The sequence below is a fragment of the Topomyia yanbarensis genome, chromosome 3 (assembly GCF_030247195.1).
Source record: "Topomyia yanbarensis strain Yona2022 chromosome 3, ASM3024719v1, whole genome shotgun sequence".
Lineage (NCBI taxonomy): Eukaryota > Metazoa > Arthropoda > Insecta > Diptera > Culicidae > Topomyia > Topomyia yanbarensis.
In genome coordinates this window covers 55,146,279-55,267,006 of record NC_080672.1, presented here as the reverse complement: position 1 = coordinate 55,267,006, position 120,728 = coordinate 55,146,279, and the positions used below count along the sequence as shown (strand labels likewise).

General features: G+C 38.8%; 3 protein-coding genes across 8 annotated transcripts in view; all 3 read left to right on the top strand.

Annotated features, from left to right (window-relative positions):
• Positions 1–10,369, top strand: part of LOC131686710 (chromodomain-helicase-DNA-binding protein Mi-2 homolog) — a 14,173-nt gene extending 3,804 nt beyond the window's left edge. The window contains exons 4-5 of the mRNA XM_058970631.1: positions 6,776–9,800; positions 9,877–10,369. Coding sequence (XP_058826614.1) covers positions 6,776–9,800; positions 9,877–10,037 — 3,186 coding nt within the window. The 3' untranslated portion in view covers positions 10,038–10,369. The remainder of the gene's footprint in view (positions 1–6,775; positions 9,801–9,876) is intronic.
• A 27,852-nt stretch (positions 10,370–38,221) lies between these two features.
• Positions 38,222–119,938, top strand: LOC131693670 (6-phosphofructo-2-kinase/fructose-2,6-bisphosphatase). Of its 6 annotated transcripts, none has more exons than XM_058981706.1 (9): positions 38,222–38,511; positions 84,759–85,045; positions 97,154–97,288; positions 97,472–97,525; positions 108,450–108,707; positions 108,783–109,001; positions 109,067–109,301; positions 109,367–109,494; positions 119,837–119,938. In XM_058981706.1, exons 1-9 carry the CDS (start codon positions 38,253–38,255, stop codon positions 119,885–119,887), a joined length of 1,626 nt encoding a protein of 541 aa, XP_058837689.1. In that variant the 5' UTR covers positions 38,222–38,252; the 3' UTR covers positions 119,888–119,938. The 6 variants fall into 6 exon arrangements, with proteins under 6 accessions (XP_058837689.1, XP_058837688.1, XP_058837687.1 ...); XM_058981705.1 differs by lacking the exon at positions 119,837–119,938 and adding an exon at positions 118,854–119,600; XM_058981704.1 differs by lacking the exon at positions 119,837–119,938 and adding an exon at positions 118,353–118,828.
• LOC131693671 (uncharacterized) lies at positions 97,677–108,436 on the top strand. The gene is made up of 5 exons (XM_058981710.1): positions 97,677–98,942; positions 99,163–99,511; positions 99,580–99,682; positions 106,298–106,836; positions 107,092–108,436. The coding sequence occupies exons 1-5, from the start codon at positions 98,652–98,654 to the stop codon at positions 107,130–107,132; spliced, it is 1,323 nt and encodes a 440-aa protein (XP_058837693.1). The 5' UTR covers positions 97,677–98,651; the 3' UTR covers positions 107,133–108,436.
• Positions 119,939–120,728: the final 790 nt, after the last annotated feature.

The following is a 120,728-nucleotide window of genomic DNA, read 5'->3' as shown; positions in this document are numbered from 1 at the left end:
TCAATTACGTAGTTGAGCAAAGCTTGATGATCTAAAAAGCTAGTTGTCACATGGTCGAGCTTCGACTAGGATGCAATCTTATGTAAACTAAGCATCGGCTGTGTAGTGTGTCGCAAGGCAAGGTTCCGGCAATCGTGTCATCTACCTTTTGGGCGTCCGTGATGAGTCATTATTTTACGACGATTTCGCTAGAATTTCATAATAATGCGCATTCAATGTACTATGCGACTAGCGAACTGCGATACCTCTGATTTCGCCAATCGCAAATGTATGTTTCAATATGGAAAGGTTCTCAGAAAAAAAATAGACGAATACTTTGGTAGGTATTTTGAGCGGTGTTTTAGGCATAATAATGTGAGTGAAGCGCCCTATTCCTTCCTTTGTGACCCTGCAACCTGGCATTTTCTCTTCGGGGCGGGAAAACATTTTTGACTACTGAATAATAGGGCGGAATCACTTCTCTTACGTACAACGTCCTTATTTTCATCGGTGATACTGTCTTGATGCTCGCAGATGATCTGTAGTGTAGCTGATAGTGCTGGATGTTGATTTGGAAGTATTGGAGGCAGCTTTTGCAATTTTTATTACCTGAACAGTAACCGCAAATTTGGCAATCATTTGTTTGTTTAAATTTGCGCGACCGAGACCGTTGTCTTATTGAAGCGGCAATGAGATATCGGTTGCATGAAGCATCGGTTGTGATATAGAACTGTAGCTTTACATCCTGGATATAGATTCCTGGTAATAGCAACCAGTATTAATCCCGTAATATCGAGAGCCCGAGGATATTGGTGTGAAAATATTATTCCGAAGCCCTCGGCATGATACTGTTCCTTGACGTGATCCGGGAGCTTTTCCGCCCAAGCAGTATTACAGTGATTATATCACATAGGCTACGACAACTTCCTCTTTAGTTAAGCTACATTGTGATCAAATTTGGCACTTAACTTGACGACCTAATATTTTTATTATATGACAAAAGCAAACGCGAATAAAGTGATCGTCCAGCACTTATATATTTACAAATGCGGTCTCAAACGTGAACCTGACCGGTTAGAGAATCGAATTTATACACCCGAAGTTACATACGCGCTGGCACACGCGAAAAGTACGTTGACATACAAACGCTTGAGCCCTTCGCGATCATCCACGCACACCTACGTTCGTGATCTCGCAAACACCCCGGTGGTAAAGTGATCTTTTCATCACTTACAAATTTACATCCCATAATCAAAAACTACAAATATTTCATATCAAACCTTATGGAGAAAAACGTATTTTTTCTGAACAGATAACATTCTGCAGCGCAATTATTCGTCAAGCGTACACCAATTGCTTGATGCTACCCCAACCCAAACCCTGATCCTCTCCCATGGTGTTTTATGGTCTTTTTTTTACAATGGAGAATACATTTACGTACTAATCAAGTACACGTGCTATTGGTAGATGCCAAGCTACCACACGGGGTGTACTGGGTGTGTGTTGGGCTCGCATGGTGACGTAGCCATTAATACCGACTAAACTCCATTGGGCTCCGCCAATGTTCCCCCAGGGACTACCTCTCGGCATTACTTCTGGGGGGATGGCTGTACTTGATGTACTCACTCACTCTCGCTCACGCGTTCATACGTCCTGTATGAGGCTTACTTGGGTGCTCTCTCTGTCACACCTTGATTCACTCTCTAACACTCCACATGAGGCTTACTTTTGTGCTCACATTTTTCGTTCCTTGCGAGGCTGACTTGTGTGCTCGCCTTTTTCATTCCTTGCTAGGCTTACTTTTATGCTAGCCTCTAAGATACCATGTGAGGCTGACTTGGATGCTCACCCTATCACCTGGTTCACTCTCAATCGTACCACTCTATTACACCCCTGTCGCTCCCCCTGGCATCCCATGTGGGATATTTTTCTTGGGCCCCACTTCTGGCATACTATGTGAGGCTTACTTGGGTGCTCACCGTTTTCATACCTTGTGAGGCTGACTTTTATGCTCACCCTTAACATACCGTGTGAGACTGACTTGGATGCTCACCCTTTCGCTCCTCTGCCACGCCACGAGGCATCGATAGCTAAGTCCCAACATACTACGCTATGACCCTCCCATCTTGGCATGAGGCAGTCCACATATACGCCTATACACTCGCTCTTCTGCCTTGCTTCGGGGTGGCTGGATTTACTCCTTACGCGGTCGCCAGTCACTGCGCCAAACCTGCCTCGACATGAACAGACCATTCACTCACTTTTCTGCGCTCGGCCTTTTTCCGCTCCAACTAACCAATCACTAGTTAGTCGTGCCCGTCGTCTGTTGCTCGGTGCGTCAGATTCCCTGTAGCCTGCAGGCAATCTGGGTGGTTGCAGTCGATACTGCGTTCCACTTCTCCACCGATTGACACATCCGCTCAATAAGGGTATCAGGGGTTGTGTCCCAACCGCAGACGTCAAGCATTGCTCTTCTTTCGACGTCGAAACGAGGACATACGAACAGTATGTGTTCGGCAGTTTCGCCTACACCTAGGCAGTCAGGGCAGGTGGGGACGCCCGCGTGTCCGAACCTGTGGAGGTACTGTCGAAAGTGGACATGGCCTGTCAAGAATTTTGTCAGATGGAAGTGAACTTCCCCATGGGGTCTGCCCACCCAGCTCGATATGTTAGGTATCAGCCGGTGGGTCCACCTACCTTTCGAAGAGTTATCCCACTCACGCTGCCATCTGGCGACCGAGGTCACCCTGGTGCGCTCGCGGGCTCCTCTATTTCCACGTAGCTCGAAGCTCTCCTCATCTTCCCGGATGACCAGCTCGACTGGCATCATGCTCGCTATCACGCAGGATGCATCGTGTGATACCGTTCGGTAAGCAGATATCACTCTGAGGCACATCACGCGGTAGGTGCTCTCCAGTTTCTGTAGGTAACTGGTTACCCTCAGTGCTCTTGACCATGACGGGCCGCCGTACCTGAGGATAGATACGGCAACGCCTGCCAGTAACCTACGTCTACTGGCGCACACCTTTGAGCTGTTGGACATCATTCTTGATAGAGCCGCAACAGCAGTCGACGCTCTCTTGCACGTATAGTCGACATGGCTGCCGAAGGTCATCTTGTCGTCTATAATGACTCCGAGAGACTTCAGACTTCGCTGTGAAGTGATCGCGACTTCTCCCACATGGATAACTGCATGTTGTGCCGACTTGCGGTTGTTGACGATAACTACCTCCGTCTTATGATGAGCGAGCTCCATTCCTCCACCGTGCTAATCGCGTGTTCTGCGGTTAGTTCTACCTCAGGAATTGACTCCCCGTAGACCTCCAAGGTTACGTCGTCGGCAAAGCCGACGATCTTGACCCCAGGAGGGAACTTCAGTCTCAGAACCCCGTCATACATGAGGTTCCATAGCACCGGGCCTAGGATCGAGCCCTGCGGGACTCCGGCGGTATTCGGAACCCTTTTCTGACCGGCATCGGTCTCGTATAGCAGTACGCGGTTTTGGAAGTAACTTTCCAGGATCCGGTACAGACCCGAGAGCGAGAGCGCGATGGCATCCCAGCTTGCGCTGTTGAATGCGTTCTTCACGTCAAGTGTCACTAACGCACAGTATCGAATACCTCGCCTTTTTCGTTGGATCGCTATCTCGGCAGTCTTTATAACAGCACCAATTTCTGCCTTTTCCATCTATCGGGGAAGCGGCACTCGTCAAGGCATCTCTGCATAGCTAGCCTGAACATGTTCAGGTTCGCTAGTATCGCTGCCTTGAGAGCGCTGTTTGGTATTCCATCCGGCCCTGGAGCTTTGTTCATTGCTAGGGAATTAGCCACTGCGAGTAGTTCTTCATTCGCCACCGGAGCCACCATTTCGGCCGCGCTCACACTGTCTCGTGGTGCAGATGGCCAGGGGCTTGTGGCTTGAGACGGGAAGAGTACTTCGATAATCGTCGCCAACCGGTCCGGAGACCGTTCTGGGGGTGAAGAGCCCCCTTTGGTCTTGGCCATCACGATTCTGTAGGCGTCACCCAACGGCTTCACACAGGTTGTCGAAACACGCTCTCTTGCTACTTTTAATGCCCTTGTTAAGGGCCAATTTCGCAGCTCGAAACACTTCACGGCGGTGCTCTCTTGCATCCTCGGTGCGGGATCTTTGCATCCTACGTCTAGCTCTGAGGCAGGCTGATCGTAGAGCTGCAATCTCAGCGTCTGCCGCTTCTTGGCCGTTTCTTCTTCTTTTCCTCGGAATAGTGGCGTCGCACGCGCGTGATAGGATGGCTACCAACGTATCCCCGCTTAGACTGTCGGTGTTGAACTCCAGTCCCAGGGCCGCGGTGAAAGCTTCGATGTCGAAGTGATTGGACTTCCACCCGCGTACCTGACAGGGATCTCCCACCCTCGGATGCTGCACACCATAGTTGATCCTAAAGCGGATTGCTAAATGATCGCTATGGGTGTAGCCTTCGTCTACCCTCCATTCCATGCCTGGAACCAGACCCGGGCTGGCAAGTGTTACGTCAATCTATGCCTCCACCCCATTTCTACGGAATGTGCTAGCGGAGCCATTATTGGCTAACACAGCGTCGAGTTTCGCAAGCGCCTCCAGTAGCGCTTGACCCCTGCTATTTGTACAGCGGTTGCCCCACTCTACTGCCCAAGCGTTAAAGTCTCCTGTTATGACTACCGGTTTCTGGTCCACTAGGTCGAACGAAAGCCTGTCGATCATCTGGTTGAACTATTCTATGGGCCACCTTGGTGGAGCGTAGCAGCTGCAATAGAACAAAAAAAACACCCTCAGCGGAGGAGTGTATTATCTCTTGAACCGGGAACCGTCCCGTTGTGCAGATTGCCGCCATCCCAGACTCGTCCGACACCCAATTGCCGTTGCCGGCAGGGATGTTGTACGGGTCGGATAGGAGGGCGACATCTGTCCTCAACTCCGGGACCGACTGCCACAACAGCTGTTGGGCAGCTGCATAATGGTTAAGATTTAGCTGTGTGACGTTCACGGCTTCCTCTTATTGGCCTCACCGAAGGTCCACCCATAGCATGACTACGAGCTTGCTTCTTAGCGGTGCAGATAAGGCATTTATGCGCCTTAGACAAGCCCCGCTCTTTATGCCCGTCCTCGCCGCAGCGACGACATAGTTTGCTCCTGTCTGTACCCTTGCATTCGTACGACTTATGGCCGGATTCACATACTGACCGGCCGATCTTCAGTTTTCCTTTCACGGTAACCTTTTTTGCTTCCGCTTTCAATAGGCTGAGGTAGGCTACTTGCGTGCCAGAGGATCCCGCTCTCAAGCGCACAGAGGCCCGTTCAATTACTGCGCCACATTGTTCTGTGACGGCAGCGACGACATCATCTGCGGTTGTGAACTCGTCCAGTTCCTTACACTGGAGAGTCATTTCCGCCCCTAACGACCTCACCTGGGCGCCTTCACCCAGGACTTCTTGGGCCAAGGCCTTATATACCGCAATAGATTGTGCGCCTCGCTTCAGCACGAAGAGCATTTCGCCTGTAGTGGTGCGTCTCACACTGCGCACGTCTTGCCCGAGGACCGAGAGGCTTTCGGCCGCACGCATTGACTTTAGGACGTCGGCATATTTGTCCTTATCGGTCTTTAACCATAAGGCCTCGTCTCTGTTTTCGACCCCCTGTCCCTGTTGCGCCGAGTTGCTGGTGCCTTTTTTCTGCCCGGCGGGGTCATTTGCGCCCCGGTTTACCTCGACAAAACGGCTTTTGGCTGTCACGGTTTCGGTCCGTTTGGTGTTACTGTTTGCACCTTCGCCTGGTGATTTCCTCGGTCGCTTCGTGTTTGGCGTCGTCTTGCGCTTGCCCCTGACCTTCGAGGGGAACTCAGCCGCCGCTTTGAGCAACTTGGCTGCTCCATAGAAGGGTGAAGGGGAAGGCCCCTGTCTGGGTACCTATGTCGGCCTTCTCTCTTCCCTCCACCCTCTTGGAGGCATCTGTCTGGGTTCTTCTGTCGGCCTTCTCTCGTCCTTCTACCCTCTTGACGTATGCCTGCTGTTCCTGTCTTGCGACTCGAACAGGTTTTCGGAGCACCAGCAGGTTCTGTTTCAGATCCTTGCTGATGTTTTGTTTCGCATTTGCGAACTCGATGATGCCATCGAGTTGCTCCACCACTTTACGCATCGCGGTTAGTGGCCCGTCCAGCGCGTTGGTGGGGCTATTTCCTACCACTGCTGGGGGGTCACATGCTGTCGGATGCAGCCCCCGTCGCTCCACTACCCTCCCCACTGAGGGGAGACCTCATCAAACCACCTTTGGCAAAGGGGGTTGGCTGCTCCGTTCGTTTGTTTTTGTTCACTCTGCTCATTGTTCCCACCGGTAGTGCGAGAAAGAAAGGTCCGCCACGCCAGAGCTCCGCAGTAACGTGGTAAGGGACGCTTACTCTGGGGGTTGCCCAGGTACCCCACAGGCTCCGTTAACGATCGAGCATCTTTTTCACCCCCTCCATCACTCATCCCTCGGCACGGGTCGCTTTACGCGTTGGACTTGGGGTTATGACCTTTGTTGCTTTACGTGATGACCGCGGCCCAGATCATCAAAATCTGAGAGGGTGCTGCCAACTCTTATTTCAAAAGACTTCATGAGCGGGTTTTAAAGTAGGTATGTACATAAAAACCACAGGTTTAATACAATGACACTATTTATACAAAACTATTCGAAGCTCTAACATATGACAACTCGTAAGTAATCTGTCACTAGTTATTACTGTCAAATTGTCAAGTTTTCTTTACATCCATTCTAAACAAACCCCCACTTTGCTCCACAGGTGAAAAAACTGCACGAAATGTTAGGTCCGCACATGCTGCGTCGTCTCAAGACGGACGTGCTAAAGAACATGCCCACCAAGTCGGAGTTTATCGTGCGTGTCGAACTGTCCCCGCTGCAGAAGAAGTACTACAAGTACGTTCTGACGCGCAACTTCGAGGCGCTTAATCCGAGAGGCGGAGGCGGTGCCTGTTCGCTCATAAACATCATGATGGATCTGAAGAAGTGCTGCAATCATCCGTATCTGTTCCAGGCGGCCGTAGAGGAAGCACCACTTGGTCCCGGTGGAAACTACGAGATTCAGTCGTTGATCAAGGCAGCTGGAAAGTTGGTCCTGCTGGAGAAGATGCTGAAACAGTTGAAAGAACAGGGTCATCGGGTGTTGATCTTTTCGCAGATGACCAAGATGTTGGATATTATGGAAGATTTTCTGGAAGGGTTGGGCTACAAGTACGAACGTATTGATGGTGGTATTACCGGAACGCTTCGACAGGAGGCTATTGATCGGTTCAATGCTCCGGGAGCGCAACAGTTCTGTTTCCTGCTGTCGACTCGTGCCGGTGGTTTGGGTATTAACTTGGCAACGGCTGACACCGTAATTATCTACGATTCCGATTGGAATCCGCACAATGACATTCAAGCGTTTTCGCGTGCTCATCGAATCGGTCAGGCCAACAAGGTCATGATTTATCGGTTCGTCACAAGAAATTCCGTGGAGGAGCGAGTCACCCAGGTGGCCAAGAGGAAGATGATGTTGACACATTTGGTGGTACGACCAGGAATGGGTGGAAAGGGAGCTAACTTTACCAAGCAGGAGTTGGATGATATTTTGCGATTTGGTACAGAGGAACTGTTCAAGGAAGATGCCAAGGATGAGGAAGCCATTCATTATGATGATAAGGCGGTGGCAGAGCTGCTGGACCGATCCAACAAGGGCGTTGAGGAAAAGGAGAATTGGGCTAACGAGTATTTGTCATCGTTCAAAGTTGCTTCTTACTCGACAAAGGAAGATGTCGAAGAGGAGGTGGATACTGAAATCATTAAACAGGACGCGGAAAATTCGGATCCGGCATACTGGGTCAAGCTCCTGCGTCACCATTACGAACAGCACCAGGAAGATTTGTCGCGAACTTTGGGCAAGGGAAAACGTGTCCGCAAACAGGTTAATTACACGGATGGCGGTGTCGTCCAAGCGGATCCAGTCAAGGAAGATTCAACCTGGCAGGAGAACGTTTCCGACTACAATTCAGATTATTCTGGAAATTCAGACGACCAGGGAGATGAGGATGATGAAGATGGTGATACGAGTCGAAGAAGCAAGAGGAGAATCGAACGGAAGGAAGCTGAGAGAGATAATCGACCACTTCCTCCGCTGTTGGCTCGTGTGGGCGGTAACATTGAGGTGCTGGGCTTCAATGCACGTCAGCGTAAGAGCTTCCTCAATGCAATTATGCGATACGGGATGCCACCGCAGGATGCATTCAACTCACAGTGGCTCGTGCGGGACCTACGTGGAAAATCGGAACGAAACTTCAAAGCTTACGTCTCACTGTTTATGCGACATTTGTGCGAACCGGGTGCCGATAATGCGGAAACGTTCGCCGACGGTGTACCGCGGGAGGGTCTCAGTCGGCAGCATGTTTTGACCAGAATCGGTGTTATGTCGTTGATCCGTAAGAAAGTGCAGGAGTTTGAACATATTAACGGTTACTACAGCATGCCGGAACTGATCAAGCGACCATGTGAACCCGTTAAAAATGCCCTAGCTGGCGAGGCTAATAGTGAAACGCCGAAATCCGCTACCACCAGTACCAGTGCGACTCCGGCTACGAGTGCAGCTCCAAGTCCAGCCCCAACCGGTGTGGACAAGGAGGACGATACGAGCGCTTCGACAGAGGATAAGGACAAGAAAGAAGCCGAAGAAGAGAAAAAAGATCCGTTGGATGAGAAGAAAGAGGTACCGGAAACAGGTAAATCTACCGATAGTGAAATCCAAAGCGACGAGAAAGAAACGAAGGTTGAGGGAAAATCGGATGTAGCGACAGAAATTAAATCCGATGAAGCCAAAAAGGATGGCGAATCGGTGGAAGAGAAGAAACCAGAAGCGGATGAATCCAAGCCTAAGAGTGAATCCAAGGATGACGACGCGACTGGCAAGGTGGAAAAGTTAAAGGAAGATACAGTAAAAAGTGAGACCCCGGCTTCGTCCGCGGAACTCAAGAAGGAGGAACCAGCAGATGATCCGGACGTCAAAATCACTGAAGACCCGGACAAGGACAAACCAATTGCTATCGATGATGACGACGATGACGATGTGGTCATTGTGAAGGACGATGATGACGATGTGAAAAAACTTCCATCAAAACCTGAACAATTGGAAGTTCACAAGCGGACGTTTATGTTTAACATCGCCGATGGTGGTTTTACTGAACTGCACACACTTTGGATCAACGAGGAGAAGGCTGCCGTACCTGGAAGAGAGTACGAAATATGGCACCGCCGTCACGACTACTGGCTGCTAGCAGGAATCGTTACCCATGGCTATGGCCGCTGGCAGGATATCCAGAACGATATTCGTTTCGCGATCATCAATGAACCGTTCAAGATGGACGTTGGAAAGGGTAATTTCTTAGAGATCAAAAATAAATTCCTCGCCCGTCGTTTCAAACTGCTGGAACAGTCCCTTGTCATTGAGGAACAGCTGCGACGAGCTGCCGTGCTGAATCTCGCCCAAGATCCGAGTCACCCGGCGATGGCCCTGAATGCTCGATTTGCTGAGGTAGAATGCCTGGCCGAGTCTCACCAGCATCTGAGCAAGGAATCTCTGGCTGGAAATAAACCAGCGAACGCCGTTCTGCACAAAGTTCTCAATCAACTTGAGGAACTGCTGTCGGATATGAAGAGTGATGTTTCGCGACTTCCGGCTACCCTGGCTCGTATACCCCCGGTTGCTCAACGACTGCAAATGTCCGAACGGTCAATTCTGTCCCGATTAGCCGCCACTGGAAACACCATTCAACCGAATCGTAGGTTTCCTTAGTTTTTTTTGTCACATCTCAAGTCTAACGGTAAAAATTATCTTCTTTTTTCATTTTCAAACAGCACCACTGGCACAATTTCCGGTCGGCTTCCAAGGAACGACGCTGCCAGGATTCGCGGTAGCCGCCACAGCTGCGGCGAACTTTGCCAACTTCCGGCCCACGTTTTCAGTGCCCGGACAGCCAACTGCTAACTACCCCAGCGGGTCCGGGACTTCTAAATAAGTGACAACAGTGGTGATGATTTACACGTACGTTTGCTTAGTATGAATTGTAACGTTAGTCCCTTTTATAATCTGAAAGGAAGCAATTCCTTGTAGACGTAGTATATTTTATCGTCTGGGTTCCAGATGTCAAATTCCTTACTCTGTATTTTTTATTTATGTACCTACCAACCGAAGCAAACTTTGAAATCAAGACAACAATGGAACTCTAATCTACGTTTTACAGTAATATACGATAGGAGTGATACACACAAGTTTACATCTAGGATTTAAACCACTTTCAAACGGCATAAAACAGTTCGAAAATCAATATTGAAAAAGCGTAAAGTGTAACTATTACATTTGCTTGAATAGAACGGAAAGAATCTTGACCCTGCCGTTCGTTTCTCTACTGAGGGAATGTTCCTAATCTCATTTCAGGAACGCTTGAAATAGCGAATTATAAGCGAACGTGTTGGTATCTTCTAGTGACTGTACGATAAGTGCTGGTGGTGAAATTAATCCTCAGCATAAATATACACTGCTGCTATACGTATAAACGTCCCATGGGATATGGGATTCCCTATCATCCGAAGAAAACAAATTCCTGCGTGGTAAGTGGCAACGAAGTACTGTAATACTCAAGCGAGTGAATGATTACGGACAACCCGGGAGCGGACAAACTGCAGGAATCGGTTCCTTAGTATTGTCCGAGACATGTCAAACAACTGCGATACACGATTGAAGAGCCTTTATAATTCCATGAAAGCGGCATCAGCGGATCGTCGAAAAGGCGCTTTCCAAAAAAAGGCGAAAAGGCGCTTTTCCCGTAACGTTCTAGACCTTACTTCAATGTTGACTCGCTCTAATAATGCTGGAGCATCGATGCGGCCTGATAGAAGATCAGAGATGAATAAGACTCTTGTACTTAGCAGCGATGTCTATCTGTTGCGAGAACAGAGTCTCATCGACAAACACAATTGCAAACTTAGAAGCGAACGATTTGCAGATAATTTTCGAATTATTCCCAACTTCATCATTCAAAAATATTGTAGAAGGTAGACCAATTTCATTCATCTCCAAAAGCAATTTTAATCCAACATAAGCCTAGGTTGCATTTTTCGTTGATAGTTCGAATAACATAAACTAGTACAGTGTCACAAAGGTACGAGAGGAACGACGTGTGAGTATACAACACCAACCTCACTCTGAATTAGCTTTTGTGGACTCAACAAAGGGCGATGTATCGCAACAGGACCTGACATGGTTAGCCTTTTCTCCATCGACTCGCGCTAACCATAAAAATAACACCCCACGACATTTTCAACGCCGTTTGGCGCTTGGTACCTTTCTCGTTGGCAAGCGGATTGTTATACATCCTTATTGTTGTTTACGACGAATGCGAGATTCGTTCGAAAGTGGTTTGTTTTTTCTGTTTACGACAGCAAAATCATTCGAGCGAATCTCGCATTCGCATTCGCGTATACAAGAATAAGGGCGATAGTTATTTCAATTCCATAACCCTATTTCAACGACTCTGGACTTGCTGCTTTCCGACCGATTTTGCTCTCTAGCTGTATTCGAGCGCATCGTAAACAGACGATTCGATGAACGGCAAGACGTGTTTCGTTCTGGTGGACGCGATACTGATGCGTACTTCACAGAACTAGAGAGATCGCTCCCAATAACCAATGCCTTTGGTTCGGAGAAGTTCAAAGCACAGTCGACAATCTCTTCGAAGAGATGTGCCACGATGAGCATATCTGGGATGCGGTCAACAGAGTAGTGACGAGTATAGTCTCCGAAATGCAGAGGAAGTTGTAACCCGTCAGGGTAACAATTTAGCACTGGGTGGAAATATACCCTTTTTTACGTATACACTCCGTAGAGTGTATTGTTTACGTTAAAGTTATGCTCACCGCTGTTCGATACCGTTCACATTTAGTTTGTAAATTTTTATATAGTTTTGTGTTTGTGAACGGTTTTGTGTAATCAGATAGGTGTAGTAATTTTTGTTTTATGTTTGTATACAAGAAACATAGGGCTTAGATAGGCCACCGCTCTCCTCTTGCTGCAATAAGTGTGCTGGATATGCTGCACATATCGATGACAGTTATGCGGCGGTACTGTTTTTTTTGGTGCTGGTTTTGGTGTTTGTTTTGGGTCGAGTAAAAAAGGCGGCCATCGTGAAGAGAGAGATAGTGACGGACCACAGCCAGGAACAGACGTCCCAAATTTGTTTCCTTTTTTCGGGACAGTTTCCCGCCACCGTAACTCAGTTCAGTGCGCGCGTGCGACGGCAAATTAAATCCGTCAATAGTGTCGGTGTGTGGTCCGGGCATTCGTAAACGCGGTGTCGATTCGCCATTAAGGGGTAAGCTAAACGTCAAGGAGTGTTTTCGCTACCCCGGCTAAAAATTAAGGAATCGTATCACCGACCGTTCTCACTGTGGAGGATCAGTCGAACGAGCCTAGCTCTCCTCCACAGTTAATCGCCAAGGAGAACGAAGCAGGGCGGACAAAGGTTCCCCCTGGGAAGTGCACTGCGGTGACTTCCAAGATCGCTTGCGGCGAGCAAGTCGATCCGGCGATAATTCGCCAACGTCGCTAGGGAGGTTCCAACAAAGGAGCCAAGCTCACCTTCCTAGCTAAACGCCAAGGACCGCTGCCGGAGCAGCCAACGATCAAAGGAGAACGCGGCCGTTGTTGTCCCGGCCGGTCGGAAGAAACCGCCCTCCTTTCCGCCAACAGTAGCAGATCACCAGCAGCAGCAGTTGAGAGTAGCGGGAATAAAAGTCGGTAAATTTTATAATTTATTGTTTGTTTACATTTTTTTTTGTTGTGTTACGAAATCCGAAAGTCTTGGTAGAAGCACCAAGGCCGCCCTGAAAAGAAGGGTACGCCGGGCAAACAAGAACCCGAGTAGTGGGCAAAACCCTACTTACAAAGTGGCGAAGGGACCAATACAGCAACGCGGCCGACTAGAAAGCCACTGTGAAAGAACTAGTCTAAATTCACCACCGGGGACTAGTTGAGTAGTACGCGACGCATAACCGGGTTCGGATCATCGGGTAACTCGTGCGTAGACTAGATCCACTGACGAGGACTAGTTTGAGTACATCGCATCGAACAGCCAGCAGCGGATCGTTGAAGCGCCAATGAACCGAAAGCCTACGCTCCGCCCAAAATCGATGCACAGATCTCTGCACCTACTGGCTCACTCGTTGATTAGGCTAGGTCCACCGCCAAGGACTAGATGAAGTAGATTGGAACGAAGCGGAGACCTAAGTGGCACACGAAAACAAGCATCGGTCTTGAGATATATCCTCCGCTGAGGAATTTTCAGTAGGGTGGATTCGAATTGGCTGGGAGCCAATTGGTTTACGAAACAGACATCGATACCGACAGAAATTCCGCCGCCAGGGAACTCTCAGTCGGAGTAGGGTAGTTTCACCGCCGGATAATATCCAAGAAGACCTCGATAAAGCTGGGAGGTAAATGATTCAAGAGAGTGGGTATCGATGTCGGGAGAAATTCCTCCGTCGGGGAACTCTCAGTCGCAGTAGGATGAGTTCACCGCCGGGGACTATCCGAGTAGCTAGTGATAATGCTGAGAGCTGAATGACTAACGGAAATAGGAGCCAAATGGCTCAATAAATCACCTATGGCGCATTCGTTACCAGCTTAATTCAATCGATCGAGATATTAGCAGTACATTCTCTCGTACGGGTTGCCTTACATTTGCTGGACCGTTGCAAGAACGGCCTCTTATTTACATTACACACAAATTTGAATTTAATTGAATACTTTCACAATACGAATGTACGATCCCAATGATGTAAAGTATCATAAATAAACAACAGACAAACTCCCAGGCGCTTAACAGACCACTACTGCAAACTGTTAAGATTTCGATTCAAATTAATGAACACAGGAAACATTTCGATTTATTTCACCACACAACATGGACAGCATTCCGGAGCTATCAGACGAATAATTGACTTTTTATGTAGCCCAACTTAAATGAAATTTGTGTTACGGATAAAAGTAGCTGTGCGCTTCGAACGCGACTTTTTTCCACTATCGTAAATTTTCGAAAAAAGGGAAAATTTGGGATTGTATAAATCAATCAAATGTCGTGAGTGAGGAAGATTCCTTGTGCTGCCATGGGACTGAACAAGAGTTGAATAGCAGAACTGGGATGACTTGGAAGTTTGTGTTCCGGATCTGGTTCTTCACATTGTTGACTCATTTTGGACAAGGGACAGTGTGTGTATGTATGTGTGTATGTATTTTCTAATCTCACTCAATTTTCTCAGAGATAGCTGAACTAAATTGCTCAAACTTAGTTGCTAATGAACAGTATAATACTCCCATAAGCTGTTATTGAATTTTAATTTGATCCGAATTCCGGTTCCGGAGTTACGGGTTTATTGCTGATTTCGGTTTTAGATCAGAGTCCCCCTAGGTTCGCTCTAATACTTATGTGGTTTTCGTTTGAGGCGAAACTGAGTCAGTTCCTAACCCCAACTGCTGTCAAAATGTATGAACTGACAGCGGTTGGAGTTAGAACCTGACTCAGTTTCAGGTTCAAGCGAAATCGCCATTACAAAATCCATACAAAAGTGACAGCTCAGAGCGAACCTGGAGCGACTCGATTCTAAAAACGAAATCAGCATAAGAGTGTGACCACACAGAAATTTTTGCCTTTCTCATATAGAAAGGATATGCAATCACTCTGAAAATCATCAACCTAATCCCGGAAAAAAAAATTTTCGACTGGCATGTTTTCTGGATTTCAACAGGGGCGTAGCTAGGGGTGTACGGAGAAGGCTTACACCCCCTTCCCCCTCACTGGTCACCTCCCCTTTAAATTCCCCTTTCCAGTAAAGTTCAACCGGCAATGAGCTGGAATTCTGGCTGGTTCTAATTCGTATTCCCGATCCAGCGACACAACCGATTCTAACTAGAATCGGTTGTGTCAGTGGAGCCAGAATACGAATTAAAACCAGCCAGAATTCCGAATGATTTTCCGGCTGAGCTCAAGTGGGTTAAATCACTCCTCGTTGCACCCTCCTCAGACCACCAGCCAATCCATCACTCATACCCCTCCCCCTCTCAACCCCATCATCTTTATACCTTCGCTATATCACAAGGCATCCCAAATTAAGCTGAGCAGAGGTTCATTCGTGGGTTTTTCATCCTTCTCACACACCCACCCTCGCATGACAAAATTAGTTAGCAGGAAGACAACATTGAACTAATGCTGATTAGGCTAATTAAGTATATTTTTTTATTTCAAGTGTTTCACCGTCGACACGTAGCTCATCAGATTCGTGGCTGTGTGTAGGTGCGTAGTGTACTAAGAATTTTCACAATTGAAACGAACTTAACTAGCTATGGAATCATAGTTTGGAGAAATGAGAAAGTGTCAATTGCACCACTAGATGGATTCATTAGGGCATATTCAGCAGCATATTATTTTATATGGGAGTTTCAAAGTGGAATTGGAACGAGAACAGTCACATTCCCAGCAGTTTTTTGATTTCATATTTCGAACTGTATAACTGGTATACCCTGCCGTTTCCTTTGTTGCTTCATTTAAAATACGTTTGTTTTTATTGTATAGAAAGAGCATTCAGCACATACATTCAGGTTTGACAGTTCCGGAAAAAAAATCAAGTCAAGTAACGACCTAAGGACACGTTCGGAAGTGGTTCGGTTCTAGATTCATAATTTGGACAGTTCTATAATATAAAATTGAAAATTTTAAAACCAAAACTTGTCCTCCCAGCAGCAGTTTGAGCACCGACGTGCCACATGGAACAAAAAATGCGTCAGATGTTGTCCTTATTCTTTAAAATACGTTGTTACACTAGCGGCATCTTCGTCGATAACACAACAGTACACAAAAACCAAAGTGTATCGACGTTGTACCAGATATGCTAGAACGAACAAACTTTCTTTTGGCATGTTAAAGATAGTTTTCCTAACTTTCTATTATCTTACGTATGCACTATTTAACAGACCTGTCAGTTACAAGCAAAAAAGTTACAGAATACATGCATTTTCAATGAGTTCTGAATACTATTTTGATGCATATTACCACTACATGCGCAGCTGAGGGAATTGCACATCTTCTGTAATATCAATATACTTATCGAGAAGCCTACCTAGATTCAAGCATGGCGGAGCAATCTGTCGTAGTTTGACAGTAGTGATCGCTTCATTTCAAAACAATCGTTATTTTGTGTGGGACACTTTCCGAATGCCTCTGTCATGTCGGTTCGTCGGCGGTTTGAGCGATTGTTCTTTTATGCTGATTTCGTTTTTAGAATCGAGTCGCTCTAGGTTCGCTCTGAGCTGTCACTTTTGTATGGATTTTGTGAATATTAGAGCGAACCTGGGGAGACATACTGAAGGAAAGTGAGGGTCCTAGTTTACAACTACTAGATAAGCAGGACACATGTCCTATGACTGAACCCCCTACGCAGGAAGAGATGAGCTCAATAATAAGGAAATCGTGTAATGGAAAATCGGCCGGAGCAGATGGTATACGGATGGAGTATATTAAATATGCGGATGAAGAAACTTTAGAGCAGATGGTTGGAATTTGGAGGAGAATTTGGTTGGAGAATGATATGCCAAAGGATATGACAGAATCCATTCAGATACCCATACCAAAAGTAAGCAGACCAACAAACGTAGATCAGTTCAGAAGAATCAGTCTCTGTAATGTAGGATATAACCTGATCAGAAATACATAACAAAAAGATTTCAAAACTATATCCCGCTTTGTTACTTGTTATAATTTTCTGTTATTTTAACTACTAACGAGACCAAATTTATAACACAATATGTTACGAAAATTGCATTCTGTTATAATTTTGTTATTTCATTCTGATCGGGAAACCATACGCAAAGTGGCTGAGGAATAGGCTGAAGGAGTTTACGGGAGAATTAGATCTGTATCAAGCAGCATTTACAGAAGGTAGGTCGACAGATGACCAAATATTCATTGCCAGACGAACAATGGAAGAATACTGGAACGCAGGTAAAAGCATGATAGCAGTTACACTGGACATGAAGAAAGCATTCGACAACATTAATCTGGAAAGACTGAACGATGTGCTGTTAGGGATGGAAGTTCCATCACATCTAATTGATAGAGTGTTAAACTGTTTGAGGGAGGACAGGGCGAGAGTGCGATGGCAAAACCAGTTGTCGGAGGAAGTGTGCAGGGGCAAAGGCATAAAGCAAGGATGTCCCCCATCACCGTTCTTGTTTAATTTGATAATGCAGAGCGTCCTCCGGAAAGTTGCAGAAAACGTTCCAGAGTTGCATATGAAAAGAGAAGGATCCCTCAAAGTACCTTGCATATTGGCATTTGCGGATGACTTATTAATACTTGTAGAAAAACAAGACGATTTGGAGAAAATTATCCAAGCGGTTGATGATTGCTTAGCACAAGTAGGGCTGGAGATTAATAATAATAAAAGTCAAATTCTCATAAGAGTGCCAAACCCAGCTGGAGATCCACCGAGAACAATGATACTGAATGGTAAACCATACGAGGTGTGTGACGCAATCAAGTACTTGGGGATCAATCTAACGAGGACACTGAATCGACCGGCAACTGTAAGACAAAGGTGCGTCAACGCAGTCAAGGCAGCGAAAGTGATCATTGAGTTCTGTTAAAAATTCAAACCTTCGTGGGAAATAGGACGCCTTATATATAACACTGTAATATCCCCAGCCATGCTATACGGTACAAAAGTGTCAACCCTAACAAAAAAGAACAGACAGCAATTAGCAAAATATGAAAAATTGATCATAAAAGACATATGGATAAATTGTAGGAAAAAAGGGAATGGATGCATTAACGTAAGAAAAGAACTCAATGGCAAAACAATTAATCGGAGAGTCAGAGTAGGAAGGCTACAATACTATGGCCATATAATAAGAAGAAAAGGTAAACACCCTCTGAAATTAGCGTACAAAATGGAGTTCAGGAAAAAGAAAGAAGGCCGACCCAGCTATACATGGAAAGATTCTCTAAACCAGGACGCCAGCAGGTTTAACGAGATGGATTGGGAACAATTGGAGACTCTTGCAAAGGACAAGGCTAAACTCAAGCAAAAAGTAGAAGAAATCTACAAAAGAGAGGACAGCGAAATCTCTGATGGAGAAGAGGATGATAGTTGAAACAGAGCTGATAAAAAGGATACGAAGAGGAGAGAAACAGAAGTGTTGATAGGAAGAACGAGTAAAATAGTAGCAAATGAGAAGAATACAAAGGATATTATAGATGTTAAATATTCTAGTGTCAGGACATTCGAATGATGTGTGGGAGCGAGGGAGAGGGCGCGTTGCGGAATGGGCGAGAATGTATATCTGCGAATCTGCGAATAGAGAAGAGACTTAATTAAGATTCCTACATATATGAAGAGAGAATGAAATAGCGAATGATGATGCTTGAGAACTGGTTTTTACTGTGTGGAGTTGTACAAAGCATAGAATAAAAGGTAAGTCTTAGAAGAATTGTAGAGTAATATCAGCAAAAAATCTAAATGGTCAGGAATAAAAAGGAGCATATAGAGAAGTTAGATATGATAGATACAAAAGGAAGCAATCACAATGCCATAATGCCACAAAACAAAACAAAAAAAAACAAATTCGATAAATAAGTACCTAAAGTATCTTGAAGCTGGCCCAACTTGAACCTTTAAGAATACATAATAAACTTTACATTCCCAGCAGTATATACACTACATTACTCCTCATTGACGATTCAACGGTAAAAATGTATGCATATATTTCCACAGACACAGATTTCGCTGATCAGTTCTCAAAAGTGCATCGATTTGGCTGTCTATCGATTGATAGACCGACATTTGACAAACACAATTTCAGGCTGAACACAATTTCAGGGGCGCATCGACAGGGCAGACGTAGATCGGCAATAGTCATTATGTACACTTCACATATTCCATTAAATATTGCATTAAAGTTTATTTTCACAGCATCAATGGTTTATAATTTTATATAGCATTATAACTTATACATAAATTAGTCCCAACAGTCATAATTGGCTGGCATTTAGAATATTTTTTGTAGCCAACAGATGTCGGACTTCATTGATAAACAGTAGTCAAACTATTATTGTAATAAAATAGACCATCACAGGCCTCATGAAAAAGTAATTTTAAGTTCGCATTATAAGGGAAAGGTATTTCAATGATATTCTAATCACATTATATTAACTATTGTTAAAACGTGTTTTAATTTAGTCATGTGTGCATGCGAATTTTATTTTTGCAGCTACTTCTATTACTGCTGTTTGACTCTAGCATGGCAGAAAAAGGAACACGCATCGAACTCAATAGGCAGAGTAGTTGGTATAATTATTCCGTTCATTTTAGTCAAATGCTACTATAACAAAATATTTACTATATTGATTACTAAACTATGGCTATGACATATTCATAATTGTGTGTTTAAACTCAAGAGTTCGTAGTATTAAGTTATAAGCGCCGAACTCGGACCACATTTGCGACGGGGGTTGGATTATAGGGCCAGGATTACCAGCACGAAGACGGCAATCAATCTGGTATAGTCTAGACTACGTGCAAAGGGAATGAAAGCCTTTTCCAATAACCCTATGAATAAACACATTATCATTATTTCCAGCGCACTCTATTTTAGACCACTAACCCATTTCAAATTAACTGCGCTCTCAGTATCCATTATATATTAGAGGAGTTGTAACCCATATTTTTAATATATATTTTCATTCTATTAATCACACTATGCCAATTACTAGATTAATTATGTTCACTTTTGTACAACATGCATATATGTTTAATGATGCTTACTCAATATTAGGCATATATCGTCGAGCTGCAGAATACTATACTTCTATACTTGCTGATGGCATCCGTCTTCGCAAGGTATTGGATTGGGAAAAAGGAGCAATGATGCATTCAAATCGTAGCTGCAATAAGTTGTATACGCAGATAAGGAGAGAAATATGAGACAGGAAAGTCGCTGCCGGTATCTAGTCCGATTGTAGATAGTATAGTATAAACCTGTTAAATGAATCAAACTTTTATTAATCTGATATCTTATGTTCTAAGTATTTTTGATAATTTTTTTAAAAAAAATGAGGTTTTATGCCTACGGGAGAAGATATTTAAAAGGAGCAGCACTCCCGCGGACTTTTCCTTACTCCATAAATAAAACAGAATTACTAAAATCAGATTTTTATTACTGTGCTTCATATCATTCCATAATAACTCATATATTAATTCAAATTACATTATATTACAAATGCTATCTGGGAAGGGGCTGGGGCATCAGGGTATCATACGAATTGAAAACTGGACGAGGGAACGTGGGTAGCCAGCCTGAGTCACTTGAAGGAAACTTCAGAAGGTCCGATAGGAGTTTGATGCGCCCTTCTCCAAACAAACCATCAGGTGGGTTCAAGCACGTATAGCGATTTTTTTAACCCTTTGGCTGGATGTTATTGTTGGAAGAGGATCTTTTTGTCCCGCGGTATGCGCGTAAGTGTCTCTGCTTACGGGGCCGCCCAATCCCCGTTTGTTCCCTCTTCAGTAACAACAGTAATGTGAAGGTTAAATGATAATCAATTTCGGAGCTACGATAAGTCTACCCGCATACACTGGAAAAACCTTGAGCTGAAGGTGGCTTCAAAACACATCACATCATTAGAGCGAACCTAGGGCGACTCTGATCCAAAACCGAAATCGACGGCGCCGATGGTTGGGTGGTAGGCGTGACCGCCACCCACCCCAGTTGGTCTGGGTTCAATCCCAATCGAGGTCGTTGAGATTTTTCAGAGGTGAGAAAAATCTGAGGTCACGCCTTCCTTCGGAAGGGAAGTAAAGCCGTTGGTCCCCGGTCCATGAGTTGATGGGTCGATATCCAATCCAGACAGTGGGAGTGTCACCTCTCTGGCGTCGGTGTTTGGCCTCGTAGCGGAAATAGGCCGAAGGAAAATAAACAGAATTGGAAGAAGAAGAAGAAAACCGAAATCAGCATTAATTTAAATTAATGTTTAAAATTCATGCCATGTCTTAAGCGTTACTGGATTTACCATTATGTTTCCCCAGTCTGAATATCTGTCCTGAAAAAGAAACCGCTATACTGAGTATCTAATTGTTTTATTTCTAGTTCCGCATTGAAACACCTATATAAATTAAAACGCTGCCCTAAGTTCATTGTTTTAATTTAAAAGTGGAATCGGTTTAATACACAGTAATTTAGTAAATATAGAGTAACCAACCTAATTTGGACTCCTACATATTTTGGACCCTGTTAATGTATTTGCCTCCTACACTGCCTAGTTTTTCTGCATTTTTTTGAGTTGATGCAGCAATTACATTCCTTGGGTTGTCTATTAAGTTTCAATATCATTAGTTCATCTCTAATTGTTTAAAATTAAACAGCATCCACAGTTTTCAAAAATATCACCGAAAACGTTTCATGTTTCAACGATAGCCAAGAGGAATCGGTTGAAATGATACATTTTCAAATTGGATGTAAATGTACAATTATAATATTTTTTATCGATTTAATTAGTTTGTCTGATTTGGTATTATGCATGTTACGTGTTTGAAAAGGTTTCTTCGTAATGTTTTATTTAAAAAATCCTAAATGAATGGTGTCCACAATATATCTTAAAAATTGATATCAACTTATTTTGGACACCCCTCGATTTTCTTTCCGAACAGCTATTTGTTTATCGAGTTAGAATAATCAAAAAGTGAAAAATTTCGTAACGGTAGGTCGCCTGCTCTTTTTGGTCAAATTATTGAAAAATGTTCAAACCAATAGATGTCGAAAATCAAACGATTGAGGAACATTTCATTGAAAACCATAATATGACCAAAGAGGAGGCTTCTGAAATCCATATTGAAGAACATTTGTAGTTGTGCTTGCTGAATTCCTAGAATCGCCTGAAACACTCACATGAACAGGAACATCACGATTCAAGCGACGTAGTCCTGCTGTTTTAACATTGCGCCAAACAGTTGAATACCATAAGGCGAAAACTGAAGAAAAAAAGAAAGTAAAGGAAGAGAAACAAAGAAAAACTGAGCTTAGAAAGAATATCAAGAAACCACCTCGTAAACAAAAGAATTTAAAATTAATATTTAGTACAAGAAGATTCCTGACGAATTTTGAACCTTGATTTATCATCCAGTTGAGGATGTTACTCCATAATACTGTTACAGATGAATTGTTACACGAAATATATTATTGTTAACTCTAATGCATAACATTTAATGCTGCTTTGTTAAGTCTGCAGTAACCTAATTGTACCGAAAGTTTTTCTATTTCTCAAAATGATAGAACTAAAAAAATACTTCATGCAGTCAGCCTCCCATATAAAGATTAATGTAACATTTTGATTGGCAGTCACTGATTTGTTTATGTTCTTCTTTCATGCATTAAATATACTGCAAAGAGAACGAGTCAGTAGGTCAGTTTAGTAGAAAAAACTTCACTGTTTTCAAAATAAATTCAGTCACATTCAGTGTGTCCAAAATATGCTTGGAACACTGTCCAAATTAGTGTGGAAGGGTCCGAAATGTGAAAAATTCATGCTGTGAAGAAATGTCATTTTCGAGTTTATGTCAATGTATAAAACATCCATTAACAGTTTTCTTTCAAGAACAGTAATTTTGGAGCAGACTCGTGCATGTATTGCATTAAAAACATAGGTAAGCAAATATTTTTTGACGTTCACGTAATTTCACTTCCTCTAGAGGTCCAAAATTGGTTGGTTGGTTACCCTATTCATTTGTTTAGCCATTGCAAGATTAAGATATAGTTAAACTTAAGATTGTTTACATTTACGCGCCTGGAACAATACAGAAAAAATAAACTAAAATAGTTCATTAAAAAACTTACAATTATCTGTATAAAATGTGCTCTTAAAACCCGTGTATCGTAATGTTGTAAATGTATCAAGTGACGGATCTCATAAATCAGGTAATTACAAATATGCTTTTGTTTTCAAAACACTGCTAAAACCACATCGAAAATAGTTTGACTCTTCTATTAAGCCTACTCTAATCAAATTTGAGTATTTAAACCAATTCTCGTGGCAATGGTTTATGTAGAATACATTTTTATCTTAAATAAATTAGGCGTAGGACAAGGTCGTCAAACGGTGAGATAACACAGTTTTACATTTCTTATAAAAGAAATGTATAGAATTCGCTCAAACTTTCAAAACTTTTTCCGAGGCCCGGAGGGCCGAGTCTTATATACCAATCGACTCAGCTCGACGATTTGGGATAATGTCTGTGTGTGTGTGTATGTAACGGACAAATTCTCATTCGTGTTTCTCAGCAATGGCTGAACCGATCTTATCCAAACCAATTTTAAATGAAAGAACTAAAAAACAGTAAGAACGCTATTAATTTGTTTTTGATTCCGATGTTTAGTTTCCAAGATATGAATGTTTGAATGCGTAAAAATGGCGTTTTTTGCAGTTTTTTTGAATTATCTGCCGAAATTGACAATATAGATTAACAATTTATATGTTTTTAGACAGCGAAACCTTTCGAACAAGCTATAGATTGTTGAAATCGGACTATTATCAAAAGAGATATTTAACATTAAATGCGGACGAAAGATTTTTATCATTTCCCATTGCCAGAAATATGACCAAAATATGTAATCTATTATTAACGCCAAAACGGCTTATTTTAGGTCAATAGTATCTTCGGAGAATTTAATGGAGGTAATATGCCCTTTCTTTTGGTATTGTGCTTTTGCTGATTAATCCCCTATGAGTGAGATATTTTCACAAATTTTCTTGGAAGTAATTATATCGAAATGATGCCTTCAGCAAATTTGTAGCTCTTACTTTTGCGAATAACTTTACTGAAGACTTCAAATATCTATTTTGAATACTTTAAAAGTTATGGCTTGTTGTTTGTGGATTACTCTTTGTCGCCTATTTATTGTTCAATATAGTAATAATCCATTGAAATAAGCCAAACATTATTTCGATAAAACGAATTTTGTATATCATTTTTCTATCTACAACCGCTAGAAATAATCATCGAACACTTCCAAGTTGTCTGGAAGGAACTTGATAACTTATCAGTGCAAAAATGTTCATTTGTGCGAACCTTCTGACTGCAATTTTTCCAACTTATGACCATCGGATCGATCTGAAACATATCGGAAAATGAAAAGCGAAGTAAATAACTCCAAGCAACGGCGTAGCCAAGAGAAGGTTTTGGGGTTTAACACCATACAACCTCCGCCCCCTCCCCTCCTACCACACCCAAAAAAAATTGGATTGAAGTTAAAAATTTATTGATGCAGACTGATTTAATTCAATATTACAATAACAATTATCTGATCCGTACATTGATAACCTGTTGTTGTAAACATCATGAGGACTTTTGATAAATTGTCGGAGTGGGGTCCTGATATGTAACTGATCTGTTGGTCTTGATTTCACAGTTGTCTATTAGCATCAATATCAAATTCCTGCCTGAAAACATTCCAATAGAAAATTCCAGAGTTCTGTAATCAATCATAATCCTCAGATTTCTGTAGTAAGGGTCTTTATTTAATAGAAAGCGAAGTTAAAATTGATTTAATGTCTATGAAACATAGAACTGCTCACCAAAAAATGCATAACTTTCAACATTTGCTAAAAATGTTTTTGCCTTTCTCATTCACTCTAAAATTCGTCAATCTAATCCCGACTCGGAGGACCGAGTGTCATATGCCAATCGACTGAGTTCGTCGAGATCGAAAAATGTCTGTGTGTGTATGTGTGTATGTGGAAAAAATTTGACCTCTGTTAATCAGTTAATTTTTCACATAGAAAGGTTATGCAATCACTCTGAAAATCGTCAATCATACCGGCCCGGAGGGAGTATGCAGTGAGGGGCTGCTACTTTAAAACTAAAACAAGTTTAAAATTTCTTAACAAGTTGTATATTTTCGGCAGGACCCGGACCTCCCGGATCTTTCTTCATGATCCGCCGCTGGTTTCAAGCGAAGTTTCAGTATCACATAGTATCTCAAGGTCGTGGCTGTCGATCCATTGTATGTATGTACAAATCGTACTGAACATGTAATATTCATTTCCACCATTGTATTGAACATAACCAGCCATGGAATCATAGTCTGGACAAATGAGACAAGCACAATTGCACCAACAGGTGGATTAAAACAGGTTTTTATTTTGGGAATGCGTCGAGTTGAGACGAAAACGTAATATGATTAATAACGAGGATAACACTTTCCGAATGTAGAGAGAAATTTATGAAAAATGACGATTTCCATTCGACTCTAGCAGATTCTGATCAATTTTGATGAGCATTTGATTTTTGTTGTATGACCAATTATATGTATAGGTCAAATGTTTAAAAACAGTAATTTAAGATCATGATAGCATCATTTTGAATCCGCCAATTTTGGAGGTTTAGTATCTTCGATGAGTTATACAAACGTTAAACAGCGCATCATTTGATAAAATTATTTTGACGGTATATCGTCCAAGAAGTATTTATGGTGAATTTTCTCAGGTTAATATTCATGACTACAATAATGTCTCAACAAATTCGCTAAAGACACGAACTCTGTTACTATTTTCTGAAAAATTAATTCTGCATTATTTTAAAACTTCAAAAATTACGGTTTTGGAATTATGCCGTTTGGACAGTATGATCGATTTTCACCAAACCCCCACCAAACCAAATTTCTGGCTACGCCGCTGACTTCAAGTAAGTAGAAACAAATTCGTTCTACACTCGTTCACAAGAAACTTCTTCGAATGCTGAATATCTATTATAATACATTGAAACCCCGATTTTATCAGGCAAATATGAACATATGTTTGATGGGCTCTAGCAGACGAACAAGACTGAATTCGAGTAAATCCTTTCTTGAGAATGTTTTCCTTATCATGAAGATGCAAAAATAAAAAGTTCATCATAATCAGAAATAGTTATCAGACTACATCAAGGAAAGGGAAGAATATTTTAACAGCTTCAGTTTATTATAAAGAAAAAAAATTGCCCGATGAGACTGATAAAATTGGGTCTTTACTGTATGTATTATTCACTGTGTTTCACATTAAGAGGTACATTTCATTTTGGGGGATTTTTTTATTGCATTGAACTACAATAATTTTAGGTAGTTTTCAAGGTGTAGTTCTTAGACTTCTTCCAAAATTTGGCGAACCTATTCCAAGATCTTTTCTTTTTCGAGTGATCATCACTCGAAGACTAACTAAACAACTACCTAATAAACTATCACCCTTATTCTTGTTTACGACGAATGCGAGATTCGTTCGAAAGCGATTCGAACGAATAGTAAGCCCATTTGATTTTGCTGTCGTAAATCGGAATACAAACCACTTTCGAACGAATATCGCATTCGTCGTAAACAAGAATAGGGGTGTATGCTCTACAGGTCGTATCGCTTGCTTGGAGCGAATCCTAGACCTTATACCCTTCCAAACTACCAACTCCGCGACACCTATGGAAGAGCCTGATGAATCGTCTACCTTCCGTTGAATAGGTAGAGCATCAACACTTCCCGTCTACCCTATCCTCTATCCTTCCTCGTGAACGTTGGAGATGGGGGCGGCCGGCAATGATGGCTATCATGCTGTTGAGGTTTTAATATGGGTCGGATTGGTATGAATTCCAACTTACCACTTCCTAAGCAAGTAATCAGCAGTCAAACATGTTGAAGTCAGTATGCAATTCGCCAAAATCATCGTCACAACGCAACGCAACGTAAACCAATTAGGCGCAGGATAAAATCATATTGGCAACAATGTTGTATTACTTTCAAAAGGGGTCGAAAAACGAAGATGCGGATCCTACCCTAGATATCTAGAGTCAAGTGGTGGGTAGCTTTCAAGCCAAGATTTAACTATAGATTGATGATCAAACATGCGTTTCTGACAGACCTTTATTTTACCGGTTTCCAAGGCATGTGCAGTTGCGCCCATATGACTAATAGCCTTTCGATCACGCCAAAGTACCCGTTCATATGCAGGTAAAATATTATTAGTTATTATGACAGCTAAGGTGCGATACCATAGAAACCCGATCTCGGGGTCCCACATATCTCCCAAAAAGGAACTCGGCAAACTGTCTCTTGAAATTAACAAACATCCTCGTGTCATTTTCACGAGACTCACCACAGTTTACAGTCTTCCGAAATTACTGTCTATTGTGTCTATACTGAACACTTTTCAAAAAGCAGTTTTGCGGTATGCACCATACGTAACGATCACGTTCCACTTGGAAATGTTGCACCGAACCGCGAGAGTCTTCAGATCCAGGTAGATCGCAGCAACTCGGTTGCGAGTGGAAACGTTTGTTTTCTTCTATCTGCTTTATCACTTCCATCGGTGCAGAGCGAACGATGCGTTTGGAAATCGAGAATGGGAAAACTTTCCATTGAGTTTGGGTAGTGCAGCATCGCATCGGTTTATATGCACACGCATACAGTCGGATGATATCTCCTACGGCGGCCAATTAAGAGTGTAGAGTTGGCCAGAAGAGAATACGCAAAAACATAAATGGAAAATTACTGCTGGTTTCGCAGTAAAGAGGTGACGACGGCGGTTCGTTTGGCAAACAGTTCGTCACAAGGACAGCGGAAAGTTTTCGCCAAATTAGGTAATCTCCACCGATAATGCATTTATGGTTGATTCCTGTGGTAATCGGCATTCAATGAACGCAAATCATAAGATACAATCACAGAAAACAGACATATAAGCTAGAACAACCGTTCCTGAAAAACCTGTGTAAACATTTAAATGAAAATACGTTGAAAATCACCATCGCATGCATGAATCACCATTGTATCCGAGTTTGCACGCAACGTCCATATAGCATTTACTGGCCGATCGTAGCGCCGGCTAGTGACAAGTTGCTACTTGCTGGTGGCATTTCAAAACGACAGTTTTATTTCTTACACACATTGAAAACTTTACTTGTATGTTAGTTCTCAGTGATACTATTTTTCAGTTACACAAACACTTAAACAGCAAATTTTAATGCATAGTCCAATTCCCAGGAAAATGCCGCTCAAATCAGGGAGAACAAACAAATCGATTATTGTGTACACGGATAAAACTGGTAAAACCATAGACCAGTGAATCTCAACCCGGAGTACCGGAGAACAAAACCTATAGTGACGGCGTCAAGGGTCGAAAAATCGCATAGCAAAGCTAAATCTCTTCCTATCCTATTTTTAAAGCGCACCACAAATTGAGTTTTACGATTGGGAAGAAAATAAATGGGTATTCAAATAAAAATAATTTGTGTACACGTATTAGCTGATATAATTAGTTGAAGTGCTGTTATCTTAAGGGAAATAAAGGAAAGAATTTTCTTCAACGTATATTATATACGTATATATTATATATATTATATAATACTTTTAGAAAACATAATTTAAAAAAAAATCAGTTTTTTTTAACTTGACAAAAATATGTGAGCCCTTAAGGGAAAATTGAATCAGAACAAAACATAAACACCGGTTTAACCGCACTAACTTGTCAGTTAGTAACAGGAAAAAATTACCCGGATTTTCGACAATTTAGATGGAGAAAACCCACTAGCTCGCATTTTCGCCTCTTGGTGGCACGGTAAACATCGTATTATCACTGCAAGTGAAAATAAGACATCTGGTCAATCCGGATTAGTCAAAAGAACTTTTAGAAAAGTGATGTCTTAGTCAGTTTTTGACAGATTTGAACCAAATTTGGAGGAATTGTTCATATTGGGCCAATGTATAAACACCCAAATTTTGAGCACCTCCCGTTTTGACAAAATTGCCAAAACCCTTGATTTTCTTTTGATCATCTTTCCGGTTCTATTTACACTGGAATCAAACCGTTAGTTGGCTTTCGAAGAAAATTATTCAAGAAGTCTAGAAAAAATATTAATTTTTGGCGGCAGTCCTGCCAACTATGCGATTTTTTTCAGTTAAATATTAAAAGTAATTTTTTTTCTCAATACATGTATTTTAATTTAGAAAATTCTAATGCCATCTTGTTCCTCAGACATTTTTACATAAAAACACTTATAATCTCAATATAATTTGAGCGCATTACACCATTTTGAAGGGAAAAACTCGCATTTTCTCATATAAAAATCCATTTTCATTGGCCAAAATTGAGAAAATCTTCAAACAGTCATAAAAATCGACCCTGATCTGCTAGAAGCAAACTAAAAAAGTAGTTTTTCTAATTTTTTGTCTACTTCACGAAAAATGATGTGTGAACTCAGAATACATGTATTGAGAGAAAAATTAACTATTAAGATATAACAGAAAAAATCGCATAGTTGGCTGCACTGCCGCCAAAAATTAATATTAATTTTCTAGATTCCTTGATTAGTTATATATATATATATATATATATATATATATATATATATATATATATATATATATATATATATATATATATATATATATATATATATATATATATATATATATATATATATATATATATATATATATATATATATATATATATATATATATATATATATATATATATATATATATATATATATATATATATATATATATATATATATATATATATATATATATATATATATATATATATATATATATATATATATATATATATATATATATATATATATATATATATATATATATGATCAATAGAAAATCAAGGGTTTTGGCAATTTATCGAAACGAGGGGTGCTCCTATGGCCTGAGGGGTAGTAGATTTTTTAACATTGAACAATTCCCCCAAATTTGGTTCAAATCCGTCAAGGTCGATTACACGTGCTTTGATCACTTCACGTGAAATGACCCATATCTACTTGCTTGCTGTAGCTCGTTCTTTCGGTCCGCCGACGGGATCGAACGTATATTTTTGACGCGGCCAGGCATCCACTTCCAGTTCCAAGCGAACCAAAAATAACCAGTGAATACTAAAACTCTACCACACGAATGTAAATAAAGCAGATTTCAACTGACATTTGTAACAAGGATCCTGCGACGTATAATGGGACTGATATGCGCAGTATTTTCAAATTACCACGGGGTTTCTTGGCATAACCATAGAGAACAGACATCCATGATCGAACAAAAATATTTAAAAAACGTGTGTAAACATTTGAATTAATATACGATAAACACTAGTGCCGCCACACCAACCTATCCAAACTCTCCGTAAAATCCATTCCGGATGCATTTGAGCTGGAAATCATGCTGGAAGTCCGAACCGGCTCCGGTCTAGTTTGATTGGGTAGAGGAATAACCGCTGTCAATTCTGTCGAACTCAGCCACAAAAAAAACGTGACGACAGTAGCGCACCTGGTTTGGATATCCCAACTATCTTCGAAACCATTAGAGATTTTACACAAGTTGAATGCTGAAGATCGACGTCTGTTCTCTGTGGCATAACCGTACCACTGAACACACCATACCATACGCCACATATTACTCGAAATATTTTCGTCATACGATCATGAATATCATGATTGTGATGCAATATATTTAATCGATATATTCCAAACATGTCACTGTTACTTACATCATATCTGATTTTAATGGGCGCCAAATACAAACGATTAATTACTAACATAAATCTAATGTTCATCTGGAACAGAGTGGAACCAGTAGTCAAAATACTACTAATCAGTGTTTGAAATTTTTTCTAAGAGTGTTTTCACGAGGATGGTACCACGACACATGGCGCGTTGTTTGGTCGTGAATATTGTGTTGCCAGATAGCAGCTAATATTCTTGTAGGACGTGAGATCGAAAATCAAGTCATGAACAGTTTCTCTCCGATCCACGAAACAACCAAAATGTCCACCGTCAGATCTAGTCTACAATGAATTGCCACCAGAACAATCGCAATTTTAGAAATTTTGTGAAGTACCATAACTTGAAATAGCTGCTCAAGTAGGGCAGCTGAAAAAAGGGTTACATATCTAGATCCACAAGAAAAGGTCACATTGCACTAGTTCTTAGGCACATAAATCATCGTAATCATCAATGATAAAATATTGTTGCTGCCCGAATAGAAATGTACAATAAAAAAACCAGTTAAGTTTAATTTACACCAAAATGCAAACACCATGAACTAATATTTCTATAGCAAGTTATTCAATGTAAAATCATCTTTTACACTTAAAAGGCAGGTGATTATGTATTTTAACATTTAAAAAATTGATTGATATTCTATGTACTAAAATGATACTGTATCATTTTTTGCGTGGACAGTAAAATTATTTGTTACATAAATTTTTATAGTACTATAAGAACTCTTCGACAATAATATTAACAACCAGTATTCCTATTGTTCTATGATTGTTTGCTTGGATAATTACTACTTGCTAATACAGTGAAAACCCGACTTTATCAGCCCCCGATTTTGTGTACCCCCGATTTTATCAGCTTTTTTACCCGATTTTTCCCGGCTCATATGAAAATTCTGGACAAACATGTGAAAAGAGCATATCATCAATGAGAGCCTCTCTGTGTTTACTTCCTCTTTTGATTACACTAGTTTACAAATTTTGGGGTGTTTGCATGAAGTTAAGAAAAAAGGTGTTTTCTAAGTCAATTTTGGGTCGCTGAACACGAAAATCATATTCATTTTCTTTTTCAAAGAACCGTTTTTGAGATTTTTTGAAAACGTGTTTTTGAGCACTTTTTGCAGTTATTGGTCAGTTGACGTTGAACAGTGATGCAGGTCGGATGTTACGTGCATCGAGTGCTAAGAAAAATATGTTTTTGGCGTTGTTTGCGCGAAAACTTGATAAAACTTGTAATTTCCATAAATAAATCAATAGTGTGCGGATAGTGTTTAATCAGTAAAGGAATTATAATAAAAATTAAAGTGCTGTTGGAAATCATAATCATCGGTGAAGTGGCCATTTAAGTCGATTGAAGATTGATTTTCTTGTGGGCGTCTTGATTTTATTACGATTATTATGCTGAAGTTGTGAGAAAACAAGTGACAAAATTGTTCTTTGAATCGTTAACCAAATAAGAACCGTTCTAAATTAGTGAAGATTGAAGAAAAAGTTGTATCGCTGATGCTTTTGTAATGTGAGAAAGGCATCAGCACATATCGGCAAACTGTTACACTCATACACATTTCCGATCCATCCGAAATGCTCAATCGCGAAAAAAGCGATCTCTACGTGGTGGTGGAGATTTTTATTCATTATTATATTTATACATACATACATTACATTGCAATATTGTGAATCAATCGAATGTGTTAGTGGCGGCACTGCTTCGGTTGTATTGTAGAGTGCAATTCGCATCGGGTTGTGCTGGGTTGGCGAATGAGGCAGAAATATGAGTTGCTTGATGAGATTGGGGTTATGATTTTGTGGTGCACGTATACAATTTAGTTCTTGACGACCGCCCCATTTACTTTTGCCGTCTTTGTTTATTATTTTCCACCAGCTTGTGATGTGGTGTTTGTGTCGTGTGGCGTGTACGTGCATGATCCGTAGAAAAGTCTATAGCGGCGCGTAGTTTGAGTTTTAAAAGGAACCTGGTTTAGCTTCGACGGTTGTACTAGTACGACAATAGGCTGCTTGGACGTAATAGACTAGAAGAACAGAGTGCCTCTGCGTTTTTTTCAAATTTTGTGGAGTCGTAAAATTTTTCAAAACACTGAAATTGTTGTTGACATAAATTGTGAGTGGAGTTTTGGAAATGATGTGCCAGCGTGTCTAATTATTCAAATTTTCTATTGTGACGCATTTATCGAGCATTTCTTAAGCTGCTCGGAGGTGGGAGGTGAAAGAACAATTTTTTCCCAAACATTTTGAAATTCAGCGGTGGATTCTGAATTGCTTTCTCCAGGGAACAACGTAGGGGTTTATTTTCCTTGTAGCATTTTTTGCCTTTCTCATGTAGAAAGGTTTTTTTTGGGTAAACGGTTTTACGCTTGCTTCATTACGTTTTTATCTGTTTTTCGTTTAAAAGCACACAATGTTGAAGAAAATTTAAAATTTTTGAAACTATATGGTATTTTCTAGATGGTCCAACAAGTAATCAAATCGCACAACGAGGAAAACCTACCAAGTAAGCTTGATAACGGATAATAGGTAGCACTTTTGATATAGTGACACATTGGTGGTGCTTATGGATTGTTCTTGTGTATATGTTTATATATTTATTTATTCAACTTTCAAATAATTATATTTTACTGTAGGTTTATTTATTTCTAGTAGATTAATAAGATTAGTTATGTTTATGTTATGCATTATGTTCACTTCATCCCTTAGATTCATTAATGCATTAATCTAGATTAATATACAATTACACTGTATATTTGAAATGGATTGCACCAACCACCTTATGATTGGAGGGCTAAATGATGGAGTGTTGCCGCCCGAACTTTTTAAAGAAACATCTTTTAACGTTTACTTCCAATACAACAACTGCCTCTTTGATAACAACAATGAATTTTAGGTTTAAAATATAAAGTAACAGAGTATCATGGATAATTGAATTTGCAACGATTTCTTAGTAATTTCATTGAATGAAAAGTTTTAATCCGCTATGTGTTTGACATTTCTAATAAATACAATTACGATTGCAAAATTCATTTACATATGATTTTAAAATGCCTTATCTCATTCATTATATGTTTAAATTATATTGATTCAATTATTCATGTTAATATTTCAAATACTTTTGTATTATCCATTATATTTATCATATTATTTACATTTATTATATTATTTATTTTCAGTTTATTCATTGCATGCCACTATTTAAAATACATATGCTCTATTCGCTCCAGCCACTGTGTTCATAATTTTCACAGCATGCATCATTTTCATTATGTTTTCTTCATTATAATCATTGCGTATATTTATTTGTTATTCTCATTAATTGAATTACATTAATCAAACTCATAGTATTTATCAAATCTTTTGTTCAATTTTACTACATTAAATTTGTTCAATGTGTTGCTTTATTTATCTATATTGAGATCTATGATTGTTCATTATGCTTTATTTGACTTTATATCACATGCACTAAATACACTTTAAAGCAACTAAGAACTGGGAGGGGCTGGGAGCACCAGGGTATCATACGAATTGAGGACTGGACGAGGGAACGTGGATAGCCAGCCCAAGTCATTTGAAGGAAACTTGTTTTCTTCAGAAGGTCTAATATGAGTTTGACGCACCCTTCTCCAAACAAACCATCAGGTGGGTAAAGCATGTATAGCGAAATTTTTTACCTTTTGGCTGGAATATTATTGTTGGAAGGGATTCTTTTTTCCCCGCGAGGTATGCGTAAGTGTCTCTGTTGACGGGCCCGCCCAACCCTTTTTGATTTCCCTTTAGTAACAGCGATAATGTGAAGGTCTCACGATAAACTATTTCGAGGCTACTGTAAGTCTACCCGCATTCACTGGAAAAACCTTGAGCTGATGGTGGCTTAATATCACATCACATCACACATCACTTTTTGCAGTTATTGGTCAATATCTCAGGAACAAATCTTCCAATTAACACAATTGACTCACCATTCGAAAGGTATTGATTCCAAAAATGTATAACATGTTTGGATTAAATATCAATAGTTTAGGGTTAAGAGCAACCAAAGTTAAAAAAGTAATGATTGGTTAAATTACTCATTTTCAATTGATTTTTCATAAAAAAATAATTCGGCAAAAAAAATCTTTTGAAATCTTATGTGACAGACAAACTTCTCACGTGAATTTTAAGCCTAAGATCACGAAAATCCGATATAAGCTGGTGATGTTATTAAGCACCGAGTGAAAATTGTTCTGTTTTTCACATTTCTCTTTTGGTCTTAAATAAGATTACACTAGTTTACATGAAAAATGAAGTTGCGAGAAAAAGTGTTTTCTAGATTAATTTTGGGTAGCTGAACACGAAAATAATACTCAATTACTCTATCAAAGAAGTTCGAGTTTAAAAAAAAAGTTTTTCTTTTGATTCCTCATTTTTGGTTTTGCTCTGTTTTTATTACAGAAAAATGATTTTTCATATATTCAGAATCTTATGTGACAGATTTTAACAATTTTAAGGTAATCGTGATAAGCTAAAAAGAAAGTTGTTTTCTATGTTAATTTTGGATCGCTGAATACGAAAACAAAGTCCACTTTTTTTAAAGAAGCATTTTCAAGATTTCTTCGAAAAAGGTGTTTTGGGCACTATTTTAGTTATTTGTCAATACCTCGTTCAAATAGGATCCGATCAAAACAGTTCGAAAGATATTGGTATGCCCTTTCCGAAAATGTATAATATGTGTAGATCAAATGTACATTTATTATGATTAAAATCGACCAAAGTAAAAAAGTGTAATGTTCGACCTTTTGGTATGATTGAAGCATTAAGTGAAAACTGTAACTTTTTATTTTTCGCGCAATCACATTTTTGGCTGAAATAATCTTCTATACTGGATAGTTATTGTTTGTGTTGGCTACTGTCTTCTTGGATATTTCATTGTACAACTAAGTGTTCTTTTTAAAATGTGGAAATTTTCGTTGGAAAAGTTTTGTTTTGTCTGTGGTGAGTACATATTTAATAAATTAAAGGAATTTTCGCCTTCTGCTTCAACAGGCTTCGCAGCCGATTCTCAGTTCACAGAACATAACGTGGCTAGTGCTACAATCCCACTGAGTCCCGATAGGGACTCGAATATTTGATGACACCCTCTAAACCGCCGCACCAGGGCAGGGACTGATAAAATCATAAAATTTTCATTTCGCTCAATTAGGCTTAAAATTAACGTAAACATATTATCTTTCATCTTAGATTCTAAAAGGTCTGAAAAAGGATTTGTTTTTCTGTAAAAAAAATCAATTAAAAATGGTCAAAAATGCACTTTTTTTTAAACTTTGGACGCTTGCAGCACTAAAAATTTTACAAATGATCGACACATATTATATGTTTTTGGAAAGCGCATCTCGGCACCTTTCAACCTGCATATTGACTATATTAATTGGATGATTTTGACACGAAATATTGACTAAAAACTACAAAAAGTGCTCAAAAACGAGTTTTTTGAGAAAATCACAAAATTGCTTCTTTGAATAAAAAAATGAATATTGTTTTCGTGTTCAGCGATCCAAAATTAGTCTAAAAAGTACTTTTTCTTGAAGTTTCATTTTTCTTGTAAACTAGTGTTATTACGGCGTCATCATAAAACTTTCCAACATTGCTTCAATAAATTTTGAAAGACTCTGATGCTGTCTAGCATATTATGCTAAGAGTTAAGGAGCAAACGTAAAAGTGGCCTTGTTATTGACGGAAGAAAGTAAACACAGAGAGGCTCTCATTTCGATATGCCCTTTTCACATTTTTATCCAGAATTGATAGCTGGTAGTTTGATGGGCTCTAGCAGACGCACCAATTTGATTTCGAGCAAATCCTTTCTTGAGCTTTTTTTTCTTATCTTAATGATCCGAAATATGCAAAAAAATGTGTTTTATTATGCGTTGTGAGATCCCCCTAAGAGAAGTTTAAATTAAATAATCAGAAAAGGTTATGGGGCTATAATTTGGGCTATATCTAGGGACTAAAGAAAAATATTTTAAGAGCTCCGGTTTATTAAAAAGAAAGAAAAATATTAAAAATCAACCTAAAATTCACCAAGGGGCTGATAAAAACGGGTCTTTATTGTATCTATTGGGGTGATAACTATTTGCCCGGAATCAAATTCTTTGATATTTTCGATTGCTCATTTTTCTCGTGCACTGCACGAGCCCGCTAACTATATCAGCACTATACATGCAAATATTATTCCTTTCCGATGATTCGTCATGGCAGTAGCCTGACAAAAGGCTCGAAGCTGATATTTCTAGAGAAAATTTTCAATAGGACGTAAGTAACAATGAGAGATTCTCTTTGAGGTTTTTCTCTTCTGTTCATTACTCGGCCATTTCAACATTTACTACTCTACTCTTTGCATAATATTGTAGTAAAAACCGTCGGCTTTCGATATGTACTGGAAAATTAGTACAAAGTGTTGTACAGACGTCGTAATAAACGAAAGAGAAAGTAAACAAAGAGAAGCTCTCAATGTTACTTACGTCCTATTGAAAATTTTCTCTAGATTTCTCGTTATCTTTTGTTTATGCGCGTTCGAATACTTTGACTAACTTTAACTTTTTATTACTTTTTGTTTATAGAAATACATGGATGAATGCTTTAATGTAATCTTTTGTTTTGTTTTGAATATATCACGCTTCAAATATATCACGCTAAAATACAGACCGACCGTGATATAATCGAAACATTACTGTATTATTCCGTTGATTCGTCATCGCAGCAGCCTGACAAAAGGCCCCAAGCTGATATTTCTCGTTATCTTTTGTTTATGCGCGTTCGAATTAGAAATCGCCGAACCATAAACACAGAAAAACAATCGAGATCAGGCAAACAAAACGGTTCAGGCTCCAACCAGACAGCAGTCTCTCTGTACCATATAGCAGCTTCAGCAGTATTCATCTGTATCGGAGCCAATATCAATAATAACAAGAATTCTGCTAGCATCCGCCAAACACATGATCCCCCCTCCCCAGCCCAACATCGACGCCGACACCAACAATAACGACGCACAACTACGACGCTGATGACGCTAGTCGAGGCTCTCTTTGATTTGGTTCCTCTCATATTCACCAGTGTTGCCAAGTGAAAATCTGTTTTCCATTTGTGATAGTTCAAATATAAAAAAATATCTATAACAGTACAATAATGAATAACCAAGATGATCGCAAAAAATTTCGAATTGTTAGAAAATCTCGATAAATATACAATTAGGGCTCAAAAGCCAACTGTCAAAGTTCACTTTGAGGGGAAATTCCGGACGAACCGTTATTCACCCAGCACACAGCCGTTGATAGTAAACAAAAGAGAAAAGTTTTCTCTTTCGTTGACTGCTGTGCACCGTACTTGGGTGATGGCGGTTTCTCCAGAATTTTCCCTCAACGTGAATTTTGACTTTTGAGCCCTAATCATATATTTGTCGAGAGGTGAAAAATGAAATGTCACAGTCCAAAAATCGCTAATTTATCAACAAACACCAGTGACTATGGCAACCATGCTCTCTACCTGTAGCTCATCGGCGATCGTCTTGACGCTGGGGCTGGCTTCTAGACCAGCTGAGTTGAATGGTTCAGTTCAGTTCGCGTTTGCCAATCGTACGAAATGGATGTGATTTTAAGTGCAAGTGTTGTGTCGTCTCCGCCGCCCGGTAAAGTGATATCGCTGTCTGGCAGTGCCCTTTCGGCACCGCCTCCACCGTCTCGGTCACTGCGTGTGCGCACATCCAGCCAAAGTGGAAAATTTAACGAAGCCAGCGTGCTAAGCGAGATCCAGCTCTGCCCCAGTGTAATGTCCGAGGATACCAAAAAGATGCTTCCTCCGACAACGGAAACCATCCAAACGAAGCCATTCCCGATCCGAGGTGAGTCCATCCATGTGTTCATCCTGAGTCCCCGCCACTCTGCGAATCACTTTGCATACTCGCTCCGCAACGGACTGCATACCGGGGGGAAGGCGGGAGGAAAAACGGCAGCCGAGTTGCATCGTACGATATTTCCACGCCTCGTTCACCCACCATCGCCACCCTCTGAAATTGCAAGCTTACCGGCGCTGGCGCTGCAATCAGTCTAGAATCTAGATTGCAATTAAAAGAAATTAAAAACTATCAGGCGAACTAGCGACCTGTTCGGTCTCTTTCCCTGAAGAGAGGGCGATGGCGGGGAAGGGTAGTAAACATCTCGTAGTCATTTGCTTCTTCGTTCCGAACCCGCGATTGCCACAATCGTAAGTAATAGGTTACGTGGCGGAAATCACGTTCGGCGACATGCGGGAAATTGATCTCCATCGCGACATGCATCTGCTCTGATGTCGAAGGCTGGGAATTGGATCGAACTGTGGCGCGGTTTGACGTGCGGTGCATCGATTCGGTGCAAGTGAAACCAATGCCCGTCGAAAGGGAATGCCATATGTGCATGGACATATCTAGTGGTTATCGTAGATGGTCATGGGAAAAGTGGCGGGCTTGGCATTGAATCTGCCAGTGCAAAAAAAATAGAACAAAGTTTCTAGTTTCTGTAGATGTGGTGGTAATAGTGACGGTGAGATACGAGTGTGGTGGTTTTGTGATCCCGCAGGAATGTTGGAAAATTGTTTGTTTTGCTCGTAATTCCGATTTCAACATTTTAGTTTATTATTCACATTGTGGATAGCGCGCAAGTTATTTTCTGTTGCACGTTGTGCCAATTAAAATAATAATGCGAATAATGCAAGTTGGCGCAAAGCATACCGTGTCGATTCAAATTTTGGCATGTGAGGAAATAGTTTGGCAAACATGAAATCAAATTAAAGTATAAACAACATGTTTCGTAGTGTCAAATAAGCAGACTCCATGCAAAACGTGCTTCAATTTTATTGCAGTGCGGTCAATTGTATTGCAGAGCAAGTTGAGTGCGACGAAAAATATTCTAGGTAGGCTATGGAGTGAAGATCCGATTTTGTCATCTTATTGAGTTCGAATACAATTGATGTTCATAAAATATTATTTCAAGATTTTTATTTATTCAAAAGGTCCTAAGTGACATTGAACTCGAACTGAGAAAAACGAGGCTGAAATTTCATGGACCTAAAACAAATCCCTATTAGAGAACAAATATGTGTTTTGATGGAACAATAATGCCAATATAGTCTAAGGACTATGCTCTTTAGGTAAATAATACTAAAACATGAAATGTCTAGTGCTAATGTAGTTTTTAAGCGCTTTAGAATGATGCGTCCTTTTGAAAATTATAGGACCTTTCACATAGGTCTTTTTTCGGGTCCAAGAATCATACGACGCTGCACATAAGGCTTTTTCAGCAAAGGTAGCTGGTACGACGAATATTGAATTTCTTCAAAGTTTTCGATAAAATGAGCACGGGAATACGAATATTCTTCATTACTATGGTAAATAGTTGCATTGGATTTAACAGAAGTCTTGCAGAAAAAAATGCGGGAAACTTTAGTTTATATTAACAAACCATTGGCTGGAAGTGGTTAAAACCAACGAATGGAATGTTACTTTAGAATAACTAAGCTTTCCAATTATCATTTAATTTATTATACTTTTTTTTAAATTCAACTTCGAAAATAAGTCGCATGAACAGAAGAAAATATTTTCTTTTATTTTGATGCTTAGGACGTTTTTACTAGGTACCTATTAAAAACCTGTTTTAATCCACCTAGCGGTGCAATTGTGCCTTTCTCAATCATGAACACGAGAATGTTTGCGTTGTTTATATTCATTAAAAGTTTTCAAATGCAAATATTACATTTTATTATTATACATGACATGACAAATATACAAGAAAAGAAACATTATTCGAGTTCTAAAATTTTGTAAAAGAAAAAACAGCGATGGTAATATTGAACTGAAAAAGGTGTAAAATCGGCAAAGTCCCAAAAAGTGGATCTTTATAAAAAAAAAATCGTGATAACATAAAATCTCGACGTTTCATGCATTTTGAAGATGTTTGGCATCAAAAATACGAATTCGATTACTGAAATTTCATTGGGTCCCCCCTTTGAAAAAAAAATTGAGTTCCGGCTTATATGGAAATTTCATATGTGACCGGACGATTTACTCTATATTTCCGGACCCATACAAGCGATCCGTACGAAATTTTATAGACATCTGTGGGGATATTATAGCTATCATTTGGGACTAAATTTGTGAAAATCGGCCCAACCATTTCCGGGAAACTGATGTGAGTTCGCAAATTTTGAAAGATGGCCGCTTTTCCCGGGCACTTCCGGAACCGTCTATGGTGGTCAATGAAGTCAACGAAAGTTTGGTTGACCGTCGGTGACCTAGAACAACAAATTTAAGTTGTTTGAGAGACATTTTAGCGAAATTTTTACCTTTTTCCGGAGTATCGGTTTGAATCACAATGTGATCGCACGCCACAACCCGTAACTCCAGAACCGGAAGTCGGATCGGGATGAAATTTAATAGCCATTTACGGCGCAACACCTTTCATTTGAGACTAAGTTTGGTTGAATCGGTCTAGCAATCTCCGAGAAACCGATGTGACTGTTATTCTGAATTTGGATACTTCCGCCGGGGCTTCCAGAACCGATGATGGTGGCCAAAGAGACTTTGAATGGATGTTAGTGACCTAATACTACTAATCAAAGCAATTGTGGTCATATTTTGGAAAAAAAATTCACCTTTATACATTCACTGCAGAATTTATTAAAATCGACATTTTCTGCGTGTTCGTACTCAACACCCTGTAATTCCGGAACAGGTAGTCGGATCCATCAGAAATTCAATAGCAGCCTATGGGAACGTTGTATCTTTCATTTGAGACTAAGTTTGTCAAAATCGGTTCAGCCATCTCTGAGAAAAATGAGTGACATTTTTGATCACATACACACACAGACGCACATACACACATACATACACACGCACAGACATTTGCCGAACTCGACGAACTGAATCGAATGGTATATGTCACTCGGCCCTTCGGGCCTCCGTTAAAAAGTCGGTTGTCAGAGCAATTGCAATACCTTTCTATTGAGAAAGGCAAAACATAGAATGAAATGAATCTTGCGTCGTTTTTGCATGGCGCCTATGAACAGTTGCAGAGGGCTTTGAAAGATTTCACGTATATGTCCTTTCAATTTAAAAGGTCTCAAGCGCAAAATTTCAAAATACGATCATGAAAACTTTGCGATTCTTTATATAATGCTTGTTATTTTGATAAGTACTGGGTATAATGAGTCCTGGTTTTCGGTATTCGTTAGCTATGTTGTAAGCACATGCTGTGCTGCAAATAACTCAATTTGTTTACATTTGTCACTAAGGACCATTTGAATCAGCGCTCTTGATTTAGTTTTTATTGCATTGCTTTAACTGGTTTTAGCTGCATAAAATAGTGAAAAATATTTTTTTATTGGAATTGGTGCTATCATCGATTGTTATGCTTTAATCAGGCCAGGATTTTGTTTCAGGAGTGGCTTAAAAATTATTGCCGAAATTTTTTAATTGTGATGACTTGAGATAGTCATTGGAAACTGAATTAAAATGAAAAGTTCTTAGTTATAACAGTTCCAAAACTAAGACAAACACTAAAAATCATAAAAATATGTTATATGGTACAGGAAAGGCTATATCAGATTCATTCGTAACCCAACTTTGTACCGGGAAACAAGTGCTTTTTGTTCTCTCCGGTGTGGTTTAGTTTTTTCGGTGGTACGAAGGTGCTTGCTGTGGCAGAGGCTGCAGTAAAGCATTACTAATAAACAGTCCCGCGAGTGATAATTGTTACCTGCGATATCAGTTAAAGTAGTGCAGTGAAGTGCGTTACTAAACATTTTTCTTGCCTGAAAGACGGCTTTGTTTAGACGAGCTATATCAGCTCTAATGTGTGAAGGTCACGCGGGTGACGAATAAAACAAACGAAGGATCAATTCACCTACCAGCTCGTCAGGAACCAACTGGTGAAGTGTTTCGTTTTTTTACTTTTCTTATCGATTTTTTTCTTTTTATTGCTTTTGATTTTTTATTTTGATTTAAGTTAAACAGTGCGGTCGAGCGTGTTGCTCCCGCAACAAAATGGAACAAATAGAAGGATCACCCTCCGAAGAGGAATATTATGAAGAAGAAGAACGTATATCTGATACTGAGACAGATAATGTTATGGTCGATCCACTTCCCCCACTTTCCCCCAATGTCTCACAGCCCCCCCGAGTCAAGGTTTACCAGGATGGATCCGCTGGTCCTTGGGTGGTATACTTTCGGCCCAAAAATAAACCGTTAAACAGCATAACTGTTGCACGGGAGCTGACAAAACGTTACTCGGCCGTAACCGAGATTAAAAAGGTTCAGTCAGACAAACTGCGCGTAGTCGTTACTGACTTGAAACAGGCCAATGATATCGTTAGAAATAGCCTCTTTACGCTGGAGTATCGCGTCTACATCCCTTCTCGTGATGTGGAGATCGACGGTGTGGTAAGTGATGCGGGTCTAACTGTCGATGATCTGATGAATGATGGGGCTGGCCGCTTTAAGGACCCTAACCTTCAATCAGTTAAGATTTTGGAGTGCAAGCAATTGCACTCAAAGTCCATCGAAGATGGTAATTACTATCCATCAGACTCGTTTCGCGTAACCTTCGCCGGATCTGCACTTCCGAGCTACGTTGAAGTGGGAGGAGCTCGTCTACCTGTACGCCTGTTTGTACCGCGGGTCATGAATTGTTCCAATTGCAAGCAGCTAGGTCACACGGCCACCTACTGTAGCAACAAGCAACGGTGCGGTAAATGTGGGGAACGCCATGCGGATGATACTTGCAGTAGCCCTGCTGAGAAGTGTGTTTACTGTGGGGAGAATCCGCATGCACTTTTGACATGCCCAACGTACAAACTTCGCGCGGATAAACTGAAGCGATCCGCCAAAGATCGCTCCAGACGCTCTTACGCAGAAATGCTTAAAAGAGCTGTTCCACTTATCTCCGAAAACCCATTCGCTCTCTTGCCAACTGACGATAACGCCTCTAACGACCCTTGCGAGGGGCATTCTTTGGCTCCGCTTGGAAACTCTAGGAAAAGACCTAATCAAAACTCACCTGAACTTCCTCGTAAGGGTCCTAGGTTGTCCCAAACAAGGGTACAAAATAAAAATAATTCATCAACTGGAAGGGCTGGTACAAATCCGAAGATAATACCTCCTGGTTTTGGGAAATTGAGATACAACCAGGAGTTCCCAGCACTCCCCGGGGCACCAAAAATCCCAAGTGCTCCAATTTTACAGTCAGAAACTCAACCTAAAACGGGATTCCTTAAATTTTCTGACATTGTGGACTGGATATTCACAGCTTTCAACATTACCGATCCTATGAAAAGCTTGCTGGTTGCTATTCTACCAACAGTAAGAACATTTTTAAAACAGTTGACTGAACAATGGCCCCTCCTTACAGCGATCGTATCCTTCGATGGCTAACTTATTAGACGGAATCAGGGATCTGATCACTGTTTTACAGTGGAACTGCAGAAGTATTATCCCCAAAATTGATTCATTAAAACACTTGCTAAATTACAATCATTGTGATGCATTTTCCCTATGTGAAACATGGCTAACTTCTAATATAAACCTCAACTTCCACGATTTTAACATTATCCGCTTGGATCGAGAAGACTCATATGGGGGGGGGTACTTTTAGGGATCAAAAAGTGCTACTCCTTCAATCGAATCAACCTCCCTTCGACGCCAGGCATTGAAGTTGTCGCTTGTCAAACAACAATCAAAGGCAAAGATCTTTGCATTGCTTCTATTTACATTCCTCCTAGGGCCATGATGGGATATCGAAGATTCTCCAACGTGATTGAACACCTTCCCTCGCCCCGCCTGCTTCTTGGAGACTTTAACTCTCACGGTACGGGGTGGGGCTGTCTATACGACGATAATCGATCTTCGACAATTCAAGACCTTTGTGACAACTTCAATATGACAATTCTGAACACAGGGGAAATGACACGAATTCCTAGACCACCTGCGCAAGCAAGTGCACTGGACATATCTTTATGCTCGACATCACTACGGTTAGATTGCAAGTGGAAGGTAATATCTGATCCCCACGGTAGTGACCACTTACCAATTGTAATTGCAATCACCACTGGTTCAAGACCATCGACACCAATCAATGTTCCCTATGACCTCACACGAAACATTGATTGGAAGAGCTACGCTGCTGAGATATCCAAAACTATCGATTCAACACAGATACTTCCCCCGGAGGAAGAATATAAGTTTTTGTCCAACTCGATTCTCGATAGCGCGATTCAAACTCAGACGAAACGAGTACCCGACGTGAACACCCAAAAACGTTCTCCCAACCCGTGGTGGGACAAAGAGTGCTCAGACGTGTACGCGGAGAAAGCTGCCGCGTATAAAACTTTCCGGAACGACGGGTTAGTTGCTAGTTATCGAGTGTACGCGATATTAGAAAAGCGAATGAAAAATTTAATGAAAGCTAAGAAACGCAGTTACTGGCGCCGGTTTGTCGACGGGTTAACAAGAGAAACATCGATGAGCACTCTTTGGGGCACGGCCCGACGTATGCGAAACCGAAACAGTACTAACGAGAGCGTGGAATATTCAAACCGTTGGATATTCGATTTCGCCAAGAAGGTTTGTCCGGATTCCGCCCCGGCACAGAAAATCTACCGCGCCGCGTCGCCTTACAATACCGCGAACGAAACACCGTTTACGATGGTGGAGTTCTCACTTGCTCTCTTATCATGTAACAATAAAGCCCCGGGGCCAGATAGAATTAAATTCAACTTATTGAAGAATCTGCCAGACTCTGCCAAAAGACGCTTGTTGAATTTATTTAATAGGTTTCTTGAGGGTAACATTGTCCCACATGACTGGAGACAGGTGAGGGTCATCGCCATCCAAAAACCAGGAAAACCAGCCTCCGACCACAATTCGTATCGTCCGATCGCAATGCTGTCCTGTATCCGGAAGTTGTTCGAGAAAATGATCCTGTTTCGGCTCGACAATTGGGTCGAAACAAATGGCTTACTGTCAGATACACAATTTGGCTTCCGCAAAGGCAAAGGGACGAACGATTGCCTTGCGTTGCTCTCAACAGAAATTCAAATGGCATATGCTAACAAAGAGCAGATGGCATCAGTATTCTTGGATATTAAGGGGGCTTTCGATTCAGTTTCGATCAACATTCTTTATGAGAAGTTGCACCAGCATGGTCTTTCGCCAATTTTAAATAACTTTTTGCTAAACCTGTTGTCTGAAAAACAAATGCATTTCTCGCATGGCGATTTATCGACATCACGATTTAGCTACATGGGCCTTCCCCAGGGCTCATGTCTAAGCCCTCTCCTCTACAATTTTTACGTGAACGACATTGACGAATGTCTTGTCAATTCCTGCACGCTAAGGCAGCTTGCAGATGACGGTGTGGTCTCTATTACAGGTCCTAAAGCCGTCGACTTGCAAGGACCACTGCAAGATACCTTGGACAATTTGTCTGCATGGGCTCTCCAACTGGGTATCGAGTTCTCCACGGAGAAAACTGAGCTAGTCGTATTTTCTAGAAAGCGTGAACCAGCGCAACTACAGCTTCAATTAATGGATCAAACTATTGCTCAGGCTTCAACATTCAAATATCTCGGGGTATGGTTCGACTCTAAAGGTACCTGGGGATGTCACATTAGGTATCTGAAACAGAAGTGCCAACAAAGGATCAACTTTTTCCGTACAATAACTGGAACATGGTGGGGTGCCCATCCAGGAGACCTAATCAGGTTGTACCAAACAACGATATTATCAGTGTTGGAGTACGGATGTTTCTGCTTTCGCTCCGCTGCGAACATACACTTCATCAAACTGGAGCGAATCCAGTATCGTTGCTTGCGTATTGCCTTGGGTTGCATGCACTCGACCCATACGATGAGTCTCGAAGTGCTGGCGGGCGTTCTTCCGCTGAAAAATCGATTCTGGGACCTCTCATATCGATTGCTCATTCGATGCGATATTCTGAACCCATTGGTGATTGCAAATTGCGAAAGGCTTGTCGAGCTTAATTCTCAGACCCGATTCATGTCCTTGTACTTCGATTACATGGCACAGAACATCAATTCATCTACATATAACGTCAACCGTGCTCATCTCTTAGATACTTCTGATCCAACTGTATTTTTCGATACATCCATGAAGGAAGAGATTTGTGGAATTCCGGATCATATTCGCCCACAAGTGGTCCCAAATATTTTCTATAACAAATACCATCAAGTCGACTGCGCCAAAATGTTCTACACTGACGGATCAATTCTCGACGGGTCCACAGGCTTCGGTATCTTCAACGAAAATCTTGCTGCCTCATTCAAACTCAATGATCCTGCTTCAATTTACGTCGCAGAATTAGCTGCCATTCAGTATACTCTCGGGATCATTGACACCCTGCCCTCAGACCATTACTTCATCGTTTCGGATAGTCTCAGCTCCATTGAGGCCATCCGTGCGGCGAAGCCTGGAAAGCACTCACCGTATTTCCTGGGGAAAATACGGGAATATCTGAGTGCTTTATCTGAAAAATCTTACCAGATTACCTTGGTTTGGGTCCCGTCACATTGTTCTATTGCGGGCAATGAGAAGGCGGACTCTTTAGCCAAGGTGGGCGCATTAGAAGGCGACACTTACGAAAGACCAATTTGCTTCAACGAATTTTTCAGTATCTCTCGTCAGAGGACGCTCGATAGTTGGCAAACCTCATGGAGCAATGGGCATCTGGGACGGTGGCTACATTCCATTATCCCGAAGGTATCAACGAATGCTTGGTTTAAGGGGTTGGATGTGAACCGGGACTTTATTCGTACGATGTCAAGGATCATGTCCAACCATTACTCGTTTGACGCGCATCTCCGTCGTATAGGGCTTGCTGAAAATAATCATTGTGTTTGTGAGAACGGCTATCACGACATCGAGCATGTTGTTTGGCTGTGCGCAGAGTACTGTGTTGCCAGGTCCCAACTAATAGATTCCCTTCGGGCCCGAGGTAGATCACCCTATGTGCCAGTCCGGGACGTCCTGGCAAGCCGTGACCACCCCTATATTTTTCTTATCTATATCTTTTTGAAAACCATTGATGTCCAAGTTTAATACATTTTACCCTCTCTCATTCACAGTAGAATCTCACCAACCTATCCCTGTATCTACAATATGGCATTGCTTCACGAGTCTTCGGTGCACACTCTTCTTGATAACCGTCTATCCAGAACATCATGACATACCGCACATGCAGATGATATAGAGTGCCAATAATTATCCGAAATATCGACCCTCCCCTCGCCCCTGCGATTACAGGCTGGAAACTACAACACTACAACAAAGTGTGCATATCCGCCACAATGATCAATCAGCAAACGACGATGTCAATTACACAATATGTATCCCACTTCCTACCTTTGTCCTTTACTTACATAAGAGGGGAGCAAGCCGCCCCTAAATACGGCTTTCCCTTCCCCCACTAACATGTGACATGTAATATAAAAAAAAATGAATTATCGGCCTCGTTAAGCTACAGCATTTGGGCCTAAATAAACGTATTTTAAGATAAAAAAAAAAGGAAAGGCTATAGTGCATCGGTGAATTGAATTTGTGTATTATTATTAATTTATCAGTTAGAAATTTCTCTAGTTACAAAAATGAATATTCAAGAGTTCAATGTATTAAGGGATGCTTGAAAATGCAACATATTTTGACCACATGATTATAAGGTGTAGAAGACGCAAATTTTTTTTTTTTTCGTTAAGAATTAATATATTGTCTTCGAATTAATAAATTTGAATGAGTAGACAAATATCTGAAAAGCCCGTCTCACGAAATTTTGCACGCATTTGCTAATCAAATCGTGTTCCGCCGTGATGGAGGACGAAACCAACATCAAGGTTATCTCCGACGAATTTCGCGCCAACTCGAACAAATGTTGGCAGCACCCTCTCAGATTTTAATGAAACTTTCTGTACATGAAGACTTTGTTACAAAAAGCCACTTTGCATACTTTGGTTTTCCAAAAAGGATCTAGACTGTCTTTTAAAAAGGGTCAAACTTTTTTCACCATTTTTTTTTCAAATGGCTATAGCCTGAAGGAGTGATTTTCACAACATAGGTCAAATTTTTTAATAAAAATATTGAAAAAATTCTTCACCGACTCCTACACTGAAAAAAAACGATCCTAAAAATTTAAAGTCGATATACTAAAAACACTATCTTTGATTTGAGCGAAATTCGTTTCTAGCTACCGTCAAACTGAAAAAACTGCACACATAAAAAGCCCATAGGCTCTCTCGGTCTCCTCGATGCATTACTACCGAGGCGTAATGCAATGACCATCTTAAAACAATTGTCTGTCAGAGGTTTTTAGCACTGATGCATGCAATATGTTTGCAATACCGTCAAACCCCTCAACCTAGGGGAATACAAGGTAGGCCTTCTTTAAAACAAAAAAAAATGAGAATAACTCAAGAACTGTTCGATATATCAAATTATTCGGTTCAAAAAAATTATGTATTTCATAATGGTAACAATTTTGTGGAACTGAAATGTTGAAAAATCTTTTTTTTGAGAGTTGTCCTACTGGAGTTGTAGAGCTAGGTTCTCGGAAGGGTTTCCCGTCAGAATCACACACTACAATTGCAGACGAGACAGGCAATGTCGCCCACTAAAACACTGCTTAAGGCTAATTGCAGCGAGCCGTGATTCTGAATGTGATATTCATTGTACGGTTCAGATACGTGCGGGCGTAGAGATTTTACGATCGCGTGTATCATCGCTCGAGCATTTGTACGCTAAAGTGTCTAATTGCGTGTGCGTTTGTATGTTACGTGTGCTAACGTGTATGTAACTTTGCGTGTATAAATTCGATTTTATAACCGAGTGCCTTTCGCATATTCGCGTGTGTTCTTAGATGATCGTGCGCGAACCGTGAATCTGATACTTAATTTTCTATGTACGGTTTAGATGCTAGTAGAAAGTAAGATCTTCCATATCACTGAAGTTCCCGGTCATGTCGCCATGGAACGTGTTGTCCAGTAGATATAAGAGCTTTCTTTTTTTAATTGGTTTAAGGGGTTTTATACAAAGTTGTGGCGAAAAAGTGAGCTAAGTTCGTGATTTTTTTAAAGCGTTTTATGCAATTTTTTTTTGAAAAAGCGAAAGACAGCTCGTTGGTAGTGCTATCGAAGTTCGAAAAAACAAGTTGAATTAAAAAAAAATATTGAAGGAGCTATGGCCCATCCCCGGTTTGCGGTGAACGCTCTCCAAGCCGAACCGCTCAACTGAAATCAAAAAAGTAAAAAGATTATTGAAGAAAAATGTATTGTGGTGTACTTGAACGGATCAGTTTCCCAATAAAAAATTTTTTCCTTCAAAAAAAACATGTTAACCAAAAAATTTAGTTTTGTGGTGTTCAAACTTTTAAAAAAGAACTCATGGCAAAGAATCAAAATTTTTTGGATGAAAAAGGAACCGTTCAAGTACACGAGAATGTACATACAAACAATTCAAATTTTTTTTATGAAAATCGGATGAATAGTTTTCTCGATATCACGTTCACCGCAACGGTACTTTTCAAACAACTTAGTTCCGAGATAATCGCGTTTAAACTGATGTGTTAACTTCATACGCGGAAGAACCAGCGCGCTGCGAACGGCTCTAGCTCTGAAATCTAGTGCTCCGATCTGGATGAAATTTCGCACAGATATTTTCAACGGTATTTCAGAATATGCAATAATTTTTTTTCGATTTTTTGAGTTCCAACTTTGTATATAACCCCTTAACCCTTTCATGCCCAACTTTTTTCTAGTGCATGTAGGGTTTTAAAACTATTTTTTCTTTAAAACGGTGGGGTCAAGAAACTCCAAAAACCATTTTTCATAAAGGAGGTACTTTCCTTGCAGTGCTAGAAGCTGCTCAATTTTTACCTTTTAATGCTCACTGCAATTCTCCTAGAATATTTACAATAGTCCAACTGCGTGGAAAACGTAGCCAAAAATAGACCAAATTGATAAGTTTTATTAGTTTTCACTAATATTGCAATATAAAGAAGTTATATGAAAAATTCATTTTCCGTCGTCAACGTAAACGGTCCCTGGCAGCACTGCTCCATCGGAGTTCAATCAGACTAATTGCAATAACTTCATTTCTAGAGCTGATCCGTGTAACCGTTAATACTCAAATGAACGCCAATAGTCACATTTATTAGCCTTACTTGTTTTTGTGAGCAAATCTTGCCCCAACCAAAAGTTATAGCTGTTAAAAAACGTTGTTGTCCACAAACAACATGGGCATGAATGGGTTAATTGAAATCATGGACCTAGTCTGCTGATACCAAAGATAGAAACTTCCGGAGGTGACCGATTCATGATCGTGCGAGCGCGGAAGTTGTTAGGTTCACCCTTGAGATCGCGTTTGAAAATTTATAAGCCCTGACACGTTCACCTGATCACCAGGATGTTATCATGTTTGAGAGATCGCGCGTGTAGATGCCGTGGATGGTCGCGAAGGGCTCAAGCATTTGTACTTTAACGGGTTTGTCACGTGATCCTTCCTCAGAACAAAATAGGAAAATAATGAAGTAATAATGGAATATTTGTTTAATTACATAAACTGTTTTCAATGGGATTTTTGATTAATAAAAATATACTTAGTTGCTAAATTAGACAATATCTTCTCACAAACTGAGTTTTATTGGATTGAGATGATTATGACTTTCATTGGTTTAGTTTCCGATAAAAATACACTGAAAAGGGTTCAGTTTGGACAAGGAAAAGTTTTTTTCAAATAACTATTTTTCCTTGAAAGTGCCCAATTTGAATTTTTGACATAGATGGGGCACATAATTACCTATCTTGGAACAAAATTTCATCCAAATCAAAAATGAGGTTTTCTAGTAAATCGACTTTAAATTTTTAAAATCGATTTTTTCTGTATAGGAGTCGATGAAGTATTTTTTCAATATTTTTACTAAAAAATTTGACTAATTTTGTGAAAATGACTCCTACAGCATTTTTTTGTAGGATTTGTCATTTTTAGGCTACAGCCATTAAAAAATGGTAAAAAAAGTTTGACCCTTTTCAAAGTATAAAAAGTGGCTTTTGTGACAAAATCTTCATGTGCAAAAAGTTTTACTAAAATTTGAGAGAGTGCTGCCAACTCTGAATACGATTTGGCGCGAAATTCGTCCTCCATGGATAGGAATATATCAGTGTGAAATTTGCGTTAAATCTCCTGATCAGGCGGGCGATTTGTAGATGCGGAAAAAAGTTTTCACTCTTATTTGCATGATCAGGCGTCTTGCTACTATTACTAGTTCTGTGATTTCATCCGAAGTTTGCGTAATTCTCTGTTTAACAGTACCGCATTATGTTTTGTACTGCAGGGTCAGTTAGGAAGAAATAGATCGGCTCATCGACATTCTCACCACATAAGCACACTTTGAATTACCGGGAAGCAGTTCCTACACGTGCCCTTCGGAATGGATTCAATCTCCTCCAAATATAACATGAATCTGCAAGTAAGCTGTGTTCGATCTTGTAGCTTGTAACATTGATTTTCTCATCGTCCATATATAGGAGGACCTTAATTATAGCAACGATGTGCTTTAAGTTAGTCAATATGATTGGTTTCGTCTGGTTGGTTGGTTGAGTGCTATGAGCGCTGAATGCCTGACATGGTAGAGCTCGATAAAGGCGGCTTCCGAAAGTCTAACCCTTCATTTACACCTCCAGGAAATGTTCCACATTTTGAATGCTCGGTCCCATGCGAGTAATCAATAATTTTATAATCACCGTGTCTGGCCTGAGCACCATTTCTTGCTTCTGCTACTCACTCATCTCAACAGATTACTACTGCAAGAATTATAGTAACAGTTTCTTTTGTTTTCAGGAAAGGCACACAATATAAAAGTAACTAATTTTTGTTGTTCGCTTCGCGCTGGCTCGAGCGAAAGCATAAAGCACACCGAATTTCGTGACCGTTGTCTTTGGTAGTTGGAAATAGCCTTCTTCAACTTTTTCTCACTAATTTGATCCAACAAATTTTGTTGAAAGTCGTCGAAAAACACGTTTAAAAAAAAATATTTTGAAAACTTTTAGCTGTCAAAAAACGAATCCAATCGAGCATTGCCTATCCTTATAACATTGGACGTGTTGCATACAATGCTGGGGCATACATTGCCAAAAATACTGTTTTTCTCTCCGCAGTTCCCTTACTAGAGTTTTTCTAGTTTAGATAATTTTAATTTAGAATAAGAAAACTACCTATCAATACTCGGCAGTGGCAACAATTTTCGAAAAACTGACAGCGATAAAAATACACTGCAAACAATACACTCTAAACTACTTCTACCCAAATTTTCAAGAGTAAATACCCAATGGGTCATTTTCTACAGCGTTTTTTCCGTTAGGTTTGTAAAGCTTAGACTTGTAGTTACTTGATTGGTCGTTGATTAGTTTTTGAGTTATCGTGTTCGCCAATTTGAAAAACGCGGTTTCGAGAAAAATGCTATTAAAGGCGCAAATTAATTTTTTTTCGAATTTTGTGAAAATTGTCTCACAGCTTTACCGTTACCGTTACGTTACCGCGATAATTTTGAGACGTTTTTCACAATGTTGTTTTGAAACAACATTCCACATTTAAGGATTAAAGAGTGTCCCACGTCAAATTGCATCACGGAAACGCTGTAGAAAATGACCCATTGGGTATTTACTCTTGAAAATTTGGGTAGAAGTAGTTTAGAGTGTATTGTTTGCAGTGTATTTTTATCGCTGTCAGTTTTTCGAAAATTGTTGCCACTGCCGAGTATTGATAGGTAGTTTTCTTATTCTAAATTAAAATTATCTAAACTAGAAAAACTCTAGTAAGAGAACTGCGGAGAGAAAAACAGCATTTTTGGCAACGTATGCCCCAGCATTGTATGCAACACGTCCAATGTTATAAGGATAGGCAATGTTCGATTGGATTCGTTTTTTGACAGCTAAACGCGAATCCAATCGATCCAAAATGGAGTCTCCGCAGTTCTCTTTCTAGAGTTTTTCTAATCTAAACCAGTGATTCTCAACCTGGGGTCCGCGGACCCCTAGGGGGCCGCGAAGTCATTACAATTCGTTTGAGCGCTTAGAGTTAGAAGTATTATTCGGACAAATGAATTTATTGCTATTAGTTTGATACGATTCCGGTGGAGCAGTGCCGCCAGGACAATTTTCAGTTATAGATGAAAAATCAAATTTTGATAAATCTTCGATATTGTGCAAAATAATTGAAAACTGATAAAAGCTATCAAATTAGACTGTTTCTGTTCTTTTTCATACATTTGGACTTTTTTTTTAAATATCATAGGAGAATTTTTTTGAGCAGTGGTCCAGAATGCACATTTAGCAGGAATTTTGAGATTTTACTAAAACGAAACAACTTAGCCTTATTAAGTATTTGTAGAAGTTTTCGTAGTTTGTGAGCCCCTTCTTTTGTTAAAACAACAGTTAGGGTGGTTCTAGTTTCATCAAGATCAAAAATTAACTTTTTAATCATTCCAGCTAGATCCAAACGACATTCAACGAAGTTGTAGAATGACAAATTTTGGAAAATTTTGCTGTATACATGTAAGCTCTATCTGTCATACTTTTTATTTTACAGCAAATCGAAGGTTAGGGTGTTTCTTAGTGTTTCTTTAAAAAAACTGTTTCATTCAAATAACTGTTGCGGTATTGATTTAAAACCGAATTATCCTTCAGACAATTTTAAGATTGTTTAAGGCGAATAATTTGTTTCATGGCACCACAAATCTAACTATTTTTGTTGCAAAGTTATCAGTATGTAATTTTTTTGCCAAAAATAGGGTTTTTGGTATAACAATATCACTCATTGGGACAAACAAAAGATAATTCTTTTTAACCATAACAAAGGTCATGATTTGATTTATAATTAAGCAAAAAATGGCAAAAACGATATTTTTTAAAATTTCATAACATTGATTTAAAAAAATCTATTTTTGATATATTAAGTGCATATATCTTTTGAATAATAGAAACTAGAGTTTTGGTGTGTCATAAGAAAATGTTCGTCTTCAAAAACTCAGAAAAACATCTGAAGGATAGGTTGAAAAAAAATGAAAACTGAAAAAGTTATATTAAAAATTTAGTTTTCCATGAATCGACCCTTTGTAATATGTTTAAATTACTTTCACGGTGGACAACGTAAAAAATATAGTTTCGTTTTCATGTATTGCATTTTATAATACTTTTCTATTATTTTAAATAGTAGGTGGAGTGGTTCTAATTTTTGAGATTAGAAAATTAACGTTTTATTGGTTCGAGATAGAATTTCGCTGTCTTCCAGAAAATCGAAGAACTTTGTCGAAGACACTGAAGCTCTATGTCGTGTACATTTTATTTTACAAGAAACTTCCATAAAATAAGGATGTTACTTAAAAAATGGTTTTCTTTGTATAACTTTTGCAGTTTTGATTTATCATTTAGATCACTTTAGACACACTTTCAGATATTTTGAAGGAGAACAATTTGTGTCAGTAAACCGAACCTCTAGCTTCTCTCTTTAGAAAGTTATATATACTTTTTACAGTATTTTTTGAGTAAATACTGCAAGACATAAATTATCGCATTTGCCATTTTTTGATGATCTATACTGCCCATGATCGCATATTTGTACCGTTTTCTATGGGATTTCCTATCATTATGGGACTGATTTGCGATCATGGGCAGTATACTACAATGCATGATAATTCATATGACAGCAAAGGTATTTAATGTTAAGTGTCCTAATCGAAGATTAGGGACTGAAAAAACGTCTTCACGCTCTGAGAGTCACTGTGCGAATGAATCGATACATTCTGCATATTTACTCATATTAGTGGACGTTTTGATACCTGAACATGGTAAAAAGTGCTTAAAATTTCGTTAGAAAAAATCTTTTCTGTTTGACATATAGTTCGATTATGTACTCGAATATCCGGAAGACGAGCCGTGTTGGAGGAGTGTGAATTAATATTCAATCCGAATTTCGAACGGTCAGCGGGGTTCATCATCCATAGCCCTGCTAATATCTCCATAAGCAGTGTAGATTTTTTTTACAAACTCAAGACGGTATCTACCCGTCGATTTTATGAATTAATTGATTGTCATCACGTAAAAGTCATATAAACGATTTTCCTACATCGTATCACCTTTAAACTTTGAACAATGCGCTCGAACCGTTCATTAGGTCAACGATCGTTCGACAAGGGGCTGATAACGGTTATTCTGCGTGTTTGACATCACGGAACAGCGTTTACGAAAGCGAAAGGAACCGATTGTGGTGTCTTATCAGTAAAGAGCATATTTCATTCTGCGATGGCGCGAATATACCGGTTGATTGTTTTAGAACATGGAGCTTGTATAGGCTTAGAGATAATACGCGATTTGTCTCTAAGTCGTGATGAGATGAGAAGATGACATTTCGCGATAAATTAACGTGGGAAGAAAATCCTCATCTACACTAATAGTTTATGAATATGATAAGAATATGATTGTACAACATTCTATCGAAAACTAAAAACTTAAAGTAATCCTGGACCATGAAGTAATCGTTTTGCCCGGGACAGCCATCGTATGATGCACCGCCGAGTTTTACTATTCCGCCGCGCCGACCACCAGATGACGCATGTGCAAAATTCAAAACAACCGATCGTAATACAGTTCTTCCTTATCACTCAGTGCTTACTAGTGGCTGTTGCCACTGGCGCTGATGGTGGTAGTCGATTATCGTCCCGGGTTACCAGACTGGCCTACTGAATATATTCAAAACTGGGTGTCTGCTTCGTGCGCTTGTCATCTTGGTCGTCGGTGTCGTGAACACGTCAGGCGAAGGTCAATACAACGGAAGCAAAACAAAATAATCCGAACGGTTATCAAAGTTTGATTCGATTATTGGTGGCGGTTGAAACTTTGGATTTCGACAAAGTACTGTTGAGCAGGGTTCAGTTGTTTCCTAAGCACGTCATAGTGTGGATAAGTGCTTTACGTTGCACGAGAATTTATTTCCCATGATTGATTATTCGAAAATTAGGTTAGAACACGCCATTTCTTACACTAGACTACCCCCTACGGAAACGCGTCGTTTTGGGAAACAAACATTTAATTGACATCTCATAACTTTTGGCTTATCGATCGCCCTCCAATTAAAGGGAAAACAACGCATTTTGAACCTGTTTCCCTGGTGTTAATCAATAATTCACACATTCATTACACATTGTTTAGCCTGTCTTCAATTTCTCAGACACACGCCGTTAATGATTCAACTTGACAGCGAGAGCGGCCGAGTGGAGGCAGGTTCTACTTGCGCAATACTACCCCGGCGCTACTGCTGCTGCTGTTGCTGTTGCCAGTTTGCCACCCGCATCGACCGCCTACTGCAACGCACATCATCGGCCAATGAATGAGACACGCCGCTTGACAAGTTCAAGGATGTCCCGCATTCCGCGTGCTGCGCTGAACATCCAATGGAGCACAGGAGGGAAGGGGTGGAATAGACAACATTTTCTTTCGATGGCATGTGGGTAATAAGGGGGCGGTTTTTTGAATAATGAATATGTTGGTAATTGTAATAACTTGAAAAGTATGCCATGAACGTATTAACTCGCGAGTGAAATGCGAGAGAGTAGTCCGTTTCGCACCTTTATCCCCTGTAGGAAAAGTTGGACTCTCTCTGGTTGAGTAAGAATTTCTGCAGTTGACAGGAAAGAAAAAAATTAAAGTCCAATGAGCAAAGTGCACTGGAGTACTCTTGTACTTGGAAGAGCAATGAGTTTTAAAATTCAACAAAGTTGTTGAGATCCCGTTGTAAAAAACCTATTGTATTTCAACCGTTTTCAATGTCATGCAGGTAATCAGTAGATACATAACAGTCCGGCTTGAACCTTCGATCCGGTCACAAATCTTGATAGTGCCTGGTTTCCGTAGAGTTTTTCAATAACAGTCTTTCTCAGGACTTCCTATATTTTTTCGAAAATCTGTCTTTCCCAAGACTACCTACATTTTCTACTCAATTAGACTTTTCAAGACAAAAACGTTTTTCAAGCATATTTCAGCCTGGAGAAATATTTTTCCAAAATATCCTCCCAGAAAGGCCTGTGCCAAATATTGAAAAGAAACGAAAAAGGGTAACTTCTTCACCCGAAAATCCAATTAATTGTAGCAACTCATTCGATATTTTATCTGAACATGTTAATCCGCTTCAAAATAGAATTACAACTTCTCTACCTATACAAGAACCTTCTATCTCCGTCACACCATTTTACAGAAGTGCGTCATCTTATGCTTTAGTGGCAGGTAACATGATTAACAGAACGATGACTACCACGCCTCCAATTTCGTTTTCACGCAACGCTTTGTTGCAGCCGATGTAGGTAGCAATACGTAAGAAAAATCGATTTTTTGACAGCAATCACTGTTTCAATTGATGACTGCAATGCTAAATTCTAACTTTAAATAATCATTTAAATTTATTGGAAAACAACCAAATGCTGGAATGCTCGTTCGTTAAACACGTGCGAACTTATAAACTTTTTTCGTTAACCACTTGGTTTAGTTATGCTGACATTTCTAAGACTTTCTTTACCAGAATATTGTGTTAGAAAGCTTGTAGCGTTGTAAACGTCATCTATCATTCACCGGATGGCCGGCTTCTGTCTGATTTCAGTTCAATGTGATAACACTACGGGATAGCCTACTTCTGTTTACCGTACCCGACTCGTATCAATTATCCCATGTACCACCCAAGTTGATCGATTGTCTTATTTGGTTCACAAGTGCACAGACATTATACACATGCTTGTCCCATGCTCTATAGCATTCTCTTAGATAAGAGAGAATTATGCGATGACCAGCACCGGTGTATCGATACGGATTCTTTATAGATGTATATCTCCTCCATCGCTGTTATCGCGTGTTATCAATTTCTCATCCGGTTATCCGGAACTTGGTACAGACAGAGTCATCACTAGGTTTTCGTGTTTTGTTTTCGTTGCCCCACCCAACGTTCATTAGTCGCTTTGGTGTTTGATTAGTATCCGTCGATATTGATAGTGAGTGCTTTTGAGTATTGTAGTTTATTTTAGTGGTTTAACCTTTCAATTACTTCACGAATCTATTAGAAGGAGGGTCTTGCAGCGTAATTACATTGGATTTGATTGACTTGATTAGTATTTGATAGGATTCCTAATACTGACGCCAAAAACATTTGTTTACCTAACTAAAACAACCAAGAAAACTGTAATTCTTCTAAAACAACCAAGAAAACTGTAAGGCTTCTATCTTTTCGGAGTATTGCTGCATTTTTTAAACATTTTTTGCACCTAATTTCTTTGACATGGTTTAATACGTTAGCCTGACAGAACCATGGGTATTTTCTATATTTACAGTCAGAGGTTTCTGCCTCACACGAAATATTGATTGGAAGAGCTACGCGTTCGCGATATCCTACAAAATCGAGTCCACTTAGCTTCCTCCGGAGGAAGAGTACGGGTTCCTGACTGGCTTGATTCTCGATACGGCGATTCAAGCTCAGACTAAACGCGTACCAAACGCGAACTCTCGCGGGCATCTTCCCAACCCATAGTGGGACAAAGAGTGCTCAGACGCGCACGCGGAGAAGGCCGCCGCGTATAAGACCTTCCGGGACGACGGGCTGCCAGCCAGCTATCGAAAGTACGCGATGGCGGAAACGCGCATGAAGAGTTTGATGAAAGCCAAAAAAACGTAGCTACTGGCGCCGAGAGAAACATCGATGAGCACTCTTTGGAGCGCGGCCAGGCGCTTACGAAACCGAAACAGTACTAACGAGAGTGTGGAATATTCAAACCGATGGATGTTCGATTTTACCAAGAAGGTTTGTCCGGATTTCGCCCCGGTACTGAAGATCTACCGCGTCGCGTCCCCTCACGATAACGCGAAACACCGTTTTCGATGGTGGAGCTCTCACTGGTTCTCTTGTCATATAACAATAAAGCCCCAGGGCCAGACAGAACCAAATTCAACTTGCTAAAGAATCTGCCAGACTCTGCAAAGAAACGTTGTTGAATTTATTTAAAAAGCTTCTTAAGGGTAACATTGTCCCTCATGACTGGAGGCAAGTGAAGGTCATCGCCATCCAAAAACCAGGAAAACCAGCCTCCGACCACAACTCGTATCGACCGATTGCAATGCTGTCCTGTATTCGGAAGTTGTTCGAGAAAATGATTTTATTTCACCTCGACAATTGGGTCAAAGCAAATGACTTACTGTCAGATACACAATTTGGCTTCCGCAAAGACAAAGGGAAAAACGATTGCGTTGTTTTCTACAGAAATCCAAATGGCTTATGCTAACAAAGAGCAGATGGCATCAGTCTTCTTGGATATTAAGGGGGCTTTTGACTCAGTTTCTATCAACATTCTGTCAGAGAAGCTACACCAGCATGGTCTTTCACTGATTTTAAATAGCTTTTTAAACCTGTTGTCTGTTCCTGTTCTTGCGGCTCACGATCATTTATCTACCTTTGGCGTAGACTAACAAACGTGTCACTCGATAACAGTCTTCCCCTTAACTTTAACGGTCATTTTTAATATATTTTTAGTTATATATAGATGGCGTCACTGGTATATTTTTAGCACACATTTATTCGATAACTTGTGCAGATGGTGTACACAGGAAAAATAATACTACTTTCGACGATGAATGTTTTTTGGCCGTGTTGCGACATTTCAAACTCAGTTGTCTTTTTCGGATTGGACTCGCCGAAATCAACATTCAGTTTCAATGCCTCCCTCACTCATTCACCTTCCAACTGACTGAAATTTCATGCAGAATAGAATGCTTAAATGCATCAGGGGAAATGTAATTCACCATACAAAGCATTCATTTGTTATTATGTGGACAGTTTGAAGGCAAGAGTTGGCAACTTTTACATTTTCGAACATAAGTGAATTGCGTAGTCTATATCTAATGCACTTTAGCTCGATAATCTCTCTCTCTCTCTCTCTCTCTCTCTCTCTCTCTCTCTCTCTTTCTCTCTATCTATCTATCTCTCTCTCTGAGCTAGCATAGAAATAAAAATGAAACGAACCAAACATTTCAATTATTTCAGCAAGCTCACGCGGGGATGCCAATTTTTCTAAGCTCTGGTCTTTTGTGATCTGAGTATGTGACAGAGGTTGACATTGACTCCTTTGGTTTTGGTCTCGATAAATTCAATCTGATCTAGTCACAAGCAAAATGTCAGCTAACTCCGTGTGCTACTTAATTCGTTATTCATATTTTCGCATAACACACTGTTTAAATGTTTTTTTTAATAAAATGTACCGCAAAATGTCATAATAATATGGGTAACTTTATAGCGACTGGTTTTATTATGGTTTATTCCTAGGGACATGATGATAAAATATTATTTCACAAGGATTTTTTTTCGAGAGTTGTCCAACTGGAGCTGTAGAGCTAAGTTCTCAGAAGGGCTTCCCGTCAGAATCACTCACTACGATTGCAGACGAGACAGGCAATGGCTCCCACTAAAACACTGCTTTAGGCCAATTGCAGCGGGCCGAGATTCTGAAAGTGATATTCATTGTACGGTTCAGATATGTCCGGCTTTAGAGACTTCGTGATCGCGTGTATCATCGCGAAAGGCTCGAGCGTTTGTACATTAACGTCTTCGAGCGCGTGTGCGTTTGTATGTCGTGTGTGCTAACGTGTATGTAACTTCGCATGTTTAAATTCTATTTTATAACCATGACCCTTTCACACATTCACGTGTATTCTTGTGATCGCGCGCGGACCGTGAAGCAGATACTTAATTTTCGGTGTACGATTCAGATGCTAGAAGAAAGTGAATTATTCCATATCACTAAAGCTCCCGGTCATATCGTGTTGTCTAGTGTATATAAGCTTTATTTTTTGATTGGTCCAACAGAATGTATGGACCTAAGTTGCTAGTACGGAGGGTAATGATTCCCGAATGTGATCGACAGTGATATCCCAGAACACGTTCTGTTCGCGTGCCTGTTCTTACCTGGCTCGCGAGCTGTGTTGTGTTGAAACGAGCTCGTGTGTCTGTTCTTATAAGAAGAGCGAGCCACATAAGCCGAGAACGTGTGCTCGTCACCTCACAAGCTCGTGTGCTTTACCGAGAACACGAGCTCGAAGTAAGAAGAACACGCTCGTGTTCGTCTTCTTGCTTCATCAAAAGCCGTGTGCTTCTTAGAACAGGCTCGTGTGCCGGCTCTGAGCTGCGAGCCGGCGGGTAATGGGGGATGTTTTATTTTCGTTTCGTTTTTAGCATATCATTAGGGCCCCTTACACGAGGCGCTAGTAATGTCATTACAGAGCAGTAATGTCACTTTTAATGATCGTGTAAGGCAAGTAATGATGGAATTCTCATACAATTTCAGTAATGACATTACTTAGTAATGACACTTTTAAGGCGCGTGATTGATTGCTGCGGACCTCAGCCTTGCCGGAATATTGGAAATAAATTTATTCATCAATAGCGGCCCTTACACGTTCAATATTTTTGTCAATACTAGAGAGTATTGACAAAAGTATTGTACGTGTAATGGAAAAAAGTTGTATTGACGATGTAGATTTCAAACGGGACTGAAATATTGTAACAATATCGTCAATACTGGTATTGACAAAAATATTGAACGTGTAAGGGCCGCTAATTGATTGTTGGTGGAATTGAAGACAATTTGGATTAATGATATGTTTTCAGCCACTATTGATCTGGAATGATGAATTGATTAATAGGGCCCCGTACACGAGGCGTTAGTAATGTCATTACTGAGCAGTAATGTCACTTTTATGAACGTATAAGGCGAATAATGATGGAATTCTCATGCAATTTCAGTAATGACATTACTTAGTAATGACACTTTTAAGGCGCGTGATTGATTGCTGCAGACCTCAGCCTAGCCAGAATATTGGAAATAAATTTATTCATCGATTAGGGGCCCTTACGCGCGCAATAAAAGTGTCATTACTAAGTAGTATCATTACTGGAATTGTATGGGAATTCCATCATTACTCGCCTTACACGCTCGCGTGGTGTGCCGGGACATCACTTCATAATCGCGCGAAAACAGACAGCGTTTGAGACCGCGTTTGAAACTTCGTAAGTGCTGAGTGCTTTCACCTTATTATCGGAGTGTTATCAAGTTTGCGCGATCGCGGGCGTAGGTGTGCGTGGTTGACCGCGAAGGGCTTAAGCGTTCGTATGTCAACGTGTTTGTCACGTGTGCTCGCATGTGACTTCGTGTGTATAAATTTGATTTTGCAACCGAGTGGCCATTCACATATTCGTGTGTGTTATTGGGAGGTTTCGGTGCGCGGTTCTTATTCTGGCAGGGAGTGTATTATCCCATATCACTAGAGTTCCCGGCCATGTCGGCATGGAGCGTGTTGTCCAGTGGATAGGAGTTTTTTTTTCGTTTTTTTTTCAATTGGCCCATTTGAAGGCATGGACCTACACGGCTGGTAGCGAGGATAGACTTCCGGAAGTAACCAATTCATGATCGCGAGCGTGTGGGTTCATGTTTGCGAGATCACAGATGTAGGTTGCGTGGATGATGGCGAAGGTCTCAAGCATTTGTATGTGTTTCGTCTATGGCTAGGAAGGCGGTTCGGAATTACCCGCGCAGGGGCTGATCTTCACGAAATAGAAAAAGTAGATCCTCACGGTTCACTATATTTATTGCAACTGATTGAAAGTATAATTGATAGATACATAACAGGTTGGATGTCTTTACTGCTTCTACGGTATGTGTGTGTATCATTCGTGCACTAATAATATTGAATTGCCAGAGCTCTAAACCGGCTATTAATTTTGCATGACAACGGTCCGATGATTTTGCGTTGAACTTCTAGCGAGACGCAACATCCTCCCCCGCTTGAAGCATGTAGATTATTTGCTTCAACAAATCTAAAATAATGATTGGCTGGTATCTGTCCGGTAAAGTGTTCAATCCACGAGAGCGGTTTGTGCGCAGGATGAATCAGTAGATTCCGTAGGAGTAACTGTCGTCGGTGGCCAGTCGTGTACACATACCTTGGAAACTCTCGTAACTGACACACTTCAGATGACTTTAAGGTTAGGGTGGAGTGGGATCCACCGGAAAAACTGTTTCGGCGAACAGTGGCAACAACTGCCTCAAAGTCATCAAGATGTAATTGGAGAAATCGAAACGATATGTGAAGCTTAACTATTATACTCGCTTATGGTAATGATTGCAGCGCTCGGTTTATCTCAACAGAAAGGCACACAAAATGGCGTATTCCTTCAGTAACGATTGGCGTCGGTAAATTCTCCATCGTAGAAAACAGGGACGATGAAGATGGCCATTTGTCGTTGCGGAAAAATGAAAGCTGCATGGATGAAGATCCTCGGAATCACAGCTCCCTGCGCAGATCCTGGTCACGGCACCATGTTTCTTCTATGGCTAGGAAGGCGGTTCGGAATTACCCGCGCAGGGGCTGATCTTCACGAAATAGAAAAAGTAGATCCTCACGGTTCACTATATTTATTGCAACTGATTGAAAGTATAATTGATAGATACATAACAGGTTGGATGTCTTTACTGCTTCTACGGTATGTGTGTGTATCATTCGTGCACTAATAATATTGAATTGCCAGAGCTCTAAACCGGCTATTAATTTTGCATGACAACGGTCCGATGATTTTGCGTTGAACTTCTAGCGAGACGCAACAGTATGTTAACGTGTTTGTCGCGTGTATTAATTCGATTTTACAAGCATGTGTCTATTCGCATATTCGCGTGTGTATTTAGATGATTGCGCGGAATCTGATACTTAATTTTCAGTGCACGGTTCAGATGCTAGAAGAGAATGAGTGCTCCCATGCCACTAGAGTTCTCGGTCATGTCGCCATGGAACGTGTTGTTTAGTTGACATGAGAATCATTTTTTTGTTTGGTCCACCTGAAGGTATTGGAGCTATGCTACTAGGTCCGAGGGTAGGGACTCGGACCTAGTAGCATAGCTCCATAGACGTAACCGATTCATGATCGCGCGAACACGAACGTTTGTAGGTTCAGTTCTGAGACCGCATTTGTGAGTTAATAAGTGCTAATGCGTTCACTTAGTCACCAGAGTTATCCTATTTGCGTGGTCGTAGACGTAGGGGTGCATGGATGATCGCGAAGGGCTTGAGCGTTTGTATGTTAACGTTTTTGTCGCGTGTGCTAGTGTGTATGTAACTTCGTGTGTATAAATTATTTTCTATAACCGTGTGTCCATTCGCATGTTGTTGAATGATCGCGCGTGGACCGTGAATCTGATACTTTATTTTTAGTGTATGGTTCAGATGCTAAAAGAGAATGAGTTCTCACATTTCACTAGAGTTCCCGATCATGTCGCCAACATATTTTGATTGGTCCAACTGAAGGAAAGAATTTAGGCTTTTTATACCGAGGGTTGGGACTTCTGGACGTGATCGATTCATGCTCGCGCAAACGGTTGGTTAATGCTCGAGATGCGCTTGTAAATTTATAAGTGGTAAAACGTTGACTTAAATACCGTGGTGTTTTAATGTTTACGAGATCGCGGGCATAAGTATGTGTAGATGAATTGCATGTTCGCGTTTGTGTCTAGGTTTGTGTTATCGCCAAAGCCTCGAGCGTTTGTACGTTTGGAATGAGAGAGATTGTAAGTGTACATGAGAGAATACGCAATTGATTGTGTTAGTGAGTGTTTGTATGAGTCTAATTTAAGATATAGTAGAAAAACAAAATTGACATGCCGAATAAAGATAAAAAAGATGCCTAGAGATTAAGATGGGGGGTAAGGGTTTCAGCGTGAAAGAAACCACTTTCTTAGAGCTTTGCGTGAAGCTAATTTATCAAAACTTTTGAACATTATAGTGTATCATTTCAATAACATATTGTAATTTTGCTAGGCAAAAATATTGACAAACGACTTAGTGACGAAGCTTTTTGTAGAACGTCTCTAGAAAAACATGATTTGCGGTGTTACCTGGCATTCAAAAACTACTTAACCAATTTCTGTCAAACTTTACATACAAGTTCTACGTAAAAAGTACCTAACCCGTACGTTGAGTTTTTGAGATAAATTTTCAATTTCTCAAAAAAATAACGTAGGGGTTAGGTATTTTTAACATAGAATGAGTATGCAAAGTTTGAAAGAAATCGGTTGAGTAGTTTTTGAATGGCAGGTAACACCGCAAATCATGCTTTTTCCAGAGAGGTTCTACAAAAAGCTTCGTCACCGAGTCGTTTGTCGATATTTTTGCATAGAAAAATTACAGCATGTTATTTAAATGATACACTATAATGTACAAAAATTTTGATCAACTCGCTTTACGCAAAGTTCTAAAAAAAATCACTATTAAAGGCAACTGAAATCTTTTAGAATTTTGTGAAACTATGCTGACTGTAAATTAATCGTACCTTAATTTATTCAATCCGATCTTTCCAAATGAATCGAATCAAATGTTCGAATTGAACAACGGGAAAAAGCGTTCAACGAATTCTAGAAACGAAAACATTGCACGAGAGACAACAAATTACCCATTATTTAATCATATACGCCAGTTCTGCATCCATTCCCTGACTCAGCTGTCATAAATACTCAGACGAACACATACACAGACAGATATACGTCTAGCACAATTTTACACTAGTACTAAAAACTACAATTATTACCACATTAACACCAATAGATTTCTACTTTTACATTTCTTTAATGGTTAACTGGTAGCTTGGGCTGATGCAAAGTATTAAGAAACACAAAACATAAAAAGACCCATCAAGCTGGAGGAGAGTGTTAAATAATTAAATGAATAAATAAATAAACCACCAGTGTGGTCCACCCCGATGGAAGCATTATTTAAATAGGCGACCGCGAAAAGAACCGTAAAGATAATGTTTAGCTGTTCAAATTACTCCTCGTCTGAACTATCATAGTCTGTGATGCCAGCTGTGGGCCAATCACGTTGGCAAATTCATTCTCCCTTACAATCACAACAACAGACAGGGGTGATAATTAGCTAGCATAATAAAGATGAAATAAGAGCCCATAAACCCGTAACAAGCTTTCGTTCCTCTGCTCTGGTCATTATAATCTGCGCACGTCATTGCCGGAGGCAACACGGGTTCTGCGAATGAAAGCGCGGTCGTTTCTTTCCCCTCCTTGGATGAATGACATCAGTCAATATTCAGTCGAAAGGTCGGGTTCGGCAACAGATCCAATCTCTTTTTTTAACCTCTCAGCACGGTAACGGGTGCCTTTCAAATGTTTACGTTGTGCTACTAATTCGATTCGTGACTCGATAGGATGAAAAGTAGATAAAAAGGCTTAATACATGACTCGTAAGAGGTGGGTGTAATCGGGACTTGAATCTGACCTTGATGACTTTGTTCGGTCCAGCGATTCGACCGTTTAATATTGAGACATCGAACAGATAAGCCGCTTCTTCCCGTAGGATCAAGTTAATTCCCGATGATTAACCTCCTTACACATTGGTCAAAGGATATTAAAAGGGTAAACACTTGAAAGCTGTTGGGTGAATCAATTAAGAGGTTGATAGTGACTAACGAGATCCGCAAACAAATTCGCTCAAAGATCTCAGCAACCACGGCGTACCGTACACGTGATACAAGACTGACAGCCCCACTCAGCAACAAGTCGGTAAAACAAGCAATACAACTCATTATCAATGAACCATTCGCACCTCACTTGATTAGCACAAGTTTTATCGATAAATACGTAATAACAATAAAAAAAAGTTTGCTTGAAGAAAATCCACCTCGGACATTCTTTCGCTGAGTGATTCGTAATAATTTTACACCTCCAGGGCGTCTGCGAGAATTTTCGATTCTTTGACTATAGTTGCACAATGTAACAGACTAACAGACATAACACTCTAAAATAATGCTTTGCCCGCTTTAACGGTCATTTTAAGTATACTAGGGATAGACCACTAGTGAAAACTTGTTCCCAAGCCCGAGGAATAACACACTAGAAAATGAGTATTTGGGACCGTGTATAAAAATTGGCGCTAGTGTTCTGGAGAAACTAGTAGTTCAATATTTTTCCTTATAGTGTTGTGTCCGTTAGTGTGTGATAATAGCTTACTTTGCAATGGGCAATTATCCGCCAAACGGATTATATGCCCAGGCACCCTCCGCGTGGATGAACCAGCTGACCTTATCAACCCATCAGCCGGTCGGCAAATCCTAGCCGGATTAAACCGGCACCTGCTTGTGTGTGGTGGAGAAGTATTTGTATCGATATTAGAAGTGATACGCGGTCCTATTCAGCAGTCAGTGGAGTAAACCGGCTCTTCCAGCATGTAGACAACAGACCGTATCCATCACGCACCCGTCGAATGGCTTTAGAGTGTGGCTGTAGATGCATTCGTCAATACAAACGCTTGCGCTTGTATAGAATGTTTTTTTTGTCATGAGAAAATGTCACAAGGGGTGACCGTTAGCTAGACTGATACTTCCCAGTCAAAAAGGGCAAGTTGCTGGCTAGCGGGGGCTATTTGCCAGCTCGGATGCGCTAATTGCCCTACAATTTGCCAGCAATTTGCTGGTAATTAGGTAACTATGATACATCATAGTGGAATTAAAACGGAAGACAACGGTTAAAGTGTTTAATATAACATTCCACTAAGTCGCTCAAAACAGTGCTTTTGTTAAAGTGTCATTTTTTGCCGCTCTACCCGCCCTTAAATCGCCCCTAAATCGCCCAGGGAACGCGCCATTTAATCGCCCTTAATTGCCTGATATGAAAATTAAAAATAATAATTATTTTCGGATTCACTATCTACTCACATAAATTTATCGGTACACTAGGTAATCACCACCAGACTATAGGAAGAATCGATGGTGAAATTCGTATTGCACACCAAAACTTATCACAATCTGACTTTCATTTAGACTCAGAGATCTTGTTCCACTATACTTACACACGATTCCACAATTTTCCACATTCGTTGGCTAAATTAAGTGCACTAAACGAACAAAATAGAAGCAGGAACATGCCAATTGTTAAAAAAAAAACAATTTTAAATTTAAGCCAAACATGAACCGCCATGTTTGAAAAATGCAAAAAACAACCAAGTCCATTTCAGCCGCCAGAAAATTTGTCTAAGTATTGAAATTGCTTTTAAATCGCATTCGCAAATTGCATTTGTTCCTAGGGGCAATTAGCACAGGCGAGTTGAGTCAAACGTCAAATTTTTTAAATCGCCTGACCATGTTCGTCCGCATTTTTTTGACGGGGTTGTTTGAATGTGTTGATTTTGGTGCGCTTTCGTGGGTAGTTTTTGGGTAATTTGTCACAGGGCACAGTTGGGTGAGGAAGCCTAGTGAGAAAGGAAAGATTCAAAAATAATAGTGTTATGGAGAATCGATCGGATCAGATGTTTTCCCAGACAAGAACTTAATTTTCTTAGTACATATAATTCTAAACAGTATTTTTATTTTTTGAAGAGTTGTCCTACAGCTCGACTGTAGAGCTTGGCTCTCGGAAGGGCTTCCTGTCAGAATCACTTACTACAATTGTAGACGAGACGGGAAATGTCACCCACTGAAACACTGCTTAACGCCAACTGCAGCAGGCCATAATTCTGATTATCGCGTGAGTTTGAGCGTTTATATGTTCGCACTAAATCGTCGGGGCGTTTTTGTGTTTGCGAAATATTGGACGTAGTTGTGCGTGGATGATCGCGATCCATTGTGTATCATGTCGAGGGGCTCTAGCGTTTGTAAGTAAACGTGTTCGATCGTATAGGCTTTTCTATGTCGCATGTGCTTCTGTTCTTGAATGATCGCGCGAACCGTGAATATGATACTTAACTTTCGGTGTGCTCGACGAGAGTGGGTTTCCCCTGATCATTAGAGTTCCCAGTCATGTCACCATGGAACGTGTTGTCTAGTGGAAAAAAGCGATATTTTTTGATTGGTCCAACTGTATTGATCTATATTGCTAGGACCGAGGGGAGTGACTTGCGGATGTGAGTGATTAATGATCGCGCGAACACGGGCATTCGTAGGCTCACTTTTGAGGTTTAGCTAGCCAATGCAGTCATATGCACTTTGATATATTTCGCCTTAGGATGAAAACCAATTTTTCCCTCCAAGGAGATTTTTTTTGAAGCCACGCTTGCACGTGAAGGACGCAAAAACTTATAACTAATTAGTTATAGAAATGCGTTGCAATCTTGTCTTGCGGGGCATCACGCATGACTAATTGTTTTCTTAGAAACACAAGTTGTGTAAATCGGACAAGTCTAGTTGAAAAGTTAGTGTTGGCACCCTCTATGCGGTCACAGGTGGAACTAAAATGTTCTAACCGAAATATCACTCGTAATATTTACTATAATTCTTCTGAAAATGCTATTGAGCTAAACCTAACCATTATTTCACGAAATTGTCTTAACAGTCTTCGACAAAGTTGTAGTCAATTAAATCAATTGCACTTACAGTGATAATACGATGCATATAATGCCACCTAGCGACGAAAATGCGAGCTAGTGGGTTTTCTCCATGTAAATTGTCGAAAAATCCCATACAAACTTCAGGCACGTTGGTCCGGTAGCTAGACTTGTCCGATTTGCTTCAAATTTGGAGCAAATACTCCTGGTGGGACTAGGAATTGACTCGAGGGTGGGCCGATAGGGGTCGTTTTTTTCTTGTCACTCTATTGTGTATACATTTTTGGAGCTATCGTCAATGCGGCGCTAGCCTAATCCTGGTACTAAGTTACTGTCGGATTCTGATGAGAGGAGGGATTGGTTTACACCCAAATTTTCTCCTTAAGAAGGGATATAGTCTAGAGAATTGAGAATGAGAAGACTAATTATTTCCTCACAAACAATTTTAAACAATTTTTATTCAATTTCGAAGTATATATGACTTTATAACTAAACGGAAACTAAATATCCGAAAATCCTTCGGAAGCGATGCGGAAAATCACAACGATGTTGTGCACCAACAGATCACAAAAACTTTATGAAATTTTAAATGTAAGTTAAATATAACATTTCCTCGGCAGGCTTTGTGAAATCCGTTGACACTAAATGTTTTAAGGCGACGGGCGGAGCATTTTTTCAAGAGACTGTACGCGCAGATCGGTTTACTGCACAGACAATTTATTTCCTCTATCATAAAGAAATCCGAAGAATTGATTTGAATATTTATCGACGCGTGTGTTTTGTAAACGGCCAAATAAGCATACTGTCACAAATTCACTTTGACAGAAAACAAACCGTAACTCGCCGAGAACGGATGTTAACATTTTATGAAGGAGTGAAATTTTATTTTCGTCCACTGTTGTGATTTATATCGGTGAGTAATGATTTGTCCGGAATTTACCCGCGAAGTAACGCCCCATTTCAAAAAATTCGCGAGATTTGTTCCTTCATCAGCCGTTATATTTATTTCCAACGGTAAATAACACCGTAAACCCTGACTTCCAAAAAATAAGATCCACGCTCGCTCGTGTTTGACTGTCACTCATTTCGTGTAAATTACAATCGCAAATCATGAACAGTAGATTCGTGAAATCAGTTGATAGTTGGTGTTTAAGGTTCAACTGACAACGCCTCAATAAGCGGCCATCTTGGCAAACGAAAGCAGTTTTTTCTCACACCATTGGATAAATCTTCATGAAAATGAATCAATGTATTCGGGGCATTGATACATTGATTTTTGGAACGGTCTGACACAAAACTGCACAAACCTTAAAGCCAAGGGACGGAGTATCAGGAGACTGTATATTAAGACCAGTACACAAGCTGTGATCTGGGTGGTGGATTTTTGACTGCTCATTAGATTTCTTGAACAGTCCCAGTGCCTTCAAGCAGAGCTTGAAAAAATTGACATCCCTGCGTGAACTTGAAAGAAAACAAAATTCAATTCATGCCTTCCGCAATGAATGAAATATTTGGTTCGTTTCCGTCATTCGTTCTCCCGACACAGCGCATTCAGGTTCGGGCATGTTCGGTTTCAGAAGGTAACTGAATTTTGTTTCTATTCTACCTACGAGAGGGATTATTGAGCAAAAGGGCACCAGATATAAATTATGCAATTCACTTATACTCGAAAATGTAGAAGATGCCAACTTCTGCCTTCAAACTGTCCACATAATATCAAATTAAAGGAATTTACATTTCCTCTGCACTCAAGCATTCGATTCTGCACGAAATTTCAGTCAGTTGGAAAGTAAATGAATGAGGGAGGCGGCGAATCTGAATGTAGGATTCGGTAAATACAAGCAGAAATAAGTAACTGATTTTGAAATTTCGCAGCACTGCCTTCGCGACATTTCAGTTATGTCCCAGACATTACCCACCCATTATTTTGCATAAGCGAATTAAACCAAGACACTTTTATGATCCGTTTCCGTTTTTCATATATTTTTTGCTTCTTGCAAAGAATATCGGTAGCATCCAGGCATACATCGAGTAAAAATAGGTGACCACATTTTTGCTTTGCTATCGTCTTTCAATTTCTTGAAACTCCCATAATTTCTTCCTCCGCATTCTTGAACTTTTCAATTTGTGTCAGGCTTTAGATCCGTACAAAAATGAACTCGTTTGAAAAAGAAAACAGCTGTTGGTAATATAAATGTAGAAAAAAATTCGTTATCGAAGACTCCGACTTTCCATAAAAAATCATACACATTGTACTCAGTCGGACCATATCTGATTTTCATTCGGATCAAAAAAAATCCTGAAGTTTTCGAATTACAAGTCGCAGAAACTTTCAGCCGTGGCAGATAACTCGAAAGTTATCAAATGATATTACTGTCGAGTAAGCAAGCAAATTACATGCCTGCTCACAAAGTTTAGATCGACGGTGTGGTCACCGGTTCGAGATTGTAAATCTGCTTAAGGACGGGATTAGCTGTGTCAACCACTTCTTGGTCCAGTAGTCGAAGATTTTAAATGGATGTCGCATAGGAGAAGACATTTTTTTCCTTCAAATTCGTATCGAGTGACCTTCGGTGGAATGGCATCGCATGCAATTACGTCTTGTTCGACAAAGTTTGAGTTGGCATTTTAAATAATTTTAGGATACTTACCGTTTACTTCCCTCGATTATAAAGCTCTGCACTTCCGCACTTCGCAGTGGACTTGGTTTCATTATAGTTAATACAAGAAATGAAAAACCGTCTGAATTCTCAGCAGCCAGCTGCCCAGAGTAATAATGGCAAGATAAAGTTATTGATACACTTATTAATAAGTTTAAGCTCTCTCACAGTTACCTAGGGAAAATATGTGCACAAATACTGTGCAAAATGTCAAAGCGATTAGTCCAGTAGGGTTTCAGTTATGATATACCCCGCAAAATAAGTTTTTTGAGACGCCCCAGGAAATCCGCTGTCACTTTTTCAGTTTTCAATATTTTGCAATGAAAATTTGAGAAAATATTTCTCAATTGTCGCATTATATGGAAATTTATTGAATATATTAACACTCTTTGGAGCGCCATTTGAAAAAGAAAAAGTATCTTTTTACCGAATTCACCTCAGGTTTTCTGTCATAATAATGTCACCAAAGCAAAATACAGAAACATGACTCAAAACATCCCGGTCATACATAGTTCAAACGCCTTCATAATACCGGCATTGGTTGGTCCAACGCTCAATTACACTGCAATCATTCTGTCATCAGTGCGTTCGGCATCATTACTGATCTACTGTTTGTTCCACTTTGTCACAAGTGACTGTATACTCAATTTGATTCATGGCAGACACACTTTCAATCAAATACTTCCGCAGAACGGATCACTCCGAGACGGGTGACGAGCTGACCTGCAACCGACCGGCCCCGTAAATCAAGCACACAAACGAGCTGTCCCACTGTCAAAACACCAACACAAGCCATTCACCAAACGCCACCAAATAGCCATTACGGGCTAGTTGTGCAGTTCACTTAAAGCTTCGTTCGGTCCCCAGTCGATCCGCGCGTTCCACAAATGTCCATAGGTCATGGACCGGTATCGTCGTGTGTCTGTCACTAACGATATCATAAAAGCAACCGTTTCGCGGGTGTCTCTCTTGTTTATGTGTACTGTCACGCTATTAATTTAAATTTGGCCAGCTACGATTCGGACAAATGAGCGGGTTTCATTCATAACTATAGTACCTATAGACACACGCGAAGCCGACTGTTGTTGAGTGGAAATTTTCAACCGAGCAATGAGTAACACGATACCTCCGTCGAATGAATGGTTATTAGCTGTTGTTTTTGTTGTTGGGGTTATGGCGCTTTACAGTAGTATAGAATATTGTATAATCTACATGTGTACGACAAAAAACTTGCGTCTCCATTGAAAAATTGCTATTTGATGGAGGCGCTAATGGAGTGTTCGATTTTCCAATCAAAACACCACCTGATTCAGACGTTTATTTTAAGTTGTTCACTGAGCTTGACGGACGCATCGGACGCCATTGACGAACCACTTTCACCGGCTTTTAGAATAGACGAAAATGAGTGATGTTATTATTGTTATTAACTATGGGAAAGCACGCATGCCGTCAGTGACCGAGCTGATAAGAGGTGACGGACACTTGCAGGTTGTTCGTATCTTACTACGCTGTTTTTGAATGCTGCATGAAAAAAATATCTACGCACCAATCTTCGTGGAGATTTCCTTATTTGTGTGTCGGCGGCTTCGATAAATCTACGGCGAAAAATTTGGATTATTGTATCACTGCGAGTCGGCAAAAAGTGTGTCACAGCGATATGAGCTACGGTAATTCCTGGTGGATCAAACATCGGCGGATGTGACTCCCCGAATAAAGTTGGTGATATTTATGTACAACAAAAGTGAATACCACACAGAAAATTAGTATTATACAGTAGGTGAACTTTACATGAATCCTAAGAAACGATTCCAATAGTTAAAAGATAAAAGAAGTAAAACATTGACAGTTTGACGCCCGCGCATTACCCCTGTTATCAGATATCAATTGATTGACCCAATTAAAATCACCAACTGATAAAATTGCTTTTCTATCACATGATAGTTTTCGAGGTCAATTTTCCTTGCAACTAGCGCAGCCTATAGATGGTTCGATAGTGACATCAGTGGCGTAGGCAAGGAAGGAGGCAACAAACAAAAAATATATATGGGTCGTCCCGCGTGTTTTGATCACAAAAAATATGCAAACTTGAACGGATTTTAGCTAATTTTGGAAAAATTGTTTATCTAGGGTCAGTATTTCAAAATCCAAATTTGTCTGGCGATTCAACCACCCCTTGCTTTCAGGGCCGTCTTAAGACCACTCGGGGCCCTTCGGCACTACTGAACGAAGGGCCCCCTATAGTTAAACAGATTAAGAACAACATTCGACAAATGAGCGTCACATCAATGCAATGAGATAAAAGCAGAAAACCATATTTTACTTCAAGGGTTCCAAAATGGGATATTTTGTAATTGAGATAAGAAAACAATAAACACAACTAGAAAATTTAGCCAAGCAAATTTAATAAACAACTCAAGACAGTGAACGCCACGGTTTCATAATTGCCAGATAATTACCGCCAGAGATAAAGTTAATATCGGTAAAGAATACTAACAATCAATGATTCGAAATTGGCCAGGATTTTGTGGTCCGGCAAGCAATCTGCAGCTGCGGCAAATGCAATCAGATTTATGTCACAACCGTGATTATGAACCAGAGCAGAGAGAGTGTCTTCAAAAACGTCGATTACCTCTTTTGGACAAAACTGTGGTTCTTCGATGTTTTAGCCTAATACCGTTACGCAAAGTCAGGTCTAGGGAGATACAGCGTCATCAAGACAAATTTTGTGCTCAAAGACTGAAATACGTCAAATTGTCCGGAATTCGTTTTTGCTTTCACGTCAGCAAATCAGAGCTTCTATATTTTGTTTCCCAGGACATCACCCGGAAAAAGACTTTTTTGTGTTTAAGTTGTGGTAATTTTGGTTCTTCTTATGAGACACCTAGATAGTGCTAGTTACTGACGAGATGAATTTGAAGCACAAAAAAAGCAAAACTTAATTTAAGTTAGGTCTTGTGCCCTTAATGCATTTGAAATTTTTGCATGAAATTTCAATTTTTTTGACAAACCTCATTTTCAAAACATTCGAGATGAGGGATTCCACGAAGATCCGTCCGAAAATATTTAAAATTATGATCGTGACCGATACAACAAAACTATCTGAGAACGAGTTACAGGGAATGAATACTTATCGGTAAACAAGTTTTTCTAATTGACATACAAAACTGTAATTTTAATATAGAATATAATTTTGAGTATTATTTTAAATCAAAATGCATTTAATAAAAATCTTCTAAAATGCGATAGTAGTCGAGATATTTGGAATTTTGCTTCTGCAAAAACAATTAATTCGTGTCATTATGCCCTTTTTAAAAGTTGTTCGCGTAACCCTATAATAAAATGATAAAAATCTAATGTTTATCGTTTTAAAGTTCTCCTAACAACTTTTGAAATTTTTTTATAATTAATACTATTTGCAGTCAAAAATACAATTTTCTTTGTGAATATTATTCCAAACGACATTTTAACCTTTTGCGACGCTGTCGGACGTATACGTATCGCTTACTTCTCCTTAGTTTTCATTGGATTTCTTATCAACTCTTAGGGTTGTAAGGAGTACAACTAGTACAGAGAATTACGTTTGTTAATTACTTATTAGTTACAAACAATTAAAACTCGAAAATCTCGTTTTTTACAACAAATTCGGCTGCGTCTGAACTAAAAGTCCTAGAGATCTAAAAAAAATTTTGCGTGTATCTCAAACATTGAACTAAATCATACATTTTTTGCAAAATTTCTCGTAGGTCAGTTTTTTCGAAAAAAATATGCAAAAATGGAGTTTATTATTATGTTGGTCTATAAAAGATTCTGAGAGACAAGGATAACTTCTTAGTGGTCGGAAACGCCAAAAACGTGAACTTAATTCACTAGAGGCCAAACCATCGAATATATTCACAGGGTGTCTTTGGAGGAATTATTAGTATGAATATTCCCCACAATCTGATAACAATTTAAATTAGGCATGGCTTACTATGATCGAACTAAAAAAAATAACTTTTTATACTGACGAGGTAGAAAGCTGGTGTCTTCGACAAAGTTTTAGAAACTCTTATTGTGAAGAATTTTGTTGAAGAACTTATCAGATTGTGAGGAATATTCATACGAATAATTCCTCAAAAGACACCCTGTGAATATATTCGATGGTTTAGCCTCTAGTGAATTAAGTTCACGTTTATGGCGTTTCCGACCACTGTAAGTCGCCATATTGGATCCGCCATTTCGAACTTTACATTTTCGCCATTTTGCATTTTCGACGTCAGAATCAGAATCAATTACCCCGAAAACATATATCAAGCCAAAATAAACTGTATTAACAATGAAAAAATATCACGTTGCAAAGGGTTAAATCAAAATGCTCTTAACAAAAAGATTCTGAAATGTAGTAGTTCTCGAGATATTTAAAATTTTCTTAAAAAATGTGTTTTTTCGCTTTAAATTTTTAATATAAATTTTTGCTTTTGTGAAAAATTACACAGCATTTTTTTCAGTGTAAATTTTTTTATATACTGAATTATTGATTCCATGTAGTTCGTTCTCAGATAGTTTTGTTGTATAAAATTCAGTAACCGAACAAAAAAATGAGATTAATGCATGTACGCCCTTTTGAAAAATTGCTCTCGTATCAAAACATTGCATTTGGTAGAGAAAATTATGCAGATTCATACACCGAACACATCTGCAATGTTTCGTTCGTATTGACGATAGTCATATTTTGTGGTCGGCCGGTTTCTCATGGAATCTCTTTTTTTTTTATTTCGATTATAGAGGTTTTAACCTTAAGGTCATTCGCCTCTTCGGGTTTGAAAAATCTCTTATGAAAAATTTCTAACCCTATGTGCGGGGTCGGGACTCGAACCCAGGTGCGCTGCGTACAAGGCAATCAATTTACCAACTACGCTACGCCCACCCCCTCATGGAATCTCTCATATATGTAGTACATGTTTCTAACTACGCCACTGAATAACACTATCAACTACAATCCTGCTGCGGTAATATAAATATATAGCGTCCAATTTATTATTTCTGTTACTTTGATAGCAGCTTCAATTGTAGGACGGGTGTCAGAGAAAAGCCAATTTGTTCTACTGTACTACTATTAATAGCCCTGAACTTGTCACAACCCAGTCTGCTAGCCAGCATATGTGTATGTACATAGCTTTTACGATTTAGAGTGCCTCTACTTTATGTTTTGATATTTCCACAGCAACACAGGGTAAAACGATCAATCGTACGGAATGTCATAGTCTGGCTTGCACTGAAGTTGATAAAAAAAACCTTTAACAATTACATAACGCTCTCGATTTTACCGTTGCACGGAATGATGATAACGTAACCAAAGAACGCGATGAGTGAAAAAAGGAAATTTAATCCTTCCCCGTTCAAACACACTTTCAGGCTTATGCAGTCGAACAAAGGCAGTGGAGGCGCCTGCTTAAAGTGGAAAATATTGCACGAACTTTTTTGTCACATAGTCCTTATTACAGAGAACAGCTGCACCATCTAACCAACCATCCATCCCACTACGCTTCATGGATGAACCATGGAACAACAGTGTGGACGACGACGACGACGGCGGCAGCGAACTGCTTTGAGTGGGCGTGAATTTTCAAGGTCGCCACCACTTGCATCCGCCTTTCTCTGTTGTGGAAATTTTCAGCGTCATCATTTTACTTGCAGTTTGGGTAGGTAAGAGGTGTGAAGTGAATTTGCTTCTTTAGGTCATGGGAATGTTCAGGTTCGCTGAGTTTATTGAATTTATCTATGGATCTTAGCGTCCTGCCTGATCAATCCGATGGATGATTTAGGGATTATTTTCTTTATTATTACAATGGATGGAGTGCGTATACATTGGCATCAACAGCTTTACTTCGTTTTTAAGAACAAATATAGTAAAACAAATGCACTGAAAACAGTGAAATGCTTGTGCTTACATGGAACGAAAACTCGAATCGAGTGCCCCAATTATCGCCATACCATTTGACCCAATGCGTTGAACAAAGATAGTCGACACTGCTCTAACCAATGGTTACAGATGGATGGGGGGATAATATAACCATGGACATGGAAATAGGATCATTACCCTAAGTGTTGTTTTGTTTCTGTTGTGAAGTGACGCATTTCAGGTGAAAATATCTTTCAATTATCTTTTTTGGCAAATTTTGATTTGGTTAGAGTATAATTGATTTTATTTGGTAACGTTACCTATTGAAAACAAATTTACAAACACTTCTATTTGCTATCCGAGGGCAGGCGTTATTCCGAAATCTATGTTAATCCATGTTCAATTTTTTTTTACATACTAGTTTGAGCGCTCACAGCTTTGATAATTTGATTCGATCATATCTGGCTTAAACAATGATATCAACATGGATTATGGGTTTCTGTATATGAGAATGGGCTTCCAGGATAGAGCCCTCAATATAGATCACCACATAGTGACAAATTCGGGACAATAATGCACCAGTTTTACTAAGGCAGTGGTTTTGACATTAAAAATGTCTTACACCATTATCTGGGGCTAGGTAACATTCAAAAATCAAAAATATCCCTATGTAACGAAACTTTGTATGGTTTGTACGCTTATAACTCCACTATTATTATATAAGATAGATTTCAATCATTCATACACCAACCAATTCAGAAACACCAACTTTAAATATTGGTAATAATTTAATATCTCTGCAATAAAAGTAGTCTTAGAAATCTTTAAAATTAAAAAGTTCATGAATAAAGGGAAACTTGGCATTCGTGAGGCAAATTTCTCAGGCAGAGCCGTCAATAGGACATACCTTAGTGGCCCAATCAAACACGAAAAGTCATAAATAGAGGCGACGCATGCCCGTTTAAATCAGTTGTTGCTCTTATCCCATACGAGCAACATCGTCTGCGGACGATACAATAAGCGCTATCGATTTTCGTTAACGTTGGCAATAGGGTTACCATATTCACAGATTTTTCTGTAATGTCACAGATTTTTTTCATAATTTTTGATCACAGATTCTTTTTCACAGATGACAGATAAAAATTTCCCAGATTTTTGGAAATATTGAGATTTTTCACAGATTTTTTGGAAATTTATCACAGATTTTTGGAAATTTATCACAGATTTTTGAAAATTTATCACAGATTTTCACAGATTTTTTTTTCCTATTTTAGTCATAGATGGTAAAAAGATTTTTTTGGCCGAAACACAGATTTCAATGGGGCATCCAGGCATTCGCACACACTCGCACCTAAGTGACTGAATCATATACGGTTAGTTTATAAAAAGAGATGACGCGTGCATGTTTGAATCAGTTTTTTGCCCTTATCTTGAACGGGCAAGATCATGGCTGTAGCGTTTGGACGCTACAGTAAGCGGTAGACGCTATGCATTTTAGGTAGAGGTGACATCGCACACAGTTAAACCGTGTACGGATTTTTCGGATACCAGCACGGTTGTTACAAAATGTTTTGAAAAGTGGGTGGGTGGGGTGGTTTGGATTCAGTTCAATACGGCAGGGTGCGACTTGTGTGTGTTTCTTGAGAGTTTGCGTTCGAAAAAAATAACTTATTAGTATGCATGCGTGTGCGTTGTAACTTGTTAATCCATGTTTAGGACGCTTTGTAGGTGCGTAGGGTAATGAGCCTATTGGCATACATTTTTTTACTTTTTATTTTCTTTGAATATTAAGAATCATGTTAAAAATTTGGGAGATGGTATTAAAATACTTTGTGGGATATTACAATTATAAACTTAAAACAAGACAATTTTACACTACACGCCCAGTGATAGGCCTGTTTTAATTTAAATATCTCGTAATACACTTCGAGTTCCATTCTGAAATGTTCACACAATTTTCTCGATAAAATTATAAATCCTTTGAAGAAACTAAAAAAAAATTTCTGGCTCAACCCTAAAAAAATTATTAGCAAATTAACTTTTGTAGAATACATAAATTACATAACAAAAAACAAATATTCCGAAAACATTTCCGGTAAGATCGTGCGAAAACGCAACTTTTATTATTCAATGCTTTTTTTCTGCAAATCTAATAGTTTCTGAGTTATCAGGGAATGTCCAGTTTCACATAATTAAATTTTTTTTATAAAGTTCAAAAACTCATAACTTGAAAAATATATCAAATTGAGCCAAAGCAAAAACTTTGTGTCAGTAATTTTTAGCTAAAGAATGCAAAAACAAAATTGCAGGAAACTAAAAATGTAGTTGTAAATCTGACGAGGAGTGATTAGCATTCTGCCAATTTAAGACTTTTTTGGAGGTATCCAAATGTCAGAAGCAAATATTTTTTTATGTCGCCCCGAAAACAATATTTTTATAACATAAGTAGAGTACAGTGGGCTCAAGTCGGTCAGTTTTCTTTGGCGAGCTCGTGCGATGGTATTTTTGCACTAATTTTGACAAACAAGCACTCGTTGGAAAGGTTCAAATAAATAAAATCTGGCAACGTTTTGGCAATAATGGTGTTCTGCCTGGCTATTTTTCAAGCTAAATCCAATAAGGCGAAGGTACTATTTTTCGATGTTTTTGAAATCTGGGGGTACGATAGGCCACTATATTCGGGGTTAAATGTACACACCTAGAAAATCATCTGTTCAACTTTTATTTGAAGAGTGATAATACTGCAGTTTATTTAAAAATTTAATTGACTTCATTCGGATAAGAAAATGAAAAGTGGCAAATGATGTGAAAAATCACGAAATCGCGAAAGGAAATGCTGAAAAAACATACTCTTTCGGCAGCTGCGTCAGGCTTTGTAATTGGTGTCCTCCTCGTTGCCAGAGTATGGAATTGAAGTTGTTCGTTCCGGCTCACGTGGTTGCTTATCTGTGAGACGATTAGTAGTGACCTATAGTGTCCCCAAACGCCTGACCTATCGTGCCCCTAAGCGTATGTTTCGTGTTGATGCCCGTATTTTTTCATAAACAAAAATATCCAAAAACCAACACAACTCTCGCGTTCAGTATTCATTTTTACGTAAGAAAATACTCACTTGACACTTTTTATACTGATTAAATGTACTGTACTCAGGACGAAAGACAATGCGTTTTCACAAAACAACACGCGAAAACATAAATGACACCGTAACTAATACAACTGATCCACGGTAACAGCCGAAATGACAGTCGTCAACGATGTTCTCTACCGTGTATCTAATTCACACAAGATGAGCGAGCTCTGCAATTACATAGCAAAGATAATGCGCTATACCTATTGTACCCCCATACCTATTTGAACCCATTCTACTCTTCTCCTATGTAGCTGTAAAATTATGTTGTGAATGATGTGGAAACAAAAGTTATTGGCAATAAAATCTTGACTCGTCAAATGGCAGTTGTTTGGCATTTTTGAAGGTTAAATGAAAAATCCGCAATCTGCAATAGCTTTTTTAAGCAAAACAATAATTTGAGCAGCAGGGGGTTAAAATATCACACAGTACAGGGAGATTCGAAGAAAATCGTTTCCCGAAATCTGTGACAGTTTTATGGGTGTTCTAGATACTGCGCAAGTTCATACAGTGATTCGTGGTTAACGGATAACTGGAGCTAATAAAAAAAATCGAAGGTTTAAGCAATTCTGGAACATATGCGGTTCGGTACAGACGAATTTCGCGCCAACTTGAACAAATGTTGTCAGCACCCTCTCAGATTTTAATGAAACTTTCTCTACATGAGAACTTTGTCACAAAAAGTCACTTTGCATACTTTGTTTTTCTAAAAGTTATCTAGACTGTCTTTTGATTAGACTTTCATCGGCTTAGTTTTCAATAAAAATACGCTGAGAAAAAAATCAGTTTGGACAAGAATTTTTTTTTAAATAATTTTTTTCCTTGAAAGTGCCTAACTTGAATTTTTGACGGTAGGTAGAGAAAATAATTACCTATTTTGAAACAAAATTTCATCCAAATCAAGGATGCGTTTTTTTGTAAATCGACTATAAATTTTTAAAATCGATTTTTTTTCAGTGTAGGAGTCGATGAAGATTTTTTTTAACATTTTTATTCGAAAATTTGACTAATTTTGTAAAAATCACTCCTACAACATTTTTTGTAGAATTTGTCATTTTTAGACTATAGCCATTTGAAAAATATGGTAAAAAAGTTTGACCCTTTTCAAAAGACAGTCTAAATCATTTAAAAAAAAACAAAGTATGCAAAGAGGTTTTTGTGATGAAGTCTTCGTGTACAGATAATTTCATTGAAATCTGGGGGGTGCTGCCAACTCTGAATACGATTTAGCGCGAAATTCGTCTATATACTCTCTATTAGCAGTACATTTAACAAAATATGGACAGATAATAATTACTTCTAAAGGTGTATTTGAATATATATGATATTTAGGAAGCATCTCTTCAGTAACTAGCGCCAAGTTGAGGTTAGTTAGGCACTACTCCAAACAATCACACAACTTGGGTGATTGTCTAAAGTAACTAGTCGATTCCGAGTGATGTTTTGGCAAGTAAGAACAGAAGCACTGTTTGGCTGACAGGAAGGCGAATGCTTTTTGCCTTGGGAACCTTGAATAGTGGGTAATTTTATTTGCGCGTTTAGCAAAAAAATCCACTAAACTTTTCTCGCTTGTTTTTTTAGAATTTCTGCATTTATAATACAATTATGTTCGTATCTTGTACCTAACTCTTTTTATATTTCAAAATTTAAAGTATTAAAATGGTCACCCTACACACACCACAGCTGCTCCCATCTGTTGTCCGGTCCATCAACCATTCATTTTCACCACCACCGATGCACCGCAAATAAGCATAGCGATGAAACAAACACGTGTTTGAACATTGCTACGTTAGACATCTGATGTTTGTAGTGGTTTGACCGATCCCTATCATCAAACAATCATCAAAGCAGCAACAACACGAGACGACGAGAGACGCCGTTCGTTGGCTGCGGCCGACGGGGTCAGGTATACAGTTAAGTGAAGCGTCTCTCCTCCCCCAGTGATGACGATTGAACATCATGTCGCGTCGCGGCGGAGAGCAATGATGGCGCTAAAGGGGTCGTCCGAAATGAGGCAACCATTATAATCACATGGTGTTGGCAGATTCAGCATACTGAAATTATTAATGCATACTCGGATCAGAGTTGATAATGAAAATAAACCACAGTTGATTTCAGTCGTCACGTTGTCTGGGACTGGTCCCAGGTAGTCTTTGAGATTCGATGAAATCCTACCGGAGCTGGTCCTATTCTCTCTTTGGCTACGAATGCGAAGAGTTGATTGCGGTGCCGTGCGGTTCCTTTAGTGGCAATAATTTTTCGATTCTTAGAACTTAGAGAAACAATAGTCAATTTTCGCATCAAACAAGTGTGTTACAAGTGTAGAAAAGTAGAATTTTACGTAGATTGTGATCCGTTCGATAGCACAAATTTTTCAATATTTTGACATAACATATGCGTTCGCGACTGAATTCAGATTTGTTTCTGAAGTTTAGAAAAAATAATCGATTGCAAATTTACTGACGAGGCACCTTTTTCCTCGGTCATTTCAACACCTTTATTGTGTAAAACTGATAAGCAAAAAAAAATCGCTGCTCCTATTGCCATACAAAGTCATAACAGCTCAAAGTGGTTACGTAGATTGAACATTAGAGGCATCCACCGGACACGAGTCTGTCGGCTGACTATCACAGGTTAAAAAGCCTACTATTAGCTAAAGTGACAACGATTTCCTCTTAATTGTTCCTGACTGCCGTGCCGTTAGTGGTTCAACAAATTATTGAAGTTAGCTCGAGCTCGTATCCAAGCAGGCAGTGACGTCGCTGTGCGTAGACGGCCTCGCAGTACAATGGCGGCTGATGATAAAACTAACGATACAATGAAATCACTCGGGTGGAAATTTCTCAACAAGGAGACCTTTGGCAACGGTATGCAGAGTGTTTCATGTTTTCCCTTCTGTCTACACCCCACGATTTTGTCCGACTAGACAAACAGAAGAGTAACAAATAGTTCAACTCGCAGTCACTAATCGATATTCTTGCTTTCTTCGGTTTCCCTGCCAGGTGAACGTGCCAACTACGTAAACAGTCCACATGTCATCGCTATGGTAGGGTTGCCAGCGCGAGGCAAAACGTACATTTCCAAGAAACTATCCCGCTACCTGAACTGGATCGGTATCAACACGAAGGTGTTCAACCTGGGCGAGTACCGGCGGCACGCGACCGACGCCTACCGGAGTCACGAGTTCTTCCGACCCGACAACGAAGCTGCGATGGCTATCCGGCAGCACTGCGCCGAAATGGCACTGGAAGACGTTGGTCAGTGGCTGGAGAATGGTGGTGAAGTGGCGGTAAGTGTGTCCTGCTAGCTTAGTGGGGTTTGTATAGCAAAATCTGATAATGTTGAAAGATTAGAAGCGGGGGATTGTAATCGAAATGCGATGACGGTTGATAAGAAGTCGAGCTCAAATTGTAAATTATAAGATTTTGTAAATCGGGTCTAGGGTTAGAGGTTAAAGGGTAAACGCGGTATAAAAATGCATCGATTTTCTGCATAAATGGTAAATCTTGTTACTACTGTCATGACAATGAGCTGCCCATATTGGTTATAAACGTTTTTGAACTGGCATACCTTATTGGCGATTAGCGGCAAAACTAAAATTAGTAATAATAGCGGTATTATGGTGATTATAAAAATACTTTCCATAAATAAAGTTTCAATTGGAAACCGAGACCCAATCAGTACCAATATTAAACTGCTTGATATTTTGGACTACGTAGGGGATTCTGTTAGGCCTATCAGAGAGAAGGATCGGCTGTATATGATGCAAAACTGACACTTCCCAATGATCTCGATATTTTCCTTCCTCGCATGATGCGGAGAGTTTCATGAATTTACATCATCTTCTGAAGGTTTAGCTTGACTTAGGAGGAACGGGAAATGATGTTGCGGCGGCTACGGTGCTCAAAAAAATACCCTTTTGAACCGCACACATGTAACTCTGTGAATAATATTACAAACCATTATGTTTTCCACCCTTTTCGCAAGATGTTTACTCAACATCTTATAAAATGATAGTTTTCCTTCGTTTTTGTGAGCAATTATCAACAAATTTAAAAGTGATATGTTCTTTAAAAGTTATTTTATTACCAAGGTTTACAGAAAATACATCCACTTTGACAAAACAAAATGAAATCAGCAACACTTCACTTCTAGCGCTATCTGTGCACGCTTTCAACGTGGAATTGCCAATTGAGGCAAGATATACTCACGAAAACAAGTAAGGCTAATAACAGTGACTATTACCTTTATTTTGAGCACCAACAATTATAAGTATTATCCGTAGAACCGAAGTTATTGCCATTAGTCTGATTGGACACCGCTGTGGCCAGGGACAGTTTTATTCAACGGTGAAATTTTAATATCTTTGTTGTCTTGAAATATTGTTTCAAACTGATGAAACCATTTAATTTAGACTGTCTTTGGCTACCTTTTCCATGCAATTGGACTACAGCAAATTTACTATGATAATTGTGTTGGGTATTGAATACTTTACGGTGACGTCACAAATGAACTGAGTGTTCTTTACGATTTGCTTCGAGCAAATCTAGTCGTTCACAAATTTTTCTAAGTCCATGTAAACAGTACAAGCGAACTGTCAAGAAAAAAAGAGGTTAACTGTGTCTGTAAAGAACCTAATTGGAAGGTAAAACTGCTTCTGCTCGTGTTTACTGCCCACAACAGTGTCAAGGAAATATAGTTTTGGAACGCTAGTAAAAAGGGTTACCGCAAGGTCAAAGTTTGGACGAAATATCCAACGAGTTGAAAAATTTACTTGGCTTTACTCGTTCACTAGTCATTCTTATGAAGAGAAAATCTAACGGCACTAACACGCTTAAATGTGTTAATCCGCTTCAAAATCGAAATGCAACTTCTCTACCTATACAAGCATCTTTTATCTCCGTTTATGCATCCTACAATGCTGCATCATCATGTAACATAACTAAAAGAACGATGGCTATCACGCCTCCAATTTCGTTTTCAAACAACGCTTCGTTTCCTTCAACCGATTTAGGTAGCATTACGGATGAAAAATTGAATTTCTTGCAGCTATCAATGTTTCAATTGATAACTGCAATTCTACCTCCATGTTTGAAGTTTTTTTAAACTGGGTAGGAATCTGTAAAACTTTTTTTGGTGAATTTAAAGGTCAATAATAACTACAAACATTTAAATTTGTTATATTTGAATACTTGTTTTTTTAAAATGTGCGAAGACGAATTATTCAACTTCTTGGAGTACATAATGTGCTTATAGTCGTTGTAATCGAAACTTTTTTGAAGCCAAAGATTAAATTGAAGAGTAACTCTAATTTTGTTATTCATCGATTTAATCGAATTGTTCGATTCGGTGGAAGAATTGCAATAGCGCTTAATCGCAGGATCAAAGATTGCGTCCTACCGTTTCTTGACACCAAGGTAATCAAGTAATTTTTATTGCTGCAGCGTATTTGCCTTTTCAGTCCCTAATAAAAAAATATTATACACGAACTTTAACCCATATAGTCCTACGATTCCACATATTGTTCGGATGATACCCTGAACAGGTCGTTAGGCTCTTGAATCATAAGATGTTTATTAGGGGTGCACTAGCGAGCAAATTATTTTCTTGAAACGAGACTTACAAAAAATCCAACGGTAAACTACTTTTTAATGATTGCTCTGTTGATTATTATTCAATTTTATTCCCGAATGGACCTACGTGCTATTCGTCTGTAAGGAATCCATCAACAATTGATTTGGATTTGACAGATCAAAGTCACCTTTGTAGCGAATTGATTACACATGCTGACTTTGATTCTGATCACCTTCCAGTAAATTTTACCTTTCAATATAGGGGCCCCTTTTCAAAATTTTGATGTAAGGTTTTGAACGTTTATATCTTTTGTTGTACTGAATGGATTTAAAAAATTTCTTCGGCATTGTATTAAATTTTGGAATATGTAGGACATTCATTATCAACGGAAAACTAGTGTTTTGACAAATCTTTCGAAAACGACTCATAAAAGAAATTTTCAGCCCATCCCGCACAAAGCCGTCAATATGGTGCACCAACTGAACAATAAGATAATGAAAGGTTTTAAATATAGGTCCACTACATGTTTCTATGATTATTCGTATTGGGTTGCTTAACGAGAGCAGTTGGTGGGGGAAAGCCGGCATATTAGTTTTGGTTATGCCATTAGAAGCCGGACGGAAAGGAAAGGCTCATGCACGGAACGAGAACGAGCGAGAAAGCGATAGTAGTGCATATTAGCGAAAGCATTACGTACATTTTGAACCTTAATAACTTTCCTTCTACTAAACGGATTGCCAATCTTGTTTCATAAATCGGAAGGAAAACGTTCAACGCTTGCTATCGATACGTTGTTTGCTATATAAAATTTGTTTAAATAGTTCAGAAACTACTTTAAATGAGAATAAACATTAATGATAAAACCTATAAATAGGGGTGTCGCAGCTTTTCTCAAAGCCAAACGTGTGTAAGACGTAGTGCATAACGGACGTGCGTGGTCGTGAGAAGCTGCATCGGATGACCAATCAAATCAGCTACCACCGGAGAGAAGAAGAAAAACGTTGGTGGAGGTGGTGGCGGTGAAAAGGCCAAAAAGCCAAAGGCTAAGAAACGCAGCCACTGAAAAGGCGGTAGCAACTGCCACTAAAATGACACCAACACCAAGGCTGCAGCGAACAAGCCGAAGACCCCAAAGCCAAAGAAGGCCGCTAAACCTGCCAAGAAAGCTGTCCGACGAAGATAAGTAAATTCACGCGTCTCTAATGTTGCCAACAGTCCTTTTCAGGACTAACAAAATACTTGTAAAGAATTAGTGGTGCTTATTTTCCGTTAGCGCTGTTAATTGTAGATGGATTTGTGCCATAGTTATATGCAAACCGTCCTTAGGATGAATATATAATGGAAAAAGAATTTTATTAGGAAGTTCCTTTTATTAATTTGTATAATTAAAAATAATTATAGGGACCATTCATAAATTACGTAACGCTTTTAGGGGGGGAGGGAGTACAACAAGTTGTGACATGTTGTGACATAGGGGGGAGGGGGAGTTAGCTAGATCGTTACGTAACATGTTTTCACCGAAGAAAAAAAATTTTTTTCTAGGAATTTGTTACGTAACAGTGGAGGGGGGGATGAAGAAATTTGTGACAATTTGTTACATGGGGGGAGGGGGGAGTCAATTTTGGGCAATTTTTGCGTTACGTAATTTATGAATGGTCCCATATAAGAAAATATTTTTCAGATTAATCTCCAAACCCGAAGGTTTTTACAAATCCTTCCAAGAAATTTAGTGAATGTGGCAACTCTGCCACTAAGCGAAAGCTACACCATAACGAATGATGAAAATATTTTCATTTATCGCACAAAAGGATGGCCTTCCATCAGCACCGAAAAGTTAATAAAAGGGATTCGCTTGATGCAAAGCGTGCTCATTCGGTATGAGCTGCGAAAGGGGAGTGTTCATATGTGTGTACGCAGTAGGAACAAATCGTTCGCAAGGTTTGAATCGTTTCAAAAGATTTTCGAATTGAAATGCCTATCAACGCAGACGCCAACAACAAAGGTTCTTTTCAGATTCACCATAATTATTATAAAGAATAACTTGAAACATTCCCACATATTGCATTGAGTATCATTCGATTTGAATTACAAGTCAAACGAGTAGTCACGACACTCCGGTTATGTCCTAGACATTACCCACCCATCTTTTTTTCACTTTCTCAAGGAGCTGTCTCCAATCCCTTTAGCTCAGTGTTTAGTTATCACAAAGCGAATTGGGAAAGGTACAAAATTTATATTTAGAATAATTTTAATCATGATCATGATTTACAAAATAAGCTGACATTGATACGGCATAACAAAATTTAAATGATTCTATAGTTGATGCTAGAAATTGACCAGTACCAACAGCACAGATAAAATTTAATACTCCTATTAATGACGACGATCTTCAACTTCTGATTTGCTGGAAGAATGTTCGAAAACGTCAATATTAACGTTCTCTTGATCCTGCTATGAAATATATCTATCAGGATCCACAATAAAACTAACATTAAAATTAAAATTAAATGCATTTAGAAATGAAAATTTTGCGAGAGGTTGAACAAATTAACTCATATTCTAAACCTTTCTGAAAACTTTCTAACGTTCTTAAGAAACATCAGAAGCCAATTTCAGCTTTGAAGAAAGGTGTTCACATAATCCTTACACACGAGAAAAAAGCTCGAGAACTTTCTCAGTAGTTTGAAAGCGTCCATAATCTCAACGAAAAATATGAAAACGTTTCAAATCAAGTATTGTGTTTCGTCTAGTGCCTAGGGCCTACGTTGTGTTACCTAGGCTCGGTTTTAATCAGGCGTAGGGAGCTGAGATTCCTTTCACAGCGACTCCTTTCTTCCTTTCGGGAAGCAGCTTTCGTAAACACTTCACAGAAGTAAAACACTTAATTATGGATCATATTATTTATTCACTCTAATCCTAGCGACGGTAACTTTGAACTAAGCCCAAGACGGGTAACTCTTCTAACTAAGCCCAAGACGGGTAACTCTTGACTAAACCCAAGACGGGTTGAAGACCGACCGCTTAGAGCGGTGGTTAGACTACATACTAAATTCCTGACCTTTGGTTCCAAACATTAAATCTTTTTGCGTATATAAGCATAAATCAAACGTAGCACAATTGGCAACACGGATGATGCGTGTTGTCCATACTCACATCTCATACGTTTTTCTCACCTTCGTTGATGAGATTGTGCTCACATATACATGACTAGTTCGATCGGTGATGGAGATGACAAGCTGAGGGGACAGCCGTAAATGATGCTGTGCCGCAACATATTGTCTCTAGACGAGATTGTTGAAACAAACTATGATGAGATCAAATCCATTATGAAAAAGTTAAAAAATATGAAAGCTCTAGGTTATGATGGAATTTTTAGCATTCTTCTTAAAAAACCTTGCTGAAACGATCTTGGTCAAAATATTCAACTTTTTTTTTGAATTAGCATACTTTCTTGAATGATGTAGAAATGCCAAGGTTATTCCCATTCTGAAGCCAGATAAAAAATCCAACAGAAACATCTAGCTATCGACCAATTAGTTTATTCTCTTCCATTACTAAATTATTTGAAAAAATCATTCTAACTAGTATTAAGGCACATATCAATGATAATTCTATTTTTCTTCCCGAGCAGTTTCGATTTCGTATTTCACATTTAACTACTCATCAACTTGTCAGAGTAATTAACATGGTAAAGACAAATATCTCAGAGGGCTATTCCACTGGAGTTGCTCTTCTAGACATCGAAAAAGATTTCGACAGTGTTTGGCACAAAGGATTAATTGCCAAAATGTGGGATTTCAATTTTCCAATTTTATTTGCATAAATGATGATGATTAAAAATTATCTTACTAACCGTACCCTACAGGTATCTTATCAGAATTGTAAATTTTACAAACTATCCGTTTAGGGCAAGCGCCTCTCAAGGGTCAAGCGTCGCACCAATCCTACATAATATTTTTACCTCTGATCTTCCAAATCTACCCGCAGGATGTGAAAGTCACTTTTCTGTGATGATATTAGCATCTTTGCCACAGGTAGTAGTCTTTGCATTATCTGCAGTCGACTGCAACGAAGCTTGCATATTTTCAATAATTACCTAAAAAATGGAAAATTTTCACTAATGCAGCAAAAACACAATTTCCGCATAAGCCAAGAGCTTCTTCTCTTAAATCAAATCTTAACCATGTTATTCTATCTAATGTTTTGAATTTAACGTGGTCAGATGAAGTTAAATAGTTGGGTTTGATTTACGATTAAAAACTTACTTTGGAGGACCACATTGAAGGAATCCAAACAAAATGCAACAAATATATAAAATGTTATACTCTCTAATAAACAGGAACTCTAGACTCTAACTATTAATTTGTAAACAAATATTTAGACCGGCAATTGTATATGCAGGGTCATTTTGGGCCAGTTGTTGTACTACTAAAAAGAAAACGCTTCAAAAGATTCAAATTTTCGAAAAACTGGCTGCGATGAAAATACAGTGTAAACAATACAGTCGAAACTACTTCTACCCAAATTTTCAAGAGAAAATGCCGAATGGGTTATTTGCTACAACGTTTTTTCCCCTGAGGCTATTTAATGTGGGACACCCTTTAATAGCGTTTTTCTCGAAACCACGTTTTTCAAATTGGCAAAAATTTTCTTCCAGTTATTTGAAGCAAAGTGAGCGAATTTTACTGTAAAATATGACATTTTTCGGTTTTCGAGAAGTCATGTTCCGAAACTCGAGCCTTTTTCTACTTTTTTGGTTCATCGGGTAACTACAACCCTAGTAACAATTTAGGTTTCATGGTACTTTTATAGCTACTCATAAAACTTGTAGCTTGCTATAAAACTTGTAGCATGCTATAAAACTTGTAGCATGCTATAAAACTTGTAGCATGCTATAAAACTTCAATTGTTACTTGGGAAGTCTAAGTTTTATAAATCTTTTTGAATTTCCTGTGTGAGACAATTATATCAAGAGTTATCGTGTTCTCAGCAGCGCTCCTCGTCGTGGAAATGGTTGAACGTCTTCTCTTGGGACGCTCGTATGTGTGGCTCTGCGTGACTGAAAATATTTGGGATCATCCATAAATGTCGTAGCATTATATGGGGGACGGAGGAGTTTTGCATTTTGTCATGATGTGTGACGACAGGGGGGTAGAGGGTCATGTTAGGCTACGAAGTTTTTTTAAAGGGCAATAACTAACATCGTTTTTATTTTTTTTTTGAATTTTGCTGGACAGGGAGGGGGACAGATTTACCGTCAAGCTAGGTAATTACCAGGGGGTATTTAGAAGTTTGTGACAAAATGCTACGATGGGGGAGGGGGGTGTTAAAAATTACTCAAAAAATGCTAAATTTTCGTGCACAATGAATGTATAAATAAAACTTAGCATTACACAACAGATCCATTGTTGCCTTGCCTTCAAAATCGTAGAACAAAATAACTTTCGGTTTGAGCACTTTACACCAGATGTCCCCCGTATTGGTAGTTCACATGGTCTATCGTTACAATCTACTATACTGAATCAAAGTGTTTTGATGGGTTCAATGGATCATGCCCATGGTCATCGTCCTTGGAAGCTATGGTTGTTTTACGGGTGGATCCCATTTCAAGCACCCATGCTAGTGGGGGTAGTTTTTGGGGAATTGTAGGGGGAAACACCCATCATTTTTTCGGACCATACGATGGTGTTTCTGTGAGTTTTCCATTTGCTCGGGTTTCCCGATGACTGTACGGACGTGGCCAGCGCCATTATTGGCATTTCATAGTATAGAACTCTCGAAACGTGAACATTGAGGATGGATAGCTACTTCTCCTACAACTACGAATTGTACGGTCATCATGCTCATGCTCAAGTGTCGGTGGCAGCTGGTTAGAGTTGGCTGTAGTCAAGGATGCAAAATGCCTACCTTTTCTGCGGCTGTAATTTTTCTGCCTACATTCTCATTTCTCTTTCGACGCTGCTGTCGCTCGCTAGTGTAGGACGCCCAGCGCTGTACGGCAGTATGTAAGCAAAGCAATAACATGACAAAAAATACTGCCCCCAGTACAGCCACCAGACGCGAGCGGTACAGCTTCTCTTTCCTTATTTTACACTTTTTAATATTTTTAATCAATTCAATATTTTTAATCACAAACGACGACAATGAATACGGTTCGTTTACGCCATGACCGGCATTAACGCTTTCGTGTGCGGGACTCTCCCTTTGACTATGCAGAGAAAAGTGTACAAAGCGAGAGAACAAACTTTACTACGCCACACTCTCACCGAGCAGTCGGAGTACAGCAGCAAAAAAATGTATTCTAGTGCTATACGGGAAAATGTACTCGGTTTGGCTACCGTTCTGGCAAGAGCTGTAGTGATGCGTCGCTGTAGCGGGCTGTACGGCTTGTGCAAATGTAAATATACCGAAAAAAATGTAGTTTACCGGTACCTTTGGCATCCCTGGCTGTAGTAGACGCGTTTTGATTAGTTGTTTCGGCGCATGTTTTTCCGTAGTGGGCTGAAAAAAATTCTCCAAATTTTATTCGTAATAGATTCGACTTCTATGTATTGCGGTGCCAAATCATGGATACGTACGTACATTATGTCATTTTTCATATACACGGGGATCTTGATTCTGTTATTATTAAATTCGACCTCGTGTTGCGTGTTCTTTTTGGTAATTACTTGGATTTAATGGCCCTTTTCTGGGTTGGCTTTGCTAGTACCTAACCGAACGTGAAATGGCAGTGAAAATTGGAGACTGCACGACATCGCCATTTGCTGACAGCTCGGGAGTTCCTCAGGGTAGTCATCTCGGGCCATTTTTATTTTTGCTCTATTTAAACGACATAAACAATTTGGTGAAGTGCATGAACTTTCGTTTGCTGACGACTTCAAACGATTTCACCTTATCAGCAATGCCAAAGATGCAGAATTCTTGCAGTCCCAATTGGATGTATTCATCAATTGGTGCTATGCCAATAGGATGATGTCCAAGTGTTCGGTTATATCTTTCACTCGAAAGTTAATTTCGACTAAAATATCTCACAAATCGTTCTCATATTGGAATCATCTGTTAAAAATTTGGGAGTCTACTGAGATCCCAAACTAAACTTCAAGCACCACATTGAGTACACTATTTCGATAGCCTCTAAACTGCTATTTAGGATTTATTTTTAGACTCACTAAGAACTTTACCAACATACATCGTATCGCTGTAGGTTTTTTGACCCCGATCTCCTACCTGTACGCTGGGACGGCGCCGGTGGCTGAATGGCAAGCGTGACCGCCACTCATTCCAGTTAGTCTGGGTTCAATCCCAACTGAAGCCGTTGAGCTTTTTCTGAGGTGAAAAAATCACGTCTTTCTTCGGAAGGGAAGTAAAGCCGCTGGGCCCCGGTCCATAAGTTGATGGATCGATATCTAGTCCAGATAGTGGAGTCACCTCTCTGGTGTCGGTAAATAAGATGTAAAATCCAACTTCTATACTTACTAACAAATATCTCCTTCACCCGTGATACTTGTGGAGTGCGCAGTAGTATATACGGCCTCTAGCAAAAGCAAGTATCGGACTAACATTCCTTCCCTTTCCTTCCGCGATGTACGTTCAGGCCTGGCCCGGTATTGATCAATAAACCACTTGAGGATTACCAGAAGTTGCACATTTAAAGATGTTTCGCTATCCCCAAGCATAATTATCTACTGATTCCCTGTGCAACTTCAGCTAGTCCAGATCGATAACGGAGTTGCAGCCAAGGGTGGTCGCACAAGCTCAAGCTCGATTTCTCCTGTCAGTACGCCGGTATACTTCAAAAGTAGTTTTCATTGCCGATCTGCTGCAATCTTGTATCAACTGTTTCGAACTGCTACAACTTTTGGACATCGACATTTGTCGTCGTAGTCTTCGAACCCATCCTTTTTTTCGTATTTCCAATGGCCAGAACAAATTACGGTTGTAACGGACCTTTCGTCAGTATGTGTCGTCTTACCAATCGCTGTTCCAATGTCTTCGACTTTCATTTGTCCCGCAATGTTGTCAGGAAATCCTTTCTCAGCTCATGATCTTGTTAGCTGTAGTCCAGTGCTAGTTATTAGTGAATATGTTGTTGGTTTTAAATGTAGTAATAAGTGCCGAAATGTATCATTTAGATGTTTGTTATTTGTTGATATAATAGATGAGGAGCTTTTCCCTGCTCCAAAATAAAATAAAAATGAAGTTTGGTGTAGCTGAATGTACGTAACCTCCGCCAGATTAAGTTCCATTTTAACTTTAACAAGTTGTTCCACCTCCTGAACTGTGGGTCTAACACGAGTTTTCTTAAAGTCAATCGAAATTGTGTTATCCCGTAGCACGGGCACTTTTATTTCCTTTGGCAGACTCATTTCACTGCCCAGCCGGGGGCAACGATACAGTACTATTTGTGCACTGAATATAGAACAAAGCGCTGGTTTGCTTCACTGGTGCCTAAAGCTTAGCTATTTTTCGCTTCTGCTTTGTGCGAGGTCAGAAGATAGACTGAACTGATTTTGATCAATAAAGTTGTAGGCAAAAAAAATATCTTTCTTATCTTTATTCACTTGCAGTGATAAGCATAAAGTGACACCATACAGAGAAAAAGCAACTGAGTGCGCTTCTCCATGTAAATTGTCGAAAAAATCCCATACAAAGGTAGTGTAAAAATGTGAGTTTTCAGGGTGCGGTTTCTTGTCTTAATTCTGTAACGAATATCACATCAAACCGATGATAAAGTAGTGGGTATAGGACCAAGTTCTCCTCAAGTGATGTAAAACTGATAAGCAACTGGAAAAACCTCATTTATGCTTTGTATGTCCAGCGTTGATGTTGATGTTCTAGGAACTGATATCTTCATCTGAGTAGGATAATGATTAAATAGTAGCTTCAAAGAGATAGGGACACTTCTGGTGAGATTAGGAATCGACTCAGGAATGAGGTTATTGAGCTTCTGTTTTTTTCCTGGACAATCTAATCCGGTGTCGTTCGGGATCTAGGTAAATAACGACAGCAAAAATATTTCAATCTGTGCGTCGTAAATCTATCCGTTAGTTTCTATTCGCCGCTGAGCGCATGCGCAGTTAGGTAGACCAGAATTTAGGCACTCAATTCTACCGAAGACTACATATTAAGAAGACTGATAACTCTTTCCTTCCCCCATACAAACGAGAAGCGACAGAAGTTACAGCGCCTCTGTTGGAGGAAGGTAGGAAGCTTAATGTAAATGTGTATATGTGTGTGTGCATCACTATGGGAAGTACCACCTTTACCCGCAAGTGGCGTTGCTGTCTCCAGCTTCTGGACGGAGTTGCCAGTCTTATTGATATGCAGTCTTCGATTCTACGCATTTCTGAGCACAAAACTACTATTATACTGAAGCTTACCGTCATAAGCCCGTGGAGCAATAAATGGGAAATATTGTTTCAAAAGAACTTTGTGAAAGACTTCTCAACATAATCAGCATAGTGATGTAATGAAAGCAGAGACGATGTTCACAATAATTTATAAAAAAAAAACAACCGTGCGTGTTTAAGGGATTGATCGAAACAAATCTATTGGGTTTAATACAATTGTTGGTATTTCAAAATCGAACCAATTAGTCTCGGAAGAGGCTGAGATCCTAATTGGTTTAGTTAACTTTTCCCTTCACTACGGAAGGTTAATTTTTTGTGTGAATGTGTGCGATCCGTCGATATGCAGAGAGACCGAGTAAATCCAAATCATTCACAGCTTATTGAAAAACTTAGGGTTTCATCTAGTTTATAAACTTCTAGGTACAATATCACAAAAATAAATTTCATTGTTTCTTCTTTCAACTCATTCCCAGGTCTTCGATGCAACAAACTCAACGCGCGAACGACGCCGCATGATCAAGGAAATCATCGTGCACAAAATGGGCTATAAACTCTTCTTCGTGGAATCCGTTTGTGACGACCCTCAAATCATCGAGCAGAATATAATGGTACGGAACGAGCATCAGTTTACTAGAAATTTTTACGCAAATTCCACGGAACCATCTCATATATTATTGTTTGATATTTTTTTTCTTTTTTCTTCGTCATATTTTTTGTTCGCGTTTGCTCCGCAATACGATCCTCCGCTGAAACATTGAAACATTTTGAACAAATTGAGTGATTGTCTATAGATAAAACTTAGAAGTATTGTGCACTTACCACCGCTGGTATTGAACAGTATCGAGGTGACTATGAAAAACACCCTTTTTCTCTCCTAATCATGTCGTGCTATTGCAACGTATTCCCTTGTGTACCCTTGTCCTGAACCATCATGTAACACTGTTGTGTGCCTGTTAATCATACACACACGCACCACTCATTCCGGCGGAAGGTGGATCTTTGTTAGCGTCACGTTGGCCGGGACATTATCTTCATACGTTCGGGACAACAGATCACTCACATTACCATCCTCGCCACTCCGGATGCTGTCGCTTGGCTTGCGAATCGATTTTTGTAGGTGTTTGATAAATCCTAGCATCTTACGCACGTTTGGTGGATGGTTCCCATAGCGATCGCGAACTCCTCGCAGGAATGCTTCACTCCACAGCAGATGTTCTTCGGAGACGTTCATATCACCGGAGGCTATTAGGATGACAGTGCTCATGGTAGCCTCGAACAGCTTGTTAATATCTCCCTGAATCGATTTGTCCTTCTGGTATTCGCTGTGATCGCGAATAATTTCATTTACCGCGTACTCTACCCGACGGCTCCAACCGGTTCGATCCAGGGCCGAGAACAGAGCCTTCGTTATATCTACGGACGTTCGGGGGACGGTAACTTTTATTGGTGTTCGCGGGGCCGAGGCTTTGACGGGCGTTCGGAAGGTAGAGTCGTTGAGGCCACCAGGCAGTTGTTCCGGGGCATCTGGAATAATCAGCAGAGCGGATAGATCTTTCTGTTTTTTCACTATCTTGGGACGGTAGTTGGATCGGAAGACCGTTTGCGGCGGTCGATGGCTAACGGGTGTATCCATATTTTTCTTGCTTTCGATGTATTATTCCTGTCCTCTGGAAACCTGACGAAGACTGACAATTTTAAACCGTGGTCATGCCAAACGGAATGGAGCCGAAAAAATGCAAGCTTTTACGTTTAGTGGCGCAAGGTTGCTTCGATTAGTTTTTTTGTTTGGAGAAAAATTGGAAAAAAGATCGGCAATGCAGGGTTGTAAATGAATCTGATAACATCTAATAGTCAGCCATCCCTTGTAGATAGGAGTTCAAGAGATGACCATACCTTATACTATGTTCACACTAGCACAAAATAACCTGTTTTATTGATGGTAATATAAAGTTAAAATCGAACCGTTCACACATGTATAAGGTAATATACCATAGCATGCTGTTTGTTGTTGCTAAGTGCGATTGTTTATTCGACAAAGTTCGTACGAAAATGACGTTGCAAGAGAAAATTGATGTTTGTATTCCAATTTACAATCTACTTTGTGATTCGGTATTTGAACTCAACGACCTGTACAGCAGTGCGATTCGGGACCTGAGACGTAGGCGAAGAATGTACATTGAAAACATCCGGGACATCAAAAAGCGCCAGTTTTTGCTTCTAGAAGCCGCGGAAAATGTTACCGTCGACAGAATATGGACGCTTGTAAGTTGAAATGAATTAGTATTATTTTTAGCAAAAACGGTATTTTGTCCAGGCTCTGGTCTGGATGATTCAGAGGATAAGACACCAGCCACATAAGCCACTTGTCCTGTGTTCCAGCCACAACTGGCAGGATTGCAGCACTATTTGCAACAACGATGAATACACATTTATTCACTAGTCTTCTTCGCGTGAAATTAACTTCTGAAAATTTTGTTTTCAGAAACGAACTCAGTACTTTTGGGAAAAAGACTGCCAAGTAAACGGAGATGAGTTTTTAAGCAGAATTTCCGAATGTATGGACACTATGCTTCGCAAGGCTATTCCATTAGAAAAAAGAGTAGCGGTTGCTTTATATACCTTAGGTTCCTCATCAGAGTTCCGCAGTATTGCGAACTTGTTCGGTATAGGAAAGTCAACAGTATGTGTGATACTATTGGAGTTTTGCCGAGAGATCTGGGAAATTCTTGCACCGCTTTATTTAAGCAAGCTTCCTTTGGAAAGAGACACGATCGAGGATTGCGTTGCTGGCTTCCTGAATCTTGGATTTCCACAATGTCTTGGTGCGATAGGTAAGTATATAAATGTAAACCTTGATGTACTCTTGTTTGTGTCTCATGTTACACTTTCCTTTTTTCAGATGGCTGTCATATCGAAATCCATCACAGAGCTACGGAAGCTGTTGATTACTACAATTACAAGGGATGGTACTCAACTGTTTTGATGGCTTTGGTGGATTACAGGTAGTCAAGTTAATCTGTTTATATTAATATATGTAGTTTGAATTGTTTTATTCGTTAATTATAAGATTAAATGTAGAATAACAGTGCGTAAGCGGTTATAATTTTTTATTATAAATCTAACTAGTTGACCGACAGTAGTGTAAATATATATTATCGTTTGTACTTTGTTCCTGAGATGGGAACTGCGGATAGATGTTTGCTTTTTCTTTTCTTCTGGTCATTTTATCTTTTGGCTTATGTCTCTTTCTGCCTCACATATTTTATATGGACTGGCTGCATTTGGCGTTCGATTTTTCGCTACTCGCATGTCTCGTCTCAGCTAAGTACAAGTGCCAACGGAATTTCAAAGTCGCGAAATTCGATAGATGCAGCAATTTCCTTGATCTGACAAGACTTGTTTCTGTACTGAACTGAATCAGTGTTAGCATCCTGTGAATTTCTCTTTTGAGTCTACAAACGAGCCAAATCGGTATAGCAGAGCTCTAGTATGGCTCGACCAGGATATTATTATTACATATTTTACACGGTTTTATACCCAAATGACTAAAGTTACTCCATTCTCAGTTACTAGAAGGAGAAGATATTCCTATTTCAAACAAGTGGCAAGATAGTAGTTTCCAAAGAAAGGAACAGCCAGAGAAGAAAACCACTTAGCATTCACCATCATTTTTGAAAGCATTTTATTTTGTATTCTAAACGTGTCAACGGACGAAATAAGATGCATTCCTACTTTACGTATATGTAGCCTCAAATATATATTTTCTATAATAATGAGAAAATCATTGATACAGGTCTTATATTCGAGCTCACAACTAACGATATTTATGCTGTGACAGTTAACCTGACTGAGAGGATTGTTCGATATTTTTTCCTCATGATTAATCGTCACCTTTTGATGATTTGGGATTTGTCACACTGCGACAGAAATGAGTTGTATTGTTCATTTGGGGCTTTAATTTAAAAAATCATACGCCCTCGCAGTAATGATCGACAGTTATGCAAACGTCCATCACATCACTTGTGGCAGTTCAGATATCAATTAAATTGCACGTATCCGCATTTTCCCAATATTTGCAAGACCTGGGGAAAAACGTGTTAGATGTAACTCTCTGCGTTGATAGCTGGGTACTTAGCTCTCGCTTAATGATTAAAAATGTTATCAGATCGCACATAAATCTTCTTGATCATTTGAACATTCCGTTAGATACCGTAACATATCAACAAATTGGGACCTTTTCGAAGAGAACTTGCCGATGAGTAGGTTTTCTGTGTATTTTTCAATAAGACCGCGGATACGATTAACTTATCCACTGTAGTAGCGATATACAAAGAGGCACATCCTATTCGGGTTGCACGTGCCACAGCCCCTAAGTTTTGACATTAAAAATGTCTTACTCCACTATCTGGGGCTAGGTGTCATTCTAAAATCTAAACTATCTCCCATGTAACGAAACTATGTAAGGTTTGCACGCTTATAACTCCGATATTACTAGATGGATTTTAATCATTCATACACCAACCGATTCAGAAACACCTAACTTAAATATTGGTAATAATTTAATATCTCCCCAATAAAAGTAGACTTTTGGAAATTGGTAAAATTAAAAAGTTCACAAAAAACGGGAAAAATACCATTCGTGAGGAAGATTTCTCAGACACAGCCGTCAAAAGAGGGCAGCTTAGTTGCTCAATGAAACACGAAAAGTCATAAATAGAAGCAACGCATGTCCGTTTAAATCAATTGTTGCTCTTATCCCACACGAGCAACGTCGTCTCCGGGCGATGCAATAAGCGCTATCGATTTTCGGTAACGTTGGCATTTGCACACACTCGCACCTAAGTGACTAAACCATATACGGTTAGTTTATAAATAGAGGTGACGCGTACCCGTTTGAATCAGTTTTTGTTCTTATGTCGAACGGGTAAGATCATGACTGCAGCGTCTGGGCACTACAATAAGCGGTAGACGCTATGCATTTTCGGCAGCGGTGGCCGTGTGCGGATTTGTCGGGTACCAGCATGGTGTCACAGAATGATTTGCAAAGTGGGTGGGCGGGGTGGTTTGGATTTAATTCAATACGGTGTGTGCTGCTTAAGAGTGTTGCGTTTGAAAAAAATATATTTATTTTTATGCATGCGTGTGCGTTGTAACTTGTTAATCCATGTTTACGGCGCTTTGTAGCTGCGTAGGGTAAAGAGCCAATTGGTTTTCATGTTTCATATTTCGGTTATATGTTTTTTTATCAGTAAGGCATCTGACAACGTGCTTCTGTAGTTATTGCACTGTTCAGCAGCGTAATATTTTATATAGGAGAGTACACTCAGGTTTTTTACGCGGATTTTGAAATTTACGCGGTTTTCATTAACGCGTTTTTTTTAAATTTACGCGGTTTTCATTTACACGGCCTGTATCCCCTGCGTGAAAAATCTGAGTGTAATTGCATCGGAAACAATCACATTCCCAGCAGAACTTTTTGTTTTCTAATTTCAAACACTTTTGTTTCGTACTGCACACAACGGAAAATTTTAAAACAGAACTTACCGTCCCAGCAGCAGTTGAAGCGGGTGTTCTTTTTCGATTCAAATTCAAGCCATGTCTTAAGCGTTACTGGACTTAAAATTGTTTTCCCAGTTTAACCAGTCAGAACATCTGTCCTACCCTATGTATTTAAAACACAGTTCTAATTGCGTTTTAAGGTATACAACAAATACGGTTGGGTATACTAATTTAAATTTTAAAATAAATCTGTTTTAAATTATGAAACAAACCGCTGTACTGAAGATATAATTATGTCAGTCCTATTACCACATAAAACACCTATATAACATAAAACGCTGCAGAATTGGTTTAATAATACAATGTTTACACTACAGAGTTATAACACGTTTTAATAATTAGCAATAAGAAAAATGTCACCAAGATAGCATAAAAACCCGTTTTAACTGGTAGTGCGAAAGTTGCATAACAATGTAATTTATCAAATAATTTCATTTTTCCACCACTAATCGATCAAGAAATACTTACACTTAAGATTGTTTACTTAAGTTCATTAGTACAATATTGAAAATTTAAATGGAAAATGAAATTTCATATTTTATGGAGAATCTGTATATTTCCGTTGGCGGGCGTGGGTTTCCTCATCACACCAGACCAGCCTATTTTTACTAGATGGATCAGCCAAATAATGCCAATCACCTAGTGAGATACTTGATTAATTAATAGATTACCGTTAAAAGACCTTCAATAAATTATGTTTTAATGGGGAGGGTATATAGCAAATTGTAACATATGAAAACAGGCGAGTGAACAAGAACGTGTGTCGATATGTGTGATAGATAAAAAAAGCTATATTTTTAATGTCACCGCGGTCGTGTCCTGTACACAACCCTTTAATTTTTTTTAGACAATTTTGATGCTTGGGTCTTAGCCACTCACGGAGAAGGTTTACGTACGACTACCTACTTTTACGTTTTTAGTTGAAAGAATTCAATTTTACACCATAGGAAAAAGTGTTTATTTTCACCATACTAAGCATCGTTAATAGACATAAAGCTGAATTGCATGCTATTGAGAGTGAATATAACTCGATGCTTGCGCATTGCTTTCCTTGCTATATTCGTCGCACGGAGGAAAACCTTAAGCAGGATCCTAATTCGTTCTGGTCGTTTGTGAAAAATCGTAAGCAGTCGCACGGAATCCCCCAACGTGTCAGTTACAACGATGTTACCGCCAGGTCCCCGTTTGAATCGGCAAACCTATTCTCAGCCTTTTTTCGAAGTATGCAAAGTAATAACCGACCACCTTTGTCTGGAGGGTATTTGAATAGCCTGCCGATGTTCGATTTGAACATGTCGCTCTTCAATTTGGTACGCGATGTGGAGCTGAAACACAGTCACAAGATGGTACCAAAGGAGCTGGTCCGGATAGTCTGCCGCCTATTTTCTTTAAAAAGTGTGCTGAAGCGCTTGCTGTTCCTGTGAGTTTAATTTTTAACAGGTCATTGTTCGAAGGGATTTTCCCGAGTGTCTGGAAGACAGCAGCTATTACACCGATCCACAAGACAGGTGGCGTGAATGATGTTGAGAATTATCGTACTATCTCAATTTTGAGTTGCTTACCGAAAGTTTTTGAAAGCCTCGTTCACAATTTGCTGTACCCGAAAGTGCACCATATTATGTCCGAGTGGCAGCATGCATTTGTGAAAAAACGATCGACAAGCACAAATTTTATGGCATACGTTACGTCGCTAAACAGCGCGCCTGGTGAACGTCAGCAAATTAATGCCGTTCATGTGGATTTTGATAAAGCGTTCGATAGAGTACCTCATTTGCTAATGGTGGCCAAACTCGAACGAATGGGACTTCCTGAATGGTTGTCACGGTGGATATTTTCGTACCCCACCGAACGCTGTGCGTACGTTCGTATCGATGAAATGAGATCATCTCCGTTTGTGATCGAGTCGGGTGTTCCCCAGGGAAGTCATGTAGCCCCGCTACTGTTTATATTATTCGTAAACGATTTGTGCTCCGCTATACAGTCCCCTAAGTACATGTTCGCGGATGATCGAAAATTCTTTCGTGTAATTGCTTCGGCAGTCTATTGCTGTGCCATCCAAGCCGATATCGATTTGCTGCTAAATTGGTCCACACTAAACGGGATGGAAGTAAACATACAAAAGTGTAATGTGATCTCGTTCTGTCGTAACAGGCACTTTACAACTTTTGATTATAGAATGTCAACAAGCACTATCAACCGTGTAAACACAGTTAAGGGTCTAGGCATTCTTCTCGATAGCAAATTGAGTTTCGCGCAGCACATTGCAATGTCTACAGCCAAAACTTATGCCGTATTGGGGTTCATCACAGCTTTGTTTAAATAAGAAATTATTGAACGCGTGCTTGGAAGCAACGAGGACTTCTGGTAATTCACCATCAAGAATCAGGAATCAGAATATATTGGCTCATATGGCACGTTCCACGTATGTAGTCGGGGATTTCTGCCTTGCCGTGTCTTCTCATCATTTCCTGAACGGGAGGAAGCGAGAAGGAGCAGGTAGGAAGGTAGAATTGGAAAGGAGGGGAAAACAACAGCACTAAAACAGCAGGTAAGTTAAACTAGTTCAAATCGCCTGCGAGTAAGCCCAAAGCTCTTTATCACATTGGATAAGAAATTTTAGTATGTATCTGAGTTTCAGTCGTCCAAACACGATGTCGTCTATGTAACGACGACCGAAAACTCGAAATCACAATTGCGCTGAGCAGTTGCATATCAGATGATCGGATTCACAAAGATCACATGAAAATTACTCAGCGTGCTAAATAGTTGCCATGTGATAATTGATTTTGCAGCGGCCGGTTAGGCCGATTAAAGCCCAGGTCAGCTACCGCAGTGGAGTTTCCAAAAAATGTACGAGGTTTTTCGAAATCACTGGGCACGGTTGTTATCCAACTTGTCGAAATTGGTAGAGCGGGCTCAGGACCAACGAAGTCTATCGCTGAACCTGCCCTTATTAATTCATCAGCCCATTCAATTCCAGTACTGCCGGAATGGCCCGGCACCCAGACAAGGCAGATAGTCTTGACAATGTTTAGTTCTTCGATTCGGGCTCAGCACGTGATCACTAGCTTGAATCATGAGTTCGTCTGAGCTAAGGGCTTTACCTTCTTTAGGTCGAGATAGATTAATAGTTGCTGTACGTTCTTGCTGAAGATTGATTTATGTTATTCTAACCATTGTTGGTTAGAAAATTCTACATTTCATTTTGATAATGCAATAACTCTGAAATTCGTCAACCTAATCCCGGCCGACATAAAGCTTTTGGATTTAAACAGGGGCGTAGCTAGAGTTTACGGAGAGGGGTTACCACCCCTCCCCCTCACTGGTCACCACCCCTTTAAATTCACCTAAGATCACCCCTCATTGAACCCCGCTCAGACCAACACCATATCCATTACCACCGCTATATCACAAGGCATCCCAAATTATACTGGGGAGTGGTTCGTTCGTGAGTTTTTCACCCTCCTCACACACCCACCCCGCATGATAAAATTTGTTAGCAGAAAGAGTACGTTGATCCCAAAAAGCTGTTGATTAGGCTAATTAAGTTTGACATATCTCCGTAGGCGCGTTGTAAAAAGTTAAAATAGGTAGTATATCAGCTGAATATCTCGCCAAAAGTGGTTTTCAAGCAGCACTGATGTACAATATTGTTTCTATAAGTTCTGATACCCTTATTCTATAAGCGACTATAGAACCGAACGAAGGCAATTTTCACGGTTTAGTGCTTACTTGGGCTCCCATTCCCCATATAAGTCTACGTGGCTTTACAAATACTAGGAGACGTACTTAAATACTGTAAAAATGACATGCAAATACAGTGACAACAATGATAGTAAGATTTGTTTCAACTTCAATATACAAGCGCTCGATAACCTTGGTGTCAAAGGAGGCCAAAATACAATGTTTGACACTGCAACTTCCCGCTAAATCCTACCTTTGGCCATAAGATGAAACTATCTTTGCTAAACCAATAATAACAGACATGGAAGCCAAAAAAGAAATCAAAAACGCACTCTTCGCATTTAAAGTGTAATAATCTATTTGTTATTTTTCAGATACCGTTTTTTATACATAAATGTCGGTAGTCCAGGGCGATGCAATGATTCGCAGGTATACGAATCATCGCTTTTAAAGAAGCACCTTACTGAAAACCCCCTAATGGATGAACTATCAAAAAACATATGTGGTGTTAATGTGCCGGTGTTGATAATCGGAGACTCTGCATTTAGATTTTCTAAAAACCTTATGAAGCCTTACCCTTTCAACGTCGCTGGAGATGAGTTACAAAAAACTTACAATTTTGTGCAAGCAAGTACTCGGCGAGTTGTAGAAAATGCTTTTGGACATATCAAAGCACGGTTTCGTCGAATTGGAAAAGGAATCGACAACACTATTGAAAACTCGTCGTTGATCATTAAAGCGTGCTGTGTACTTCATAACTTCCTCAATGTAAACGACGACCATCTTAATTCAAAGTGGATTATAGAACAGCTAAGAAGTGAAAAGGGTCGTATATATCCTGAACAGCCAGCTATAATTCATGATTATGATGAAAACGCGGAGAATATAAGACATGCTATTGCTACCTTCTTCAGTAAGTATTAATGTTTATTCATATTTGTTTAGAATAACTAATTTCTGGAGCCTAGGAAGGAAATGAAAGCGTCTTTCATTTCAGCTGAATTTTGAACAAATCTTTCGAGTAGAGCGGTTCGTTGCGACTCCAACTCAAACAACTTTTGTTCTGTCTCTCTCAAATATTCGTTCTGTTCTCTAGATGCTTCCTCCATTTTATCCCATCGTTTTAAAAGCTCGTTCTGGAATATATTTTTCTTCTCCTTCTTTCCAGGTCTCAACGGCATTTCAGAATCCAGCGACGGTCCTGCGTAGGATAGATCGGAATCAACGGCTTCTTCTACATATTCTGCAATTATCTCAGCATCTGAACAACAAATAAAATAATTATTTTTATTAGTCACAAAAAATCTTTGTCATATTGAACGCAATTCTATAGGCTTTTTATGTATTACGTTCTGTTGTTTTTTTTTGTTGTACGCTTAATACATAACAAGACTGAATGTTTTGGGAAATGAACTAAACACGTGAAATTACCTGGCAATAATTCAGAGAAGCTTTCTTCAACTCGTTGAGACACGTTGGTTATTGGGAATGTACCCAAAAAGCTGTGGATTTTGGCATAAAACGGCCAGGTCGACGGTGATCCTCCGGAGGGACCGATTAGAGCTTTCTCTTTCCTAGAAAAACGATAATCATTTTTTACTTGTTTTAATTACATCAAAAGTATACCTACTTGTATTTGGATGTGAGGTTGTGAATTCTCACTTTAATTTCGTCCGTTCCTACGGTAAAACCCCTTTTGTCCAGCTCATGCCTAATTTCCTGGTAGACGTGGTTGTTTTTACGATTTCCTCGCAAATCCGCAATTTTGTCGGCCCACAGCTCTACCAGCAAATCAATGCAAGCAGCGCTCCATCGATTTTTCTTCGTTTTCTTTGAACTGCGTTCAGGCTCCATTATTTTCGAAGCAAATCACGTGCACCAGCCACCAAAACAAAATTATGAAGAATGAAGTGTATACAATTGCCATCGCAACGAAGTGTACACATTTGTCATCGCAACGAAATGTATACAATTGTCATGGAATTGTCATTTGACGATGTCACAAACTGACAGTAAAAGCTCGCAGGGTTGTGCTCGACTCACAAATATATTATCTCGAGACGTGTTATTTAGAAAAAACAGGTTTTAAAATGACGTTTCGCTATATGAAATAACGCGATGGGAAAACATGTTATTTCTCTTAAAACACGAAATCAGACTTAAAACACGTTTTAACTGGTAGTGTGAACATAGTATTACACTTGCTTACAAAACATTTCATCTTCACGCAATTCGAACTATGTTTATCTATCAGCACATTACAACTTTTGCTTTCAGCTAGAAAAGGTGGATCAGATTTCAAAAGGACCTTCAAACGGCTGCGTATTTTAATGTTTACACCCTTTTCACACATTTCATTACGAAAACAAATACACTTGTATTGGGATTCAAAGGACAAACCAATCAGCCAACATATCATCACATTTATGGTCGTCTTTTTGTTGTAGAGTAATCCTAGTCACAAATCAATCTAATACTCTTACTCTCTTTCTTTTTGTGTTCACTATCCAACGCACCCCCACCCAGGAAGTGAAGGTGAGCAGTCCCGATTACCGCAACATGAACATGGAGGAAGCGCTGTCCGATTTTCGACTACGAATCGAACACTACCAGGAACGCTACGAACCGCTGGACGAGGAAATTGAAAAGCAACTGTCGTACATGAAGATCTACAACACCGGCGAAAAGGTCGTCGTCCACAAGCACGAGGGACACATCCAGTCCCGAATCGTTTACTACCTGATGAACATTCACATCACCCCAAGGACTATCTATCTGACGCGGGTTGGTTGAAGCCCCTGGTCCTTGATCACCGACAGGTCGTTGTCTAATAAGATCGTATTTTTTTGATTTTCACAGCACGGTGAAAGTGATCACAACCTCAAGGGACTGATTGGAGGTGATTCTAATCTGAGTGAACGGGGACGCAAGTACGCCCAGTCGTTGGCCAAGTACATTTCAGAGCAGCACATCGAGGGCCTCCGGGTTTGGACTTCGTGGTTGAAGCGCACCATCCAAACCGTAACCGATGTCAATGCACCGCAGGAACGCTGGAAGGCCCTGAACGAAATCGATGCTGTAGGTGTTACGGGGTCTGCTAAAATAGTAAATTTGATCCTAATCGAAATTTTTCCTCATCCTAGGGTATCTGTGAGGAAATGACCTACGAGGATATTCATGAAAAGTTCCCGGAGGAATTCAAAGCACGCGATCAGAACAAATTCGCCTATCGTTACCCGCGGGGCGAAAGTTACGAAGATTTGGTCGTCCGACTGGAACCGGTCATGATGGAACTGGAGCGGCAGGGTAACGTGCTGGTCGTGTCCCACCAGGCCGTACTGCGCTGTGTGCTGGCGTACTTTTTGGACAAAACTGCAGGTTCGTAGGAATAACTCTGTTCTAGAAGAATTGCAGACCATCTTTACTATGATTCCGAATTCCAGATGAACTTCCCTATCTAAAAGTACCTCTGCATACTATCATCAAGCTAACCCCAGTAGCCTATGGGTGCAAAGTGGAACACATCAAGTTGCCAATTGACGCGGTGGACACACATCGTGCTAAGCCAGAGGTAAGTCCGGCGTTTCTCTTGCGCGTTTGATCCCTTTCTGACCCGGTTGGTGATTAACAAGACGTTGTTTGGTGGTGAATTTGTTCTAACAAATGTTTGGCTAGTATTTAATCCAAAGAGATAACAGGTAGTTAATTAGGTTCATTATTATTGTCGCTGTTCCGACTAGGGAACGGTTGCTATCGTAGAGGGTTAAGCCCGCAGTAGAAATCGCTGGGTTTCTCTAGGAACTCGCTGCACTGTGACGGCTGCAACGTACTCCCCCCGGTTGGAGCTACGTTGCAACATAGTTGACCGACGATAATTCGTTGAAATGGTTTTCGATGAGTAACACGGACACCTTGTTGACTGGGAGTCGGAAGGTCGCACCGTCGCTGCACACATCTACCATAAGTACCAGTCTTTCGTCGCTAAGGTGTACAGCGGTGATTTGTCCCATCTTCCATTGTAAAAATGGTTGATTCTTATCGAGAACGAGAATGATCATTCCACGGTGTAGATTTGGTATAGTCCGGTCATCCAGTGACTTTTCTTACGCGGTTTCAACTAGCTATGATAATCTTGGCGAAACGCTTTAGATGAGTTTTAATTTTTTTTACTGCTGCTTCCATAAGCCCAGCCACAAGAAATAGGCGATACAATTGATGCATCTCGTGGTCGTCGGTCAGGTCAGGTTAGATACAGCTATACAAACCTTTACGAGTTTTAAGTGGTATGTTCCTTGCTTTGCCGGATTGGCGTAATCAACACCAGTCACAGCGAAAGGCAGAGACGGTACGATTCGCGGCTGAGGAAGATTTCCCACGAGCTGAACGGACGCTTCTGGTTTTGTACGGTAACACTTCACACTGAGAGTCCATGTTTCCGACAGTTGTTGGACATTCGTAACACGTACGCCATGATACGCTGAATGTAAATGTTCGATTTCCATTGCTGGCATTGCGATTAACATCTTCATCTCTGGGAGCAGTTATTCCGGGACTTCTTCTAAATCCTCCACCTCATAGTTAACTACATTGAAAGCTTTGCCGGGACACCATAATTTGTTCCGTGGTAGTTTCCTTCGCCTCTCGATACTATATGGGCGGTAGTTCTTCGTTATCCACCGGCACTGCGATTTGACGATCGCTACCTTCTCGTCCGTGCACTCGGGGGACCGAGTCTTCTTCCGACAGATGATGTCCTCCATCTTGAGGGTTCGGTGAATCAAGGTATAGGAGCAGTGATATTTTCGGCCGGCGTCACACAAACTTGTTGCGTCCTTGTTGTCGAACAGCTTTTTCAACACTTCCTTCTTCTTCTTCGTCATTATCTTCGCCGGACGACAGCTCAACGCTCAGGGATGCCATGCCAGGATCCGGTAAACTGTACTCACGTTTTCGTCTCAAAAGGGGTCTACCGTAAACTTTTTTCACGATGACCATGCGTTTCGTAAAACCGTACAGCACGCTCGCGGAGTGCTTGCTGTTTCAACGCCATCTTCGATTGATCTGACAGCATCTGAGCGAAAAGAAACATGCCACCCATTTCTAGGAAGTCCAGAGAGCAATTCACTTGGAGCGAAAAAAATTTACGCTCTTTGGTTTAATTACAAAAAGGTATGGAAATCACTCTCAATTTGTATTGAACACCCGTTAGTGGGACAACCATGGATTTACTGCTGCCTTGCCGAACCATCTGTGAATAAGTTGTAAGTTTTTTTGGGAAATCCGCGAATGTTGTATTCCTAGCTAACGTAAAAATCGGCAAAAAATCGCAAGCAATGAAAACTCCATATTTGATTTTTACACTTTTCAAGCTTTTTTACAAAATTCAACAATATGTATGAATAACAAATAAATTTTTCAAAAAAAAATATGGATTTAAAAAAATGAAGATTTGATAATTAAAAAATCTCAAGATTTAAATTAAAAAAACTGAAAATTTAAATGTCTAAAAAAATTTAAAACTTTGAAATTTTGAAAATCATGGGATTTTCAAATTTAAAAATCTAGAACTATTAACCTTTTAATTTTAATTTTTCGGTTTTTATCTTTGAAAATTGGAGGATTTAAAATTTCATTAATATTAAGATTTTAAAGTATAACACTTTAAAATTTAAATATTGGAAAATTCATGGAATAAAGATTTTAAAACATGAAAATTACAAAATTTAATGAATTAAAATTAAAGAATTGAAAAATATATGAATTAAAATAAAAAAAATAGATTTTAAGATTTGAAATTTAAAAACTTAAGATCTCACTAATCTCCAAAGAATTAAAAAAAATTGAACAAGCAAATATACAAATTTAATGATTTAAAAATTTTAAAAATGTAAAACAATGAATATTTAAGGATTTAAAAATTAAAGGATTCAAACTTTAAAAGTCTAGAAATTAAAAAAAAATAAAATTGAACATTTAAAAATTCGGAAATTTGAAATTTTATAGTTGTGAAAATTTAAGAATGTTGAAAAGATCCAGAAATTTAAAAAATATATACTAAAAAAATTAAAAATGTATGCTTTTGAAATTTAAAAATTCAAGGACTCAAAAATTTCAATCATAGAAAATTTTAGAACAAAATAAATACAAATTAATAATTTAAAATTGTAAAAAAAATAAGAAATTTAAAAATGTAATAATTTGACGATCCAAAATTTGGGTTAAGGAATTTAAAAAGAAAAAAATTGAAGCGTTCAAAAATTTAAGAATGTAAAAATTCAAAAAACAAAAATTATAAAAATCCAAAATTAAAATTTTTAAGAAATTAAATTTAAAGATTTGAAAATTAAAAATATTAATAAGAAGTTTCAAAATAAAAAAAAAGATTTCAAAAATATGGGAATTTAAAAGATTAAAAATTGTGAAACTTTAAGGCTCAAGTTTTTTGAAAATTTAAGTTCTAAAATTTGAAGATTTATGTATCTAGAAAACTAACAGTTAAAAAATTATAAAATTCATGTTCTAAAAATTTAAGAATTCAATCATTTTAGGATTTGAAAAATCGGAAGTTGTTCAAAAAATTGAAAACTTGGATATTTAAAAATTAAACATTCAAAGATTTAAGAATTTGAATATTTATACATCTAAAAAATTTGAAATTTAGGGGAATAAAAATTTAAATGTTTTAAATATTAAAAATTTAAGAATCCAAAATTTGAAAATTTACACATCTAAAAATTTTAAAAACTTGAAATTTAAAAATCCATGGAATTTTAAAATTAAAAATCTAAAGGTTTTCAGATTTTTATTATAATTTTATTTATTTTTTTGTGTGAAAATTGGAAGATTTTAAATTTCAAAGATTTAAAAAATTACTGATAACTTAATTTTCAAAAGTTTAAAATTTAAATGTTTAAAAAATTTAAAACTCGAGGATTAAAAAAACTCAAAAATATAAAAATTTGAGGATTTAGAAATCTGGAACTTTAAAAATTTAAGAATTCAAAAATTTAAGAATTCAAAAATTTAAAGATATAAAAATTTGAAAAACAAGGATAAACATATTTAAAAATTTGTTCTGATATTTAAAAATTTAAGAACTCAAAACTTTCACAATGAAAATTTAAAGATTTAAGGTTTTAAAATTTAAAGTAAATAGTAAAATCCAAAAATTAAAAATTTGTGGATTTAAAAATTTTAAACTTTAAAAACTTTCAAAGATTTGGAAATTCAAAACTAAAAATTGAAATATTTAAAAATTTAAGTTCTGAAATATAAAAATTTAGGAGCTCAAGTATTTCAAAAATTAAAAATTATAAGGCATGAAAAATATACAAATCTCATGATTTAAAAATTTAAAAATATTAAACAAATTGAAGATACAAAATTTAAAGATTTTGGAATTTATAAATATAAAAATTTATGCATTAAAAAATTAAGAATTTGAATATTAAAACATATAAAATTTAATAAATCTAAAAATAAACTATTTAAAAAATTTAAATTAAAGTTTAAAAATTCAAGCAATTAATTTTAAAATTTTAGTGATGAATTTATTTAAGAAGATAAAAATTTAAATATTCAAATTTATGAAGTGTTTCAGCTTGAAAATTTAAAATTTGAAGTTTAAAGTATTTAAAAATCTGTCGGTTTTAAAATTTTAAAGTAGGTATTTTTAAAACATAGAAATTTAAAAATTTTAGGATTTAAAAATATAAGTTTTAAAAATATAAAAATTAAAATATTTAAGAATTGAAAAATTCTAAAATCAAAAATCCAAAAATTTCTAAACCTGAATTTTTAAAATCTTTAAATTTTTAAATTAAATTTAAAAATTTAAAATCTTCAGATTCTTAAATTTTTAAATATTAAAATATTTAAGAATCTGAAAATTTTAAATTTAATTTAAAAATTTGAAAATTATATTTTTAAACTTATACAAAAATTTAAATATTTGGAATTTAAATTTTGAAAAATATGAGAAAAAATATATACCTAAAAATTTAAATTTGAAAATTTGAATATCTAAGAATTTAAAAAAAATCCAAAAATTTGAAGATATTTTTTTTCTAATTTTACTTAATTATTACTTACTTTAACTTTTGTGCGAAAATTGGATTTAAAAAATTACCGATGACTAAAATACTGAGATTTGAAAATTTAAATGCTCAAAAATTTTAAAATTCAGGGATTACAAATTTGAAAATACACAAATTTTAAAATTTAGGAATTTGAAAATTTGGGAATTTAAAAATTCAACGGTTCGGAACGGATCAAAAATCTTTCAAATACTAAACCTTTTAGAACATCAAAAATACACAAATTTAATGATTTGAAAATTTAAAAATATAAAATATGAAACATAAAGATTTAAAAATTAAAGGGATCAAAATTTAAAGATTTAGAAATTTGAAAATATAAAAATGCATGCATTCAAAATTGCAGAATTTAAAAATTAAAATATATAAAATTTGAACAATCTGAGAAATAAAAATTTGATTCAAAAAATTCAAAATTTTAAAGATTCACAGAATTAAGAATTAGGAGCTTTAAAATTTGAATGTTCAAATATTGCAGAATTTGAAAAAAATAGGATTCAAATTTTATTAAAAATTTTAAATTTGAAGATTTAAGTATTTAAAAATTTAAATATTCATCTTTTAAAAATCAGGAAATTTAAAAATTCAGGGATTAAAAAATAAAGATTTAAGGCCCTATACATTTAAGAATTTAAAAATATAACAATTTTAACATTTAAGTATTCAAAAATTTAAAAACTGGGATATTTAAAAATTTAAATTTTCAAAAATTCCAGATGTATATATCTAAGAATTTAAAGATTCATGAATTTAAATGTTTAAAAATTTAAATATTTCAAAATTTAAAAAGTCAACCTTAAATATTTGAAAATTTAAAAATCTAAACATTTGAAATTTGTCTTAAAAATTTAAATGGTTGAAAATTTAAATATAATAATAATTTGAGAATTCAAAAATAAAAAACTTTAAAAATTTTGATATTTTCGAATTCAAAAACTTTGATTAAATATCTAAAAAAAAATAATTTATATTTAAGAATTTATATTTATGAAAATTTTAAGATCGAAACTTTAAAAATTTAAGAATTTAGGAATGCACAAATTTGATAATTCAAAGATTTAAAAAATTAATGAAAATTTAATGATTAAAAATTAAAAAAAATTGAAAAATAGTTTTTGCTTAATTTGATGATTTAAGAATTTAAAATTTAAAAATTTTGAAACTAAATGATATAACAATTCAAAAAAATGAAAGTTTGAAGATTCAAACATTTAAAAATTTAAATTTAGGAATCTTGGAAATTTAAAAATTTAGACAATCAAAAATTTAAAAAAAATTGAATTTCCAAAATTACAAAACTTAAATATTTAAAAAATTGAAATATACGAAATTTTAAAGATTTCGATGTTTGTATATGAAATATTATAAACCTAAAAATTTAAAAATTCAAGTGCTTAAAAATTTAAAGATTCGAAAACATAAATATTAAAGAATGTAAAAATTAAAAAAAAATTAATATTGAAAGGTTTACAAATTGAATATTTCAAAATATAAATATTTAAAAATTCGAAAATTTGAAATTACATATGTCTAAAAATTGAAAAATTTAAAAGTTAAGATGATTGAAAATTTTAAAGCCAAAGAATTTAAAAGTTTATAAATTTAATAATACAGTAAAGACCAGATTTTATCGGCCCTCGATTTGGAAGCTTTTTGACCCGATTTTGTCAGCCTCATATGAAAATTAATAGTTGATAGTTTGATGGGTTCTAGCAGACGAACCTAATTGAATTCAAGTAAACCCTTTCTTAAGCATATTTTCCTTATTTTAGAGATCCGAAATATGCAAAAGAATATTTTCATTTTTTTTTTTAATTTTGCGCTGTCAGACCCCTTAAGGGAGATTTAAACTAAATAATCGGAAAGGGTTATGAGGCTACACCTAGGGGCTAATAAAAAAATATTGTCAGAGATTCGGTTTATTAAAAGAAAGAAAAAAATGAAAAATTAGATACATTGAAATTCAAGAATTTAAATATTTAGAAATTTTAGCATTTAAAATTTCAAGTTTAAATATTTCATAATTTGAACATCTAGAAATTTCAAAATCTAAGAATTTAAAAGTTTGAAGATTTATAAATTTAAACATATAAAAAATCAAAAACTTTCAAAAATTAGTTTTGAGAGTTCAAAAATTTCAAACTTTAAAAATGCAAGAATTTAATATTTGGAAATTTTTATGTTTTAACATTCAGATTTACAAACATTTAAAAATTTAATATCTTTAAAATTAATTAGTTTTTACACAAAAAGTTCAATAACTCTGTAACGGTTGAGATTTGATGGTATGTGTAGAACAACTTTTTTCTCCAAATATGGCAGTCTATCACCCCCCGAGAGATTCTTAACCATGAACCAAACACCCTGTATAAAAATTTAAAGATTTTGCAATTTTCCAATCAAAAAATCGAAGTGTTTGAAATTTTTAACATGTCCATGAAAGAGGATATTCGTGGAATTCTGCATTCATCTACGTTCGCGGGGAGCTCAAACAATTTTATAAATAAACACAAACACATAGACTGCCGGAAACCTTCCCGAATCACGTATTGAAGAATCCACTATATTCGGAATACTTAATAGTAATTTATATGTCTTGTACAGGTTCAATGATGCTGATTTTTGTCGTAGAATCAGCTGATGCGTTACATATTTCTAGGGGTTTCATCGAAATCATGGTTGGAGAAGTTGAAAGCAGTTCGTGATTTCAATCGCGCGAACTCCAGGGTCATGTCTAATCACTATACGTGCGATTTTCATCTCTTTCGTATCGGGCTCACTGATAGTAAACTATGCATTTGTGGCAAGGTTCGCCAAGACATCGAGCACGTTGTTTGGACGTGTTCAGAATGTCAGGGTTTCAGGTCGCAGTTAGAAGATTTCCCGAAGTAAACCGCCCAATGTCTCTACTCGCGATATCTTGCCAAGCCAGGATCATGTCGTTGATCTATTATTTTTTTAAATCGCAAATATGCTTATGTTGAATTCAGGATCTGGGATCTTTCTAGTCAATTACTTCTTAGAAGTAGAAACTTTATATCTTCGTTTTGATTGCATATATCAGCTATCGAACAGCCCGACTTAGCTCTTTTCACATTCAGCGTGAGTTGCCAGCGACGTTAAACATAGCAATGCTTACATGCTTCGTGTACCGATAAAAATTTCATGCACTCACCAGCCAAGTATAAAACAGAGTCGGTGTTCCTTCTTTTGAATGTAAAGAATAATGTTCAAATCTAATAAAGAGTTATTCACGATAGTACAAAAAATCGTAACTGAAGAAGACAGGATTTTGTCCATAATTGTGCTGTTTCATAGCTTGACAATTCGAGTGAAAGCATAAAAACCGATATATACGATTTCTTGATGAAAAATGGTAAAGTTTTAAGTGAAGTTACCGAAAAATACCCCAAAGTTCCCATTCAACTCTTCATTAAGACGAGAAAGTGAAACTAATTCCAAAGTCATCGCTAGCGCAATTTGGAGCAAATATAAAAATCCTAAATTTCCATGTCACAATGCTTCCAAATTTTTCGGATATTGGTGGGTTAAACTCAATAGGTATGGATTTGACTCATGCAAAAAGTGGCCACACTGCTGTTGAGCATATGTAGTAGTTCGGTTTCTTGTTCGGATGGAACAGTCCGCCAGTCAGAAACTAAACCTGTTGATATTTTAAGGATATTTGTGTGATCCTCGATGCCGAGGGGATGTCCGTTGCCATGCATTTTAAAACTCTAACACATTTTATCCAAACCCGGGCCGTGGTATCCAGTAGCCGCGGTTGTGACTTTAGAAGCAGAGTACGATCACTGTCGCCAATGCGATAATCATGTGTTTTTTCTGAGACGTCATTATATTCCATTCGTAATGGTTTGTGCATTGGACCGGAGTCCCAAGGGTTGCAGGTTCGAATGCTGTCTCTGGGTGAATTTTTTTTTCACATAATTGCTTTCGCTTAACTCGTCATTTCGATCTGTTTTTTCCGTTGTATACCACTAAATAGTTTCTTATATGATTTTGAAGCAATTTTAAATTGTTGAACTGAATAATCTTTTCAATTTCGAACGCCTTCAGGCCCATATGATGTGATCTTAATACCGACGTTCCAATAACTTACACCATTTACACTGTATTATTGTATTGTTTTGTTCGGACTAACACTGCAACCGTCCCATTTACTAATCGCATCCCCTAACTCACTCGAAGTCGTTTCCGAGCTAACGGGTGCAGAGACCAGTTTGGCTTCAACTGATCGAACCCATTCCCCAGTGTAGAAGAAAAATAAAACACGTTCCCCAATCTACCCGTTGTATGTTCCCCTTCATTGCAGATATCAGACGATTCATTCGGTAGCGACACTAGTTACAACGGCGACCAATCTCCCCTATCATCACGAAATGGCACTTGCTCACGATAAGTCACAAACAAAAACAAAATTGACACACAATTAGTAAAAAGGTCAGGTTTCGACTATTGAAGAAAGTTTTAACAGGACATATTATTCCGTTTTATCAAAAGGTGTTTTCTGTAGCAGATCAACATGTGTTAATAATAGTATGTTTTATGTGCTATGAGCGAAATTTGTCAAGATCATTAATAATTAGGTGTTAAGATACGAATAAGCTAAAGTTAAATCATTTTTTAAAATAACATGTTTTCATATACTTTAATATTTTGGCAATAAACTTATATTTTACAATCGAAAATCGTTATCATCCTGTAAATTGTAAATAAACCACATCAATAACTGAACGGAAGGGACAAAACCTAGTTGTGTTAACACTGAACCACTGTACTCTAACCTCTGCCAAAAACAATCGTCATTTTTCAGGTTGCCGGCTCTTTGGATGAAAAGTTTCTCGCCCGGAGGCTAAGCGATGTACGACTGGAATAAATTAGCCCCTCCCCCCTCGCTTTCAGTTTGGCCACGGAACAGGAAATTTACCTTCGTGTGTGATCAGCGCATCGAATCGCAGCCGTACATAATTGCGTGTTCCATTGAATGTTCGCGCGTGTGCATGTGTGACAAGTGTTGGGAGTGAATGTGAAATATGTCTCAGTACTTCACCCATATGCTTATAGTTTATTACAAATGAAGCGATTTTATGTACTATAATCACAATTGTTTTTGTTTAGCATTTATAGTTTCGTAACATTACTGATTGTGAGTCTTGTCATTTTCCCCCTAGAAACTGATAAGTAAAAACTCTGAAAGAGTTAAAATCCAATTACAGGACTTGACAATTTTACAATACAAAACAAAAACAGAAAATATACTAGCTTTGGTGTACATTTACAGAAATCCCTTTTGTAAAATTTATTATTACAATGTATAAGACAAAGCCTACATGAACTAGCTTAAACTTATATAAGTTTATCCCAAAACAACAAAACGAAAAGACATTGTGTGGTTATTAATCTAGCGGTCAGTGGACTCACAAACTCTACCAATCCAAACTAAAAAAGAGAGACCATAATTAGTGTATAAGATAGTACGTTTTTATGTAATTTAATCCAGCTGAATGATAATTATAGGCATAGTGCAAATAAAACATCCAAAAGAGATAAGATCTCGAAACGCATGCTTTGGTGAAGGGTGCGAAAAGAAAGAAAAGTCCCGCTCTCCGACAGCATTCCGGACGTTTGTTTATGCGACAAGTGTTCCAATATGAGTCTCTCAAACTGACCTTTTGTGTCACTTATGTACCTAAGATTTTTGCATGCCAAACGTCACCAGTGTCTGGAATTTGTATCATTAGATGGCTCCTTATCCCTTAACTTAATGTGTTTCTTTTTCTAAATATCCTCTTTCAGAAGGTCCACCTAGAAACGATAACCGATTTAATAGAGGAACAATGGGATTGAAAACAGGTAACGTGTCTGTTTGCGAAAAATATAGTACTAAAATTGTAGAAATTTTTCTCTTGATCCGAAATATTCATTGCCGTTTTTCTTTCGTTACTTTTCTGCTTGGCTCAGATAACATTGATACTGAAGGACACATCAAATATCCTCACGGAAAAACCGCTGTAGACAATAACCTATTGCGATTTTTTTTTCTTAAAAATTTGGATAGAAGCATATTAGAGTGTATTGTTTATATTGAATTTTAAATTAAAGCTCTTTACTCTTCTTTTATTTCGCTAAACCAGAAGTCGCCATCTTTGATTTCAAAATGGCGTCAAAAATCAATTTCTGGCATCTACTCTTCAAGACCATTCCGAAAATACCCCTATTGATTGGGTTATAACGAATTTCGCTAAACCGGAAATCACCATCTTGCATTTCAAAATGCCGTCAAAAATCAATTTCTGGCACCTACTCTTCAAGTCCATTCCGAAAATACCCATATTGTTGGGGTGCGGGCCATAAGGAGTCGTCCAGACCCGTCTCTTCCATCTTTCCGAAAATCTTCTAAGTCTTTTGCATTCAATATTTTTGCAAAAACCGCGTTAATTGCGAAATCCGTACAAAAAAAACTTCCAAAAATATTCTAGTCTTTTGCTCAGTTTTTTACGCGGATTTTCGAATTAACGCGGTTTTTACGCAGATTTTCCAATAAACGCGGTTTTCTTACGCAGTACGTATCCCCCGCGCAAAAAAACTGGGTGTAAATTAATAGTTTGTTCTTTAGGCAGAGCCTAGAATTCCTGTTTATACGAGGGTAAACATTTTATATATTTGTTGCATTTTGTTTGGATTCCTT

Coding starts and splice junctions, on each gene's coding strand:
- LOC131693670 (XM_058981704.1), top strand. CDS start 38,253: ATGGATGTGATTTTAAGTGCAAGTGTTGTGTCGTCTCCGCCGCCCGGT. Junction 108,708..108,782: donor GGACTATCTATCTGACGCGG/GTTGGTTGAAGC, acceptor TGATTTTCACAG/CACGGTGAAAGTGATCACAA. Junction 109,302..109,366: donor CTTTTTGGACAAAACTGCAG/GTTCGTAGGAAT, acceptor TCCGAATTCCAG/ATGAACTTCCCTATCTAAAA.
- LOC131693671 (XM_058981710.1), top strand. CDS start 98,652: ATGTATAAGGTAATATACCATAGCATGCTGTTTGTTGTTGCTAAGTGC. Junction 99,683..106,297: donor ATGGCTTTGGTGGATTACAG/GTAGTCAAGTTA, acceptor GTTATTTTTCAG/ATACCGTTTTTTATACATAA. Junction 106,837..107,091: donor TGCTATTGCTACCTTCTTCA/GTAAGTATTAAT, acceptor CCTTCTTTCCAG/GTCTCAACGGCATTTCAGAA.